Consider the following 127513-nt stretch of genomic DNA (forward strand, 5'->3'; position numbering starts at 1 on the left):
TCCCTCGGCAGAAACTCTGCATGCCGGAAGAGAGTGGGGGTCAATATTCAACATTCTTAAAGAAAAGAGTTTTCAGCCCAGAATTTCATATCCAGCCAAACTAAGTTTCATAAATGAAGGAGAAATAAAATCCTTTACAGACAAGCAAATGCTGAGAGATTTTGTCACCACCAGGCCTGCCTTACAAAAGTTCCTGAAGGAAGCACTAAACATGGAAAGAAATAACTGGTACTAGCCACTGCAAAAACATGCCAAATTGTAAAGGCCATCGATGCTAGGAAGAAACTGCATCAACTAATGAGCAAAATAACCAGCTAACCTCATAATGACAGGATCAAATTCACATATAACAACATTAACCTTAAATGTCAATGGGCTAAATGCCCCAATTAAAAGACACACACTGACAAATTGGATAAAGATTCAAGACTCATCAGGGTGCTGTATTCAGGAGACCCATCTCACGTGCAGAGACACACATAGGCTCAAAATAAAGAGATGGAGGAAGGTATACCAAGCAAATGGAAAGCAAAAAAGAGCAATGGTTGCAATCCTAGTCTCTGATAAAACAGACTTTAAACCAACAAAGATCAAAAGAGACAAAGAAGACCATTACATAATGGTAAAGGGATCAATTCAACAAGAAGAGTTAACAATCTTAAATATATATGCACCCAATACAGCAGCACCCAGATTCATAAAGTAAGTCCTTAGAGACCTACAAAGAGACTGAAACTTCCACACATTAATAATGAGAGATTTCAACACCCCACTATCAATATTAGACAGATCAATGACACAGAAGGTTAACAAGGATATCCAAGACTTGAACTCAGCTCTGCACCAAGCACACCTAATAGACATCTACAGAATTCTCCACCCCAAATCAACAGAATATACATTCTTCTCAGCACCACATGGCAGTTATCCAAAATTGACCACATAGTTGGAAGTAAAGCACCCTCAACAAATGTAAAAGAACAGAAATCACAACAAACTGTCTCTCAGACCATGGTGCAATCAAATTAGAACTCAGGATTAAGAAACTCACTCAAAACCGCACAACTACGTGGAAACTGAACAACCTACTCCTGAATGACTACTGGGTACATAATGAAATGAAGGCAGAAATAAAGATGTTCTTTGAAACCAATGAGAACAAACACAAAATGTACCAGAATCTCTGGGACACATTTAAAGCAGTGTGTAGAGGGAAATTTATAGCACTAAATGCCCACAAGAGAACGTGGGAAAGATCTAAAATTGACACCCTAACATCACAACTAAAAGAACTAGAGAAGCAAGAGTAAACAAATTCAAAAGGTAGCAGAAGGCAAGAAATAACTAAGATCAGAGCAGAACTGAAGGAGATAGAGACACAAAAAAACTTGAAAAAATCAATGAATCCAGGAGCTGGTTTTTTGAAAAGATAAACAAAATAGACTGCTAGCAAGACTAATAAAGAAGAAAAGAGAGAAGAATCAAATAGACACAATAAAAAAATGATAAAGGGGGTATCACCACCAATCCCACAGAAATACAAACTACCGTCAGAGAATACTACTGTCAGAGAAACATCTCTATGCAAATAAACTAGAATATCTAAAAGAAATAGATAAATTCCTGGACACATACACCTTCCCAAGACTAAACCAGGAAGAAGTTGAATCTCTGAATAGACCAATAACAGGCTCTGAAATTGAGGCAATAATTAATAGTATACCAACCAAAAAAAGGCCAGGACGAGACAGATTCACAGCCGAATTCTACCAGAGGTACAAAGAGGAGCTAGTACCATTCCTTCTGAAACTATTTCCATCAATAGAGAAAGAGGAAATCCTCCCTAACTCATTTTAAGAAGCCAGCATCATTCTGATACCAAAGGCTGACAAAGACACAACAACAAAAAAAGAGAATTTTAGACCAGTACCCCTGATGAACATTGAGGCAAAAATCCTCAATAAAATACTGGCAAACTGAATCCAGCAGCACATCAAAAAGCTTATCCACCACGATCAAGTTGGCTTCATCCCTGGGATGCAAGGTTGGTTCAACATATGCAAAGCAATAAACATAATCCATCACATAAACAGAATCAGTGACAAAAACCACATGATTGTCTCAATAGATGCAGAAAAGGCCTTCAACAAAATTCAACAGCCCTTCATGCTAAAATCTCTCAATAAACTAGATATTGATGGAACGTATCTCAAAATAGTAAGAGCTGTTTATGACAAACCCACAGCCAGTATCATACTGAATGGGCAAAAACTGGAAGCATTCCCTTTGAAAACTAGCACAAGAGAGGGATGCCCTCTCTCACCACTCTTATTCAACATAATGTTAGAAGTTCTGGCCAGGGCAATTAGGCAAGAGAAAGAAATAAACGGTACTCAGTTAGGAAAAGAGGAAGTCAAATTGTCCCTGTTTGCAGGTGACATGATTGTATATTTAGAAAATCCCATCGTCTCAGCCCAAAATCTACTTCAGCTGATAAGCAACTTCAGCAAAGTCTCAGGATATAAAAATCAATGTGCAAAAATCACAAACATTCCCATACACCAATAACAGACAAACAGAGAGCCAAATCGTGAGTGAAATCTCATTCACAATTGCTTCAAAGAGAATAAAATACCTAGGAATCCAACTTACAAGGGAGGTGAAGGACCCCTTCAAGGAGAACTACAAACTACTGCTCAACAAAATGAAAGAGGACACAAACAAATGGAAGAACATTCCATGCTCATGGATAGGAAGAATCAATATGATGAAAATGGCCATACTGCCCAAGGTAATTTATAGGTTCAATGCCATCCCCATCAAGCTACCAATGACTTTCTTCACAGAATTGGAAAAAACTACTTTAAAGTTCATATGGAACCAAAAAAGAGCCCACATTGCCAAGACAATCCTAAGCAAAATGAACAAAGCTGGAGGCATCACGCTACCTGACTTCAAACTATACTACAAGGCTACAATAACCAAAACAGCACAGTACTGATACCAAAACAGAGATATAGACTAATGGAACAGAACAGAGGCCTCAGAAATAACACCATACATCTACAACCATCTGATCTTTGACACACCTGACAAAAACAAGAAATGGGGAAAGGATTCCCTATTTAATAAATTGTTCTGGGAAAACTGGCTAGCCATATGTAGAAAGCTGAAACTGTATCTTTTCCTTACACTTTATACAAAAATTAATTCAAGATGGATTAAAGACTTAAATGTTAGACCTAAAACCATAAAAACTCTAGAAGAAAACCTAGGCAATACCATTCAGGACATAGGCATGTGAAAGGACTTCATGACTACAATACCAAAAGCAATGGCAACAAAAGCCAAAATAGACAAATGGGGTCTAATTAAACTAAAGAGCTTCTGCACTGCAAAAGAAGCTAACATCAGAGTGAACAGGCAACCTACAGGATGGGGGAAAATTTTTGCAATCTTCCCACCTGACAAAGAGCTAATATCCAGAATCTACAAAGAACTTAAACAAATTTACAACAACAACAAAAAAAAACCCATCAAAAAGTGGGCAAAGGATATGAACAGACACTTCTCAAAAGAAGACATTTATGCAGCCAACAGACACATGAAAAATGTTCATCATCACTGGCCATCAGAGAAATGCAAATCAAAACCACAATGAGATACCATCTTATGCCAGTTAGAATGGTGATCATTAAAAAGTCAGGGAACAGCAGATGCTAGAGAGGATGTGGAGAAATAGGAAGGCTTCTACGCTGTTGATGGGAGTGTACACTAGTTCAACCATTGTGGAAGACAATGTGGCGATTCCTCAAGGATCTAGAACTGGAAATACCATTTGATCCAGTGATCCTGTTACTGGGTGTATACCCAAAGGATTATAAATCAAGCTACTATAAAGACACACACACACATATGTTTATTGCAGCACTATTCACAATAGCAAAGACTTGGAACCAACCCAAATGTCCATCTCTGTTAGACTGGATTAAGAAAATGTGGCACATATACACCATGGAATATTATGCAGCCATAAAAAAGGATGAGTTCATGTCCTTTGTGGAGACATGGATGAAGCTGGAAATCATCATTCTCAGCAAACTATCGCAAGAACAGAAAACCAAACACCACGTGTTCTTACTCATAGGTGGGATTTGAACAATGAGAACACTTGGACACAGGAAGGGGCACGTCATACACTGGTTCCTGTTGTGGGGTGGGGGGAGGGGGGAGGGATAGCATTAGGAGATATACCTAATGTAAATGACGAGTTAATGGGTGCAGCACACCAACATGGCACATATATACATATGTAACAAACCTGCACATTGTGCACATGTATTCTAGAACTTAAAGTATAATAAAAATAAATATATAAATTAAATTAAAAAGAAAAATATATATGTAGAATATATATGTATGTATTTATTTATATATAATAGAGAGAGAGAGAGAGACAGAGAGAGAGAGAGATAAATTGAAAAAAATTCTGAAAATAAATGATTATGGAAATGCAACATACCAAAACCTAAGGGACACAGTGAAAGTAATACTAAGAGGGGAGTTTATAGCTAAAAGTAGCTGCATTAAAAAAAAAAAGAAAAAGAAAAACTTCAAGTAAACAATGTAACAATGCATCTTAAATAACTGGAAAAACAAGGGAAAATCAAACCCAAAATTAGTAGAAGAAAAGAAATATAAAGATCAGAACAAAAGTAAATGAGTTTGAAATGAAGAAAATAATACCACAGATCAATGAAACAAAAAGTAAGCTTTTTGAAAAGTTAAACAAAATTGACAAATCATTAGCCAGACTAACAGAAAAAGACAGAAGACCCAAATAAATAAAATCAAAGATGAGAAAAGAGATATTACAATTTATACTGCAGAAATTCAAAGGATCATCAGTGGCTACTATGGGCAACTATGCCAATAAATTGGAAAACCTGGAAGAAATGAGTTGATTCCCAGATATATACAACCTACCAAGATTAAATGGTGAACAAAATCCAAAACCTGAACAGACCAAGAGCAAGTAATAAGGTCAAAGCCATAACAAAAAGTCTCCCAGCAAAGAAAAGCCCTGATGGCTTCACTGCTGAATTCTACAAAACATTTAAAGAAAAACTCACACCAATCCTGTTCAAACTGTTCCAAAAAATACAGGAAGGAATACTTCCAAAATCATCCTACGAGGCCAGTATCACCCTGATACCAAAACCAGACAAAGACACATCAAAAAAAGAAAGCTATAGGCCAATATTACTGATAAATACTTTTGCAAAACTCCTCAACAAAATACTAGCAAATCAAAATCAACAACACATTAAAAAGATCATTCCTCATGACCAAGTTCAATTTATCCTAGGGATGCAAGGATGGTTCAAAATACGCAAATCAATCAATGTGATACATCATATTCAACAGAATGAAAGACAAAACCATATAATCATTTCAATTGATGCTATAAAAACATTCAATAAAATTCAACATTCCTTCACGATAAAGACTGTCAAAAAACTAGTATAGAAGGAACATGCCTTAACATAACACAAGCCATTATGTACAACAAATCCACAGCTAGTATCATATTAAATGAAAGGCAGAAAATTGAAGGCCTTTCCTCTAAGTTCAGTAACACAACAAGGTTGCCTACTTTCACCACTGTTATTCACCATAGTATTGGAAGCCCTAGCTAGAGCAATCAGACAAGAGAAAGAAATAGAAGTCAAATTATCCTTGTTTGCAGATGATATAATCTTATATTTGGAAAAATCTAAAAGACTCCACCAAAGAACTATTAGAACTGATAAACAAATTCAGTAAAGTTGCATAACACAAAATCAACATACGAAAAGCAGTAGTAATCAGGTACAGTGGTTCATGCCTGCAATCTCAGCACTTTGGGAGATCGAGGAGGGTGTCTCACTTGAGCCTAGAAGTTTGAGACCAGCCTAGGCAACTTAGGGAGACTACATCTTCACAAAAAAACAAACAAACAAAAAATTGTAATTAGCTAAGTGTGGTGACATGTGCCTGTGGTCCCAACTACTTGGCAGGCTGAGGTCGCAGGTTGAGACTGCAGTGAGCTATAATCATGCCACCGCACTCCAGCCTGGGAAATATAGCAAGCCCCTGTTTCTTAAAAAAAATAATAATAATAAGGCATGGTAGTGCATACCTGTGGTCCCAGCTGCTCAGAACGCTGAGGCAGGAGGACCACTTGAGCCCAAGAAGTCAAAGCAGCAGTGAGCTGTGTTCATACCACTGCACTCCAGACTGGGCGATAGAGCAAGACCCTGTCTCAGAAAAAAAGGGAAACTCTGGACCCTCCTACACCTGAGGCCTCTTCAATGGCTGCTGCCAATGACTTTGGCCACAAGGGATGATGTATGAAGGAAACATGGGCCCTGAAATAAAATTGGTCTGAATTTGAACATGTTCTTTACCATTTTTTTTATTACTATGGACAAATTACTCTCACTACTGAGCATTGGTTTCTTAATATATAAACTGAGAGTAATATCCCTCAATTAATAACATTAGGACATAGCAGGATGGGGTTGCCCCTTTCACCCTTTTCATCCCTCCTCTCACTCACTGGATAAGAGTTTCTACACAATAATCAATTGATGCTGTGCTGTGCTGTGTCACTTTGCATCAGCCCATGAGAGGATATTTTGTCTTCAAGATGCCTACTCTAAAGATATGAAGAGCTTCAGAAAATGACAATTGCTGCCCTTAAGCAAGCACTTGGTGCAGTGGCAGAACAAAGTTGGAAATTTGGGGTTAGGGGTAGACAAGGAAAGTGGGCTGCAGACTTAGGGAAGAAGAACACCTTGTTGGCCATGTGAGGGGCATCCAGCACTCGCTATAGTTAATGGGAGCAAAACAGTACAGAGATATCTAAATCATGCTGTGGACTGTGAGTATATCCTTGACCAGTCAGTGATTATTCCACTCTCTACTGACTTTAATTGGAGATATACATTAAGCTACACACACAAACACACACACACAGCTTACCTGGGTAGGGATGAATAAGAAAACTGGTCCTTTTTACAAGGATCTGCGGCTGAAATTCACATCATCTGCAAGGTCCAAAATGGGAATGCACTGATGCTGTAAGTCCATCCAGCCTAGTGGGGCATTGTCTGGGCTAGATAAGGATGATATGAAATAATGGATGCAAAACACCAGCACAGGAAGTGAAATATGGCACTGGTGCAAAAAACTGCCCATTCCTTGTAAAGCCAAAATAGTATGTATTTACATAAAGGACCTGGGTCTTCGAGTCAGACAGACCTGGATATCCTGGGACTGCTCTGATAAGCATAACATGGAGAAAACAATTTAAAGCTTCATAGAGCTCAGTTCTTTGTCTGTAAATACTTTTTCTTGTGTGAAAATTAAATTAAATAGCAATAGCACTCATAACACATTTAACACAATTGCTGGTACTGCAATTTGTGGTGCTAATGACTTTAGTGATGATGATTTTCTTCTCTAGGGCACCATGTTCTCTAGAGAATGGTCAATTCTAGAGGCCAAGTCTTACCCTAAAGTTCCATGTCAGCCTATGAAAAAGCATTTGGGATAAAATAGGCTTTTGAGTCCCTCTCAAATCACAGCATGTGAGTAGTTGGTATAGGGACCCGAGTTGGGTTGGGGAAAGAGGTAATTATTTTTATTCCCTTCAGTATGTTCTATCCTCTCTGATATTTCTAAATTATCTACACTTTCCCCACCGTCATTCCCGTTTTAATTTGTAAATATAACTTTTTCTGATTATAACGTGACATATATTCACTGCAGAAAAAGTATTACATGTTTCAAATGATCATTTACAAATTGAAACTATCCCATGATCCTTACAGCAGAGATATGTGGTTTCATTTCCTTCTAGTCAGTTATATATTTTCCTGCTGCTGCCCCATTACTGGACCTGTGCCATTCTCTCTCTCTCCCTCTCTGTCTCTCTGTCTCTCTCTCTCTTTCTCTCTCTCTCTCTTCCCCACCCCCAAAGTTATGACCACAAACCTCAGTGGCCCACAGCCCTGCACTTTCCAGATGCCATCTCCCAGGTCGATTCACTCTTACAATTCCTCAGGGTACTATTTCTCACTTTATTCTCTGTCCTCACATCCCTCCACTCCTTCCACACTCCCTACTTTTAGGTTATACACTTATTTCTCTTTCACTCAGAAAAAAAGGAGGACCCAGGTGAGAACTGCATCACCATCCCATTACTATCCCCAGATCTGCACTTGTATCCTCAGCCTTCCCAACAGTGATGATGAATGATCCCCGCTCCTAAGACCACCCCTGCATTCAGGAATAAGATCAATCCTTCCTTCCCCTATATCATCAATTTCCACTCTCTACTGGCCCATCATTCCTATATGCAGACATGCTGTAATATCTCCAAAGCAAAACAAAACAAAACTGGACTAAACAAATCAAAACACGGCCGGGCACGGTGGCTCAAGCCTGTAATCCCAGCACTTTGGGAGGCCGAGACGGGTGGATCACGAGGTCAGGAGATCGAGACCATCCTGACTAACACGGTGAAACCCCGTCTCTACTAAAAAATACAAAAAACTAGCCGGGCAAGGTGGCAGGCGCCTATAGTCCCAGCTACTCGGGAGGCTGAGGCAGGAGAATGGCGTGAACCCAGGAGGCGGAGCTTGCAGTGAGCTGAGATCCAGCCACTGCACTCCAGCCTGGGCGACAGAGCGAGACTCCGTCTCAAAAAAAAAAAAAAAAAAAAATCTTCCCATCCAAATTTACCACCTGATCTCTGATCCCATGTCTCCCTGCAACTACTGCCCTATACTATGGCACTCTTTATAGGACAATTTCTGAGTCTATTTATCATGTAGTCTTTTGAAACATTGCATTTTTTGTTGTTTGTTTGTTTGTTTGTTTGAGATGGGGTCTCCTTGTGTTGCCCAGGCTGGTCCTGAATTCCTGGGCTCAAGCAATTCTCTTCCCTAAGCCTCCAAAGCACTAGGATTACAGGCTTGAGCCACCACACTTGGCCTGATAGTACAATGTTCTTACACTTTTTCTTTCTTTTTTGCAATCATTATTCCATTTTATTATGACTTTTATCTTCCAAATTATCTAATGAATTATTCATTTCTTTGATTCTGTAATCATATTTGTCATTTCCAGAGCTTGTTCTTGTGTATAATTTTATAGAAATGGGTTCCTATTTCATAAATACCACTTATTTTCTTACATCCTTTATATGTTATTGATAACAGTAATAGGGGACCTGTTGGGTCTCCTTATTATCCCCTTTCATGATATTATGAAATTTTCTCTCAGAATTCATAAATGTAGTGGTTTCATGTTTATCTTGGTAATTTTTGCTAAATGTCCATCTCTCTCATGACAGTGCAAGCTCCATATTATCAAGATCTCACTTTAGCTCTTCTTCTGTCTTCAATGTCTAGCTGATATCTTGATTCACCTTGAAATATACACTGGATAATGGACTTTAGTGTGGTGTGGGCAGTGAAGTCACACGGGCCATTGTGTCCTCCTGAGCTCTGAGCCTAGTGGCTGCCTATCATAAAATGTTCTGGGACATTGAAATGGTTCACTTTCATGGGGTGCAGAGTCACACTCACCTACCTTATGGACAGAGCATCAACAAAAGATGAGTCAATGAGGTGTCTGAGAGAAAATCTCCTGGCTTCAATCCAGCTTCACCACCTCCTCAACCTCTCTGAGTTTCCCTTTCCCTGCCAGTGCAAAAAAGGCACATAGTAGATTCCTCATGGGTTTTCTCTGGTGATTAAATTATATATTCTCTATGTATTATACACATTATTACTGACTGAGACATATTAAGTGTCCCCTATTCATAGCTAACATCATATTGATTATACTGTTTAGGTTGTTTTCATTATTTTGTTTTATAAACAATAATTCAAGGAATATTCTTATTTTATATTTTTGAAAACATGATTTTCTTGAGACATTTTCCAAAAATGCTCTTTAGACATTGGGGTGTTTTTTCTTTGAGACAGGGTCTCACTCTGTTGCTCAGGTTGGAGTGCAGAGGTGTGATCACAGCTCACTGCAGGCTTGACCTCTCTGGTTCAGGTGATCCTCGTGGGACTATGGGAGGGTGTCACCATGCCCAGCTAATTTTTTTTGTATTTTTTGTAGAGATGGGGTTTCGTCATGTTGCCCTGGCTGGTCTGAAACTCCTGAACTCAAGCAATCTGCCCGCCTCGGCTTCCCAAAGTGCTGGGATTACAGGCATTAAGCCAACATGCCTGGCTCTTTAGAAATTGTATGCCAGTATTTAATCCCATCAACTTTTATGACAGTCAATTTCCCCTATTCTCCACTCAATATTTTTTTTTTTTTTGAGACGGAGTCTCGCTCTGTCGCCCAGGCTGGAGTGCAGTGGCCGGATCTCAGCTCACTGCAAGCTCCGCCTCCCGGGTTTATGCCATTCTCCTGCCTCAGCCTCCCAAGTAGCTGGGACCACAGACGCCCGCCACCTCGCCCGGCTAGTTTTTTGTATTTTTTAGTAGAGACGGGGTTTCACCGGGTTAGCCAGGATGGTCTCGATCTCCTGACCTCATGATCCGCCTGTCTCGGCCTCCCAAAGTGCTGGGATTACAGGCTTGAGCCACTGCGCCCGGCGCTCTCCATTCAATATTATTATCATTGACTTTCGTCTTTGCCAAGCTAAGATATATTAAACTTCTCTCCCATTTCCTAATCCACATTTTAATTTTGTTGACATTTACTTATTACTATTATATTTGTTTGACACTTGGCATTTTCTATTCCAAATTATGCTCTAATATTCATTAATCCTTTTCCAAATGGGATGTAGATTTTTTTAAATATTGAATTTAGAAAAGAAAACAAGAAGTTTCTGATATCTAGGAACTGATCTGACACTTATAGATGGGCCTCTGTGTTATATGAAACTGGCCCAATGTTCATTGTTAAGTCATGTTATTCTCCTATTGGACCACAATCACCACAAAACACCAACATTAGAAAGTTCACTCTGAGATGATGATAAAGTGAGGAAAAACAAGAATGCTTCATAATTTTGTCTAAGCACTCTTTCCACTAATACCAGGGACTGATGCTTGTCTACCAATTACAGCTTTATTCTGCTCTAATCCACCCTCCCTAGAGTTAAGATTTATTGAGACACTCAATTACAGAATTGCCCCTGCTTCCTGACGAGTACCCAATCTAGTGTGAAGCCCACTTCCTTACCCTCCCCAGGATCACCCAACCAAAGCTCAAATCCTTTAAGAGTTTCTTTCTAACACCCTCTTACTGAAACAGCACATGGCTCACAGCACCCACTCTTGCACTCAGCAACAAGTAACAAACCCAACTTCGTCACCGACTAGGGTATGCTCCTAGTGGACTTTGGAAGAAGGCTGTGGACTCATTAGTATTTTGTCTATAAACTGTTTTATGTGTCTTTGAGGTTGATTATGAGGAAGTATTTGTATATATCTGTGTTTGTGGTTACCAAAGAGAAGTTTTTTAATTTACATGTACTCAAAACTACCCTCATATTTCTTTATGGCATTCATTTGAGGTCATGCTTAGAGAATCCTTCTTCACTGCCCAATTGTAGACACTTCATGTATAGTTCCAGCTAGGTTGTGACAATGAGGAAAGAGGAGTCCAAGGGTGAAGAAAACAAAATTGTTGGAATACAAGGGGAGGAGAAGCAGCAAGTAAAAAATTCTAAGGTTTAAATCTCTTGTTCTATAATTTAAATAGTTTGTCTACAGAGCCTTCAGGATACTTGACATATGTCATATTCAATAGTTTGTCTTGGGGAAAATGGATACTTATCTGTCTCCTTGTATTCAACTGGTTAAAGCAAACAATAACACCAGAATCCCAGTGCAATATAGACAATGATTAGCCCTGGCAATGGGCATTTTCGAACACTTATAATGTTGAGGTGATAAATCATGTTTCAGTTAATGTCTGTACACTCCACTTGTACTTACACATATTAATTAGACTTTCTTGGCCTTGCTGTGTTTTAAGAACGTATCTAAGGCCCGTGTGGACAAATCCATGGCTTCCCGATGAAGATAATTTAATATATATTCAATCTGACAGTCCTACCGTATGTTTTGGGGAAGATTGAAAACTATGAGCACTCTAGATATGCACTGTTAAATATGGTAACTACTGGGCACACATAGTGTAATACAAATCCATTCAATGGGCAAGATAGACCAAACTATTTTAATATAACAGAATACAAATATTCAATGATAGGGTTTCAGATTGTATCTACCCTTTAAGAAATAATCACTTGCTAGGACTTCCAGGACTATGTTGAATAGAAGTGGTGAAAATGGGCGTCCTTGTCTTGTTCCAGTTCTCAGGGGGAATGCTTCCATCTTTTCTCTGTGCAGTATAATGTTGGCTGTGGGTTTGTCATAGATGGCTTTTATTACTTTAAGGTATGTCCCTTCTATGCCGATTTTGCAGACGGTTTTAATCATAAAGCGATGCTGGATTTTATCGAATGCTTTTTCTGCATTTTATTGAAATGATTATATGATTTTTGCTTTTAATTCTGTTTATGTGGTGTATCACATTTATTGACTTGCATATGTTAAACCATCCCTGCATCCCTGGTAGGAAACCCACTTAATTGTGGTAGATTATCTTTTAAATATGCTGTTGGATTCAGTTAGCTAGTATTTTGTTGAGGACTTTTGCATCTATGTCATCAGGGATATTGGTCTAGCCAGAGCAATCAGACAAGAGAAAGAATTAAAGGGCATCCAAATCAGTAAAGAGGAAGTCAAACTGTCATCATTTGCCAATGATATAATTGTGTACCTAGAAACCCTAAAGATTCATCCAAATGACTCCTAGATCCAATAAATGAATTCAGTCAAATTCACACAAAATCAATGTACACAAATCGGTAGGTCTGCTATATACCAACAGTGACCAAGCTGAGAATCAAATCAAGAACTCAATCCCTTTTACAATAGCTGCAAAACCAAAAATAAAATACTTAGGAATATACCAAACCAAAACCGTGAAAGGCCTCACAAGGAAAACTATAAAACACTGCTGAAAGAATTCATAGATGACACAGTCAAATGGAAACACATTCCATGCTCATGAATGGGTAGAATCAATATAAAGAAAGTGACCATACTGCCAAAAGCAATCTATAAATTCAATGCAATTCCCATTAAAATAACATCATCGTTCTTCACAGAACTAGAAAAAGCAAACGAAAAATTCATATGGAATCAAAAAGATCCTGCATAGCAAAAGCAAGACTAACCAAAAAGAACAAATCTGCAGGCATCACATTACCTGACTTCAAATGACTTCAAACTATACTACAAGGCTATAGTCAGCCAAACAGCATAATATTAGTATAAAAATAGACACAGAGACTAACGGAACAGAATAGAGAACCAATAAATGAAGCTAAATACTTACAGCCAACTGATTTTCAACAGAGCAAACAAAAAACATAAAGTGGGGAAAGAACATCCTATTCAACAAATGGTGCTGGGATAATTGCCTAGCCACATGTAGAAGAATCCTCATCTCTCACCTTATACAGAAATCAAATCAAGATGGATCAAAGACTTAAATCTAAGACCTGGTACCATAAAAATTCTAGAAGATAACATCAGAAAAACTCCATTAGACACTGGCTTAGGCAAAGAGTTCATGACCAACAACCCAAAAGCAAATGCAACAAAAACAAAAATAAATAGATGAGACTTAATTACAAACTAAAAAGCTTCTACACAGAAAATGAAATAATCAGCAGAGTAAACAGACAACTCACCAAGTAGGAGAAAATATTCATAAACTATGCATCTGACAAAAGACTGATTGATATCCACAGGGAACTCAAACAAATCAGCAAGAAAAAAACAAATAATCCCATCAAAAAGCAGGCTAAGGACATGAACAGATGATCTCAAAAGAAGATATACAAATGGCCAACAAACATGAAAAATGCTCAACATCACTAATTATCAAGGAAATGTAAATCAAAACCACTATGAGAAACCACCTTATTCCTGCAAGAATGGTCATGATTTAATCAAAACGTAAAAAAAATAGATGTTGGCATGGATGTGGTGAAAAGGGAATAATTTTATGTTTCTGGTGAAAATATAAACTAGCACAACCACTGTGGGAAATAGCACGGAGATTAGATTCCTCAATGAACTAAAAGTAGATCTACTATTTGATCCAGCAACCCCACTCTTGGGTATGTAGCCAGAGGAAAAGAAGTCATTATATGAAAAAGATACTTGCACACGCATGTCTATAGCAGCACAATTCACAATTGCAAAAATATGGAACCAGCCTAACTGCCCATCAATCAATGAGGGAGATAAAGAAAAAGTGTTATACACACACATACACACACACACACACACACACACACCATGGAATACTACTGAGCCATAAAAAGGAATGAAATAATGGCATTCACAGCAACCTGGATGGAGTTGGTGACCATTATTCTAAGTGAAGTAACTCAGGAATGGAAAACCAAACATCATATGCTCTCACTTATAAGTGGGAGCTAAGCTATGAGGATGCAAAGGTATAAGAATGATACAGTGGACTTTGGGAACTCAAGGGGAAAGGCAGGAGGGGGGTCAGGAATGAAAAACTACACGTCGTGTACAGTGTACACTACCCAGGTGAAGGGTGCACCAAAATCTCAGAAATCACCACTGGAGAACTTATCCATGTAACAAAACACCACCTGTTCCCCAAAAACTATTGAAGTAAAACATATTTTACAAAAATAAAATAAATAAATAATTTTTTTTTTTTTTTTGAGATGGAGTCTCGCTCTGTCGCCCAGGCTGGAGTGCAGTGGCCGGATCTCAGCTCACTGCAAGCTCCGCCTCCCGGGTTTATGCCATTCTCCTGCCTCAGCCTCCCGAGTAGCGGGGACTACAGGCGCCCGCCACCACGCCCAGCTAGTTTTTTGTATTTTTTAGTAGAGACGGGGTTTCACCGGGTTAGCCAGAATGGTCTCGATCTCTTGACCTCATGATCCACCCGTCTTGGCCTCCCAAAGTGCTGGGATTATAGGCTTGAGCCACCGCGCCCGGCCAATAAATAAAAATTTTAAAATTTAAATGAATTATTTGTTTTCAAAAGAAATGAACACTTGTATAGTTTTTGTGTAATGTGAAAGATGAATATCCACAATTGCATGAAAAGGCTATTAAAATCTTCCCAGTCTGGGCATGGTAGCTCCCACATGTAGTCCCAGCTGGTGGGAAGGCTGAGGCAGGAGAATTCTTTGAGCCTAGAAGTTCCGGGCTGCAGGCGCCACTGTACTCCAGCCTGGGTAACACAGCGAGATGCTGTCTCTAAAACAACAGCAATAATAATAATCCTCCCTTTCTCAACTCAATATTTGTGTAAAGCTCAATTTTTTAAAATACACATCAGAATAAGAGAATGGCTGGGATGCAATTAGAGGCCATAATCCTAAGTGAATTAATGCAGGAACAGAAAACCAAATACTGCATCTTCTCACTTATAATTAGGAGCTAAACACTGAGCACACACGGACATTAACACAGGAACAAGAGAACCTGCAGCCGACTAGAGTGGGGAGGGTGGGGACATGGGTTGAAAAAGTACCTATGGGTACTATGCTCACTACCTGTGTGACAGGATCCATACCCCAAACCTCAGCATCAGACAGCATACCCATGTAACAAACCTGCACATGTACCCCCTGTATCTAAAATAAAAGTTACAACTTAAAAAGTAGAACGTATCACATGAGACAGACAAGAGTGACACTTGCAAAAATGTAAAATGATCACTCTTCTCGTTATCAAAAATCTTGGAAAGTCTGTCAGAGGCCTTCAAACCAAGCGATTTCATCTTGAATGAGGGCTAGGAAAATGAGGCTGGGACTTGCCGGACTGCATTTCCAGGAGGTTAGGCATTCCTAGCCTCTAGAGGTTTATGGTTAAGGGAACAGAAAGCTAATGCTTACTTAACAGACCAGACTCAAGAATGTCCTGATATTCTGATATCTTGAGATCGACGCCTTCCTAATTTGCTTTAAAGATAATAATACCGATTCTTGTAAAATACAGTGATTTTAAAAATTGATCCTTTATTACAAACCGTTGTAGTAGAGCACATCTCCTCATGATTTTTGCTATCCTATATATGAGCATGCTTTGTACCTAGGGTGGGCGTGTTCTTTTTTTTTTCCTTTTGGGAATGACCTACTCTGTATAAAATAGCTATTCTTTCACTCCTTTTCTTTCTTAATAAACTGGCTTTCACTTTGCACTGTGGACTTGCCCTGAAATCTTTCCTGCATGAGATCCAAGAACCCTGTCTTGGGGTCTGGATCAGGACCCCTTTCTGGTAACAGCTCCAGAAGGTGGAATCTTTTCCCATTGGGAGTTGCAGAGCCAACACATGAAACCAAAAGTGAGCATCAAGCAGAGCAAGTTTCATTTCCTGGCCAGGAAGTGAAAAGGTGGGAACAGCTCTGGCAAATCAACTTCTGGGCTAGCGAAGGGTGAGGGGCTAAAAATATAGGCTTGTTCTAATGAAGGGGTTGGGAATTAGAGTGAGGGGCTAAAAATATAGGCTTGCTCTAATGAAGGAGTTGGGAATTAAAAGTGAGGGGAGGAACGATCATGTATTTTATGCGAAGTCGCGGGGCGGGGGGGGGGGGGCACGGGGCTGGGCGAGGGGGTGAACTCTGAACCAGCAATACAGCCTTCCTTTTTGTCCTTTTAGGACTTCTTCCAGTCATTGTCATAGAGATTGCCAATTGTCATGGTTCTGGTGGGAGTGCCATTTAGCTCAGAAAAGGATTATAATGAAGCCTGAGGCCCTTTTTAAGTCGTTTGGCCGGCTATCTTCGTTCTAACCAGTTTCAGCTGGTTTGATTGCAAAGGCAACTTCCTAAAGCAGGTCCTATTTTTCAAAGATAAGCAGAGTCAAGGCCAGGTGCTGTGACTCATACCTGTAATCCCAGCACTTTGGAAGGCAAAGGCGGGCAATCGCTTGAGGCCAGGAGTTCCAGACCATGCTGAACAATATGGTGAAACTCCATAGCTGGGTGTGGTGGCCTGGGCCTGTAGTCCTAGCTACTCAGGAAGCTGAGGTTGGAGACCTGAGATCAAGGCCTGAGCCCAGGAGATCAAGGCTGTGGTGAGCCACAGGCTGTGTGCACCACTGCACTCCAGCCTGGCCAACAGAGACCTTGGGTGGGGATGGTTAACAAAAACAAAAACAAAACACTGATTTAAACAGTTCCTGGGCCAGGACCCAGGGAGATAGTGTGACAAAGAGCAGTTGGGGTAGGAGGAAAAGGAGCAGGACAAAGTTCCAGGTCCCCGGGTATGGCTGTCAGGGTCTCAGGCCCCGAGGGCAGAGTCTGGGGATTGGGAAATCCAGCTTTGAGAATTCCACACTCCCAGCAATACAGCCTTCCTTTTTGTCCTTTTAGGACTTCTTCCAGTCATTGTCATAGAGATTGCCAATTGTCATGGTTCTGGTGGGAGAGCCATTTAGCTCGGAAAAGGATTATAATGAAGCCTGAGGACCTTTTTAAGTCGTTTGGCCGGCTATCTTCGTTCTAACCAGTTTCAGCTGGTTTGATTGCAAAGGCAACTTCCTAAAGCAGGTCCTATTTTTCAAAGATAAGTAGAGTCAAGGCCAGGTGCTGTGACTCATACCTGTAATCCCAGCACTTTGGAAGGCAAAGGCGGGCAATCGCTTGAGGCCAGGAGTTCACTTCTTGCTCTCCAAACTGGTGTCGGGTCCTTCTTCCTGGACTTTTAGGCCTTAGTTCTCATTCCCATTGGTTGTCAAGTTTCTAGAGAGCCAATCAGCGTCACCATAATTCCCAACTATAAAGTCCCCACACACCCACCAGAACTCAGATCCTCCCCAGATCCCGAGGATGGTGGCGCCCCGAACCCTCCTCCTGCTGCTCTCCACAGCTTTGCTGCTGACCAAGACCTGGGCATGTGAATGCAGGGTCAGAAGGGAAACGGCCTCAGCAGGGAGAAGCAAGGGGCCGGCCTGGAGAGGCGCAGGATCCAGAGAAATCGCATCAACTCCCCCCTGCCCTGGACTCCCCACCCCAACCCTTCCCCCGCCCCCTGCAACCCCGGACCCCCTTCCTCTACTCTGCTCATTAACCTCCAGGAGGCGGCAGACTTGGCCCCTCCTCGCCCCCAGGTTCCCACTCCTTGAGTTATTTCCACACCGCCGTGTCCCGGCTCGGCCGCGGGGAGCCCCGCTTCATCGGCGTGGGCTACGTGGACAAGACGCAGTTCGTGCGGTTCGACAAGGACGCCGTGAGTACGAGGATGGAGCCGTGGGTGGAGCAGGAGGGGCCAGAGTATTAGGAGGAGGAAACACTGAGAGCCAGGGCCAGGCACTGACTCACCGAGTGAACCTGCGGACCCTGCTTCACTACTACAACCAGAGCCAGGCCGGTGAGTGACCCTGGCGCTGTGCCAGCACTTACTCTTTTGCAAAGCACCTGTGACAATGAAGGACAGATTTATCACTTTGATGACGGTGGTGATGGGGACCTGATTCCAGCAGTCACAGGTCAGGGGAAGGTCCCTGCTGAGGACAGATCTCAGGAGGGTAGTTGGTCCAGAACCCACACCTCCTTTCTTCATGTTCCTGATCCTGCCCTGGGTCTGCAGTCACAGTTCTGCAAACTTCTCTGGGATCCAAGTCCTGGGGGTTCCTCTAGGACATCATGGCCCTGCCTCCTCCCTGGCCTCTCACAGAACATTTTCTTCCTACAGATAGAAAAGGAGGGAGCGACTCTCAGGATGCAGGTAAGTATGAAGGAGGCTGATCCCTGAAATCCTTGGAATATTGTGGTCAGGAGCCCATGGAGAAGCTCACCCAGTCCACAATTCATCTTCTAGCCACATCTCCAGTGGGCTCTGACCAGGTCCTGTTTTTTTGTTTGTTTGTTTTTGTTTTTATTTTTCCCTCCTTTCTTTATTTAATGGAATTTCAGTGGTTAGTGTTTGTGTTTGGTTTTGTTTTTGTTTTGAGACAGGATCTGGCTCTGTTGCCTGGGCTGGAGTGCAGTGGCAAAATTTTGGATCAAGCCCTCCTCACACCTCAGCCTCCCAAGAAGCTGGGATTTCAGGCACATGCTACCACACCCAGCTAACTTCTGTATTTTGTTGTGGAGACAGGGTTTCGCCATGTTGCCCAGGCTGGTCTGGAATTCCTGAGCTCAAGCAAATCTGCCTGCCCCTCAAAGTGCTGGGATTACAAACATGAGCCACCAAGCTCGGCCAAGTCCATTTTTTGTTCTACCCCAGGCAGCAACAGTGCCCAGGGCTCTGGTGTGTCACTCAAGGCTTGTAAAGATAAATTTCTGGAGGGCCTGAAGTGGGTTGGGGGTGGGGCAGAGGGCATAGTAATGGGTTATGGGGATTTGTTGATTGAGAATCTTTGTGTGGTGGGCTGTTCAGAGTGTCACCGCTTACCATGACTGGCCTGCATTTGTTCATGGCTATTTTCTTCTGTAGCCTGAGACAGCTGCCTTGTGAGGGACGGAGATGCAGGATTTCTTCACACGTCCCCTTTGTGACTTCAAGAGACTCTGGTTTCTCTTTCTGCAAAGTCATCTAATTGTATCTGTGTCCCTGTTAATGTGAGGAGGTGGAGAAACAGCCCACCCCGGTGTCTATCATGAACCCCTTCCTCACACTGTGTTCCTTCCCTGTTCTAGAGGAGTGTGGCTGAGATGTCCCCATCCCTGTCTCAACATCATGGTGCACTGAGCCACGGCCTCTTACTTTTCTATTAAAAATAAGAACCTGGATCTCAATTTATTTGTTCATATTCATGTGATGAAGTGGAGTTGAGGAAGCTAAGGTCATAGCTAGAAATACAGACAAATAATTCCACAGCACATCTCTAGCAAATTGAGCCTATTCCTGTTCTCTAGGCTTTTCCTTACCACCTGTAATCTTGACCATATCCCTTGGAGTTGAATATTGTTTTCATACTGCTGTGTTTTGAATGTTCCTTCCAACACCCATGTTGAGACTTAATCCCTAATGTGGCAATACTAAAAGGTGGAACTTTTAAGATGTGATTGGATCATAAGTCTCTGCCTTCATTCATGGGTTAATGGATTATTGGGTTATCACAGGAGTGGGACAGGTGGCTTTATAAAAAGATGAAGAGAGAACTGAGCTAGCATACCAAGCTCCCTCACCATGCAATGCCCTGCACCACCTCAGGACTCTGCAGAGTCCTCATCAGCAAGAAGGGTCTCACCAGATGCAGCCCCTCAACCTTGGACTACCCAGTCTTCAGAACTATGAGAAATAAATTTCATTTATTTACATATTACCCAGTTTCATATGTTCCGTTAAAAGCAACAGAAAATGGACTAAGGCAGGAAATTGGTACTGAGAAGTAGGGTGTTGCTGATGACAAATATGTGAAGATGTGGATTCAGCTTTGAAACTGAGTAATGGGTAGAAGCTGGAAGAATTTGGAGAAGCAGGAAGCGTAGATTCTGGAGGGATTAGAAGACAAGATGACTAGGGAAAACTTCGAACTCCTCAGATATTTATTACGTGGTCTCATTACATGGTCATGACCAGAATGTTGATAGAAATGTAGACGCTAAAGACCATTCTGATGAGGTTTCAGATAAGGCTGAGGAACGAAGTATTGGAAATTGGACTAAAGGCCATCCATGTTACAAATTCGCAGAGAACTTGGATGAACTTTGTCCATACCCAAGCACTTTGTGGAAGGTCAAACTTTAGAGTGATTAATTAGCGTAAGTGGCAGAAGAAATTTCTAGGCAAAATATAGAAGCAGCTGCATGGTTACATTTGGCCACTTAAACTGCGATTCAGGAGCAAAGAAATAAGTTAAAGACAGACTTATAATTAAAAAGGAAACAGAGCAGAAAGATTTGGAAAACTGAGCCTGGCCATTTGAAGAGTGAAAAAGTATTTTCAGGGCAGGAAACCAAGGATATACCTCAGTGACCGTTTGTTAAAGAGCAAGGGATAGAAGACAGCGAGACGCTATTTCTCTTTTATTTATTTATTTCTTTATTTATTTATTTATTTATTTAATTTATGAGATGGAGTCTCGCTCTTTCACCAGGCTGGAGTGTAGTGGCGTGATCTCATTTCACGGCAACTTCCACCTCCCGAGTTCAAGTGATTCTCCTGCCTCAGCCTGCAAATAGCTGGGACTACAGGCACGTGCCACCATGCCCAGCTAATTTTTTTGTATTTCTTATTAGAGACGGGGTTTCACCATGTTGGCCAGGATGGTCTCTATCTCTTGGCCTCATGATTCGCCCACCTCTGCCTCCCAAAGTGCTGGGATTACAGGTGTGAGCCACCACACCTGGCCCAGCCAGATGCTATTTCTCAAGAGAATGAAAGACCCCGAAGGCATTTCAGAAATCTTTGAAGCTGCCTCTCCTATCACAGGGCCAGAGGACTAGGAGGCGAGAATGGTTTGAGGGGACAGGCTCTCTGCAGGAGCTCACTGCCCAGGACCACCTCGGGACGCTGCTCCCTACACCCCAGAACAGTACTCACTCAGTGGCCACCCCAGCAGTGGCTCTAGCTGTGGCTTATGCCACAGCTCCAGAAGGTACAAATCATAGACCTCAGTGGTGTGTAGGGTATGCTAACTCTGCAGCTTGCAGAAAGTAAGAGCTGTGGCAGCTTCCTCCACCCAGATTTCAAAGATGTCACTGAAGTCCTAGAAGACCAGGCAGAGACTTGTTGCAGAGGTGAAGGCACCACAGAGAGCCTCCACTAAAGTGATGCTGAGTAGAAATGTGAGGTGGAACTGCCACAGAGAGACCCCAACAGGAAAATGTCTAGTGAAGCCGTGGAAGCCAGGCCACTGGAGAGAGTGCCTGTGTAGTGGTGAGAGCAGAACGTGATTGCCACCAGGACCCAACCATCAGCAGGACCCCAGGACTGGAGTCAGTAGCAGCATGCAATGCCCACTTGGGAAAGCTTCAGGCATCAGCCTCCAACCCATACTAGCAGTCACATGGGCTGCACCAAGCAAAGCCACAGACACAGGACTACCTGAGGCCTTGGGACCCAGCACCTGCTCCAGTGTGTCTGGAAGGAAGCAAATGGAGTCCAAAGAAATCATAATCCACTTCCCATGAACACTGTTTCTCTCCCATGACCCTTTAACAGAATCCTTTTCATTCTCCTCACACTCCCAAGATGAGCTGTGGCAAACTTTGAAGTACAATTAAAGCTGCGTTTGAGCATCTGCACTTGCAACTACAAGCAAGTGCCACCACGCCCAGCTAATTTTTTGAAATTTTTTGTAGAGATGAGGTCTCGCTATGTTGCCCAGGCTGGTCTTAAACTCCTGGCCTCAATCCACCCAACTTGTCCTCCCAGAGTGTTGGGATTACAGGCATGAGTCACCGCACCCAGCCAGGATGTAGGATTCTTACTCCAAATGCATGGCTCTTGTGGAGTTGGGGGACAAGGGTAGTAGTTTATCTTTTCCCTTCAGTTGAATGAACAGAGGTAAGTAATTGAGTTTGAATGAAAAAGAGAAATTGCCTTCAGTTTAGTAGTTATGCTGCATATCGGTAGTATCAGTACTGCTATTGATAGACTCGGTATTGAAAATTAGGCTCAGTAGTGACAGGCTACAATCCTCAGCTAGGTGTTACAAAGTGCTTAGCACAAAGCAGGGGTTTACCAGCACTCTCTGGGCTAGTTATTTCACACTCAGAAAACAGGATGTGAGTGGATATGTTTTCATTATCAAAATCAGCTCTGTCCAATAAAACAGAATGAAAGCCACATGTGTAATTTAAATGTTTCCTGTAGCCATGTTAATAAATGTTTTAAAACAACTGAAAAAATGTCATAATATATTTTATTTAACCCAATATAGCTAATATATTAGCATTTCTACATGTACAATATAAAAAGTATTTGTTAGATTTTTTACATTCTTTTTTTCATACTAAATCTTTGAAACTTGAAGTGTATTTTGTATTCCATTGCCATAGCCAAATTAGTCTCATTTTCCACACCTTGAAATGGGAGAAAAATTGTACCTACTCACAGGATTGCTGTGAGGGCTGAGACCTGTAAACATCTATTCCATGTTCACTGGGTGTCAGATGCTATACGAAATGCTTTGTGTGCACTTAATCCTCACATTCTTCCTGAGCAGTAGGAACAGTTATCGCCCCACTCTACAGGTGAGGAAACTGATGGCTAGAGATGATTAAAGAATTTCCTCAAGAGTACACAATTACTAAGAAGCTAAGCTGGGATTTGGACCCAGACAACCTGACTCCAGAGTTGGAAGTTTTATCCACTCTGTTAAAAAAGCAAAGGAAATATGCAGTCTATTTAGGAAAGAATGCATGAGTTTGTTCATAAAGCATAACAGTGGGTGTGGGTAACTGGTGAAGACTGCTCGAGGTATCCACTAAGTACAAATTCCTGTGAAAATACGTAAGACATTGGCCACTAGGTTCCATAACAAAGTGCGTGTGTGTGTTGGCATGCGTGTGTGCGTGTGTGTGTGCACATGCATGTGTGTGTGGGGCGTGACTGTGTGTGTGTGCACATGGGTGTGTATGTGTGCTGGTGTGGAGAAAACCTGATTAATAATGTCCAAGCCACTCTCCAAGACCTCTTCCACTCAGACTGGGGTCCCAGGAGCAGATGGTGGGCAAAGGGCAGGAAAAATCTGTCCCTCAAGCTGCAAACAGGAGCCATAAAATAGCCAAAAGGTAGTGTTTGGGGTGAAACTGAACTTACAAGGCAAAGAGGAGAGACTGGGAGAGGGCTGAGAGAGGTGCGAGGTTGTCATGCAAAGCAGGTCCCTTGGGGTCACCACCTGTGGTTCACCCGGGCTCAGGGTAAAAGCCAGAATATCACAGGCTATGGCTTAAGTAACAGGCTTTTGAGGAAACTTTCAAATCAGTGTCAATAAGTAAAGAGAAAGCATGAGTCTGATTCCTTCTATTTTTCCATAGAAGAGCAAACCAGGTACAGTACTGGACATGCAGGTGGAGAGGAGGTATGTGGCAGTGTGTTATTGCTCTCCATTATGAATCAAGCATGAGTGCAGCCTTATGAATGAATAGACACACAAACAGCTTAGGCACCTAGCACTCTTGATTAGAGTGTCCGTTATCGACAGGGTGTGGTAACCTGACTTCTAAGGTGGTCTCCAATGATCCCCCATCCTAGCATTCAAGCTTTTGTGGACTCCTTCCCACTTTGAGTTTGGTATGGATCTAGTCACTTAATTCTAACCAATGGAATATGACAAAGGTGAAAGTCTATCATATCCATGAGTAGGCAATAAGAGTTTTTGGCTTTTATCTTGCTAACAGACTCTCTCATTTACTGACTCACGTTAAAGAGGTCCATGTGGTAAGGAACTGAGAGCGCTCTCAACTCAACATTCAAGAGAAACCAAAGCCTTCAGTCCCACCACTCTTCATGTTTCCTACCAACAACTAAGTTAGTGAGCTTGGAAGCACATCCTTTCCTAGGTGAGTCTTCAGAGAAGACCCTAGCTATGATTGCAGCCTTGAGAGGCCGTGAAGAGAGGACCCAGCTATGCTGTATTGAATTGCTGTCCTTCAAATATTATGAGATAATAAAGATGTGTTGTTTTAAGCCAGTTGCTTTGGGGTAATTTTTAAGTTGTAATGATAATGAATACACAGGAGATGTTTGAAAATACCAGCTATCCAGGAACTGGAGACCTAAGGGCCCATGGCAAGTCTCAAGCTCCTCTGTCAGTTGTGAGAAAAACACCACTGGATCCACTGGATTCTAACTTTTGGAAACCCCACTCACTGGAAGAAGAGGGAGCCCCAGGTTTGAATGAGTTCATTTTTCGGGCAACCCAGAATGAGCTCCCAGAATCATTTCCAGACAGTGTTGCTCCTGACATCACACATATAGTAGAATAACACCAAACTGAGTAAATAGGACAGTAGACCACAGACCCCCTCGTGTGCCAATGATCTGTATAGAGACTTGAAACCTCACTATACAGAGAGTTGATAAAGGCACCAAATAAACTAGACAGAGAAAGGAGACTCGAGTTGAGAACATGTCTGTATCTCAACTAAGAAATGTTTTTGTGACCACAAAGGGGAGGAAACAGGAAGATGTGGTCAATTGTGGCAGAAGTTAAGGCTAAAAAAAAGAACCAGTGAATTTAAAGATACTAAACAGACATAATGACAAAAATTAATAAATGCATCTCTTTGGATTGTGATTTAAACACATCAATTTTTAGAAATGGTCATTTATTGTAATTATGAAGTTCATAAAGTTCTCTTAGAGCCACATATAAAAATATTTACTGATGAAGTATGTCTGAAATGTTCTTCAAAATATCCAGCATGTATTGGGGGTGGGAACTAGGTGAAGGTATAAATGATGCAAGATTTGCTATGAGTTGATGATTTTTGAAGGTAATTCATGGTCGATACATATGTGATGGTTCATTGTACTATTTTCTCTACTTATGTCATACTTGAAGTCTCAATAATAATATTTTTCCAAAGAAAGACGCTGAAAGCCAAGATCCTTGAAAATCATATACCTTCTTCCAGGGGCAAGCTCTGTGAGGAAATATGATGGGATCATTCCTGAGGAGGTCTACTGAGATGAGGGGAACCTCCGCTAAGGGCCCCAGAGGTATAATTTGCCCACCTGACTGGACAGTTTCATTCCTCTTGTACCCTGATGACATTTTCACAACTGTGTGCTCAGAAAAGCATCCTTGCAGGAGGAAGGTTCAGTCACATGGAGGGAGAATGGAGAAATAATAGACAAGGAGAGCAGAAACTCCCATGTAAGATTTCCCAGCAACCTCTGAGAAAGAAGGTCAGGAACGAAAGGTCAACCTGGGCCTTTCCCTGCCCTCCCCAGCTTTGGTTCCCTGATTAGTGCTCCTGATTCAAGGAAGCAAGCTGCAGGGCCTGGCACTAAGTCTTCTCTTTGGAGCTGATTATGGCAATGTACCACAATGTACTATTGCTCAGACTAAAACTAGTTTCTTATGTTTTTTAATTCCCCTTGAAAATCTCTTGTGACAAAAAAAAGAAAAAAAAACAAAAGGTCTCTGGGTATACAGAAAATAGATTGATAGATTGTGTCATAACTGTAACTAATGTGAATTTCCACTAAAAATCCAAGATACAAATGTATTCACAACTTTATTTTTCCAGTGATTCATTCTAATGCCTCTTGAGGCTTCCTGTGAAATGTCTAAGCACCCCACAGCCAAAGGGGATACTCACAGTCTCCTTCAGTCCTAAGAACCAAAAAGAAGAAAGGAAGCTGTTGCCCTTCTCTGTTATAGGTGTTGCTGTTGAAAACTCATCCACACAACTGATGTTGATAATTTTTCACTGCCTTAGTCACCTAAACAGGCCTTGCTGATCCACATTCCTGTCCAGATTACTACGATTCTCTAAGGAAGGGATGAGTCTTGCAACTGAGTGATGGAAACACTTTGCTATTCTTCTAATTTTTTATGTTTAAAGTTTTCCATAATAAAAAGTTAAAAACCAAAAATTAAAAGAATCTGACAGGCTGGGCGCAGTGGCTCACGTCTATAATTCCAGCATTTTGGGAGGCCAAGGCAGATAGATCACTTGAGCCCTGGCGTTCAAGACCAACCTGGGCAACATGGAGAAACCCCATCTTCACAAAAAACAAATACAAAACTTAGCTGAGTATGGTGGCAGGCTCCTGTAGTCCCAGCTACTTAGAGGGCTGAGGCAGGAGGATCACTTGAGCCCAGGAGGCAGTGGCTGCATTGAGCTGAGATGGCGCCACTGTACTCCAGCCTGGGCAACAGAGTGAGACCCTGTCTCAAAACAAAACGAAAACCAAACACAAACCACTAAAATTCCATAAAATAAAGAAAGTAGAAAAAAAATTAATAGGACCCGATCAGAGTCCACAGGAGATGTGGCTAAAGGAAAAATTTTGGGTTGGGTGAACTCTCCCATGGGCTCTCGACCACAATATCCCAAGGATCTCAGGGATCAGCACCCTTCATATTTACCTGCAGCCTGAGAATAGCTCCCTCCTTTTCCACCTGTTGGAAGAAAATGTCCTGTGAGAGGCCAGGGAAAAGGCAGGGCCATGACGTCCTAGGCCATGAGTCCTAGACTTGGATCCCAGAGAACTTTGCAGAACTGTGACTGCAGACCCAGGGCAATGTCAGGAAACATCAAGAAAGGTGATGTGGGTCCTGGACCAACTGCCTTCCTGAGGTCTGTCCTCAGCAGGAACCTTTCTCTAACTTGTGACTGCTGGGATGGTAATAAATTTGTCCTTCATTTTCACAGGTGCTTTACAGAAGAGTAAATGCTGGCACACAGGGTCCCAGGCTGGTACTTCCAAATTACGAGGTAGGGCACACCTCTACCTGGTGCTGTTAGAAGGAGTAAATGTGGTTTTTCCATTTTTTGTGTGTTTTGCTTGTTTGTTTGTTTGTTTGTTGAGACAAAGTTTCACTCTTTTTGCCCAGGCTGGAGTACAGTGGTGTAATCTCGGCTCACTGCAACCTCTGCCTCCCAGGTTCAAGCGATTCTCCTGCCTCAGCTCCCCGAGTAGCTCAGATTACGGATGCCTGCCACCATGCTTGGATAATTTTTGTATTTTTAGTAGAGATGAGGTTTCACCATGTTGGCCAGGCGCGTCTGGAACTCCTGACCTCAGGTGATCCAAAGTGTCTCCCAAAGTGCTGGGATTACAGATGTGAGCCACCGCATCCGACCGGATTAAATGTGTTTTAATGCGTCAAAAGCACCTAGAACAGTGCCTGAGACATAGTAAGTTCTAGAGCTTCTATTAAATAAATAAAATATATACAAAAGTGATGCTAAATTCAAGGTCCTGATACTTTGAAACACCCAATATGTTTAGAATTGTGTTCAACTTCCACTTACACATTCACAGTGAAATGTTTCTGGATAACTGAATGATCTGTGTGAGGTGTCCATCTGTTATGTTAAACTTGGTACAGCATACAACAATATTCTCTTATATCATAATAAATAATTTACCAAGCTAACACAAGCTTGCTTTTTTGAATTCTTTTTTTCACACAGCATAGAATTATACTGTTATATTTTTAAATTCCAGATAATTTGAAAATATTTACACTGTAGTGCCCAAATATAATTATGATATATATTTATGTATATAAATAAATTTTATTTATATACATTTATTTAATTATATATAAATATATGTATATATTTATTTAACATATATAAATATATGTTTATTTAATTATAAATAAGATAATTATAATTATAAATATTATAATTATAAAATTGGGTAAAATATTTGCAAATTTAAAATTATACTTAGAATAAATTTCTCACTTTACATCTTGAAATATGCTAGTAGTTACAGTGTCTTTTCCTTGATGTATGTTTTATTTTATCATTGGAAGTAAAGGGAAAAGAAGGGAAACTTCGTAAGTGAAAACAGGAGCCTGTCAGCCCGGGTACCTGTATTTTCAAAACCCTTTACCCAGGTGTGAGCCTTCTGACTTCCTGGATTCTCCACACTCCAGCACCAAGTTCCCTCTCCTATGATGAACTGGGGTCAGGAGAGGAGACGGACAGATGGGCCCATGCTGAAGGGCAATCAGTCACCTGTGCCTGCAGACGAGAAACCGCAGCCGAACCTGACCGGACCTCATGCGGAAATGAGTTTCCACGGATGGCCCCCAGCTCAGGGTTTCCACCCCAACTCGAGATCCCTAAATACCGAGGGCTGTGCCCAGTGTAGTTTGATCATGCCCCTCCTTCTCCACACTGTGGCTTTCCCTCCCAACTTCACACCCCCGGATGCTGGTACCAGGTTGGTACCAGGTGTTCATCGTGGACACCGCTCCCTCCGACATGGGAACACTTTTGATCCAGCCGCTTTGATAACCTCGTCCAGTCTCTTCTGAAGAGAGCCACCGAGCCCTTTGCTGAGGAGCTGGTACTGTTGGGTTGCGATCTCGGATGGGGTTGGAGACGGACACCAAAGTCGTCTTCTAACCACCAAGTGGGCTCTAACCACGGAATTCGTCTCTAACCACAGACTCCTCCAGAAGAGGAAGAAAGAAGCCTCTCTACACTAAGCTGAAACACTTAACACACTAAGTGTTACATTAAGTACACTAAGTGTTAAACTTAGTACTAAGTGGTACACGAAGCTGAAACAGCAAACTGCAGCCATGGCACAGGAAGCTTAACTTAAATAGTGCGGAGCTGCCACTTGGTTTCAGCGGCTTGTAGTCGAGGAGGCAGCGCGAGGCTTTAGCGGCTGCAAGATCCAAGCTCAGTCCCTCCCAGCGGTGGCCTCGGGCTCAGGGAACCAGGGCTGCCTGTCTCCGAGGAAGAACCAGGGCTGCTTCTCTCCGAGCTTCTCTCTTCCAGGCTCGCCGCCTGAGAAACCCTCCGCCCGAATCCGGGCTGGCCTCTCCGGGAAGCCTTGAAACTCAACTCCCGGGTGGGCCAGGAAGGCTGTCCAAGTTGGGCAGCGCCTAGCCGGGGCCTCCCTCAGAGCCAAACTGCTCGCAGCCCTCCAAGGCCCAGCCGAGCCTGGAGGAGAGACCAGGTCTACGCGGGTGGGGCCCTTGCTGACTGGCGACCCCATGAGCCCCCACCCTCCAACTTGGGGCGGGATAGCCCAATCGGATGCTGGGGGTTGGGTTCCGTTTGGAAACCACTCTCTGCTTTGAGGAGACATGGGGAGCTTCCCTGGGAGGAGGAGGCTCTGAAGGAAGAGTGGATAAACACTGGGCAGGCCAAGACCATTCTGTCCCAAGAAAACCTGGAGGTGAGGATGCCTTTGGAGAGAATAATAAAACGAAAAAGTCAAGTTGGATTGTGCCATCCCCTAAAAAGTCCAGCTTGTCAGTTAAACTTTCCCCGGGAGGATGGTGCCTGAACTAGAACGGGCCTCCTAAGATCTTATCTAGCTCCTCTCCTCTAAAAGCAAGTCTCTCCTCCTCTTGAAAAATAGCAAACACCCAGCAGAGGATCCCAGCTCCCAAGCCACTAATTGAGCTGCCAGTGTCCTGCCACTCTGATTAATGAAACACTGCCCGGGAGTTTATAACAGCTGGAGAGGGTCTTAAAGTTAGAGCCAGGAAAGGTGTCCTGGGGAAAGGTGTGTGAGTACAGAGAGACACCGGAAGTTGGGTTGTTCCCTGGGGCGGACAGGCATGCAGGCTGTCCAGCAGGTCCCCACCAGACAGAGTCAGGAGGTGAAAAGATTTGTCCTGCAGAGGATGAAGAGGCATCGGAGGGGAAAGGCATGTTTGGGGTCACCTGGATTCTGCCAGACCAGAGAGGGAGGTGGAGATGGGAAGACACCCCAGACTACAGGGTAAAAAGAGATTATGTGTTTTAGTCACTCAAGGTTTTCTCAGTCATGACAGGAGCCCAAGAGGTAGCTTCCCCGTAGTTTGTGGTGGGAAGAATAACAAGATGGGAAGAATATCACAATGAAAAGGGGTCAGTGGTTGGGAGTGAGAGACAGGAAGGGAGTAAAGAAAGAACTAGGGGCTGGATGACAGCACCAGTCTCAGAACCAGGTGCTGGGTTCTGCTTCATCAGGTTATAATCACGTTGGTGAGAGACTCCAGCAAGTGGGGAAATGGGAGCTGTGAGACCAGCCAAATGTGGGCTCATGATGGTATTCTCTGGCCCCATTCCTCTGCCACACTTGCTAGGAAGGAATCCGGAATCCTGAATCCTGGGATCCCTCTGTGTGCTGACACCAACCTGCCCTCCCTCCTCTTCTCCTCTCACCCTTTCCCTCCCTCCTCTGTTCTCCTGGCCTGGAGCCCCACTCACAATGCCTCTCCCTTCTCTTCCCTTCTGATAGCTTAGGAAGAACCAGATGCAGGCTGAGGTCAGGTGTTTTAACAATTTACTCAGTACTCTCTGAAAGTGTATTTGAGGACAATGACATTTTCCTTGGTCTCAAAGCATTTTCCCCACATCTGATCCTCAGCTATGAGAAGGCCATCAGATTGACTCAATGCCTGGGGAAGGAAACTTTGGCCCAGAGCCTTAAGGATGCTTGCCTGAGTTCATCCAACCCTTCAGCTGAACCTCCAGAACAACATCTTGCAAGAGCCCTAACAGTAGAAAGCCCAACTTTTAGCCCAAAACAGTAGACTCCAGCACCCGGTGTTTTATTCTGCTGCCTGCTGGGGAAATTGCATAGGAATGATTTAGATATTTTGTGCATCAAAGGGGCCACCTACGCCCTTGGATGAGCTTCTCCTGTGGCCCCAGTTGCTTCGGCCAAAGATGACCTCATCTCTACAATCCATCTCTGTAAAATGGGAAGAAATTCAAACATGCAATACATCAAGAATTGAATCCTTTTTCAGGAAATTTTGGGATATGTTCCAGAAAGGAAGACCTATACCCAAAGAGGAAGATTTTGGATCTGGGGAACTGGGGCACGGGTAAGAGGGGATGAAACTCGCCCGCCCGAGAAGCAGGTGGGGGTAGGAGAAGAGTTGACAAGGCAGCAGGCCCAGAAAGTGACAAACAGGCCCAGGTGGGTGGGAAGGCAGGGAGAGTCTTCCCCAAGAAAACGACCTTGACAACAACCTCCATGAGTCTGAAGATACCGAGAAGAGATTTACTCAACTAGGGTAGACTTGGGGGATACATTTATCAAAGTAGAAGAACATGGTAAGTAAGAAAATGAAAACACCGGGTAATTATTAAATCCCTGGAAAACATCTGTATGTGTGCATGGAAAAGACAAGTGAAGGGAGTTTAACACGCGGCTCAGGTTTGGCTAATATTCACATGCATAAAGAATTGTATCTGTGACTCTCAATCAAGTCAAAATTACCATATATTCACTGGGAGGATGAAATTGTATATGTCAATTGAAATTGTCCTTTGATCTCCTCATTCCTTCATCCCTATTGTAATGAAAAAAAGTAGTCCTCCCTCAGTGATTTTCCCTTGGCAAACACTGAAGGTACTGTGTACATTGCAGTTTGGAGGCCCCAGGCCCAACTGCAGACATCTGCTGAGGAACCAAAAGCTCAACACCTGTAAAGCTGCCCACTTGGCTTCTGCAGTTGAAGAGCGGGTAACAATTTAGCAGACCCAGGATCTGAGGGCCTGTCTAACAGCATTTGGACCTGGGCTCAGGGAACCAGGGCTCCTTCTCTCTCAGGCTGAGTGGGGCTTGCAGCATGGGCAATACTTCCACTCCAAATTCACGCTGGCCTCTCCAGGGAGCCTTGGAACAGCGAGACCAGGTGGACAAGGAGAGCCGTCAGAATTGGGCTGGGTGGGCTGGGATCTCCTGCAGGGCCCAGCTGCTTGTGGCTCATGGAAGCAGAGGAGAACCTAAAGAAAGATGCAGTCAGTGTCCAGGTGTGAAGGGCGGTGCAGCTCCCAGGGGCCTGGAGACCTCATCACCCTCATGCTTTGCCTGGGGACCAGGTACAATCGGGTGCCTAGGGTACTAGATCCGCATTCCGAGGGTTTGAGAACCAGTCTGTTTTCCAGGACAAACACTGGGCTTCCCTGAGAAAAGCCTGTGAAGCCTCCAGCACTGTGAAGGAGGAGTGGGAGACCTGTGGCCTCTGGTCAGCCCCGCATCAAGGCCAGGCTTCCCTATTTCTATTTCTGGTCTCCAGGTTTGTCACAACAGTGAACTTGAAAGGACTTTCATTTTGCTGCTCTGTCCAGTCCCCTCCTTCCCCTTTGGTGATCAAGGGAGCAGACCTCACTGGTGGCTTCAGGGTGTGGGTGTCAGTGTGGGCCACAAGAAAGAAGTGGGAAACCTCTCTTGGTTGGCCCTGGGGTTTGGATCTCCGATCCTGTGGGCAAGCTCTGAAGAACACTCTATTACCCAGATGAAAAAAGGCAAGGTCAGGCCACCCCCATGCCCAAGGAAAGAAGCCTGGGGGTGACAGTGTCTTTGGAATGGTTTTTTTATTTGTGTGTGTGTGTGTGTGTGTTGGTTTGGTTTGGCTTTTTTGAGACGGAGTTTCGCTCTTGTTGCCCAGGCTGGAGTGCAATGGCATGATCTCAGCTCACTGCAACCTCCGCCTCCTGGATTCAAATGATTCTCCTGCCTCAGCCTCCCGAGTAGCTGGGGTTATAGGCGCATGCTACCAGCTAATTTTTGTATTTTTATTAGAGACAGGGTTTCATAATAGTCAGGCTGATCTCGGACTCCTGACCTCAGGTGATCTGCCCACCTTGGCCCTCCCAAAGTGCTAGGATTACAGGCATGAGCCAACGTGCCTGGCCAAGAATGTTTTTTTTTTTTAAGTTGAAGGTGGTTTTTGCTTTCTTCTATTGAATGCAATTAGTATATTAACTATTTCCAGGGGGGACAGTGCTTAGACTATACCTGGTCTCCTGGGTTCCCATCAAGGGCCTTCAACATAAAGCATTAATCATAAAAATGATTAGGATATGGATATGTTTGGGGGCCATTATTTAGCTATCACACTAGCCTTGTGGGCTAGCATTCTCCTAGCAAAAAAAAATGCTCTCCTAGAAGTACATCCAGGGCTGGGCGCAGTGGCTCAAGCCTGTAATCCCAGTACTTTGGGAGGCCGAGGCAGGCAGATCACAAGGGCAGGAGGTTGAGACCATCCTGGCTAACACAGTGAAACCCTGTCTCTACTAAAATTATAAAAAGTTAGCCAGGCGTAGTGGCGGGCACCTGTAGTCCCAGCTACTCGGGAGGCTGAGGTAGGAGAATGGCGTGAACCCGGGAGGCCGAGCTTGCAGTGAGCCGAGATCGCGCCACTGCACTCCAGCCTGGGGGAAGAAAAAAGAAAAAAAGAAAGAAAAAAAGTACATCTAATGTTTGCTAAGGGGAAACCACTGAGGGAGGACTAAATTTTGTCATTACAATAGGGATGCAGGGATGAGGAGGTCAAAGGAAAGCAAAGACATGGAATGAAACTTCAGTGGTCTTTGAGTGTTTATGAGTCTGTGCATGGCAGAAGAGAGGAAAGATATTCCAGGTGAAAGGAAAAAGCTGAGTAATGGCCCAGGTGCCAGAAAGCATATAATGTGCTTTGAGGACAGATTAATTAACAGAATAGAACACTTGCCTGTGGAGTTGATGGTGCATTTGGAACCTAAGGCAGCTTTATGTATGTATTTATTTATTTAGAGACAGGGTCTCCCTCTGTCACCCAGGCTGGAGTGCAGTGACATGATCATAGCTCACCGCAGCCCGGACCTACTGGGCCCAAGTGATCTTCCCACCTCAGCCTGCTGAGTATTTGTGACTACAGACATGCGCCACCAAGAACAGCTTGTTTATTTATTTATTTATTTTTATTGCAGAGGTGAGGAGTTACTATTTTTCATTTTTTTGGGGTGTGGGAGTTGGGGAGAATCTCACTATGTTGCCCAGGCTGATCTCGAATCAAAGTCTCAGCTGGGATTACAAGCCTGAGCCATCTTACCAGGCCCTAAGGTACCTTTTAAAGGACCTAAGGAAAGAATATGGTTTTAACCATTAAACAATACAGTGGATTATGACTGAATGCCTCTAAGTCAGAATCCCACCAAGGCAGAATGAAGCCACAGCAGGGAGCCTTGGTTGGACTTGGATAGCCAGTCCCCATCTGCATGATTGTGCAGGAGCCAATTCGGTGCAAAAACCCCTCATCCTGAGACACAAGGCTGGACCAGAAAAGTGGCCTCTCGCTTGCCCATCGGGCAGTTTGCACCTTGGTGGAGAAACCTGGTCCTGAACCTTTGTAGAGGACCTGCTTCTGAGTCGGGGCTCTCAGGAAGTGGAGCAGCTCCCTTGCTGCAGTCTATGGAAAGTCAGTCCTCTGCACCAGGGATTGTCCGACTGCGCCTGTCCATTCCATCATTCCTCCACTCCGGAGCAGGCTTCTCCCATTGCCCCCTCCCTGCTCGGCCTGGAGCAGGTGTCAGGCCTCCCGTGCGCTCATACACTTGCCCGACCATGCTGTCAGGAGGCGCCCCTTTTGGCCCATGGGCTGCTTGAGGGGACAAGGGATGTATTTGATAGAAACATTTCTCTCTTGGGAATTTTACCAAGCCCAAGTTGCAGTGATAGAAAACAATTTTTAAAGAAAGTCATAGGTGTGCACTATGCACAATAGCCAAGATTTGGAAGCAATAAAAGTGTCCATCAATAGACAAATGGATAAAGAAAATGTGGTACATATGTACAATGGAATATTATTCAGCCATGAAAAAGAATGAGGTTCTATCATTTGCAACAACATGGATGGAACTGGAGGTTTTTATGTTAAGTGAAATGAGCCAGACACAGAAAGACAAACTTCACATGTTCTCACTTATTTGTGGGGCTAAAAATTAAAACAATTGAACTCATGGAGATGGAGAGTAGAAAGATTTTCTATTTTCTCTATTGCTACCTGCTTTCTCTATTTATTTGATTTCTTTTCTCATATTTATGATTTCCTTCCTTTGCTTACTTTGAGTTTGTTTTTGCTCTTCTGTTTCTAGTTTCCTAGAGTGGAAGTGATATTAGGTCTTTCTTCCCTTCCAATGTAAGCACTTAAAGTTTCACATTTGCCTCAGAGCACTGCTTCAACTGTACTCCACACATTTGGATATGTTGTTTTTGTGATTATTCAATTCAAAATATTTTCTTAATCCCTGGTGATTTTGTCTTTGGCCATTCATTTACATAGAAATATGTCATTTCATTCCACATATTTGGAGTTTCCAAAATATATTATTGGTATTAGTTTCTAATTTAATATTATCAACGTCAGAGAACACACTCTGATGACTGTTATCTGACCCAGCATCTGCAAGGGTTTAAAAACAAGACCATGAGTAGATCACACTATCATAAAATAGATTCTGTTTCTTGTGATTCAACATGAGAGATCCCACCTCACCCCCCAAAGTAGGTACTGAACAAAGGTTCCTATCCCCAGAACCCCCCTCCTCCATCTTTAGATTCATCCCTGAGATTGCAGAATGCTTCTGGCTGAATGCAAAGCCCCATCTTTATGATTCCCCTCCTCCTTCCTCCACCTCTCCAAGATCCAGGCTTCTTCCTCATGCCTCAGACTCCAGGGCCTGTTCCAGGGTCAGGATCATCAGTTCCCTTCTTCAGAGAGGAACTCTTAATGAAGCTGACCCAATTTCCTCTGGAGATCACTGGAGGCACCCTCTAAGCCTCTCCCTTCAGTGGAGAGAAATTCCAGTGGAATCCCAGAGACTCTTGGCAAACCCATGCAGACTACCCTGCTGAACCCATCTCCACACTCGCCACTGCAAGGAAACTTCAAACTGAGTTCTACTAAAAAGCAATTTCGGCTCTTACACTTCCTCTTTAGTGTTCTTCTAGCTTACTAGGCAAGTAACCACACTGTGCCTCCATTAATTAATAAATCCCCAAAACACTGGTGTTATGAACAGTGTATTGATCAAGGCTCTCCACAGAAGCAGAATGAATAGGAGACATATATCTCCAATTGATCTGATGAGGCCCACTCACATTATGGAGGGCAATGTACATTAGTCAATTCCACTGATTTAAATGTAAATCATTTTTCGAACACACTCACGGGAATATCTAGAATAACGTTTGGCCAAATATCTGGGCTCCTTTGTGACCCAATCACGTTGAGAAATCAAATTAATCATCACAAGGAACAAATCAGATAATATTTACTTGGATATTAGACTAGAGTATTGGACATACTGAATGCTCTGAAATGTTAGCCTTACAAATGTAAAGCGGTGTTTTAGATTTACAGAACACAGTAGATCCTAAGGTATCACAGGCTTGTTGATTAACTCTGTTGGGAAAAGTAACACATGGGAAATTTAGTTGCGGAAATTGAATTTTGTCATTTTGTTTTTGTCTTTGCTTTTCTGTGTAAGTGAAGGAGTATCAGGCAAATTTCTGAGGACATGGGGCATGCGCTAAAGGGGTTCCATTTGGCATTCGGAGCCAGTTTTGTCACACTATAGGAAAAATAAACCATCATTTAAGAACTTCCCTGCCAGCTCTCACGTTGGGGACTGGCTGGTCCATCTAGCCTGGTTGATTGATTCCAAAAATATGTGTAGGGAAGTGCAGTGACTAAACGTGAAGAATGGGGAACTCTGGAAGTGCAGAATTGAAGCCTACAAGGAAACAGAAGCCTCCCTCTACTTCACAGAAGATGAGAGGAGATGCTCATCCCTGGGATAGAAAATCCATTGGACTTGGAGACTCAGTGAGTTGTATTCCCGATCTCACCACTGGAGGGAGGTGGGAGAGGGGTATGAGTGAGTGTGGAGGGGCTCAGAAGCCCAGCCAGCTAGTGTGCAGGCTGCCCTGCAGATTCTCACCAGGGCTCTTTGAAGCCCAGAGGGCACCCCAGAGGAGGAAGGGAAGGACAAAGCCTGCCTGGGGTCACAGGAAAAGAGGAGAGAGACACATTGAAGGAAGCCCAAGACTACAAAGTAAAGAAAATGCCTCTTTTAGTCACTCAAGACTTTGTCAGACACAGACTGGGAGGAGTGGCTCACACCTATAAAATTAGCACTATGGGAGGCTGAGGTGAGGCCGGGAGTTCAAGACCAGCCTGGACAACAATGCAAGACCCTACCTCTACAATAAATAAATTAATAAAAGACTTTGTTGAACATGACTAGAACCCAACAGGTGGGCACCTGGTAGAGTCATATAGGAAGAATGGAGCAATGGGTTTGGCAGTTGGGGTGGGGAAACAGGGAGGAAGGAAATGAAAAAAAACTCTTGAGGGTAGATGATGGTGCCAGTCTGAGAATCAAGCGCCAGTTCCATTCTACTGTGCGTCTAGTCACATTGGCGTAGATGTCCAGGCGGGAGGAGGAGCAAGGTGTGGGATCAGCTACATGGGCTTCCAAAGGTAATCCCAGGTGCCACCTCTCCTCCCTACTTACTAGGAATCCCAGGACCTTCCCTGAAGTGACACCATCCTGCATCCTTTGTACCTCTCTTTCCACTTCTTCTCACAGCCTTTCCCTCCTTCCTACATTCTCCTGGCCAGGACCCACACTTACCCCACCTAACATCTCTCTTTTGATCAGTCCCATAGTTCAGAAAGGAACAGAAATGCCTGCTGAATAAAAATTTATTTAGTGCTCTCTGGGCATGTATTTGAGAACAATAACATTGTTTCCAGTCTCAATGCACTTTCACCACATCTGATTTTCAGCTATGTGAGGAAGGCCATCTATATGATCAATCTATCACCCAGTGAAGGAAACTGAGGCCCAGAGCCCTGAGGATGCTTGCCCAAATCACCCTGCCCTTCAGCTAAATCACTCAGAACAGGATCTTGCAAGGGCCCTAAGAGTCAGAGAAGACCGCAGACCCTCGTGTTGGATTCTGCTGCCTGCCCAGGAAACTGGGTGGGAACCATTCAGATTCTTCCTGCATGAGAAGGGTGACTTGTGCCCTCGGAGATCCTCCAGTGGCCCCAGTTGTTCCTGCTGGGGATGACCTCGACTCCCGAATCCAACCCTGTAAAATGAGAAGAAATTCAGACATTGCAAGGCATGGAACATTTTCTCCCAATAGCAAAGTTGAAGGATGTACTCAGAGAGGAGGGAACATAGCAAGAAGAGAAGGAAGGAATCTATATTAAAAAGAATACAAAACAAAAATAAGCAGACCAAGATGCGGAATGTACAGAATCAGGCATCAACCCATGGAAAGGTGAAAGGGCAACAGGACCAGAAAGGAAGAGGGTCACCTGGGTGGGTGGATGGCAGAGGGGAAGCCATCTCCAAGAAGATGACCTTGACAACAGCCACCATAAGTTTAAATGTATTGAGAAGACATTTACTCATCTAAGGGACAGTTGGTGAATTCTTTTATTAAGGTTCATGGAAAGTCAGAAAATGAAAATGCCAGGCAATTATCAATTCTCTGAAAATATCAACAAGCATAGAAAGAAAAACTAAGAGAGTTTAACATGTGGCTCAGGTCTGAGTAGCACTCACATAAATTAGTAATTTTAACTTTGGCTCTGGATGCACTCAAAATCTCCACCTGCCTACAAAGGGGGATAAAAATGTGTATGCTGGGGAAGGTACTATGGATTGAAGGGATATTGAAAAGTCAATACATAATATCTAAAATGGAAACATTTGAAGTGGCATAAATGTATATTATCAAATGACATAAAGATAAAGAACAACATATGAACTAAAAGGCTTCTGTGTGGTTGTTTGCCAGGAACCTGGTGGCTAGGAAGGACTGAGAGGGAGTAGAGGGGAGACCATGTTTTGGAACAGGGGAAATGAAAGGGAAGCAAGTAGCACCTGGAGCCTGCCTCATGCGGAGAACAGGGTTCCACGCAGTGGTCCAGGATCTCAGGGACTTACTGTAGCTGAGGCCACCTGTCCCCAGGACAAGCCCTTGGCACTGAGTCTACTGAAATGTGGAGAGGGACAAGAGGAGGTCTTCGGACCTTTGACCTGAGCAGCCTGGCTTACTCTAGGCTGTCTTGGCTCCTGTCCACAGATTAATGCAATAAATTGTCTCCAAATTCATCCAAGGGAGTGGAGTTCCTTCCCCTACTCCCTATCCCCCTCAACACCACCCTTTCTGGAAGTGTTATTCTGAACGTGTTCTCGGATTTGTTTTTCTCAGTGGAGAAAGAGAAGATAAAAGAGCACTCACCCAGCAGAACCAGAGGGAGGCAGCTCCAAGGACTCCAGTGGCCACCAGAGTCCACCACGATCCAGGGCTGGAGGTGCACAGTGAGATCCTCAGCGCGGAGGGAGAAATCTCCTGGGGTAGGAAGGAAAAACAGAATTGGGGAGCATTTCCTTACTTCACAGCAAGTGCAAACATGATGGGAAGGCATAGAGAAAAAGGAAGAAATTATAGAGAAAGGTGCTTGTTTAGGGGGAGGTGATACTGCGGGAGGGGTACACCAGACCCAGCACTGGTGGGGGGCAGGAGATATAGGTATAACCCTTGACTAGAGAATGGATACTTGAGGTCAGAATAGTTACTAAATGAAGAGGATTTCATACGTTTTAAGGACGTTGATTTATGTTATAGTTTGTCATTGGAATTTAAGGGAGAAGAAAGGAAACTCATAAATAAAAACAGGCTGCATGTGATAAAATCAACAGTCAGCCCTGGGACTTGTGTTTTCAAAATGCTTTATCCAGGTGCGACCCCTCTGACTTCCTGGATTCCCCACCCTGCAGCACCCAGTTCCCTCTCCTGTAATGAGACCGGGGTCAGGAGGAGAGATGGACACATGGGCCCATGCTGAAGGCAGTCAGTCACCTGTGCCTGCAGATGAGAAACCGCAGCCTAACCTGACGGAACCTCATGCGGAAAAAGAATTTGAACCACTAGCCTCCAGCACAGAGAATCCATCCCAGCTCAGTATTTAGTATTTAGAGATGTAGTGTTTAGTATTTAGAGATTCCTAAACACTGAGGGCTCTACCCAGTCTCGTTTGACCATGCGCCTCCTTCCTCACACTGTGGGGCCTTGGCTTTCCCTCCCAATTCCACACCCCCAGATACTGGTACCATGCTCAGGTTCATCGTGGACACCGCTCCATCCGACATGGGAACACTTTTGATCCAGCCGCTTTGACAACCTCGTCCAGTCTCCTCTGGAGAGAGCCACCGAGCCCTTTGCTGATGAGCTGGGACTGACGGGGAACAGGGTTGCGATATCCGATGAGGTTGGGGATCAACACCAAAGTCGTCTCTTAACGACCAAGCAGGCTGTAACCGCGGACGTCGTCTCTAACCACTGATTCCCCCAGAAGAGGAAGAAGCCTCTTCTCTAAGTACGCTAAGCCGAAAACCTAAGCGGAAATACTAAGCTGAAATAATAAGTACATTAAGCTTACAAAATAAGTTGAAACAGCAAACCGCTGAAAGAGTAAACCTCAGGCATGACTGAAAAACCTCAACTTAAATAGTGCGGAGCTGCCACTTGGTTTCAGCGGCTTGTAGTCGAGGAGGAGGCCGCCAGGCTTTAGCGGCTGCAAGATCCAAGCGCGCTCCCTCCCAGCGGTGTCCCCGGGTTCAGGGAACCAGGGCTGCTTCTCTCCGAGGCTCGTCGCCTGAGAAACCCTTGCTCCAAATCCTGGCTGGCCTCTCCGGGAAGCCTTGAAACTCAACTCCCGGATGGGCCAGGAAGGCTGTCCAAGTTGGGCAGCGCCGGCCGGGGTCTCCATCAGAGCCGAGCTGCTCGCCGCCCTCGAGGCCCAGTCGAGCCTGGAGGAGAGACCGGGTCCGCGGGGGTGGGGCCCTTGGTGCCTGGCGACACCACGAGCACCCACCCTCCAGCTTGGGGCGGGATAGCCCAATTGGATGCTGGGGGTGGTCTGTTTGGAAACCACTCTCTGCTTTGAGGAGGCCCGCAGAGGTTCCCAGGGAGGCGGAGGCTCTGAAGGAAGAGGGACGGAGGCGAGGCCTCTCGCCAGCCGCGCCTCCGGTCCAGGCCTCCCTGTGTCCACATCAGGTCTCTCGGCTTTTCACAACACTGACCTTGACAGAGCCCAAATTCCGCGGCTTCCATCCAGTCCTCCCTTGCCCTTCGTGGCCTAGAGGGTGCAGCGCTGGTGACTTCAGGATGTGGCTGTGAGCGCGGGTCTGGGGCCAAGAGCAGAAACAGGAGAAGACGTGCCAGGCCACCACTGGTCCTTCAACAGCTTCACCGGCTCCAGATTCGGGTTTGCCCAGCAGGCGTTCGGTGTCCATGCTCCCTCTCCACCTCCCTGCCTCTCTAAGGAGGACCTGGCCCATTTGGAAGCCCAGGGCGTTCTGTGGACTGGGTGGTCAAAAATTGTGTGTGGAGGAGGGGGTCAATTGAGATTAGACGTGAAAAACGGGGAACCTGGGGACCGCAGGGTTGGGGTCCAGGAGGGAACCGAAGCTTCCATCCAAGACTAAGTGAGGAACACTGCGCAAGAGGAGGAAAGACTGATTCACAATTGACTTGCAGATGTGATCGGTTTTAGTCCCTGTGTGACCGCCTGAAGTCTGCAGCTTTATCCTTGGTGAGCTCTGAAGGCCCCTGGGGAGAGCTGAGCCCAAGATACTTTTTAATTCTGCAAAGGTACTTCGCATGAGGCAGGTCTCCTCTATGCCCAGGGAAGGAAGGCTGGGCGAGAGGGTGTCTGAAAAAATTAACAGGAGAAAAGGTCAAGTCCATTTTTGATATCCTGTACTGAACACAGATCAATTAACTGGTCCCAGGATTGATGGCAGCAGGCCTATAACTGGTCTCCTAGTTCCTATCCAGTCCTTCCCCCATAAACTCAGAACCCTGTCCTCTTGGAACAGTGAATCCCCAGCAGAGGACCTCAGCTCCCAAGGTCCATTCAGCCTGGGCTGCCTGGAACCCGCTACCCTGCCCAGGAGCTGTTAACACCTGGAGCTGGGTGCAGGAAGAATGCAGGGGCCCTTGGTGGGGAGGTGAGTGAGTGCAGAGGGGTTCCGGGAACTCTTTTGGCCCTTGGAGTAGCTCCCACTCAGGCTGTCCTGCAAGTCCTCACAAGGCCCACCACTGAGCAGGAAGAATGTCCCCAGGAGAGGCAAGGGGTGGGGCAAAGGCAGGTGTGGGGTCGCTTGCACTTTGTGGCAAACTGGAGAGGGAGAGAAGAGGCAAGGAGTACTGGCCCTCAGGTGGAAACCTAGAGCACATTGCCTAAAGGGAATGGGAAGGGAACCATAGCCACGCTCCTCCACAGAAGACCTGGCAGATGGGAGAGGGTAGTTTTGAGGACTGAAATCCCTACCTCATAGGACTCTGGATACTTGGACACTTGCTTCCTCCTGTGCTTCTCTATGAATCTCAGGACTATGTTTGGGACACTGTCTGCACTCTTATTCTTGTAATTCTCTTCTCTGGATGGCCTCCTTTCCCTTGGAGTGAAGGAGTAGCCGTCAGATTCTTGGGCTGAAGGTCACTGGGTGACTGTGAGATTCTGGGGCCAGTTACTTCCCTTTCTTAGCCACCCCATGCTTTACAAAACGGAGCTCCGCAGTCACACTCATCTCTCCCAGTGAAGCTCAAAGGAATTATTAATAAAAAACACAAAACCATAAATGGAATGATGTTTATGGAACCAACTGATTAACATGGAAAAGCACGGGCTTCCCACTTTTCTGCCCTTCGTGAGAACTTAACCCTAAAACATTGATGTCATGTCAACCTTCTGCCTTAACTGGGAATTGCTGTAGTCAGTCTGTTCTAAGGGCATCCCGTGAGCCCCTAGGGTTGGAAAAATAAGGCCACTTTTCCTAAACACACATGTGGTTCTGTCCTGGCCAGATCAGTGGATTTCCAGTGTCCTTCCTGAGTCACACCGAGGTAAAATGCACAGACCAGAAACCAACATTTTAAAAAGAATAAAATAAAATAAGTGGCCTGTAGTGTGTGGGCTGGGGTTGGTGCGGGCTTCCGGCTTGGCCACCGGTGTCCGTGGTTCAGCCCCGGGGCTTTTGTGTTGGGTCCGGCTTGGCTTTGTGTTCCAGAGTTTTTGCCCTGCTCCGCGGCGCTCCTCCGGGGTGGGAGCCGCGAGGCCGGGGCGAGCTCGGGCGGGACCGGCGGCTGTGAAGGCTGCGGGGAGCGGGACTTGCAGCTCCTGGTGATGCCGGCGTTCCTGGAAGACTCCTGGGACCTGACGAAGGACAAGTTGAACAGTGAGTTGGTCGCCATTAAAGTGAGGCTCCCGGCCCGGAGCAGCGCACAGACCAGGACGCCCAGCTCCGCCTGCAGCACTGGGCGCTACCTCTACCCGCCCGGGCGCCCACAGCGAGGGCCCCGCCTCCCCCAACTGCGAGGAACTCGCAGCTGCGAGTGCACCCTGGTCCTGGCTTCGGAGCGGGGCCTCCCGCAGCAGGAAAGCCACAAAGAAAACGGATCAACCCAGACCAAAAGATAAAGCTGATCTCGAGGTAATCGCGCTCACTAATGAAGATCTCGTGGACCCGCTTGCGAGGTATGGAGAGAAACCTAGTCCTACTGGAGGACAACCAGGAAGCGATGTCAGAAAAAAACCCTTGAAACCCGAAGGAACAGCGACGATCTGTCGCCCAGGCTGGCGTGCAGTGGTGCGATCTCGGCTCACTGCAGCCTCGGCCTCCCAGATTCAACAGATTCTCGTGCCTTAGCCTCCCGAGTGGCTAGAACCACATGCGCCACCTCACCCGGCTACTGTTTTTTGTTGTTGTTGTTGTTGTTGTTTTGGTAGGGACGGGTTTTCTACGTGTTGTCCAGGCTGGTCTCCAACTCCTGAGCTCAAGGGATCCGCCCATCTCGGCGGATTAACAATTTAATCTTCAGCAAAAAATGGAAGACCGGGCCGGGCGCGGTGGCTCAAGCCTGTAATCCCAGCACTTTGGGAGGCCGAGACGGGCGGATCACGAGGTCAGGAGATCGAGACCATCCTGGCTAACACGGTGAAACCTCGTCTCTACTAAAAATACAAAAAAACTAGCCGGGCGAGGTGGCGGGCGCCTGTAGTCCCAGCTACTCGGGAGGCTGAGGCAGGAGAATGGCATAAACCCGAGAGGCGGAGCTTGCAGTGAGCTGAGATCCGGCCACTGCACTCCAGCCTGGGCCACAGAGCGAGACTCCGTCTCAAAAAAAAAAAAAAAAAAAAAAAGGAACACCGAATTTAAATAAAGATTCTAACAGATACCGTGACAATGAAAAGGACTGAAGTAGAGATAAAGCTTGAGAAGAGAGAACCACTAAAGGGCAGAGCAAAGACTCCAGTAACACTAAAGCAAAGAAGACTTGAGATAATAACTGAGGCTGAACGCACAAGTGGAGCGTCAGAAGGTGGAGCTCTGCAGGACTGGAGTAGAGAGTCTACCAGAGACTGGAGGAGAAAGCCAAGGAAGAGGGTGGAAACCAGAACATTTTTGCATAGATGGTGCAGTAATTTCAGAGAGCTGCAACTCTAATGACTTCAGGACACAAAACCTTAGTTGTCAGTTAGGGTAACTGGAAATTTCAAGCATGCAGCTCCTATTCTGCAATTCAGTAAATTTTCAAACATATCCCAAACTCCAAAGAGACCATTGAAAAAAACAAACAAACAAAAAACAAAACAAAACAAAATACAGAAAAGAAGAGTAGAAAAGGATATTCTTAAAGAAACGTTGCCCTGTGAAGCATCTACACCAGCAGGAATGGCTGCAGACCAGTCAAAGGGGCTACATACAGGCAGGTCATTTGATCTCAGTGAGTTCAGGATGGCAGAATCTTGTTCATCTAAATATGTTCCTAAGTGTGTTCCCTTAGCAGATACCAAGTCAGAAAAGACCAAAAAAAGAATGAGGCTTTTCCATATGGACAAAAATTTTGCTGTTTGTTGTGGTAGGTTTTGTTTGTTTGTTTTTTGGTCTATCAAGCCATGGAAACTAACCAAGGAAATCCTTTCTCTAATGTTCTTCCTGACAACTCTCGAAACCCAACTGAATGGAATCCACTTGGCACCCCCGCGCCCGGCTGGTCTCCTATTTTTAATAACTGTATTGAAAAACACTTGTGTACACTTGTTGACTTAAATAACTTTAAAAAAGGTGATTTCACCTCAATAAATGTAGTATTCCATGAAAAGCAAACGAAATATGTGTAAATGAACTTCATTAGAGTGTTTTTGGACTCTGGACTAGCAGGAGATCACTTGAAGCCATAGGAAAATCTTTTTTAGCTCTGTAACTTTTTTGTAGGCTTTTTAAAATTTTTTCTTCTCATTGTCCAAACCCATGCAGGGTTTCTTTAAAATGTGAACATCTGGTTTCATTTTTGAAAAAAGATATATATAAGCCAGGCGTGGTGGCTCAAGCCTGTAATCCCAGCACTTTGGGAGGCCAAGACGGGCGGATCACAAGGTCAGGAGATCGAGACCATCCTGGCTAACACGGTGAAACCCCGTCTCTACTAAAAAAAATACAAAAAACTAGCCAGGCGAGGTGGCAGGCGCCTGTAGTCCAGCTACTCGGGAGGCTGAGGCAGGCGAATGGCTTAAACCCGGGAGGTGGAGCTTGCAGTGAGCTGAGATCTGGCCACTGCACTCCAGCCTGGGGGACAGAGCGAGACTCCGTCTCAAAAAAAAAAAAAAGAAAAAGAAAAAGAAAAAGAAAAAAGATATATATATATATATATACACACACATATATATGTTTTGTGGAAACAAGAAGGGCAAAACATGGTAATATAGTATGAAGTTACACATTTAAATACTTTGAATAGTTACAGAAAAGAGTGTAAGAATTATCTTCTGCTGAATAAAAACTTTACAGACATGGGAGACAATGAAATTTGGTAAAAGAAAAAGTAACATAGTTGTACTTTTTGTAACTGCAACACAATTTGATGGTGTTTATGAGGAAAAGTACAGGAATAATCTCTTCTGTAACTTTTGTTAATACTAATGTTATTACTGTAGCCCTATCACACTCACTTTTTAAATGACTGGCTTTTTAAAGTATCATGAAAGTCCTGCTTCAGTAAGACCCATTTAAATACCGCTGATGTTTAGCAGGGATCTTTTAATGTAGCATATACATGTTTCAGAGAACTATTGGCTGGCTGTACATGTGTTTAAAAGCTGTTAGCTACCTATGAGGCTACAGTTGAAAGTTATACTTTTTATTAGAAATTGTAAACACTGGTCTTATGCTTCATTTGGATTCCTTATTGCGTCATCTTCTGTTAACAAAAACAAATTTTGCCAATATTTTTGCCTTTTATTTCCCAACACAATTTGATTTAAAAGTACAAAAAGTGTTTGTTTTCAAATTGCATCATACGCAGCAGTTAACACTTAAAGATGGCCGGGTGCAGTGGCTCATGCCTATAATCCCAGCACTTTGAGAGGCCAAAGTGGGCAGATCCCTTGAGCCCAGAAGTTCCAGACCAGGAGTTCTGAATACCTGACAGAACCCTTTGTCTACCAAAATACAAGAAAACTAGCCAGACATGGTGGCACATGCCTTTAGTTCCAGCTACCCAGGAGGCTTATGTGGGAGGACCACCTAAACCCAAGAGCTCAGGCTGCAGTGAGCCATGACTATGCCACACACGCTGTACTCCAGCCTGGGTGATAGAGTGAGACCCTGTCTCAAATAATAATAATAATGATAATAACAATAATAATAATTAAAGTTGTATACTTAAAAGTATAAACTCTGAATATGAAGTGGGCATTGTGATTTTGTATGCTCTTGAAATGATTATCTTTGTGATTGGTTTTTTTTTTTTTTGAGACAGAGTCTCGCTCTGTCGCCCAGGCTGGAGTGCAGTGGCCGGATCTCAGCTCACTGCAAGCTCCGCCTCCCGGGTTTAGGCCATTCTCCTGTCTCAGCCTCCCGAGTAGCTGGGACTACAGGCGCCCACCACCTCGCCCGGCTAGTTTTTCGTATTTTTTTAGTAGAGACGGGGTTTCACCGTGTTAGCCAGGATGGTCTCGATCTCCTGACCTTGTGATCCGCCCGTCTCGGCCTCCCAAAGTGCTGGGATTACAGGCTTGAGCCACCGCGCCCGGCCATGATTGGTTTTTTTTAAGCTGCAACTTACCTCATGAATAACTTGGTTACATAAACTAGTAGGTGATTGAAATTTGAACGGAATCGAGTAACACATGAACATTTTAAACTGACTCATTTCAGTTTCAACTTTCTAGTCACTGACCATAAAGCACATTAAAAATGTAAATTAGTCTTCAATATCATCTGAAATGAAAGGATACTTTTTTAAAAAAGGAAGGTAAGATATATATTTAGAACAGCACACAATTTTGATTTGAATTAGCCCTATTCTGATGTTTAGCTTTTAGATATTCTGAAGATATTTTCACTGACTTTGCAATTGAGACCAGAAGGACTTGTAGGTCTGGCCCTGCAGAGTGAGTGGAAAAGTCCTGTTTGCCATATTAGGGAACATTTTCATAGGCTCCAAGCCTTAGGATATGGACATTTGGGAAGCCCATTCTTCTGCTTACCATATTACTTCAATGATGTTTGCTCCCCTCGATTTTCACTAATAGTAAAAAGTAAACAAACGGATGTGGAGAAAAATGGAAGATAAGAGGCGGGTCTAACTGCAGCTCTTCCCTGGGGTGGACAGAACAGCATGTGGAGACTCACATGGTGAACTTTTGATTCAAGAACCACTGCAGGATCATATCAGGGAAACCAACAGAATTCACAGACCCTTTGGAAGAAGTGACTTGCTGCTGCAAACACTGAGACAGCTGAAAAACTGTGAGTTCCCAAAGTGTGAGAGACGGAAAGTCCGCCTCCAAACACACATCCTCACTGGGGAACCTGAAAGTCTGGATCATGGGAGAAGTATTTAACCTTACCTAGAGCTGAAACAAATTTAGAGAGCCCGGTGAAATACAAAGGTAGAAGAAGCAGTGGGAAAAGCCCTGTAGGCACTCCTGGGCCCAGGGAAGCCATTTCTGACTAGATCTCCCAACGGTCCCTTGGAAGGGCAGACAGTGGAATTGGGGAAGGGCCACAGGGAGAAGGAGGCTTCCAGTGAAACTTTGTAACAGTTCTGACCAATCGTGAATTTTCTCGGGCAATATCAAGTGTGGACGGGGTGAACGATAAGGGCAGATATGAGCACAGAAGCCATGGGAGGCAGGGAGGGGTGAGACCTGAAAGATCTGCTTGCTTTCTCAGTAGAGAGGCTTATAGCCTGGAGCAAGATGGAAGCTGTCACTGCAGTGACAGTGAGGCCTTTCACTCCAGGCTTTCACCCACTTCCCTGGTGACCTGTATGAAGCAGCAGAGGCAGCCATAATCTCACTCCATAACTCCATTGGCCTGAGAACCAGCCTTCCATCCCACACAATGACCACAGCAAGGCCCATCCAAGGAGAGTCTGAGCACAACCAGCATTTGAGAAAATCAGCATACTAAACAAAACTGAAACCAAGGATTCTCAGAGATTCCACTTCACTTCCCTGCTACCTCCACCAGAGCAGGTGCTGGTATCCATGGCTAAGAGACCTGAAGATGGATCACATCACAGGACTCTGAAGACACTCCCCATTATCAGCCTGGAGACCAGTAGCTTCGCTGGGTGGTTAGACTCAGAAGAACAATAATGATAATTGCAGTCCAACTCTCAGGAAGCCCCATCCCAAGGGGAAGAGGGAGAGCACCACATCAAGTGATCATCCCATGGGACAAAAGAATCTGAACAGGAGCCTTCGAGTCCCAGATCTTTCCTCTGACATAGTCTACCCAAATGAGAAGGAACCAGAAAAACAATTCTGGTAATATGACAAAGCAAAGTTCTTTAACACCCCAAAAAGATCACACCAGTTCACCAGCAATGGACCCTAACCAAGAGGATATCTCTGAATTGCCAGAATAAGAATTCAAAAGGTCAATTACTAAGCTACTTAAGGAGGCACCACAGAAAGGTGAAAACTACCAAAAAAATTTTTTAATAATATAGAATATAGATGAAAAATCTTCAGAGAAATAGATATCATAAGTAAAACACAAACACAACTTCTGGAAATGAAGGACACACTTAGAGAAATGCGAAATGCAAAATACACTGGCAAGTTTCACCAGTAGAATCAAACAACTAGAAGAAAGAACTTCAGAGCTGCAAGACAAGGCTTTCAAATTACTCTGATAAAAACAAAACAAAAAAAAGAATCAAAGCAACAAAGCCTCCAAGAAGTTTGGGATGATGTTAAATGACCAAACTTAAGAATAATTGGTGTTCCTGAGGAAGAAGAGAAATCCGAAAGTTTGAAAATTTTGTTTGAGGGAATAATTGAGGAAAACTTCCCTGGCTTTGCTAGGGATCTGGACATTCAAATACAAGAAGCTCAAAGAACACCTGGGAAATTCATCTCAAAAAGATCCTCACCTATGCACGTAGTCATCAGGTTATCTAGGGTCAATATGAAGGAAAGAATCTTAAGAGTTGTGAGGCAAAAGCATCAAGTAACCTGTAAAGGAAAACCTATGAGATTAACAACAGATTTATCAGCAGAAACCCTACAAGCTAGAAGGGATTGGGGCCCAATCTTTAGACACCTTAAACAAAATAATTATCAGTCAACAAATTTGTATCCAGTAAAAGTAAGTTTTATAAATGAAGGAAAGATAAAGTATTTTTCAGACAAACAAATGCTGAGAGAACTTGCCATTGTCAAGCCAGCACTACAAGAACTGCTAAAAGACGCCCTAAATCTTGAAACAACACCTTGAAATACACCAAAATTTGACCTCCTTAAAGCATAAATCTCACAGGGCCTATAAAACAATCATACTATGAAAAAAAAAAGGTATTTAGGCAACAATTAGCACAATGAGTAGAATAGTACCTCACATCTCAATACTAACACTGAATGTAAATGGCCTAAATGCTCCACATGAAAGATACAGAATTGCAATATGGATAAGAATTCACCAACTAACCATCTGCTGTCTTCAAGAGACTCACCTAACACATAAGGACACATGTAAACTTAAGACAAAGTGATGGAAAAAGATGTTCCATGCAAATGGACACCAAAAGCAAACAGTAGTAGCTATTCTTACATCAGACAAAAGAGATTTTAAAGCAACAACAGTTAAAAAAACACAAATCGGGGCATTATATTATAACAAAAGGACTAGTCTGACAGGAAGGCATCACAATCCTAAATATATATGCACCTAATACTTGAGCTCCCAAATTTATAAAACAATTACTGCTAGACTTAAGAAATGAAATAGATGGCAACACAACAATAGTGGGGGACATTAATACTCTACTGACAGCACTAGACAGGTCATCAAGATAGAAAGTCTGCAAAGAAATAATGGACTTAAACTATGTCCTTGAACAAATGGATTTAACAGATATTTATAGAACATTCCACCCAACAACTGCAGAATATACATTCCATCCATTAGCACATGGAACACTCTCCAAGACAGATCATATGATAGGCCACAAAACAAGTCTCAACAAATTTGAGAACATTGAAATTTTGTCAGATACTCTCTCAGACCACAGTGGAATAAAATTGGAAGTCAACTCCAAAAGGAGTCCTCAAAACCATGTACATACAGGAAACTAAATAACCTGCTCCTGAATGATAATTGGATCAACAATACAACCAAAATGGAAATAGAAAAATGTCTTGAACTGGCCGGTGCAGTGGTTCACGCCTGTAATCCGAGCACTTTGGGAGGCCAAGGCGGGTGGATCACCTGAGGTCAGGAGTTTGAGACCAGCTAGACTGATATGGTGAAACACTATCTCTACTAAAAATACAAAAATTAGCTGGGCGTGGTGGCAGGTACCTGTAGTCCCAGCTACTCAGGAGGCTGAGACAGGAGAATTGCTTTGCTTGAACCCAGGAGGCAGAGGTTGCAGTGAGTGGAGATCCCGCCACTGTACTCTAGCCTGTGTGACAGAGCGAGAGTCGTTTCAAGAGAAAAAATAAAAAAAGAAAATATTCCTCGAACTGAACGATAATAGTGACACAAACTATTAAAATCTCTGGGATACAGAAAAGACGGTGCTAAGAGGAAAGTTCATAGCATTAAATGTCTACATCGAAATGTCTGGAAGAGTACAAATAGACAATCTAGGGTCACACCTCCAGGAAATAGAGAAAGAAAAACAGAACAAACCCAAGTAAGAGAAAAAAATTAGCAAGATCAGAGCAAAACTAAATAAAATTGAAATAAAAAATTACAAAAGATAAATGAAGCGTAAGCTGGTTGTTTGAAAAGATAAATCTAATTGATAAACAATTAACTACATTAACCAAGAAAAGAATAGAGAACATCCAAATAAGCTCAATTAGAAACAAAACGGGACATATTACAACCAGTACCACAGAAATACAAAAGGTCATTCAAGGCTGCTATGAACACCTTTATGCACATAAACTAGAAAACCTCAAGAACATGGATAAATTCCTGGAAATATGCAGCCCTCCTAGATTAAACCAGGAAGAAATGGAAACCTTGAACACACCAATAACAAGCAATGAGATTTAAATGGCAATTTAAAAAGTTACCCACAAAAAAAATACTCCAGGACCAAACAGATTCACAGCTGAATTCTATCAGATATTCAAAGAAATGGTACCAATCCCATTGACTCTATTACAAAAGGTAGAGAAGAGGGGAATCCTCTCTAAATTATTCCATGAAGCCAGTATCACCCTAATACCAAAACCAAGAAAAGACATAAAAAAACAAAACTACAGACCAATATCCCGAATGAACATAGATGCAAAAATCCTCAAAAAATACTAGCTAACAGAATTCAACAGCATATCAAAATGATAATCCACCATGATCAAGTGGGTTTCCTACCAGAGATGCAGGGATGGTTTAACATATGCAAGTCAATAAATGTAATATATCACATAAACTGTATTAAAAACAAAAACCACATGATCATCTCAATAGATGCAGAAAAACCATTTCACAAATACCAGCATCCCTTTATGATTAAAACTCTTAGCAAAATCAGCATGGAAGGGACATACCTTAAGGAAATAAAAGACAGCTATTACAAGCCCACAGCCAACATTATACTGAATGGAGAAAAGTTGAAACCATTACCACTGAGAACTGGGACAAGTCAAGGATTCCCACTTTCACCACTTCTATTCAACAGAGTGCTGGAAGTCCTAACCGGAGCAATCAGACAAGAGAAAGAAATCAAGGGCATCTAAATTAGTAATGAGGAAGTCAAACTGTTATTATTTGCTGATGGCATGATTATATACCTAGAAAATTTTAAGGACTCATCCAAAAAGCTCCTAAACAGGTGAATGAATTCAGCACAGTTGTAGGAAACAAAATTAATACACACAGATCAGTAGCTCTGCTCTACACCAACCGCGACCAAGCTGAGAATCAAATCAAGAGCTCAACCCCTTTTAAAATAGCTGCAAAACAAAGAATGAAATACTTAGAAATATACCTAACCAAGGAGGTGGAAGACATCTACAAGGAAAACTGCAAAACACTGCTGAAAGTAATCACACATGACACAGGCAAATGGAAACACATCCCACACTCACGGATGGGTAGAATCAATATTGTGAAAATAGGACTGAGCAGGAACCCGCATCCAGGAAAAGATCCCTTTGCTCCTCCCTCAGAATGAATGGAGACTAGAAATCAGATGTTTATGCCCAAGAAAAGCAGGATTTTGTTCAGCACTTCTCCCAGATCATTAGGGTGCTGACTGAGGATGAGATGGGGCAGCCAGAGACAGGAGATGCTATTGCCTGGCTCAAGGAGATTCTGGAGCATAATGCCATTGGAGGCAAGTGTTACAGGGGTTTGACTGTGCTAGCCTTCCAGAAGCTGGTGGAGCCAAGGAAACAGAATAATGAGAGTGTCCAGTGGGCCCTGACTGTGGGCTAGCATGTGGAACTGCTGCAAGCTTTCTTCCTGGTGGCAGATGACATCATGGATTCATCCCTCACCCTCCGGGGCAGATCTGCTGGTATCAGAAGCTGGACATGGGGTAGGATGCCATCAATGATGCTATCCTTATGGGAGCATGTATCTACCACCTGCTGAAGCTCTATTGCCGGGAGCAGCCCTATTACCTGAACCTGATTGAGCTCTTCCTGCAGAGTTCCTATCAGACTGAGATTGGACAGACACTGGACCTCATCACAGCCCCACAGGGCAATGTGGATCTTGGCAGGTTCACCGAAAGGAGGTACAAATCTATTGAAAAGTACAAGATAGCTTTCTACTCCTTCTACCTTCCTGTAGCTACAGTCATGTACATGGCGAGAACTGATGGTGAGAAGGAGCACGCCAATGCCAAGAAGATCCTGCTGGAGATGGGAGAGTTCTTTCGGATTCAGGATGATTACCTTGACCTCTTTGGGGACCCCAGTGTGACCTGCAAATTTGGCACTGACATCCAGGACAACAAATCCTGCTGCCTAGTGGTTCAGTGTCTGCAATGGGCCACTCCAGAACAGTACGAGATCCTGAAGGAAAATTACCAGCAGAAGGAGGCCGAGAAGGTGGCCTGAGTGAAGGCACTGTATGAGGAGCTGGATCTGCCGGCCGTGTTCTTGCAGTATAAGGAAGATAGTCACAGCCACTTTACGGGTCTCACTGAACAGTACGCAGTGCCCCTGCCCTCAGCCATCTTTCTGGGTTTGCACGCAAAATCTACAAGTGGAAAAAGTGACCTAGAGACTGCAAGGGCAGGGAGAGGAGGCTCTCGAAGAATAAATTATTGTATAACCAAAATATATGTATAGATACATATATTGTGAAAATGACAATACTGCCCAAAGCAAACTACAAATTCCATGCAAGTCCCATCAAAAAATACCACCATCTTTCTTCAAAGAACTAGAAAAAATAATCCTAAAATTAATATGGAACAAAAAAAGACCCTGCATAGCCAAAGTAAGACTAACCAAAAAGAACAAAACTGGAGGCATTACATTACCCGACTTCAAAATATAGTATAAGGCCACAGTCACCAAAACAGTATGGTACTGGTATAAAAATAGGCATATAGACCAATGGAACAGAATAGAGAACCCAGAAATAAAGCCAAATACCTAATGGTCAACTGATTTCCGACAAAGCAAACAAAAACATAAACTGGGGAAAGGACACCCTATTCAACAAATGGTGCTGGATTAATTGGCAGGCCACATATAGAAGAATGAAAGTGGATCCTCATCTCCCGCCCTATATAAAAATCAACTCAAGGTGAATCAAAGACTTAAATCTAAGACATGAAACCATAAAAATTTTGAAAGATCACATTTTAAAAACCCTTCTAGATATTGGCTTAGGCAAAGACTTCATGACCAAGAACCCAAAAGCAAATGCAACAAAAACAAAGATAAATAGATGGGGCTTAGTTAGACTAAAAGCCTCTGTATAGCAAACAATCAGCAGAGTAAACAGACAACCCACAGAGTGAAAGAAAATCTTCAGTCTACACTTCCGACAAACGACTAATACCCAGAATCTACAAAGAATTCAAACAAATCGGAAAGAACAAAACAAACAATTCCTTCAAAAAATACACTAAAGACATGAATAGAAAATTCTCAAAAGAAATATACAAATGGCCAACAAACACTAATGCCCAACATCACTAATGATCAGGGAAATGCAAATCAAAACTGCAATGCAATAACACCTGACTCCTGCAAGAATGACCATAATCAAAATAACAAAAAACAATAGATGTTGGCGTGGATGTGGTGAAAAGGAACACTTTTACATGGCTGGTGGGAATGTAAACTAGTACAACAACTATGGAAAACAGTATGGAGATTCCTTAAAGAACAAAAAGTAGATCTACTGTTTGATCCATCAATCCCACTATTGGGTATCTACCCAGAGGAAAAGACATCCTTATACGAAGAAGATACCTGCATACGCATGTTAATAACAGCACAATTTGCAATTGCAAAAATATGGAATCAGTCCAAAAGCCCATCAATCAATGAATAAATAAAGAAAATTATATATATATATACACACTATATATATATGGTGTGTGTGTGTGTATATATATATATATATATAAACACACCATACAATACTACCCAGCCATAAAAAGGAATGCAATAATGGCATTTGCAGGAAACTGGATGGAAATGGAGACCATTATTCTGAGTAAAGTAACTCAGGAATGGAAAAGCAAACATGGTATGTCCTCACTCATTAAGTGGGAGCTAAGCTATGATAACGCAAAGGTGTAAGAATGATAAAATGGACTTTCAGGACTCGGAGGAAAGAGGGGTAGGGAGGTGAAAAATAAAAGACTACACATTGGGTACATTGTATGCTGCTCAAGTGATGGGTGCACCAAAATCTCAGAAATCAGCACTAAAGAACTTATTCGTGTAACCAAACACCACCTGTTCCCTCAAAAACCTATTGAAATAAAAAGAAAAATTAAAAACAAAGCAACCACACCCCCCAAAATAAGAAATAAAGAAGACCTAAATAAGTGGGGAGAAATACTATGTTCAAAGATTGGAATATTCAGTATTGTAGATTAAATGCAATTCCAATCAAGTTCCTGGCAGGCCTGAACCTCAAAGTTTAAAAATTAAAAATAAATTCTGGCAGGCTTTTTAAAAAAAGAACTTAACAAGCTGATTTTTCAATTTATATGGAAATATGAAGGACTTTGAATAGCCCTCATAATTTTTTACAAAGAAGAAACTTGGAAAATACACACTACCTGATTACAAGACTTGCTATAAAGCTCCAGGAATCAAAGCAGTGTTATTGGCATAAGGATAGCCATGAATTAGTGGAATAGAATAAAGAGTTCATGAATAAAGCCACACATGTATGTCTCTAAAAAATGCTTCAAGGGGAAAGGATAGTGTTTTCAACAAATGGTGTTGGGAAAAAATGACAAGGAAAAGAAGGAACGCTGTATCCAAAAACTCACTTGAAAGGAATCGCAGATACAAACATACGAGCTAAAGTTGCTAGCCTTCTAAAACACTGCTACCCAATAGGCTATAATCTGAGCCACAAATGTGAGCCACATCGGTAATCTTTACTTTTCTAGTAGCTGCATTTTTAAAAGTAAAAAGTAATCAGTGAAATTAATTTTAACAATATGTTTTATTTAACCCAATACATCCAAAATATAATTTTAGCATGGAATCAATATAAAAGATTATTGGCGTATTTAACATTTTTTCTCATACTTAATATTTCTTGAAATTATTCTTTTGAGCCTCCAAGGCTTAGAAATTCCTTACAACCTGCCATGTCAAGATTTTCCTCCAGTTCCGAGGATTCTGGGATTTGCAGATGACATCAGTACCATTTACATTTCCAACTCTGGGTCCAGGAAAGAAAGAATACAGAGACACAGTTCGGACTGGGACGCACCTTAGCCTCCTCCTCTCCCAGCCTTCCTCCACATGCCAGACCCCTGATGCTCCTGACAAGCTCAGGGTTTCATGACCTGCCAGGCACAGGTGGGAAGCAGACATGAGACACACAAACCCAGACCTCTGCAACCCGCCTCAGGAAGTCCTTCTGAAACTTACCCAGCCCCATTCCTGCCGCAGCCTGGGTGCTTTCCCCGGCGGAGCTCCACGTCTGCAGAGGGTGATTCTAGAACACCCTTCCTCCCAATAACTCAGGGCTCCCTCCTTCATCTGCTTCAGGACTCAGCTCGCAGGGCGCCTCTCGGGAAATCTCACACCAATGATAACAACTTAAAATTGCCCCGGCTCCCTTCATCTTCTGTGCCTTGCTTTTCTCTTCATCATCCTTTACTTTCGGACACCCCTATAGTTGACTTCAGTGGTTTTTTATTGGCCGTATCTTCCAACTGAAAGTAAATTCCTTGAGGGCCATGATTTTTTCTGTTTGGATGTGACCCAAGCGCCTAGAATAGCGCCTGAGGAAGAGTAAATGCTCAACAAACAGTCAAGGGCTGAATAAATCTAGAGACCAAGACCTCTTAAAGTTGAGTCTGGGACTAGCAGGTCGGTATTTTCCCAGCATATGATTTTTGAGGTCCACAGGGGAGGGGTGGGGGGAGTCTTACCCGGGGCAGCGAATGCAGCCTCAGTGGCAGAAATCCCAGCGCGCCCCCTCCTGCAGCAGACCCCGCTCCTCCTGCGAGGCCCCAGATGAAGCCCGACCCCCAGCTGCCTGCGCAGCCTCCTGGCAGGGGTCGCGGGGCGCTTCTGCGAGGGAGTCTGGGCCAAAGCGCCAAAAACCGCCGCTGTCGCTCAGCCGCAGCCTGTTTGGGGCTGGGGAGCCTCTCCCGGTCGGCGACTGTCGCGGACAATAGACGAGACCAGAAATTAGATTTGGTTCCAGGATCAAGGACATTTAATCAGGGAATGGAGATGGCAGGGGACGAGGCCTAAGAGATGTAGACAGCAAGTCCTGTCTGCTTAGGTCGCAAAGAAGAAGAAGAGATGGGACTCGGGGTCCTGGACTGGGACTAGGAAGGGGCGGTCCAAGAGGGTGCGCGTTCCCATGCCAGGGTCCTGGAGGTCCGGGGAGTCGCGAAGGGACCGCCCTCCGGTAACCGAGGGACTGGGGGCAAATGCTCGGCCCAGTCTGATCCCAGACATTCTTGTAACCCAATATAGTTACAGCTCGGACGCCATGCAGCAGAACAAATTTCAGGGACTCAGGAGTCCAAGGCCTCATTCCAAAAACACTGAGAGATTGGGTACTGGGCGCACAGTATGTCTGTGGGACGCACCTGGGAACCAGATCTTAGGGCCCGCAGGCTTCCCTCTGCCTTGAGATCAGAGTCCACCGCCAGTAAGTGTGAGGAAACATCTGTACTCCAGGATTTGGAGACACCGACGCGGGAGCCGAGCGCCCCTGTGTGTACAGAGCCCTGTTCTGCAGCTGGGAACCGAACGGGACCCTGTGGAAGTCGCGGGTGGGGAAGCTAAAGGGGACCTGAGTGTCTGTCCTCAGTCCTTCGGCCACACGGGGGCGTTGCCGCTATGCGCTCGGGTTCCGATGAGCCATTCTGGAGAGGACGGGGCGGTGGTCTGAGTAAGACAGAGATTGTTGATCCAAAAAGGATGTATCAATGAGGTGGGGCTGGGGTTGTCCTGGGGGTGGAAAGGCCTTCTGAGAAGCCCTGGACCGGGCGGGGTTCCGGTTCTGCGGAACAGAGGAGGGGTCTGGAGCTGCCTGTCTCTGAGGTTTCCAACTCCTCCTTGCAAACCCTCTCTCCAGCCTTTTCATGGCAACACTCCAGGAAAATGGAAAATTGATCTTTTTTTTTCTTCCATCCTTAATCCTTTCCTGAGTACTACTTTTAAATAATTTTATTTTAGAAGAGTTTTAAATTTACGCAAAAGCTGCAATGGTAGTACAGAGTTGCCATCCACTCGACAGTTTCCCCTAGTGTGAACATCTCTCATTCCTATAGTCCGTTTGTCACAGCTAATGAAGCCATTTTCATACCTTACTATTTACTAAACTGCAGACTTTATTTGGAGTTCATTAGCGTTCGCCTCATGTCCTTTCTGTGTTCCAGGATTCCATTGAGAATATCACATTACATTTAGTCTCCTTCATGCCTCCTTCACCTCCTCTGGTCTGTGACAGTTCCTGAGATTTTCCTAATTTTTGATGCCCTTCACAATATTAGGAAGTACTGACCAGATATAATGTAAAATGTCCCTCAAACTGAATTTATTTGGGGTTTAGATCATGGTTAGACTATGGTTATGGACGTTTAGATGAGGTGAAGTGCGATTCTCCAAACACTTTGTCAAGGTTATAGAATATCAATTTGATGTACCACTGTTGATGTTGAAGTTGATCACCTGGTATATTAGCTTCAATATACCTCCTGGGTATATTGAACCCGGGAGGCAGAGGTTGCAGTGAGCTGAGATCATGCCATTGCACTCCAGCCTGGGAAAAAAGAGGGAAACTTAATGTCAAAAAAAAAAAAAAAAAAAAAAAGTTAAAATAAATAAGAAAAGAAAAAAATTAAGGTCATCTCTTGTGTACTTTTTTAAATCAATGGATAGAGTATAGCAAAGTTAATGTGGATCTTCAATGGCCATCCTTGGGCTCTTTTGAGTTCCCCAAACTTGTCTTTCTTAAAACAAAACTAGGCTGGGCATGGTGGCTCACGCCTGTAACCCCAGCACTTTGAAGGCTGAGTCAGGCAGATCACGAGGTCAGGAGATTGAGACCATCTTGGCTAGCACGGTGAAACCCCGTCTCTCCTAAAAATACAAAAATTTAGCCGAGTGTGGTGGCAGGTGCCTGTAGTGTCTGCTACTCTGGGAGGCTGAGGAAGGAGAATGGTGTGAACCCGGGAGGCGGAGGTTGCAGTGAGCTGAAATTGCGCTACTGCACTCCTACCTGGGTGACAGAGCAAGACTCCGTCTCAAAAAAAAAAAAAAATCTAGAAGACCACGGTCCTAAAATTAAACAATGTGAATGGAAGGCTTACTTTACTCTGCACTTTGAGCTTTGAAGTGCATTCAGGATTCGAAAATTGCCTCCCTCTAAGATTCTATCACAAAATTAACTGAGACCAACAAACAGTTGAGGAAGGACAACAAGGCTCTAGGGCCCCAGATTCTTTCCTCTCCAGAGAAGATTTCTTGTTCTCTTTCCTCTATTCTTCTCAATCCACCTTTGGCTGAATTACCTTTCCCTCCAATTCCTCAGCTTCCACTAGCCCTGAACCTAAACTGTTAAAACTTATTCCCTTAAAATTAAACTTACTGATGATTTCCTAAAACCAAAACATCTTTCTTTTTTTGGAGCAAGGCTGGACTTTGAGCCACTGACAAGTAATTCCCAAGGGTCACTGAGGGCCCTTACCTGTTTGCTGATTAATTCAGCACAGCACTTCAGGCTTCTCAGCCAGGTTTTTCTAATGCATACCAATTGGTTCACATATCTGTTGGTAAAGGGCAGGCCCAATACTGGATGGTCAATGTTCATTGGTGAGACACTGGGGGGCTAGGGGATGCTGTTTAGGCAAAAACATCTTCAAGGACTAAGATAAAGCCAGAAGCATAGAAAAAAAAAAAACAAAAACCCGTGAGGCAATGCTTGAGGCTTTTTCTAAAATCTTAGATGGAATAACATCCAAACCTACATTCAAGAACCTAATGAGCTAGTTTACAATCATTACACTTGGATCCAGGTTGTGTTAAAGAAAATTCTGGGCCGGGCTCAAGGGCTCATGCCTGTAATCCTGGCACTTTCGGAGGCCAAGGTGGGTGGATCACGAAGTCAGGAGTTCAAGACCAGCCTGGCCAAGATGGTAAAACCCCATCTCTACTAAAAATACAAAAATTAGCCAGGCGTGGTGGTGGGCACCTGTAATTCCAGCCACTCGGGAGGCTGAGGCAGAGACTTGCTTAAATCCAGGAGGCAGAAGTTGCAGTGAGCCAAGATCCAGCTACTGCACTCCAGCCTGGCAACAGAGTAAGACTCCAACTCAAAAAAAAAAAGAAAAAAAAGGAAAAAAGAATAAGAAATTTTTGCAATACCTAAGGATGTTAAATCTACTTCAGTAGACTTTCATTCTAAGTTTGTGAATAGCTTTTCTTCAAAACATTCTGAACTTGGTAAAAGAGCCAGCATGAAATGGGAAACTATGCCCACTTCTGATCTTCTCCATTTGACAAATCACCTCCCTGTCCCCTTGAGGACCCTACTAAGAAAACTGCTTAAAATTTTTTACTTAATTTTTTCTTTTTTGAGACGGAGTCTCACTCTGTCACCAGGCTGGAGTTCAGTGGTGCAGTCCCGACTCACTGAAACCTCCACCTCCTGGGTTCAAGCGATTATCCTGCCTCAGCCTTCCGAGTAGCTGGGATTACAGGTGCCCACCACCATGCCCAGCTAATTTTTTGTATTTTTAGTAGAGACGGGGTTTCACCATGTTGACCAGTCTGGTCTTGAATTCCTGACCTCAAGAATCCCTGACTCTCCAAGTGTCCTCACTTGTTATATCATTCCCACTGACAAAATAAAAACAATGCTACCTTGTGTTAGGCTGTTCTTGCATTGCTATAAAGAAATACATGAGACTGGGTAATTTATAAAGAAAAATGAGTTTAATTGGCTCACAGTTCTGCAGACTTTAAGGGAAGCGTGGTGCTAGGCATCTGATCAGCTTCTGATGAGGTCGCAGGAAGCTTACAATCATGGCAGAAGGCAATAGGGGAGCAGGCACGTCACAAAGCAAAAGCAGGAACAAGAGAGAGAGTGTGGGAGGGGAAGGATGCCACACGCTTTTAAACAACCAGATCTCCCTATTTCAAAGACAGCACCAAGGGGATGGTGCTAAACCATTCCTGAGAAATGTGCCCCCATGATCCAATCACCTCCCACCAAGACCCACCTCCAACATTGGGGATTACAATTCAACACAAAATTGGGGTGGGGACATATATACAAACTATATCACAGCCTTTCACTCCTGAATCTAATATCTGTCTCTGTATAGACAAAACTGTTGATACTGGCAAATTTCATAGTATACCTCCTATAAAAATCCAGCTTGATCCATCAAAACCCCTGCCTAATATCAAATAATATCCACTTAAACCAGATGGCGTTATAAGCCATTAAACGTATTACAGAAGGATATAAAAAACAAGGCCTCATTATTCCATGTACTTGTCCTTCTAACACCCTAATTTTACCTATTAAAAACCTAACAACTGTGATTAAAAGTTTGTTCAGGACTTCTGAGCAATAAAGTATATAGTGATTCCAAGGCATCAGTGGTTTCAAATCCCTATATCTCATTAAACTCACGACCTACTGATATGAGGTTTTTCACTGTCATTGATCTATGAGGTGCATTCTTCAGTAATCCAGTGGATCAGGCCAGCCAGTGTCTTTTTGCCTTTACCTTGGAAGGCTAACAATTCACCTGGACAATAATGCCTCTTGCTTTTACTGAAAACCCTTCCTGCATTTTTCAAATATTAAGGGAACATTTGGAGAAGATAGTTTCTCCTTAAGGTTCCACCTTACTATAATATATAGATGACAGCCTTCTTTGCTCTGCTTCACAGATAGCCTATGAAAAAAAGGGTGTACATCTATTAACTAACAACTAACTGCTAAAGATCATGAAGTCTCTAACGAAAAATTGCAGCTAGTGAAAACTCAGAAGAAATATTTGGGACATTTAACTTCAGAAAATGGATTACATTTAGACCCAGATTGGCACTTTGTTATTTTTCAGCCAAGAACCAAGTATCACAGAAAAACACAGAATATTATAATGCTATATTTGTGGTGTGTAAACTACCCATGTCTCAAGTAGAAAGGCTAAAAGGTGAACCAATAAAAAATAATAACTACAAGACTTTTCAACACATACACAGTACAAGGCCAGGTGCAGTGGCTCATGCCTATAATCCCAGGATTTTGAGAGGCTGAAGTGAACAGATCATTTGAACTCAAGAGTTTCAGACCAGCCTGGGCAACATGGCAAAACCCGGTATCTATAAAAAATAGAAAAAATTAGCTGGTTATGGTGGCACATGCTTGTGGTACCAGCTGCTTAGGAGGCTGAGGTGAAAGGATTGCTGTGCATGGAAAGCAGAGGTTAGAGTGAGTTGAGATTGTGACACTGCACTCCAGGCTGAGTGACAGAGTGAGATTCCCCCTCTAAAAAAAAAAAAAAGACATAGACAGTATGAGAAGATATAAATAGAAACAACAAAAAGTTAAAAAGAAAGAGGATGGAGTCAAAGTGTGAAATTTTTATTATGTATCTTTCAGTTTTTGTTTATACGATCCATGTTAAGTTTTTATCAGATTAAAATAATGGTTATATAAGATATCTGCAAGCAGCCTGGCGATCTCATTTCATAAAAAATACAACAGATATATAAAAAATAAACAACAGGAAATTAAATCATATCACCAGAGAATCACCTTCACTAAAAGGAAGACGTAAAGGAAGGAAAGAAGGAAGAGAAAACAAGCAAAACAACTAGAAAACAAATAAGAAAATTTCCTTCTTTATCAATAATAACACTGAATGTAAATGGTCTAAACTCTCCAATCAAAAGATATGGAGTGGTGGAATGAATAAAAACCAAAACACCCAATGATCTGTTGCCTACAAGAAACACATTCACCTATAAAGACACACATAGACTGAAAATAAAGGGAGGGAAAAATATCTGCCATGCCGATGGAAACCGAAAAAGAGCAAGAGTAGCTACACCTATATCAGACAAAATAGATTTTAAGACAAAAACTATAAGAAGAGACAAAGAAGGTCACTATATAATGATAAAGAGGTCAATTCGGTAAGACACTATAACAACTATAAATGTACACACCCCAACACTGGGGCACCCAGCTGTATAAAGCAATTATTATTAGAGCTAAGAAGAGAGAGAGATCTCAGTACAATCATAGTTGGAGACTTCAGCGGCCCCCCTTTCAGCATAAGACAGATTGTGTAGACAGAAAATCAACAAAAAACATTGGACTTAATCTGCACTATACATTAAATGGACCTAATAGATATTTACAGTATATTTCATCCAAGAGCAGCAGAATACACATATTTCTTCTCAGCATATGGATCATTCTCAAAGACAGGCCAAATGTTTGGTCACAAAAGAAGTCTTAGAACATTCAAAAAATTGAAATAATATCAAGCATCTTCTCTGATAACAATGGAATAAAACTGGAAATTAATAACTAGAGGAATTTTGGAAACTATACAAACACATGCAAATTAAACAATATGCTTCTGAATGCCTGGTGGGTCAATGAAGACATTAGGAAAGAAATATAAAATTTATTTAGGGAGGGGGTGGAGAAAGATGGTTAGATAGAAGACTTCACCAACCGTCCCCCTGCAACAAAGATACCAATCTAACAACTATCTACACTTAAAAAAAGATAAAATCACCTTCACTAGGAACAAAAGTTATATGAGCACTCACAATACCTGGTTTTTAACTGAAAGAAACACTGAAAAGGGCAGGATATTGTCTCAAATTGCCAATGCCGCCCCAGCCTCATCCTCCAGCAGCAGCCCAGCAGTGCGGAGAATCATGCACTTGGGAGAGGGAGAACACAGAAATTGTGAGACATTGCATTGAACTCAGTGGTGCCCTGATATAGAGTTATATTGGAAGAATGAAGCAATGGGTTTGGTTGTTGGTGTGGGGAAACAAGGAGGAAAGGAATGAAAAAAATAATCAGGGGTAGATGATGGTACCAGTCTGAGAATCAGGTGCCAGTTCCATTCTACTGTGCATCTAGTCACATTGGCGTAGACGTCCAGTCAGGAGGAGGAGCAAGCTGTGGGATCAGCTACATGGGCTTCCAAAGGTAATCCCAGGTGCCACCTCTCCTCCATACTTACTAGGAATCCCAGGCCCTTCCCTGAAGTGACATCCTTCTGCAACCTTTGTACCCCTCTTTCCACTTCTTCTCACAGCCTTTCCCTCTTCCCTCCTTCATTCTCCTGGCCAGGACCCACACTCACCCCACCTCACCTCTCTCTTTTGATCAGTCCCATAGTTTAGAAAGGAACAGAAATGCCAGCTGAGGTCAGGTCTTTTAAAAATTTATTCAGTGCTCTCTGGGCATGCATTTGAGGACGATAACATTGTTTCTGGTCTCAGTGCACTTTCACCACATCTGATTTTCAGCTATGTGAGTCAGGACATCTATATGATCAATTAATCAACCAGGGAAAGAAACTAAGGTCCAGAGCCCTGAGGATGCTTGCGCAAATCACCCTGATTTGGACAGAACAGGATCTTGTAAGGGTCCTAAGAGTCAGAGAAGACTGCAGCCCCTTGTGTTGTATTCTGCTGCATGCCGGGGAAACTGGATGGAAACTATTCAGATTCTTCCTGCATGAAAAGGGCAACCTGTGTCCTTGGGGATCCTTCAGTGGCCCCAGTTGTTCCTGCTGGGGATGACCTTGACTCTCGAATCCAGCCCTGTAAAATAGGGAGAAATTTAGACATTGCAAGGCATGAAAAATTTTCTCCTGAGAGCAAAGTCGAAGGATAACAAAATTGAAGGAGGGAACATATCAAAAAGAGAAGGAAGGAATATACAAAAACAAAAAACAAAAAACCAACAACAACAACAACAAAAAAAAAACATACCAAGACACAGGATGTATGAAATCAAGCATCAACCCATGAAAAGGTCAAAGGGCAACAGGACCAGAAAGGAAGAGGGTCACCTGGGTGGGTGGACAGCAGAGGAGAAGCCATCTCCAAGAAGATGACCTTGACAACAGCCACCATAAGTTTAAACGTATTGAGAAGACATTTACTCAACTAAGGGACAGTTGGTGAATTCATTTATTAAGGTTCATGGAAAGTAAGAAAATGAGAATACCAGGCAATTATCAAATCTTGAAAACTTCAACATGTATGGAAAGAAAAACTAAGACAGTTTAACATGTGGCTCAGGTCTGAGTAGCACTCACATAAGTCAATAATTTTAACTCTGGCTCTCAGTACACTCAAAATCTCCACCTGCCTACACGAAGAGGATGAAAATGTGTGTGCTGGGGAAGGTGCTATGGACGAAGGGATATTGAAAAGTCAATACATAATATCTAAAATGGAAACATTTGAAGTGGCATAAATGTATATTATCAAATGACATAAAGATAAAGAACAACATATGAACTAAAAGGCTTCTGTGTGGTTGTTTGCCAGGAACCTGGTGGCTAGGAAGGATTGAGAGGGAGTAGAGGGGAGACCATGTTTTGGAACAGGGGAAATGAAAGGGAAGCAGGTAGCACCTTGACCCTGCCTCATGCGGAGAACAGGGTTCCACGCAGTGGTCCAGGATCTCAGGGACTTACAGTGGCTGAGGCCACCTGTCCCCAGGACAAGCCCTTGGCACTGAGTCTACTGAAATGTGGAGAGGGACAAGAGGAGGTCTTCGGACCTTTGACCTGAGCAGCCTGGCTTACTCTAGGCTGTCTTGGCTCCTGTCCACAGATTAATGCAATAAATTGTCTCCAAATTCACCCAAGGGAGTGGAGTTCCTTCCCCTACTCCTTATCCCCTTCAACACCATCATTTCTGGAAGTGTTGTTCTGAACGTGTTCTCGGATTTGTTTTTATCAGTGGAGAAAGAGAAGATAAAAGAGCACTCACCCAGCAGAGCCAGAGGGAGGAAGCTCCAAGGACTCCAGTGGCCACCAGAGTCCACCATGATCCAGGGCTGGACATGCACAGTGAGATCCTCAGCGCAGAGGGAGAAATCTCCTAAGGGTAAGAAGGAAAAACAGCGTCGGGAAACGTTTCCTTACTTCACAGTGAGTGCAAACATGATAGGAAGGCATAGAGAAAAAGGAAGAAATTATAGGGAAAGGTGCCTGTTTAGGGGGAGGTGATGCTGCGGAGGGGTACACCAGACCCAGCACTGGTGGGGGGGTAGGAGAAACAGGTATAACCCTTGACTAGAGAATGGATACTTAAGGATCAGTACAGTTACTAGGTGAAGAGGACTACATACGTTTTAAGGACGTTGATGTACATTATAGTGTACCATTGGAAGTTAAGGGAAAAGAAAAGAAACTTCATTAATAAAAACAGGCTGCATGTAGTAAAATCAATAATCAGCCCTGGGACTTGTGTTTTCAAAACGCTTTATCCAGGTGCAACCCCTCTGACTTCCTGGATTCCCCACCCTCTAGCACCCAGTTCCCTCTCCTGTAATGAGACCGGGTCAGGAGGAGAGATGGACACATGGGCCCATGCTGAAGGCAGTCAGTCACCTGTGCCTGCAGATGAGAAACCGCAGCCTAACCTGACGGAACCTCATGCGGAAAAAGAGTTTGAACCACTAGCCTCCAGCACAGGGATTCCATCCCAGCTCAGTATTTAGTATTTAGAGATGTAGTATTTCGAGATTCCTAAATACTGAGGACTCTGGCCAGTCTGGTTTGACCATGCGCCTCCTTCCTCACACTGTGGGGCCCCAGTTTTCCCTCCCAATTCCACACCCCCAGATGCTGGTACCATGCTCAGGTTCATCGTGGACACCGCTCCATCCGACATGGCAACACTTTTGATCCAGCCGCTTTGACAACCTCGTTCAGTCTCCTCTGGAGAGAGCCACCGAGCCCTTTGCTGATGTGCTGGGACTGACAGAACAGGGCTGCGATCTCGGATGGGGTTGGCAATGGACACCAAAGTCGTCTTCTAAAGACCAAGTACGCTCTAACCACGGAATTCGTCTCTCACCGGAAGAAAGAAGCCTGACTGCATTTTTTACACTGAAACACTAAAAACACTGTTATGTTAAATACACTAGGTACACTAAGTGGTAAACTTGGTCAACTTAGAGCACCAAGTGCACTAAAGTACACTAAGTAATAATATGAGTAATAAGTGGTACACTAAGCTGAAACCGCTAACCGCAGCCGAACGGCAGAAGAATCTCAACTTAAATAGTGTGGAGCGGCTGCTAGGTTTCCGCTGCTCCTAGTTGCCCCCAAGAGGAAGCGCCCAGCGGTGGCCCCGGGCTCAGGGAACCAGGGCTGCTTCTCTCCGAGGTTCAGGCTCGCGGCCTTAGAAAGCCTCCGCTCCGAATGTGGGCTGGCCTATCCGAGAAGCCTTGAAACTCAACTCCCGGGTGGGCCAGGAAGGCTGCCCGAGTTGGGCAGCGCCGGCCGGCGCCTTCCTCAGAGCCGAGCTGCCCGCCGCCCTCGAGGCCCAGCCGAGCCTGGAGGAGAGACCGGGTCCGCTCAGGTGGGGCCCTTGGTGCCTGGCGACCCCATGAGCACCCACCCTCCAGCCTGGGGCAGGATGGCCCAATTAGGTGCTGTGGGGGTCCCTTTGGAAACCACTCTCTGCTTTGAGGACACACGCGGGGCTTCCCTGGGAGAAGGAGGCAGTGAAGAGGGGCAGACACGAGGCCTCTGGCCAGCCGCGCCTCGGGTTCAGGCCTCCCTGTGTCCACATCTGGTCTCCCAGCTTTTCACAACAGTGACCTTGACAGCGCCCAGAGTCCGCTGCTTCCGTCCAGTCCGCTCTTCCCCTGCGTGGCCAAGAGGGCGCAGCACTGGTGGCTTCAGGAGGTGGCTGTGAGCGGGGGGATGGGGCCGAGAGCATAGGACCAGAGAGGAGTCAGTCGCCAAGCCACCACCGGCCCCTGGACACCGTCACCGGCTACCGGCTAGGTCAGGCCCCAGATTCAGGTTTGCCCAGCAGGCGCTGGGCGTCCATGCTCCCTCTCCACCTCCCTGCCTCTCTAAGGAGAACCTAGCCCATTAGAAAGCCCAGGGCGTTCTGTGGACTGGTTGGTCAAAAATGGTGTGTGGGGAAGCGGGTCAACTGAGATCAGACGTGAAAAACGGGGAACCTGGGGACCATAGGGTTGGGGCCCAGGAGGGGACCGAAGCTTCTATTTAAGACAGGTGACTAAGTGAGGGGCACTGCCGCAATAGGAAGAAAGATTGATTTGCAATTGATTTGCAGGCGTGATCAGTTTTAGTCCCTATTTAACAGCCAGAAGTCTGCAGCTCTATCCTTGGTGAGTTCTGAAGGCCTCTGGGGACGGCTGAGCCCAAAAGACTTTTTAATTCCACAGAGAACTTCGCCTGAGGCAGGTCTCCTCTGTGCCCAGGGAAGGAAGGCTAGGCATGATGGTTTCTGAAAAAAGTTATACAGAGAAAAGGCCAAGTTCATTTGTGCTACCCTGAACTGAACACAGATCAATTAACTGTTCCCAGGATTGATGGCAACAGGCCTATAACTGGTCTCCTAGTTCCTATCCAGTCCTTCCCCCATAAACTCAGAACCCTGTCCTCTTGGAACAGTGAATCCCCAGCAGAGGACCTCAGCTCCCAAGGTCCATTCAGCCTGGGCTGCCTGGAACCCGCTAACCTGCCCAGGAGCTGTTAACACCTGGAGCTCAGTGCAGGAAGAATGCAGGGGCGCTTGGTGGGGAGGTGAGTGAGTGCAGAGGGGTTCCCAGAACTCCTTGAGCCCTTGCAGTAGCTCCCACTCAGGCTGTCCTGCAGGTCCTCACAAGGCCCACTACTGATCAGGAAGAATGTCCCCAGGAGAGAGGCAAGGGGTGGGGCAAAGGCGAGTATGGGGTTCCTTGCATTTGCAGCAAACTGGACAGGGAGATGAGAGGCAAGGAGTACTGGTCCTCACATGGAAACCTACAGCACACTGCCCTGAGGGAATGGGAAGGGAACCACAGCCACGCTCGCCCACAGAAGACCTGGCAGATGGGAGAGGCTATCCTTGAGGACTGAAATCCCTACCTCATAGGACTCTGGATACTTGGACACTTGCTTCCTCCTGTGCTTCTCTATGAAACTCAGGACTGTGTTTGGGACACTGTCTGCACTCTTATTGTAATTCTCTTCTCTCTGGATGGCCTCCTTTCCCTTGGAGTGAAGGAGTAGCCGTCAGATTCTTGGGCTGAAGGTCACTGGGTGACTGTGAGATTCTGGGGCCAGTTACTTCCCTTTCTTAGCCACCCCATGCTTTACAAAACGGAGCTCCGCAGTCACACTCATCTCTCCCAGTGAAGCTCAAAGGAATTATTAATAAAAAACACAAAACCATAAATGGAATGATGTTTATGGAACCAACTGATTAACATGGAAAAGCACGGGCTTCCCACTTTTCTGCCCTTCGTGAGAACTTAACCCTAAAACATTGATGTCATGTCAACCTTCTGCCTTAACTGGGAATTGCTGTAGTCAGTCTGTTCTAAGGGCATCCCGTGAGCCCCTAGGGTTGGAAAAATAAGGCCACTTTTCCTAAACACACATGTGGTTCTGTCCTGGCCAGATCAGTGGATTTCCAGTGTCCTTCCTGAGTCACACCGAGGTAAAATGCACAGACCAGAAACCAACATTTTAAAAAGAATAAAATAAAATAAGTGGCCTGTAGTGTGTGGGCTGGGGTTGGTGCGGGCTTCCGGCTTGGCCACCGGTGTCCGTGGTTCAGCCCGGGGCTTTTGTGTTGGGTCCGGCTTGGCTTTGTGTTCCAGAGTTTTTGCCCTGCTCCGCGGCGCTCCTCCGGGGTGGGAGCCGCGAGGCCGGGGCGAGCTCGGGCGGGACCGGCGGCTGTGAAGGCTGCGGGGAGCGGGACTTGCAGCTCCTGGTGATGCCGGCGTTCCTGGAAGACTCCTGGGACCTGACGAAGGACAAGTTGAACAGTGAGTTGGTCGCCATTAAAGTGAGGCTCCCGGCCCGGAGCAGCGCACAGACCAGGACGCCCAGCTCCGCCTGCAGCACTGGGCGCTACCTCTACCCGCCCGGGCGCCCACAGCGAGGGCCCCGCCTCCCCCAACTGCGAGGAACTCGCAGCTGCGAGTGCACCCTGGTCCTGGCTTCGGAGCGGGGCCTCCCGCAGCAGGAAAGCCACAAAGAAAACGGATCAACCCAGACCAAAAGATAAAGCTGATCTCGAGGTAATCGCGCTCACTAATGAAGATCTCGTGGACCCGCTTGCGAGGTATGGAGAGAAACCTAGTCCTACTGGAGGACAACCAGGAAGCGATGTCAGAAAAAAACCCTTGAAACCCGAAGGAACAGCGACGATCTGTCGCCCAGGCTGGCGTGCAGTGGTGCGATCTCGGCTCACTGCAGCCTCGGCCTCCCAGATTCAACAGATTCTCGTGCCTTAGCCTCCCGAGTGGCTAGAACCACATGCGCCACCTCACCCGGCTACTGTTTTTTGTTGTTGTTGTTGTTGTTGTTTTGGTAGGGACGGGTTTTCTACGTGTTGTCCAGGTGGTCTCCAACTCCTGAGCTCAAGGGATCCGCCCATCTCGGCGGATTAACAATTTAATCTTCAGCAAAAAATGGAAGACCGGGCCGGGCGCGGTGGCTCAAGCCTGTAATCCCAGCACTTTGGGAGGCCGAGACGGGCGGATCACGAGGTCAGGAGATCGAGACCATCCTGGCTAACACGGTGAAACCTCGTCTCTACTAAAAATACAAAAAAACTAGCCGGGCGAGGTGGCGGGCGCCTGTAGTCCCAGCTACTCGGGAGGCTGAGGCAGGAGAATGGCATAAACCCGAGAGGCGGAGCTTGCAGTGAGCTGAGATCCGGCCACTGCACTCCAGCCTGGGCCACAGAGCGAGACTCCGTCTCAAAAAAAAAAAAAAAAAAAAAAAGGAACACCGAATTTAAATAAAGATTCTAGTAGCTACTGTGACAATGAAGAAGACTAAAGTAGAGATCAAGCTTGAGAAGAGAGAACCACTAAAGGGCAGAGCAAAGACTCCAGTAACACTGAAGCAAAGAAGACTTGAGACACAGCTATTCTCACACCGGAATAACTGAAGCTGAACGCACAAGTGGAGCTTCAGAAGGCAGAGCTCTGCAGGCCTGGAGTGGGGACTTGGCGCAGGGTCTCTACCAGAGACCTGAGGAGAAGGCCAAGGAAGAGGGTGGAAACCAGAACATTTTCGAATAGACCATGCAGTAATTTCACAGAGTGCTCCCACATCTGAAAATCTAGTGGCTTCAGGACACAAAGCCTTAGTTGTCAGTAGGTGACCGGAAATTTCAAGCATGCAGCTCCTATTCTGCAATTCAGTAAATTTTCAAACATATCCCAAACTCCAAAGAGACCATTGAAAAAAACAAACAAACAAAAAACAAAACAAAACAAAATACAGAAAAGAAGAGTAGAAAAGGATATTCTTAAAGAAACGTTGCCCTGTGAAGCATCTACACCAGCAGGAATGGCTGCAGACCAGTCAAAGGGGCTACATACAGGCAGGTCATTTGATCTCAGTGAGTTCAGGATGGCAGAATCTTGTTCATCTAAATATGTTCCTAAGTGTGTTCCCTTAGCAGATACCAAGTCAGAAAAGAAAAAAAAGAATGAGGCTTTTCCATATGGACAAAAATTTTGCTGTTTGTTGTGGTAGGTTTTGTTTATTTGTTTTTTGGTCTATCAAGCCATGGAAACTAACCAAGGAAATCCTTTCTCTAATGTTCTTCCTGACAACTCTCGAAACCCAACTGAATGGGATCCATTTGGCACCCCCGCGCCCGGCTGGTCTCTTATTTTTAATAAATGTATTGAAAACACTTGGGTACACTTGTTGACTTAAAGAACTTAAAAACAGGTGATTTCACCTCAATAAATGTAGTATTCCATGAAAAGCAAACAAAATATATATAAATGAACTTTATTAGAGTGTTTTTGAACTCTGGACTAGCAGGAGATCACTTCCTGCCATATGAAAATCTTTTTTAGCTCTGAAACATTTTTGTAGGCTTTTTAAAATTTTTTCTTCTCATTGTCCAAACCCATGCAGGGTTTCTTTAAAATGTGAACATCTGGTTTCATTTTTGAAAAAAGATATATATAAGCCAGGCGTGGTGGCTCAAGCCTGTAATCCCAGCACTTTGGGAGGCCAAGACGGGCGGATCACAAGGTCAGGAGATCGAGACCATCCTGGCTAACACGGTGAAACCCCGTCTCTACTAAAAAAAATACAAAAAACTAGCCAGGCGAGGTGGCAGGCGCCTGTAGTCCAGCTACTCGGGAGGCTGAGGCAGGCGAATGGCTTAAACCCGGGAGGTGGAGCTTGCAGTGAGCTGAGATCTGGCCACTGCACTCCAGCCTGGGGGACAGAGCGAGACTCCGTCTCAAAAAAAAAAAAAAAAAAGAAAAAGAAAAAGAAAAAAGATATATATATATATATATACACACACATATATATGTTTTGTGGAAAAAGAAAGGGCAAAACATGGTAATATAGTATGAAGTTACACATTTAAATACTTTGAATACTTACAGAAGAGTGTAAGAATTATCTTCTGCTGAATAAAAACTTTACAGACATGGGAGACAATGAAATTTGGTAAAAGAAAAAGTAACATGGTTGTACTTTTTGTAATTGCTACACAATTTGATGGTGTTTATGAGGAAAAGCACGGGAATAATCTCTTGTGTAACTTTTATTAATAGTAATGTTATTACTGTAGCCCTATCATATTCACTTTTTAAACGACTGGCTTTTTAAAGCATCATGAAACTCCTACTTCAGTAAGACCCATTTAAATATCGTTGATGTTTAGCAGGGATCTTTTAGTGTAGCATATACATGTTTTAGAGAACTGTTGGCTGGCTGTACATGTGTTTAAAAACTGCTAGCTACCTACCTATGAGGCTAGAGTTGAAAACTACACTTTTTTTAGAAATTGTAAACACTGGTCTTATGTTTCATTTGGATTCCTTATTGCATCATCTTCTGTTAACAAAAACAAATTCTGCCAATATTTTTGCCTTTTATTTCCCAACACAATTTGATTAAAAGTACAAAAAGTGTTTGCTTTCAAATTGCATCATAAGCAGCGGTTAACACTTAAAGATGGCCGGGTGCAGTGGCTCATGCCTATAATCCCAGCACTTTGAGAGGCCAAAGTGGGCAGATCCCTTGAGCCCAGAAGTTCCAGACCAGGAGTTCTGAATACCTGACAGAACCCTTTGTCTACCAAAATACAAGAAAACTAGCCAGACATGGTGGCACATGCCTTTAGTTCCAGCTACTCAGGAGGCTTATGTGGGAGGACCACCTAAACCCAAGAGCTCAGGCTGCAGTGAGCCATGACTATGCCACACACGCTGTACTCCAGCCTGGGTGATAGAGTGAGATCCTGTCTCAAATAATAATAATGATGATAATAACAATAATAATAATTAAAGTTGTATACTTAGAGGTATAAACTCTGAATATGAAGTGGGCATTGTGATTTTGTATACTCTTGAAATGATTATCTTTGTGATTGGTTTTTTTTTTTTTTTGAGACAGAGTCTCGCTCTGTCGCCCAGGCTGGAGTGCAGTGGCCGGATCTCAGCTCACTGCAAGCTCCGCCTCCCGGGTTTAGGCCATTCTCCTGTCTCAGCCTCCCGAGTAGCTGGGACTACAGGCGCCCACCACCTCGCCCGGCTAGTTTTTCGTATTTTTTTAGTAGAGACGGGGTTTCACCGTGTTAGCCAGGATGGTCTCGATCTCCTGACCTTGTGATCCGCCCGTCTCGGCCTCCCAAAGTGCTGGGATTACAGGCTTGAGCCACCGCGCCCGGCCATGATTGGTTTTTTTTAAGCTGCAACTTACCTCATGAATAACTTGGTTACATAAACTAGTAGGTGATTGAAATTTGAACGGAATCGAGTAACACATGAACATTTTAAACTGACTCATTTCAGTTTCAACTTTCTAGTCACTGACCATAAAGCACATTAAAAATGTAAATTAGTCTTCAATATCATCTGAAATGAAAGGATACTTTTTTAAAAAAGGAAGGTAAGATATATATTTAGAACAGCACACAATTTTGATTTGAATTAGCCCTATTCTGATGTTTAGCTTTTAGATATTCTGAAGATATTTTCACTGACTTTGCAATTGAGACCAGAAGGACTTGTAGGTCTGGCCCTGCAGAGTGAGTGGAAAAGTCCTGTTTGCCATATTAGGGAACATTTTCATAGGCTCCAAGCCTTAGGATATGGACATTTGGGAAGCCCATTCTTCTGCTTACCATATTACTTCAATGATGTTTGCTCCCCTCGATTTTCACTAATAGTAAAAAGTAAACAAACGGATGTGGAGAAAAATGGAAGATAAGAGGCGGGTCTAACTGCAGCTCTTCCCTGGGGTGGACAGAACAGCATGTGGAGACTCACATGGTGAACTTTTGATTCAAGAACCACTGCAGGATCATATCAGGGAAACCAACAGAATTCACAGACCCTTTGGAAGAAGTGACTTGCTGCTGCAAACACTGAGACAGCTGAAAAACTGTGAGTTCCCAAAGTGTGAGAGACGGAAAGTCCGCCTCCAAACACACATCCTCACTGGGGAACCTGAAAGTCTGGATCATGGGAGAAGTATTTAACCTTACCTAGAGCTGAAACAAATTTAGAGAGCCCGGTGAAATACAAAGGTAGAAGAAGCAGTGGGAAAAGCCCTGTAGGCACTCCTGGGCCCAGGGAAGCCATTTCTGACTAGATCTCACAGCGGTCCCTTGGGAGGGCAGACAGTGGAATTGCGGAAGGGCCACAGGGAGAAGGAGGCTTCCAGTGAAACTTTATAATAATTTTGACCAAGCGTGAATTTTCCGGGCAATATCAAGGGTGGAAGGAGTGAACAATAAGGGCAGATATGAGCACAGAAGCCATGGCAGGCAGGGAGGGGTGAGACCTGAAAGCCCTGCTTGCTTTCTCAGTAGGGAGGCTTATAGCCTGGGGCAAGATGGGAGCTGGGTGGGGCCTGTCACTACAGGCTTTCACCCACTTCCCTGGTGACCTGTATGAAGCAGCAGAGGCAGCCATAATTTCACTCCATAACTCCATTGGCGTGAGAACCAGCCTCCCATCCCACACAATGACCACAGCAAGTCCCACCAAAGAAGAGTCTGAGCATGACCAGCATTTGAAAAAATCAGCTTACTAAACAAAACTGAAACCAAGGATTCTCAGAGATTCCACTTCACTTCCCTGCTACCTCCACCAGAGCAGGTGCTGGTATCCATGGCTAAGAGACCTGAAGATGGATCACATCACAGGACTCTGAAGACACTCCCCATTATCAGCCTGGAGACCAGTAGCTTCGCTGGGTGGTTAGACTCAGAAGAACAATAACGATAATTGCAGTCCAACTCTCAGGAAGCCCCATCCCAAGGGGAAGAGGGAGAGCACCACATCAAGGGATCACCCCATGGGACAAAAGAATCTGAACAGGAGCCTTTGAGTCCCAGATCTTTCCTCCAACATAGTCTACCCAAATGAGAAGGAACCAGAAAAACAATTCTGGTAATACGACAAAGCAAAGTTATTTGTCACCTGAAAAGATCACACTAGTTCACCAGCAATGGACCCAAACCAAGAGGATATCTCTGAATTGCCAGAAAAAGAATTCAGAAGGCCAATTATTAAGCTACTTAAAGAGGCACCACAGAAGCTGGGCGCGGTGGCTCAAGCCTGTAATCCCAGCACTTTGGGAGGCCGAGACGGGCAAATCATGAGGTCAGGAGATCGAGACCATCCTGGCTAACACGGTGAAACCCCGTCTCTACTAAAAAAAATACAAAAAACTAGCCGGGCGAGGTGGCAGGAGCCTGTAGTCCCAGCTACTCGGGAGGCTGAGGCAGGAGAATGGCGTGAACCCGGGAGGCGAAGCTTGCAGTGAGCTGAGATCCGGCCACTGCACTCCAGCCTGGGCAACAGAGCAAGACTCCATCTCAAAAAAAAAAAAAAAAAAAAGAGGCACCACAGAAAGGTGAAAACTAACTAAAAGAATTTTTTTAATAATACAGAATATAGATGAAAAATCTTCAGAGAAATAGATATCATAAATAAAAGACAATCACAACTTCTGGAAATGAAGGACACACTTAGAGAAATGCAAAATACACTGGCAGGTTTCAACAATAGAATCAAACAACTAGAAGAAAGAACTTCAGAGCTCCAAGACAAGGCTTTCAAATTACCTCTGACAAAAACAAAGAAAAAAGAATCGAACGAACAAAGCCTCCAAGAAGTTTGGAATTATGTTAAATGACCAAACTTAAGAATAATTGGTGTTCCTGAGGAAGCAGAGAAATTTGAGTGTTTGAAAATTTTATTTAAGGGAATAATTGAGGAAAACTTCCCTGGCCTTGCTAGAGATCTAGATATCCAAATACAAGAAGCTCAAAGAACACCCAGGAAATTAATCTCATCTCATCTCAAAAAGATTCTCACCTAGGCACATAGTCATCAGGTTATCTAGGATCAAGATGAAGGAAAGAATCTTAAGAATTGTGAGGCAAAAGTATCAAGTAACCTGTAAGGGAAAACCTATCAGATTAACAGCAGATTTACCAGCAGAAGCCCTACAAGCTAGAAGGGATTGGGGTCCAATCTTTAGACACTTAAACAAAATAATTATCAAACCAGAATTTTGTATACAGTAAAAGTAATGAAGGAAAAGTACATGAAGGAAAGATAAAGTATTTTTCTTTTTTTTTCTTTTTTTTTTTTTTTTTTGACAGAGTCTTACTCTGTCACCCAGGCTTGGGTACAGTGGCACACTCTTGGCTCACTGCAAGCTCCACCTCCTGGGTTCACGCCATTCTCCTGCCTCAGCTTCCCAAGAAGCTGGGACTACAAGCGCCCACCACCACGCCCAGCTAATCTTTTTGTGTATTTAGTAGAGATGGGATTTCACCGTGTTAGCCAGGATGCTCTCGATCACCTGACCTGATGATCCGCCCACCTCGGCCTCCCAAATTGCTGGGATTACAGGCATGAGTTACTGTGCCCAGCAGAAAGATAATACAAAAAAATGCTGAGAGAATTTGCCACTATCAAGCCAGCACTATAAGAACTGCTAAAAGAAGTTCTAAATCTTGAAACAAAACCTTGAAATACACCAATGTGACCTCCTTAAAGCATAAATCTCACAGGGCCTATAAAACAATCATACTATGAAAAAAAAAAGGTATTTAGGCAACAACTAGCACAATGAGTAGAACAGTACCTCACATCTCAATACTAACACTGAATGTAAATGGCCTAAATGCTCCACATGAAAGATACAGAATTGCAAAACGGATAAGAATTCACCAACTAACTATCTGCTGTCTTCAAGAGATTCACCTAACACGTAAGGACACATGTAAACTTAAGATAAAGTGATGGAAAAAGATGTTCCATGCAAATGGACCCCAAAAGCAAACAGGAGTAGCTATTCTTGTATCAGAAAAAATAGACTTTAAAGGAACAACAGTTTAAAAAACAAAGAGGGGCATTATATAATGACAAAAGGACTAGTCCAACAGGAAAATATCACAATCCTAAATATATGCACACCTAATACTGGAGCTCCCAAATTTATAAAACAATTACTACTAGACTTAAGAAATGAGATCGATGGCAACACAACAATAGTGGGGGACGTTAATACTCTACTGACAGCGCTAGACAGGTCATCAAGATAGAAAGTCAACAAAGAAGCAATGGACTTAAACTCTACCCTAGAACAAATGGATTTAACAGATATTTACAGAACATTCTACCCAACAAGCGCAGTATCTACATTCTATGCATTAGCACATGGAACACTCTCCAAGACAGATCATATGATAGGCCACAAAACAAGTCTCAACAAATATGAGAACATTGAAATTATGTCAGGTACTCTCTCAGACCACAGTGGAATAAAACTGGAAATCAACACCAAAAGGAGCCCTCAAAACCATGCACACCCGTGGAAATTAAATAACCTGCTCCTGAATGACCAACGGGTCAACAATACAATCAAGATGGAAATGCAAAAATTCCTTGAACTGGCCTGTGTGGTGGCTCAAGCCTGTAATCCCCACACTTTGGGAGGCCGAGGTGGGTGGATCATCTGAGGTCAGGGATTTGAGACCAGCCTGATCAATATGGTGAAACCCCGTCTACACTAAAAATACAAAAATTAGCTTGGTGTGGTGGCAGGTACCTGTAGTCCCAGTTACTCAGGAGGCTGAGACAGGAGAATTGCTTTGCTTGAACCCAGGAGGCAGAGGTTGCAGTGAAGCGAGATGGTGTCACTGCACTCTAGCCTGCGTGACAGAGCAAGACTCTGTCTGAAAAAAAAAAAAAATTCCTTGAACTGAACGATAATAGTGATGGAACCTATCAAAACCTCTGGGATACAGAAAAAGCAGTGCTAAGAGGAAAGCATTAAATGCCTACATCAAAAAGTCTGAAAGACACAAATAGACAATCTAGGGTCACACCTCCAGGAAGTAGAGAAACAAGAACAAACCAAACCCAAATGGGCAGAAGAAAAAAATAAATAACCTAGATCGGAGCAAAACTAAATGAAATTGAAACAAAAAATTACAAAAGATAAATGAAACAAAAAGCTGGTTGTTGGAAAAGATAAATTGAATTGATAGACAATTAGTAAGATTAACCAAGAAAAAAAGGAAGAAGATCCAAATAAGCTCAATTAGAAACAAAACTGAAGATATTACAACCAATACCACAGAAATATAAAAGATCACTCAAGGCTGCTATGAACACCTTTATGCACATAAACTAGAAAACCTAGAGAACATGGATAAATTCCTGAAAATATACAACCCTCCCAGATTAAACCAGGAAGAAATGGAAACCCTGAACAGACCAATAACAAGCAGTGAGATTGAAACCATAATTTAAGAAGTTACCAGCTGGGCGCGGTGGCTCACGCCTGTAATCCCAGCAATCTGGGAGGCCTAGGCGGGCGGATCACCTGAGGTCGGGAGTTCAAGACCAGCCTGACCAACATGGAGAAACCCCGTCTGTACTAAAAATACAAGAAAATTAGCTGGGTGTGGTAGCGCATGCCTGGAATCCCAGCTCTCAGGAGGCTGAGGCAGGAGAATCACTTGAAACCAGGAGGTGGAGGTTGCAGTGAGCAGAGATCATGCCATTGCACTCCAGCCTGGGCAACAAGAGTGAAATTCCACCTCAAAAAAAAAAAAAAAAAAAAATAGAAAGAAAAGAAAAGAAAAGGAAAAAAAGTTACCAAAAAAACAAAAAACAAAAAACAAAAAAAAAAAAAAACAAGCCCAGAACCACAGCGGAATTCTATCAGACATTAAAAAAACCAGTACCAATGCCATTGACACTATTCCAAAAGCCAGAGAAAGAAGGAATCCTCTCTAAATCATTCTGTGAAGCCAATATCATCCTAATACCAAAACCAGGAAAGGACAAAATGAAAAAAGCAAAACTACAGGCCAATATACCTAATGAACATAGATGCAAAAATCCTCAAAAGAAACTAGTGGCCGGGCACAGTGGCTCACACCTGTAATCCCAGCACTTTGGGAGGCCGAGGTGGGTGGATCACCTGAGGTCAGGAGTTTGAGACCAGCCTGACCAACATGGAGAAACTCCATCTCTACTAAAAATACAAAATTAGCTGGGCGTGGTGGTGCATGCCTGTAGTCCCAGCCACTCGGGAGGCTGAGGCAGGAAAATCACTTGAGCCCAGGAGGTGGAGGTTGCAGTGAGCCGACATTGTGCCATTGCACTCCAGCCTGGGCAACAAGAGCGAAACTCTGTCTCGAAAAAAAAAAAAAAAAATACTAGCTAACAGAATCCAACAGCATACCAAAATGATAATCCACTATGATCAAGTGGGTTTCCTACCAGAGATGCAGGCATGGTTTAACATATGCAAGTCAATAAATGTAATACACCACATAAACAGAATTAAAAATAAAAATCACATGATAATCTCAATAGATGCAGAAAAGTCATTTCACAAAATTCAGCATCCCTTTATGATTAAAACCCTCAGCAAAATCAGCATAGAGGGACATATCTTGAAATAAAAGGCATCTATGACAAATCCACAACCAACATTATACTGAACAGGGAAAAGTTGAAAACATTCCTGCGGAGAACTGGGACAAGTCAAGGATTCCCACTTTCACCACTTCTATTCAACATAGTACTGAAAGTCCTAGCCAGAGCAATCAGACAAGAAAAAGAAATAAAGGGCATCTAAATCGGTAATGAGGAAGTCAAACTGTCACTGTTTGCTGATGACATGATTGTATACCTAGAAAACCCTAAGGACTCATCCAAAAGGCTCCTAGAACGGGTGAATGAATTCACCAAAGTTTCAGGATACAAATTAATGTACAAAAATCAGTAGTTCTGCTCACCAACAGCCACCAAGCTGAGAATCAAATCAAGAACTCAACCCCTTTTACTTTAGCTACAACAAAAATAAAATACTTATGAATATACTTAACCAGGCACGTGAAAGACCTCTACAAGGAAAACTGCAAAACACTGCTGAAAGTAATTACAGATGACACAGACAAATGGAAACACATCCCATGCTCATGGATGAGTAGAATCAATATTGTGAAAATAGCCATACTGCCAAAAGCAATCTACAAATTCAATGCAATTTTCATCAAAATAACACCATCATTCCTCACAGAACCGGAAAAAATAATCCTAAAATTCATATGGAACAACAACGAAAAAAGACCCTGCATAGCCAAAGTAAGACTAACCAAAAAGAACAAATCAGTAGGCATTACATTACTCAACTTCAAACTATACTATAAGGCCACAGTCACCAAAACAGCATGGTACTGGTATAAAAATAGGCATATAGACCAATGGAATAGAATAGAGAACCCAGATATAAAGCCAAATACTTACAGTCAACCGAACTTCAACAAAGCAAACAAAAACATAAACTGAGGAAAGGACACCCTATTCAACAAATGGTCCTCGGTTAATAGGCAGGCCACATATAGAAGAATGAAAGTGGATACTCTTCACTCACCCTATACAAAAATCAACTCAAGATGGATCAAAGACTTAAATCTAAGACATGAAACTGTAACAATTTTAAAAGACAACATAAAAAAAAAAAAAAAACCTTCTAGATATTGGCTTAGGCAAAGACTTCGTGACCAGGAACCCAAAAGCAAATGCAACAAAAACAAAGATAAATAGATGGGACTTAATTAAACTAAAAGCCTCTGCACAGCAAAGAAATAATCAGCAGAGTAAACAGACAACCCACAGAGTGGGAGAAAAATCTTCATAATCTACACATATGACGAAAGATTAATATCCAGAATCTGCAAAGAATTCAAACAAATCAGCAAGAACAAAACAAACAATCCCATCAAAAAACGCACTAAGGACATGAATAAAAAATTCTCAGAAGAAATACACAAATGGCCAACAAACATATGAAAAAAATGCTCAGCATCACTAATGATCAGGGAAATGTAAATCAAAACCACAATGCAGTAACACCTGACTCCTGCAAGAATGACCATAATCAAAATGTCAAAAAAAAAAAAAAATAGATGTTGGCATGGATGTGATGAAAAGGGAACACTTTTACACGGCTGGTGAGAATGTAAACTAGTATGACAACTATGGAAAACAGTATGGAGATTCCTTAAATAACTAAAAGTAGATCTACTGTTTGATCCATCAGTCCCACCATTGGATATCTACCCAGAGGAAAAGAAATCATTATACAAAGAAGATACCAGCATACACATGTTAATAACAGCACAATTTGCAATTGCAAAAATATGGAACCAGCCCAAATGCCCATCAGTCATTGAGAAGGTAAAGAAAATGATGCATATATATATATACACACACACACACACACCATGGAATACTACTGAGCCATAAAAAGGAATGAAATAATGGCATTCGCAGCAACCTGGATGGAAATGGAGACTATTATTCTAAGTGAAGTAACTCAGGAATGGAAAACCAAACATGATATGTCCTTACTCATAAATGGGAGCTAAGCTATGAGGATGCAAAGGCATAAGAATGATAAAATGGACTTTGGGGACTCAGGGGAAGGGGAGTAGGGAGGTGAGAGATAAAAGACTACACATTGGGTACATTGTATGCTGCTCAAGTGATGGGTGCACCAAAATCTCAGAAATCAACACTAAAGAACTTATTCATGTAACCAAACACCACCTGTTCCCTCAAAAACCTATTGAAATTTTAAAAAAACTAAAAAACAAAACAACCCCATCCCCCAAAAAAGAAATAAGGAAGACGTAAATAAGTGGGGAGAAATACTATGTTCAAAGATTGGAATATTCAGTGTTGTTGAGGTACCAAGTCTCCCACAATTGACCTGTAGATTAAAGGCAATTGCCATCAAAATCCTGGCAGGCCTGAACCTAAAAGTTAAAAAAAATAAAAAATAAAAATAAATCCTGGCAGGCTTTTTAAAAAAAGAAATTACCAAGCTGATTTTTCAATTTATATGGAAATCTGAAGGACTTTGAATAGCCACAATAATTTTTACAAAGAAGAAACTCGGAAAATACACACTACCTGATTACAAGACTTACTATAAAGCTCCAGGAATCAAAGCTGTGTTATTGGCATAAGGATAGCCATGAATCAGTGGAATAGAATAAAGGGTTCATGAATAAAACCACATATGTATGTCTCTAAAACATGCTTCAAGGGGAAAGGATAGTGTTTTCAACAAATGGTGCTGGAAAAAAAATGACAAGAAAAAGAAGTAACACTGTAACCAAAAACTCACTTGATATAAATCATAGATACAAGCATACGAGCTAAAGTTGCTAGCCTTCTAAAATTGTGCTACCCAATAGGCTATAATCTGAGTCACAAATGTGAGCCACATTGGTAATCTTTAATTTTCTAGTAGCCACATTTTAAAAAGTAAAAAGTAATCAGTGAAATTAATTTTAACAATATGTTTTACTTAATCCAATACATCCAAAATATAATTTTAGCATGTAATCAATATAAAAGATTATTGCCATATTTAAAATTTTTTTCTCATAATTAGTCTTTCTTTAAATTGTCTTAGAGCCTCTAGGGCTTAGAAATTCCTTAATTTTACATCCTGCCATGTCAAGATTTCTTCCAGTTCCGGGGATTCTAGGATTTGCAGAAGACATCAGTACATTTACATTTCCAACTCTGGGTCCAGGAAAGAAAAAGTACAGAGACACAGCAGGGGCTGGGACGCACCTTAGTCTCCTCCTCTCCCAGCCTTCCTCCACACACCAGGCCCCTCACCCTGCCGGCAAGCTAAGGGTTTCATGAAGTGCCAGGCACTGGTAGGAAGTGGTCAGGAGATACACAAACCCTGATCTCCGCAACCCGCCTCAGGAAGTCCTTCTGAAACCTACCCAGCCCCATTCCTGCCTCAGCCTGGGTGCTTTCCCCGGAGGAGATCCACGTCTGCAGAGGGTGATTCTAGAACACCCTTCCTCCCAGTAACCCAGGGCTCCCACCTTCATCTGCTTCAGGTCTCACCTCGCAGGGCGCCTCTCGGGAAATCTCACACCGATAATAATAACGTAAAATTGCCCCGGCTCCTTTCATCTTCTGTGCTTTGCTTTTCTCTTAATCATCCTTTATTTTCGGACACCCCTGTAGTTGACTTCAGTAACTTTTATTGGCCATATCTTTCAACTGAATGTAAATTATTCGAGGGCCATGATTTGTGCCTGTTTGGATTTCACCCAAGCGCCTAGAATAGCGCCTGACGAAAAGTAGATACTCAAAAAACGGGGTCTGAATAAATCTAGAGACCAGAACCTCTTATAGTTGAGTCTGGGGCCGACAGGTCGGTATTTTCCCAATATGTAATTTTTGAGGTCCACAGGGGAGCGGTGGGGAGTGGCTTACCCAGGGTGGTGAGTGCAGTCTCAGTGGCAAAAATCCCCTTGCGCCCCCTCCTGCCGCAGAGGAAGACAGATCCCTGAGTAGCCTCCAGGGCGGAGTCCCGGGCGCTTCGGGGAGAGAGTCTGGGCCAAAGCGCCAAAATCCGCCGCTGTCGCTCAGCTGCAGCATGTTTCGCGCTGGGGAGCCTCTCCTGGTGCGCGACCGTCACGGACAATCGACGGGACCAGAAATTAGATTTAAGTCCAGAATCAAGGACCTTTAATCAGGGATTGGAGATGGCAGAGGGCCAGGATTCAGGGATATAGACAGCAGGTCCTGTCTGCTTAGGTTACAAATGGGAAGAAGAGGTCGGATGCCAGGGTCCTAGACTCTCAGTGTTCGGGTGGGGCCAGAATCCTGGACTCTCAAGGCTAGGGAGGGGCCGCCCTCTAGGATCCAATAGGGTGTAGGTTCAGATGCCTGGGTTCTGGAGGTCCGGGGAGTGGCGGAGGAACCGCCCTCGGGTTTCCGATGGACTGGGGGCAAATGCTCAGCCCAGTTTGATCCTAGACATCCTTGTAACCCAATATAGTCTCCAACTCCGATGCCATGTCCTTCCCGGTTCCCTCCGTACTAGGGCTGGAGACTTAACTAGTGGATTCCGGGGAGAAGGGATCTTCCTCTCTGGAAGCAGCAGAACAAATTTCAGGGACTCCAAGACCTCGTTCCAAAAACATTGAGAGTCCAAAAACACTGAGAGTCCAAGGCCTCATTCCAAAACCACTGAGAGGCTGCGTACTGGGAGCACAGTATGTCTGTGGGGTGAACCCGGACTTGGGAACCAGGTCTTAGGGCCTGCAGACCTCCCTCTGCCTTGAGGTCAGAGTCCACCGCCACTAACTGGGAAAAAACATCTGTCGCGGGACAGGGTCGCCACCATGAGCACAGAGCCCTGTTCTGCGACCGGGATCCGAAGGGGACCCTAGGGAGGTCCCCAGGTGGGGAAGGGAAAGGGGAGCTGAGTGTCTGTCCTCAGTCCTTCGGCCACACGGGGGCGCTGCCGCTATGCGCTTGGGTTCTGATGAGCCCCTCTGGAGAGGACGGGGCGGTGGTCTAAGACAGAGATTGTTGACCCAGAAAGGATGTATCAATGAGGTGGGGCTGGGGTTGTCCAAGGGGGTGGAAAGGCTTTCTAAGCCCTGGACTGCGGGGGGTTCCGGTTCTGCGGAACAGAGGAGGGCTCTGGAGCTGCCTCTGAGGTTTCCAATTCCTCCTTGCAAACCCTCTCTCCAGCCTTTTCATGGCAACACTCCAGGAAAATGGAAAGTTGATCATTTTTTTCTTCCACTCCTTAATCCTTTCCTGAGTGCTACTTTTAAATAATTTTATTTTAGAAGCGTTTTAAATTTACATAAAAGTTGCAAAGGTAGTACAGAGTTGCCATCTGCTCCATAGTCAGTTTCCCCTGGTGCGAACATCTCGCATTATTATGGTCCATTTGTCACAGCTAATGAAGCTATTTTCGTACCTTATTATTACTAAATAATAAACTACAGACTTTATTTGGAATTCATTAGCGTTCCCCTAATGTCCTTTCTGTGTTCCAGGATTCTATTGAGAATATCACATTACATTTAGTCTCCTTCATGCCTCCTTGGCCTCCTCTGGTCTGTGATAGTTCCTGAGATTTTCCTAATTTTTGATGCCCTTCACAATTTTGGGAAGTACTGACCAGATGTATTGTAAAATGTCCCTCAAGTTGAATTTAGTTAAGGTTTAGATCATGGTTAGTCAGACTATAGTTATGGATGCTTAGATGAGGTGAAGTGCTGTTCTCCAAATACCTTATCAAGAGTATATAATATCAATTTGATGTACCACTGTTGATGTTGAAGTTGACCATCCATATTTTAACTTCCTGTAGCTGCCACAACAAATGCCCTCAAAGCTGGCAACTTAAAACAACAGAAAATTATTCTTTCACAGTTCTGGAGGCCCAAACTCCAAAATCAATATACAGGGCCACATTCCCTCTGAAGGCTCTAGGAGCAAATCCATTCCTTGAGTCCTCCAGCTCCGGCAGCTGTAGGTCATTCGTCAGCATACCTTGGCTTGTAGCCCCATTGTTCCAATCTCTGCCTCCTTCTTCACATCGCCTTCTCCTCTTCTGACTCTCTCTTCTGTGCACCTGTTAGGAAGACACTTGTCATTGGATTTAGAGCCCACATGGGTCATCCAGGAGGATCTCCTCATTTCAATATCCTTAGCTTAATTACATCTGCAAAGACCCTTTTTCCAAACAACTTGACATTCACAGCTTCTGGGGACTAGGACAGAAACATATCTTTGTGGGGACCACCATTCAACCCACTACATCTGGCTAAGCTAATATTTCCAGAACGGCAATCCACCAGTGCACCCCAGGTTACAATCCTCATTCTCATTCCCAAATAAACTCAACGTATTTGGACATTTCTCTAATGTCTTTTTTTTTCTTTTTTTTTTTAGGTTGAATAATTTGGTGTCAGAAGTGATCCTGAAGAAGGATTACCTCCGGAAGAGACTTTTACAGAGTTTGTTGCTTGATTTCTTGCCTCTGTTTCTGAACATCTTTTTTTTTTTTTTTTTTTTTTTTGAGACGGAGTCTCGCTCTGTCACCCAGGCTGGAGTGCAGGGCCACGATCTCGGCTCACTGCAAGCTCCGTCTCCCGGGTTCACTCCATTCTCCTGCCTCAGCCTCCCGAATAGCTGGGACTACAGGCGCCCGCCACCATGCCCGGCTAATTTTTTGTATTTTTAATAGAGACGGGGTTTCACCGTGTTTGCCAGGATGGTCTCGATCTCCTGACCTCGTGATCCACCCACCTCGGCCTCCCAAAGTGCTGGGATTACAGGCGTGAGCCACCGCGCCCGGCCTGAACATCTTTTAAGAGCAAACTTCACTTTCTAAAAAGGTGGGTATATGTCAACCCTTTAGAAGCTGTTTGGGCTGTTGTCACCATTCAATGACAGACTTCAGTCTCCCCAAAGAGAAATTATCTGTTGTCAGGATAAACTGGTACATGAATAAACAAAATTGCCATTAGGTGGCGCACCAGTCTCAAGAAAAGTGACAGGATGGACAATTATATCACAGGCTGCCTGCCTGTCCACCAAATAAAAACAAAAATCCTATGCTAGGCACCCTGTTAAAAAACAAATCGCTCCAACCCCTACCATTTCCTCACAGGGATTATAGAATTTTTCTTTTGCTGTTGAGAAATTAATAAGAGGCAGAACAGGATGCCAAAATTCCAAAGCATCCAATATAGGCCCTCTTCTGGGACTCCTGTCAGCTATATGTTCAAAATTTATGGTTGGTGGCTCATGCCTGTATTTCCAGCACCTTGGGAGGCTGAGGTGGAAGGATCGCTTGAGCTCATGAGATTGAAACCATCCTGGGCAACATAGCAAGAGCTCATCTCTATTTTAAAAAATCAAAATAAATAAGAAAAAAATTAAGGTCCTCTCTTGTGTACGTTTTGAAATCAACTGGTAGAGTACACCAAAGTTAATCTGGATCTTCAATGGCCACCCTTGGGGTCTTTTGAGTTCCCCAAACTTGTCTTTCTTAAAACAAAACTAGAAGACCACAGTCCTAAAATTAATGTGAATGGGAGTCTTACTTTACTTGGTACTTCAAAGTTTCAAAATGCATTCAGGATTCGAAAATTGCCTCCCTCTAAGATTCTATCACAAAATTAACTGAGACAAACAAACAGTTGAGAAAGGACAACAAGGCTCTAGGGCCCCAGATTGTTCCCTCTCCAGAGGAGATTTCCTGTTCTCTTTCCTCTATTCTTCTCTATCCACCTTTGGCTGAATTACCTTTCCCTCCAATTCCTCAGCTTCCACTAACCCTGAACCTGGACTGTTAAAACTTATTCCCTTAATGGCCGGGAGCGGTGGCTCACGCCTGTAATCCCAGCACTTTAGGAGGCCGAGGTAGGCAGATCACGAGGTCAGGAGATCAGGACCATCCTGGCAAACACGGTGAAATCCTGTCTCTACTAAAAATACAAAAACTTTTTTAGCCAGGCATGGTGGCGGGCGCCTGTAGTCCCAGCTACTCAGGAGGCTGAGGCAGGAGAATGGCGTGAACCCGGGAGGCAGAGCTTGCAGTGAGGTGAGATCGCGCCACTGCACTCCAGCCTGGGCGACAGAGCAAGACTCCGTCTCAAAAAAAAAAAAAAAAACTTATCCCCTTAATGTTAAACTTACTGATTTCCTAAAACCAAAACTTCTTTCTTTTTTTGGAGCAAAGCTGAACTTCGAGCCATTGCCAAGCAATTCCCAAGGGTCACTGAGGACCCTTACCCATTTGCTGATTAATTCAACACAGCACTTCTGGCTTCTCAGCCAGGTTTTTCTAACACATACCAGTTAGTTCACATACCTGTTGGTGAAGGGCAGGCCCATTACTGGATGGACAATCCTCCTTGGTGTGACACTGTGGAGGGAGGGGCCATTTAGGCAAAAACACCTTCAACGACTATGATAAAAGCCAGAAGCTTAGAAAAAAACCCATGAGGCAATACTTGAGGATTTTTGTAAAACCTTAGATGAAATGATATCCAAACCTATGCCCACGAACCTAATAAACTAGTTTAAAATCATTACACTTGGATCCAGGTTATGTTTGAAGAAAATTCTGCATTACCTATAGATGTTAAATCTACTTGAGTAGCCTTTAATTCTAAGTTTGTGAATGGCTTTTCTTCAAAACGTTCTGAGCTTGGTAAAAGAGCCAGCATGAAATGGGAGACTATGCCCACTTCTGATCTTGTCCATTTGGCAAATCAGTTGTCTGACCCCTTGAGGATACTATTAAGAAAACTGCTAAAATTCTTGGTGGGATGTGGTGGCTCATGCCTCTAATCCCAGTACTTTGGGAGGCCGAGGCGGGCAGATCATGAAATCAGGAGATCGAGACCATCCTGGCTAACATGGTGAAACCCCATCTCTACTAAAAATACAAAAACAAAATTAGCCGGGCATGGTGGTGGGCGCCTGTAGTCCCAGCTACTCAGGAGACTGAGGCAGGAGAATGGCATGAACCCAGGAAGTGGAGCTTGCAGTGAGCCGAGATCATGCCACTGCACTCCAGCCTAGGCAACAGAGCAAGACTTCATCTCAATTAAAAAAAAAAAAAAAAAATTTAAATTCACAAAAATTTAAATAGTACCGAGCATCCTCTGACCACAATGGAATAAAACTAGAAATCAATAACAAGAGGAATTTTGGAAACTACACAAACACATGGAAATTAAACAATATGCTCCTGAATGACTGGTGGGTCAATGAAGATATTAGGAGGAAAATTTAAAAATTTTTTGAGGGAGAGGGGTAGAGGAAGATGGCCAAATAGAAGATTTTACCAACTGACCCCCTGATGCAAAGGTACCAATTTATCAACAATCTACCAAAAAAAGCACCTTCACAAGAACCACTCACAGTACCTGTTAGAGGAGGAAGAGTACAGCAATTGTGAGACATTGCACTGAACACAGTGGTGCCCTGATATAGCAGAAAGCAAAACCACGTTGAATTCACCTGATGCTGCCAACCAAGACAGTATCTAAGCCAGCCCTAACCAAAGGTGAATCAACCATTCCAGTGGTCAAAACTTGAGTTCTGGCTGGGTGCAGTGTCTCACACCTCTAATCCCAGCACTTTGGGAGGCCAAGGCAGGTAGATCACCTGAGGTCAGGATTTTGAGACCAGCCTGATCAATATGGAGAAACCCTATCTCTACTAAAAATACAAAAGTTAGCCGGACATGGTGGTGCATGCCTGTAGTCCCAGCTACTTGGGAGGCTGAGACAGGATAATTGCTTGTACTCATGAGGCGGAGGTTGCAGTAAGTCGAGATCACGCCACTACACTCCAGCCTGGGCAACGGAGCGAGACTTAATCTCAAAAAACAAAACAAAACAAAAACAAAAGAAAACTTGAGTTCTGCCAAGCCTGACCATCATGGGCTAAAAGGCTCTAGGGCTCTAGGGCTCTAAAATAAACTTGAAAGTCAGTTTAGGCCACAAAGACTGGAACTCCTAAGCAAGTCCTAATGCTGAATTGGGCTCAGAGCCACTGGACTGGAGGAGCACACGACCTACTGAGACACCAGCTAGGGTGGCTAAGGGAGTGCTTGCACCACCCTTCCCCCAAACCCAGGCTGCAGAGCTCATGGATCCAAGAGAGACTCTTTCCTTCCACTTAAGAAGAGAGAGAAGAGTAAAGAGGACTTTTTCTTGCATCTTGGATGCCAGCTCAGCCACATTAGAATAGAGCACCAGCCAGAATCATGCGGTCACTCTCCAGGCCCTAGCTCCCAGATCAATTTCTAGACACACCCTGGGCTGAAAGGGAACCCACTACCTTGAAGGGAAGAAGCCAGTCCTGGCAGGACCCATCATGTACTGACTAAAGAGCCCTTGTGCCCTGAATAACCAGCAGCAATAGCCAGAGAGTATGCCATGGGCTTTGGGTGAGACTCTGTGGCTTCCTGGCTTCAGGTGAAACTCACCACATTCCCATCTTTGGTGGCTATAGGGTGAGACTCCTGCTTCAGAAAAGTGAAGGGAAAAGTAAAGAAGGCTTAGTCCTGCACCTTAGGTACCAGCTTGACCACAGGAGGGTACAACACCAAGCAGGCTCTTGGGGTCCCTGATTCCAGGCCTTGGATCTTGGATGGCATTTTTGGGCCTGCACTGGGCCAAAGGGGAGCCCACTACCCTGAATGGTAAGTCCCAGACCAGGCAACGTTCATCACAAGCTGAGAGCCCTCGAGTCTTAAGAAAACATCGGCAGTAGCCTGGCAATACTCTGCATGGGCCTGTGGTGATGTCAGCCATAGGGTGAGGCTCCTCTGCCTGTGGAAAGGGGAGAGAAGAGTGGGAAAGACTGCATCTCATGGTTTGAATGCCAGCTCAGCCACAGTACAATAGAATACCAGGAGGAGTTCTAAGGTTTGTTATGCCAGCCCTTGGCTTCCACACAGCACCTCTGGACCTGCCTGGGTCCTAGGGGAAGCCACCATCCCAAAGGGAAAGACACAAGCCTGTCTGGCTTCACCGCCTGCTGATTGTAGAGTCCCCAGGGCCTTCAGTGAACACAGGCAGTAGCCAGGTAGTGGTCATAGCCACCCTTGGGTGAGAATCAGTGCTGTGCTGGCTTCAGGTCTCCTCCAGCAAAGTCCCAGTGGTGGTGGCCACAGGGCTACTTGTGTCACCTCACTACCAGCTCCAGGTGGCCCAGCACAGAAAAGGAGACTCCATATGTTTGGGATAAAGTAAGGGAAGAGAGCAAGAGTCTCTACCTGGTAATCCAGAGAATTCTTCCTGGTCTTATCCAAGACCACCAAGGCAATACCTCTACAAGTTTGGAATAACCACAGTGCTACTGGGCTTGAGATGCCCCCTAATGCAGACATGGCTTAGATCATAACACCCAAGTCCTTTTGAATACCTGGAAAACCTTCCCAGGAAGGACAGGTACATATAAACCCAGACTGCAAAGACTACAATAAATACCTAACTCTTTAATGCCCAGACACTGATGAACATCTGCAAGCATCAGCACCATTCAGGAAAACATGACCTCAGCAAACCATCTAAATAAGGCACCAAGGACCAATCCTGGAAAAACAGAGACATGTGACCTTTCAGACAAAAAATTCAAAATAACCGCTTGAGGAAATTCAAAGAAATTCAAGATAACACAGAGGAGTTCAGAAGTTTATCGGATACATTTAACAGAGATTGAAATAATTGAAACAAATCAACCAGATATTGTGCAGTTGAAAAATGCAACTGATATACTGCAAGACACATCAGTCTCTTAATAGCAGAATTAATTTTAAAAAGAAGAAAGATTTAGTGAGGTTGAAGACAGGCTATTTGAAAATACAGAGGAGACAAAAAAAAAAATGACACAGGCATACAAGACCTAGAAAATAGCCTCAAAAGGGAAAATCTAAGAATTACTGGCCTTAAAGAGGAGGTAAAGAAAGAGATAGAGGTAGAAAGTTTACTCAAAGGGATAATAACAGAGAACTTCCCAAACCTAGAGAAAGATATAAATATCCAAGTAAATGAAGGTTATAAAACACCAAGCAGATTTAACCCAAAGAAGACTACCTCAAGGCATTTAATAAGCAAACTCCCAACGGTCAAAGATAAAAATACAATATCCTAAAAGCAGCAAGAGAAAAAGAACAAATAGCATATTCATACAATAGAGCTTGAATACCTCTGGCAACAAACTTTTCAGCGGAAACTTTACAGGTCAGGAGACAGTAGCATGACATATTTAAAGTACTGAAGGAAAAAAACTTTTACCCTAGAATAGTATATCCAGTGAAAATATCCTTCAACCAGAAAGGAGAAAAAAAGACTTTTCTAGACAAACAAAAGCTGAAGGATTTAATTAACACCAGAACTGTCTTACGAGAAATGCTAAAGGGAGTATTCAATCAGAAAGAAAAAGATGTTAATGAGCAATAAGAAATCATCAGAAGGTACAAAACTCACTGGTAATTGTTTAGTACACAGAAATAAAAACACAGAATATTATTATAACAAGGGTACTGTGGTATATAAACTACTCATATTTTAAGTGGAAAGACTAAAAGATGAACCAATAAAAAATAACTGCAACAACTTTTTAAGACATAGATTGTACAATAAGATATAAATAGAAACAACAGGTTACAAAGCAGGGGATGAAGTTAAGGTATAGATTTTTATTAGTTTCCTTCTTGCCTGTTTGTTTATGCAAACAGCGTTCAGTTGTTATTAGCTTAAAATAATGGGTTATAAGATATTATTTGTAAGCTTCATGGTAACCTCAAATCAAAAAACATACAACGGATACCCAAAAAACAAAAAACAAGAAATTAAATCGTATCACCAGAGAAAATCACCTTCACTAAAAGGAAGACATGAAGGAAAGAATGAAGGAAGAGAAGACCACAAAACAACTAGAAAACAAATAACAAAATGTCCTCCCTTATCAATAATAACATTGAATATTAATGGACTAAACTCTCCAGTCAAAAGACAACATGACTGAATGGATAAAATAACAGGACCCAATGATCTATTCCCTACAAGAAATGCATGTTGCCTATTAAAAAACACATAGACTAGGCCGGGCGCGGTGGCTCAAGCCTGTAATCCCAGCACTTTGGGAGGCCGAGACGGGCGGATCACGAGGTCAGGAGATCGAGACCATCCTGGCTAACAGTGAAACCCCGTCTCTACTAAAAAATACAAAAAAACGAGCCGGGCGAGGTGGCGGGCGCCTGTAGTCCCAGCTACTCGGGAGGCTGAGGCAGGAGAATGGCGTAAACCCGGGAGGCGGAGCTTGCAGTGAGCTGAGATCCGGCCACTGCACTCCAGCCTGGGCGACAGAGTGAGACTCCGTCTCAAAAAAAAAAAAAGAAGAGACAGAAAAGGTCACTAAATAATGATAAAAGGGTCAATTCAGCAAGAGAATATAACAATTGTAAACAGATACACACCCAACACTGAAGCACCCAGTTATATAAAGCAATTATTATTACAGCTACAGAGAGATCAATCTCAACACAATAACAGCTGGAGACTTTAGCGCCACACTTTCAGCACTGAACAGATCATTTAGACAGAAAATCCACAAAGAAACATTGGACTTAATCTGCGCTACAGACTAAATGGAACTAATAGATATTTACAGAGTATTCCGTCCAATGGATGCAGAATACACATTTTTCTCCTTAGCACATGGATCATTCTCGAGGATCATTCTCAAGGATCTGTATGTTTGTCACAAAACAAATCTTAAAACATTCACAAAAACTGAAATATCAAGCATTTTCCCTGGCCAAAATGGAATAAAACTAGAAATAAATAACAAGAGCAATTTTGGAAACCATACAAACACATGGAAATTAAACAACATGTTCCTGAATCACTGGTGGATCAATGAAGACATTAAGAAGAAAACTGAAAAATTTCTTGAAGCAAAGGATAATGGAAACACAACACACCAAAACTTCCGGGATACAGTAAAAGCAGTGCTAACAGGGAAGTTTATAGCTGTAACTGGCTACATCAAAAAAGAAAAAAACTTCAAATGAACAATCTAACAATGCATCTTAAAGAACTAGAAAAGCAAGGGCAAACCAAACCCAAAATTAGTAGAAGAAAAGAAATAAAGATCAGAGAAGTAAATGAATTTGAAATGAAGAAAACAATACAAAAGATGAATGAAACAAGTTAGTTTTTTGCAAAGTTAAACAATATTGACAAACCTTTAGCCAGACTAAGAAAAAAAGACAGAAGACCCAAATGAATAAAGATTAAAAAGGACAGATTACAACTGACACTGCAGAAATTCAAAGAATCATTAATGGCTACTCTGAGTAAGTACATGCCAATAAATTGAAATACCTAGAAGAAATGGATAAATTCCTAGACACATACAACCTACCAAGACTGAACAGTGAAGAAATCCAAAACCTGAACAGACCAATAGCAAGTAATGAAAGTCGTAATAAAAAGTCTCCCAGCAAAATAAAAGCCCGGGACCCGCTGGTTCCACTGCTAAATACTACCAAACGTGTAAAGAAAAACTAATACCGGCCGGGCGCGGTGGCTCAAGCCTGTAATCCCAGCACTTTGGGAGGCCGAGACGGGCGGATCACGAGGTCAGGAGATCGAGACCATCCTGGCTAACACGGTGAAACCCCGTCTCTACTAAAAAAATACAAAAAATTAGCCGGGCGAGATGGCGGGCGCCTGTAGTCCCAGCTACTCGGGAGGCTGAGGCGAGAGAATGGCGTAAAACCCGGGAGGCGGAGCTTGCAGTGAGCTGAGATCCGGCCACTGCACTCCAGCCTGGGCGACACAGCGAGACTCCGTCTCAACAAAAAAAAAAAAAAAAAAAAAAAAAAAAGAAAAACTAATACCAATCTTACTCAAACTACTCCAAAAAGAAGAGGAGGGAACACTTCCAAATTCATTCTAGGAGGCCAGTATTACCCTGATACCATAACCAGACAAAGGCACATCAAAATAAAGAAAACTGGCTGAGTGCAGTAGCTCACGCCTGTAATCTCAACACTTTGGGAGGCTGAGGCAGGTGGATCACTTGAGGTCAGGAGTTCAAGACTAGCCTGGCCAACATGGTGAGACTGTCTCTGCTAAAAATACAACAATTGGCCAGATGTGGTGGCGTGTGCCTATAGTCCCAGCTACTCGGAAGGCTGAGGCAGTAGAATCGCTTGAACCCAGGAGGTGGAGGTTGCAGTGAACTGAGATCATGCCATTGCACTCCAGCCTGGGTGACAGAGCAAGACTCTGTCTCCAAAAAGGAAAGAAAAGAAAACTATAGGCTAATATCACTGACAAATATTAATGCAGAAATCCTCAGCAAAATACTAGCAAATCAAAATCAGTAACACATTAAAAAAGATGGTTCATCATGACCAAGTGGGATTTATCCTAGGGATGCAAGGACGATTCAAAGTATGCAAATCAATCAACGTGATACATCATATCAACAGAATGAAAGACAAAAACCATATGATTATTTCAATTGATGGTGAAAAAACATTTGATAAAATTCAACATTCCTTCATGATAAAGACCCCCAAAAAACTGAGTGTAAAAGGAACATGGCTTAACATAATAAAAACCATATACAACAGACCCACAGGTGTATCACACTGAATGTGGAAAACTTGAAAGCCTTTCCTCTAAGATCAGAACACAGCAAGGCTGCCTTCTTTCACAACTGTTATTCAACATAGTATTGAAAGTCCTACTTAGAGCAATTAGACAAGAGAAAGAAATAGAGGTCAAATTCTCTTTGTTTGCAGATGATATAATCTTACATTTGGAAAAATCTAAAGACTCCACCAAAAAACTATTAGAACTAATAAGCAAATTCAGTAAACTTGCAGGATACAAAATCAACATACAAAAATTAGTAGCAGACTGGGCATGGTGGCTCACACCTGTAATCCCAGCAATTTGGGAGACCGAGACAGGCAGATCACTTGAGGCCAGGAGTTCAAGACCAGCCTAGCCAACATGGTAAAAACCCCATCTCTGCTAAAAATACAAAAAATTAGCCAGGCGTGGCCGTGGGTCTCTCTAATCCCAGCTAATTGAGAGGCTGAAGTACAAGAATCGCTTGAACACAGGAGGCAGAGGTTGCAGTGAGCAGAGATCATGCCTCTGCATTTCAGCCTGAGCCTGAGCGACAAAGTGAAAGTCTGTCTCAAAAAAAAAAAAAAATTAGTAGCAGCAGGACGTGGTAGTTCATACCTATAATCTTGTCACTTTAGGATACCGAGGCAGGAGGATCACTTGAGTCTAAGAGTTCAAGGCCAGCCTAGGCAACATTGGGAGACCCCCCAGTCTGTACAAAAAAAAAAAAATTTTTTTTGAGACGGAGTCTCACTCTGTCGCCCAGGCCGGAGTGCAGTGGCGCCATCTCGGCTCACTGCCACCTCTGCCTCCCTAGTTGACGCCACTCTCATGCCTCAGCATCCCGAGTACCTGGGTCTACAGGCGCCCGCCACAACGCCCAGCTAATTTTTTTGTATTTTAGTAGAGGTGGGGTTTCATCATGTTGGCCAGGATGGTCTCGATCTCCTGACCTCGTGATCCGCCTGCCTCAGCCTCCCAAAGTGCTGGGATTACAGGCGTGAGCCACCGCTCCCAGCTAAAAAAAAAAAAAATTTTTTTTAATTAGCTGAGTATAGTGTCACCTGCCTGTGGTCTCAACTACTTGGCAGGCTGAGGTGGTAGGTTGAGGCTGCAGTGAGCTATGATCCCACCACTGCATTAGTCGTTAGTACAAGATCCATTCAATGAGCGAGATAGACCAATCTATTTTAATGTAACAGAATACAAATATTTAATGATAGGGATTCAGGTTGTATCTCACCTCTAAGAAATTACCACTTGCTAAGACTTCCAGTACTATGCTGAATAGAAGTGATGAAAGTGGGGATCCTTGTCTTGCTCCAGTTCTCAGGGAAAATGCTTTCATCTTTTCCCCATTCAGTATAACATTGGCTGTGGATTTGTCATAGATGGCTTTCTGTGTCAATTTTGCTGAGAGTTTTAATCATAAAGGGATGCTGGATTTTGTCAAATGATTTTTCTGCATCTATTGAGATGATCATATGATTTCTGTTTTTAAAATCTGTTTATGTGGTGTATCACATTTATTGACTTGTGGTTTTCTGTTTTTTGGCTTTGGGAGGTGGGTTTAGTAGAGATGGGGTTTCACCATGTTGGCCAGGCTGGTCTTGAACTCCTCATCTCAAGTGATCTGCACGTCTCAGCCTCTCAAAGTGCTGGGATTACAGGCATGAGCCACCACACCCGGACTGACTTGTGTATGTTAAGCCATCCCTGCATCCCTGGTTTGAAACCCACTTAATCATGCTAGATTATCTTTTATATGCTGTTGGATTCAGTTAGCTAGTATTTAATTGAGTATTTTTGCATATTCATCAGGGATACTGGTCTAGCCAGAGCAATCAGACAAGAGAAAGAAATAAAAGGCATCCAAATCAGAAAAGAGAAAGTCAAATTATCACTGTCCACTGATGACATGATCATATACCTAGAAAACCCTAAAGACTCATCGAAAAAGCTCCTAGATCTGATAAATGGATTCAGTAAAATTTCAGGATACAAAAATCAATGTAGACAAATCAGTAACACCAACAGTGACCAAGCTGAGAATCAAATCAAGAACTCAACCCCTTTTACAGCAGCTACAAAAACAAATAAAATATGTAGGATATACCTAACTAAAGAGGTGAAAGTCTTCTGCAAGAAAAACTATAAAACACTGCTGAAAGAAATCATAGATGGCACAAACAAATGGAAACACATCCCATTTTTATGGATGGGTAGAATCAATATTGTGAAAATGACCATACTGCCAAAAGCAATCTATAAATTCAATGCAATTCCCATCAAAATAACATCATCATTCTTCACAGAATTGGAAAAAACAATCCTAAAATGCATATGGAACCAAAAAAGAGCCTGCATAGCCAAAGCAAAACTAACCGAAAAAGAACAAATCTGCAGGCATCACATTAGCTGACTTCAAACTATACCACAAGGCTATAGTCACCAAAACAGCATGGTATGGGTATAAAAATAGGCATATAGACCAATGGAATAGAATAAGGAACCCAGAAATGAAGCCAAATACAGCCAACTGATCTTTGACAAAGCAAACAAAAACATAAGGAAAGGACACCCTGTTCAACAAATGGTGCTGTGATAATTGTCAGGCCACATGTAGAAGAATGAAACTGGATCCTTATCTCTCACCTTATACAGAAACCAACTCAAGATGGATCAAAGACTTAAATCTGAGACCCGACACCACAAAAATTCTAGAATATAACATCAGAAAAACTCTGCTAGACATTGTTTAGGCAAAGAGTTCATGACCAACAACCCAAAAGCAAATGCAACAAAAACAAAGATAAGTAGATGGGACTTAATTAAACTAGAAAGCTTCTGCACAGCAAAATAAATAATCAACAGAGTAAACAGACAATCTACAGAGTGGGAGAAAATATTCACAAACTACGAATCTGACGAAGAACTAATATCCAGAATCTACAAGGAATTCGAACAAATCAGCAAGAAAAATAAATAATCCCATCAAAAAGTGCACTAAGGACATCAATAGACAATCTTCAAAAGAAATATACAAATGGCCAACAAACATGAAAAAATGCTCAATATCACCAATTATCAGAGAAATGTAAGTCAAAGCCACAATGCCATACTACCTTATTCTTGCAAGAATGGCCATAAAAAAAATAAAATAGATGTTGGCGTGAATGTGGTGAAAATGGAGCATTTTCATACTGCTGGGAGGAATGTAAACGAATACAAACACTACGGAAAACAGCTTAGAGATTCCTTAAAGAACTAAAGCTAGATCTGTTATTTGACCCAGCAATCTCGCTACTGGATATCTACCCAAAGGAAAAGGAGACATTATACAAAAAAGATACTTGAGGCCGGGTGCAGTGGATCACTACTGTAATCCGAGTACTTTGGGAGGCCAAGGCAGGCAGATCACGAGGTCAGGAGATCAAGACCATCCTGGCTAACACAGTGAAACCCCGTCTCTACTAAAAATACCAAAACAAAATTAGCTGGGCATGGTGGTGGGCGCCTGTAGTCCCAGCTACTCAGGAGGCTGAGGCAGGAGAATGGCATCAAACCGGGAGGTGGAGGTTGCAGTGAGCCAAGATAATGCCACTGTACTGCAGCCTATGCGACAGAGCCAGACCCCATCTCAAAAAAAAAAAAAGAAAAAAAGAAAAAGATATTTATACAAGCAGATTGATAGCAGCACAATTCGTGATTGCAAAAATACGGAACCAGCCCAAATGCCCATCAATCAATGAATGGATAAACAAAATGTGATTATATATATTTTATATATAGATAGATAGATATAATGGAATACTACACAGTCATAAAAAGAAAGGAAATAATGGCATTCAAAGCAACCTGGATGAAGTTGGAGACCATTATTCTAAGTGAATCAACTCTGGTATGGAAAACAAGCATTGTACGTTCTCACTTATAAGTGGGAGCTAAGCTATGAGAACACAAAGGCATAAGAATGATACAACGGACTTTGGGAACTGGTGGGGGAAGGGTGGGAGGGAGGTGAGGGATAAAAGACTACACATTGTGTACAGTGTACACTAATCGGGTGCTGGATGTACCAAAATCTCAGAAATCACCACCAAATAACTTATCCATGTAAACAAACACCACCTGTTCCCCAAAAACTATTGGAATTTAAAAATGTTTTAAATAAATAAAATTAAAAGAAATTTAAAAATGGATTATTTGCTTTCAAAAAAAAGAAATCACCACTTGTACAGTTTCTGTGTAATGTGAAATATGAATATCCACAATTACATGAAAAGCTGTTAAAAATAATCCTCCCAGTCCGGGCATGGTAGCTCACACATGTTGTTCCAGCTACTGGGAAGGCTGAGGTGACAGAATCCCTTGAGCCCAGGAGTTCGAGGCTGCAGTGAGCTATGATGGCGCCACTGCACTCCAGCCTGGGTGACAGAGAGAGACCCTGTCTCTAAACAACAGCAATAATAATCCTTCCTTTTTCAAATCAATATTTGTGTAAGGCTAGATTTTTTAAAATATACACTTCAGTCAAAGTAAGAAAATGGCTGGGATGCAGCTGGAGGCCATAAACCTAAGTGACTTAATGCAGGAACATAAAACCAAATACTGCATCTTCTCACTTATAATTGGGAGCTAAACACTGAGCACACATGGACATAAACATGCATACAACAGACACTGCAGATGACTAGAGTGGAGAGGGTGGGGACGGGGGTTGAAAAACTACCTGTGGGTACTATGTTCACTACCTGAGTGACAGGATCCATACCCCAAACCTCAGCATCAGACAACATACCCATGTAACAAATTGGCACATGTACCCCCGTATCTATTTTTTTTTTTTTTTTTTTTTTTGGAGACAGTTTCACTCTTATTGCTCAGGTTGGAGTGCAATGGTGTGATCTCGGCTCACCGCAACCTCCACCTCCCGGGTTCAAGCGATTCTCCTGCCTCAGCCTCCTGAGTAGCTGGGATTACAGGTATGCACCACCACGCCCGGCTACTTTTGTATTTTTAGTAGAGACGGGGTTTCTGCATGTTGATCCAGCTGATCTCAAACTCCTGATCTCAGGTGATCCACCTGCCTCAGCCTCCCAAAGTGCTGGGATTACAGGCGTGAGCCACCGCGCCCAGCCACCCCCGTATCTAAAATAAAAGTTAAAATTTTTAAAACTAGTAAATAAGAGAATGTATGCTATGAGCCAAAATGACGCTTGCAAAATTTTCCAAGAACGACACTTACGAAAATGAAAAATAATCACTCTTCTTGTTACCAAAAATCTTGGTAGCTGCAGAAGGTGGGATCTTTCCTCATTGGGAGTCGCAGAGCCAATACATGAAACCGAAAGTGAGCCTCAAGCAGAGCAAGCTTTATTTCCTGCACAGGACTTCTAAAGACGAGAACAGCTCTCCCAAATCAACTTCTCCGCTAGTGAGGCGGCTAGTGAGGGGTGAGGGGGCTAAAATGTAGTATTGCTCTAATGGAGGGGTTGGGCATTAAAAGTGAGGGGGAGGAATATTCATATGTTTTATGGGAACAGGCATTGAACTTCTCCAAACCGGTAATACTGCTTTCCTTTCGGTCCTTTTAGGACTTCTACTCATTGTCATGGAGACTGTCAACTGTCATGGCACAGATGGGAATGCAATTTAGCTTGGAAACGGGATTACAATGAAGCGTGAGGTCTTTCTGAAGTCATTTGGCCGGTTCTCTTGGTTGTAACAAGTCTCAGCTGGTTTGACCTCAAAGGCAACTTCTTCAATCAGATTCTGTTTTTTTGTTTTTGTTTTTGTTTTTTGTTTCTTGTTTTTTTCCCCAGACGTCTCACTCTGTCGCCCAGGTTGGAGTGGTGTGATCTCAGCTCACTGCAACCACCACCTCCGGGGTTCAAGCAATTCTCCTGTCTCAGCCTCCCAAGTAGCTGGAATTACAGGCGCACACCACCACACCCAGCCAATTTTTGTATTGTTAGTAGAGAAGGGGTTTCATCATGTTGGCCAGGTTAGTCTTGAACTCCTGATCTCGTGATCTGCCCGCCCCGGCCTACCAGACTGCTGTGATTACAGGCGTGAACCACCGTGCCCTGCCTATACATTGTTAATTTTGGAAAAATTAGAAGTTAGGTGGTTTTTTTCATTAAAAATATGTTATTTCCGCTCAAGAGATCAAGACCATCCTGGCCAACATGGTGAAACCCCGTCTCTACTAAAAACACAAAAATCAGCTGGGCGTGGTGGCGTACGCCTGTAGTCCCAGTTACTGGGGAGGCTGAGGCAGGAGAATCGCTTGAACCCAGGAGAAGGAGGTTGCGGTGAGCCAAGATCGTTCCACTGCACTCCAGCCTGGGGACAGAGCAAGACTCTGACTCAAAAAAAAAACCAAAAAGTTGTTTCCATTAACATGTAATGGGTTATTAATATTATATTAAATGAATTAATATTAATATTTTGTTTTAATCTGTTTTAATTTATATATGATAAAACTTGATACAAGCCACAGAAACAAAATTTATTTGGGTCCTCACTAATTTCTTTTTTCTTGTTACCCAGGCCAGGGCAATGGCGCGATCTTGGCTCACCGCAACCTCCGCCTCCTGGGTTCAAGCGATTCTCCTGCCTCTACCTCCCAAATAGCCAGGCCTCTACCTCCCAAATAGCCAGGATTACAGTCATGCGCTGCCACCACGCCTGGCTAATTTTTTGGATTTTTTAGTAGAGATGGGGTTTCTCCATATTGGTCAGGCTGGTCTCGAACTCCCAACCTCAGGTGATCAGCCCGCTTCGGCCTCCCAAAGTGCTGGGAGTACAGGCGTGAGCCACCGCGCCCAGCCGGGTCCTCACTAATTTCTAAGAGTGTACAGAGGTACTGAAACCTAAAAGTTTAAGAACGGCGGGCTGATTGCTGGGTGCGGTGGCTCACGCCTGTAATTCCAACACTTTGGGTTTTAAAACAATACAGTATTTAACAATACAGGCTCACGCCTGTAAACACAGTACCTTGGGAGGCCGATGTCGACGAATCGCTTGAACCCAGGAGTTTGAGACTAGCCTTGGCAACATGGCGAAAACCCGACTCTACAAAATACAAAAAAAAAAAAAAAAAATCGCCGGGTAGGGGGTCGCGGTGGCTGACGCCTGTAATCCCAGCACTTTGGGAGGCTGAGGCGGGCGGATCACGAGGTCAAGAGATCGAGACCATCTTGGCTAACACAGTGAAACCCCGTCTCTACTAAAAATACAAAAAAATAGCCGGGCGTGGTGGCGGGCGCCTGTAGTCCCAGCTACTCGGGGGGCTGAGGCAGGAGAATGGCGTGAACCCGGGAGGCGGAGCTTGCAGTGAGCCGAGATCGTGCCAGTACACTCCAGCCTGGGCGACAGAGTGAGACTGTCTCAGAGAAAGAAAAAAAAAAAAAGTCCGGGCAGGATGGCTCATACCGATAATCCCATGCCGGTAATCCTAGCACTTTGAGAGGCCGAGATGGGAGAATCGCTTTAGTCCTGAAGTTCGAGACCAGCCTGGTCAACGGAGCGAGACACCCCACCCCCCCAACACACACAGACACACCACACACACACACACACACAGACACACACACCCAGCTCCAAAAAACACACACACACGAAAAAAACACTGATTTACACAGTTTACACAGTCCCTGGGCCAGGACTCAGGGAGATAGTGTAACAAAGAGCGCTCGGGTCAGGAGGTGAGAGCGCAAAACAATGTTCCAGGTCCTCGGGCGTGGCTGTCAGGGTCTCAGGCCCCAAGGACAGAGTGTGGAGACCTGGGAGGCGCAGCGTTAGGATTTCACACTGCACTTTCACTTCCTCTCGTAACCTGGTTGTGTCCTTCTTCCTGGATACTCATGACGCAGACTCAGTTCTCATTCCCAATGGGTGTCGGGTTTCCAGAGAAGCCAATCAGCGTCGCCGCGACTCCCGACTATAAAGTCCCCACGCACCCACCCGGATTCAGGAAGCTCTGCCGATTCAGAAGATGGGGTCATGGCACTAAGAACCCTACTTCTCCTGCTCTCGGCCCTTACCAAGACCTGGGCGGGTGAGTGCGGGGTCGGGATGGAAGCGGCCTCTACCCGGAGGAGAGAGGGGCCGGACCGGCGGGGGCGCAGGACTCGGGGAGCCGCGCCAGGAGTAGGGCCGGACCGGTCTCAGCCCCTGCTCGCCCCCAGGCTCCCACTCCTTGAAGTATTTCCACACTTCCGTGTCCCGGCCCGGCCGCGGGGAGCCCCGCTTCATCTCCGTGGGCTACGTGGACGACACGCAGTTCGTGCGGTTCGACAGCGATGCCGCGAGTCCAAGGATGGAGCCGCGGGCGTCGTGGATAGAGCAGGAGGGGCCGGAGTATTGGGACCAGGAGACACGGAGCGCCAGAGACACCGCACAGACTTTCCGAGTGAACCTGAAGACCCTGCGCGGCTACTACAACCAGAGCGAGGCCGGTGAGTGACCCCGGCCCCGGGCGCAGGTCACGACCCCTTCCCCATCCCTCACGGACAACGCGGGTCCCCTCGAGTCTCCGGGTCCAAGATTCACCCCCAGGCTGCGGAACCCGCCCAGACCCTCGACCCGGCAGAGTCCCAGGCTCCTTTACCCGATTTCATTTTCAGTTTAGGCCAAAATCCCTGCTGGTTGGCGGCGACAGGGGCGGGGCTCGGTGGGCGGGACTGACTAGCCGGCGGGGCCAGTGTCTCATACCCTCCAGTGGATGCATGGCTGCGACCTGGGGCCCGACGGGCGCTTCCTCCGCGGGTATGAACAGTTCGCCTACGACGGCAAGGATTATCTCACCCTGAATGAGGACCTGCGTTCCTGGTCCGCGGTAGACACGGCAGCTCAGATTTCCGAGCGAAAGTCAAATGATGGCTCTGAGACGGAGCACCAGAGAGTCTACCTGGAAGACACATGCGTGGAGTGGCTCCGCAAATACCTGGAGAAGGGAAAGGAGACGCTGCAGTACCGGAGTAAGAGGGTCCACAGGGCTACTCTCCCATCTCCTTCTTGGGCTAGGACTGTGCCCACAGCTGACAGACCTCAAACAGTAGAAGACACAGGGATGGAAGCCAGAATACCCCTCCTCCCTTGGATGGGGAGAGGGGGCTGTCACCCCAGGTACAGGAGATCCTGTACCAGAGAGTGACTCTCTTAAATGGCCAGCCTTCTCTCAGGGACAATTAAGGAATCTAGTCTCGCTGGAGAGTCCATTCTTCAAATGAACTGATGAGCAGTTCTCTTTGACTCAGTGTTAGGAATCATGGGGGAGTTTCTCTCGTGCCTGGTTCTCAGCCCCACACCAAGAGTTTTTGGAGGTCTGACTCCAGCTTTTCTCATTCAGTCAGCATCCGCACAAGCCAGGACCAGAAATCCCTTTTCACCTTCTATCCTGGGCTATCTCACCCCGATTCTAGAACTTTCCAAGGAATAAGAGGCTATCCCAGATCCCTAACTTCAGGCTGGTGTCAAGGTTTTGTCCTCTTCTCCTACTATAATTGTCCTCTTCCTTCTCAGGATAGTCACGTGGGTGCTGCTGGAGTGTCCCATGAGAGATACAAAGTATCTGAATTTTCTGACTCTGCCCCTCAGACCCCCCCAAGACACATGTGACCCACCACCCCCTCTCTGATCATGAGGCCACCCTGAGGTGCTGGGCCCTGGGCTTCTACCCTGCGGAGATCACAGTGACCTGGCAGCGGGATGGGGAGGACCAGACCCAGGACACGGAGCTTGTGGAGACCAGGCCTGCAGGGGATGGAACCTTCCAGAAGTGGGCAGCTGTGGTGGTGCCTTCTGGAGAGGAGCAGAGATACACGTGCCATGTGCAGCATGAGGGGCTACCCAAGCCCCTCACCCTTAGATGGGGTAAGGAAGGGAATGGGAGGTCATGTCTCTTAGGGAAAGCAGGAGCCCTTCTGAAGCCCTTCCGCAGGGTCAGGGCTGAGGCCTGGGAGTCAGGGCCCCTTACGTTCCCCTGTTTTCCCAGAGCCGTCTTCCCAACCCTGCATCCCAATCGTGGGCATCATTGCTGGCCTGGTTTTCCTTGGAGCTGTGGTCACTGGAGCTGTGGTTGCTGCTGTGATGTGGAGGAGGAAGAGCTCAGGTGGGGAAGGGAGAGGGGTACAGTCTGAGTTTTCTTGTCCCACTGGGGGTTTCAAGCCCTAGGTAGAAGTGTGTCCTGCCTTGTTACTGGGAAGCACCATCCACACACACGGGCCGACCCAGCCTGGGCCCTGTGTGCCAGCACCTACTCTTTTTTTTTGAGATGGAATCTTGGCTCTGTCACCCAGGCTGGAGTGCAATGGCGTGGTTTCATTTCACTGTAACCTCTGCCTCCCAGGTTCAAGCGATTCTCCTGCCTCAGCCTCCCGAGTAGCTGGAACTACGTGTGCGTGCCACCACACCTGGCTAATTTTTTTTTGTATTTTTAGTAGAGATGGGGTTTCACTGTGTTGGCCAGACTGGTCTCGAACTCCTGACCTCGTGATCCACCTGCCTCAGCCTCACAAAGTGCTGGGATTACAGGCATGAGCCACCGCGCCTGGGGTACCTGTGACAATGAAGGACAGATTTATCACCTTGATGATTGTGGTGATGGGGATCTGAGCCCAGCAGTCACAGATCACAGGGGAAGGTCCCTGCTGAGGACAGACCTCAGGAGGGCAATTGGTCCAGGACCCACACTTGCTTTCTTCATGTTTCCTGATCCTGCCCTGGGTCTGCAGTCACAGTTCTGGATGCTTCTCTGGGATCCAAGACTAGGAGGTTCCTCTAGGACCTTATGGCCCTGCCTCCTCCCTGGCCCCTCACAGGACATTTTCTTCCAACAGGTAGAAAAGGAGGGAGCTACTCTCAGGCTGTGTGTAAGTGACGGGGGTGGGAGTGTGGAGGAGCTCACCCATCCCATAATTCCTCCTGCACCACATCTCCTGTGGGCTCTAACCAGGTCTTGTTTTTGTTCTACCCCAGGTAGCGACAGTGCCCAGGGATCTGATGAGTCTCTCACAGCTTATAAAGGTGAGATTCTGGGGATCTGAAGTGCGTGGAGGGTGGGGCAGATGGGACAGGACTGGGTTGTGGGGATTTTTTGATTTGGAATTTTTGAGTGTGTGGTGGGCTGTTCAGAGTGTCATCACTTACTGTGACTGACCTGAATTTGTTCATGACTGTTCTTCTTCTGTAGCCTGAGACAGCTGCCTTGTGTGCGACTGAGATGCAGGAATTCTTCACACCTCCCCTTTGTGTCTTAAGGGACTCTGGCTGCAGGGGCCATTGAAAACAATATGCTAAGAATGGATAAGGCTCAAGGACAGTATCTCTAGCTAGTTGCACTTTTAATGAACTCCAGTAGTCAAGGATACTATCTCTAGTTGCACTTTTAATGAACTCAAATAGTCAAGGATACTATCTCTAGTTGAACTTTTAATGAACTCTAGTAGGCGCCAAGAAGACAGACAAAATAAGAAAGAACTTAGAGACAAAGAACTAAGCAGAAGATTATATCTGGGTGCAGAAAGTTTGTTTTGCATTGTGTTATTTTTGCTGACGTGGGGTTTATGGAGTATAAATAAAGTGAGGCGGAGGCTGTAGGTGCGGCCGCCATGTTCTCTGTTTGTCTTTGTCTCTTGTGTCTGTTCATTCTCCACCACCCCCGGCACGGGCCCCAAGACTGGCTTCTCTTTTTGCAAGGGCCTCTGAATCTGTCTGTGTCCCTGGTAGCATAATGTGAGGAGGGAGACAAACACTCCACCTCCGTGTCTACCATGACCCCCTTCCTCACACTGACCTGTGTGCCTTCCCTGTTCTCCTACTTTTCTATTAAAAATAACCTGAGCAGAGCATGGCGGCTCACACCTATAATCCCAGCACTTTGGGAGGCTGAGGCGGGCAGATCACGAGGTCAGGAGATCGAAACCAACACGGTGAAACCCTGTCTCTACTAAAAAATACAAAAAGTTAGCCGGGCATGGTGGCGGGCACCTGTAGTCCCAGCTACTCAGGAGGCTGAGGCAGGAGAATGGCCTCATCCCAGGAGGCAGAGGTTGCTGTGCGCCAAGATTGTGCCACTGCACTCCAGCCTGAGTGACAGGGTGAGACTCTGTCTCAAAAAATAAAAATTAAAAAAAGAACCTGGATCTCTTTTTCATATTCTGCAATGAAATGGAGTTGAGGAAGCTAAGGTCATAGTTAGAAATACAGACAGATAATTCCACAGCACATCTCTGGCAAATTTAGCCTATTCCTTACCACCTGTAATCTTGACCATATACCTTGGAGTTGAATATTGTTTTCATACTGCTGTGTTTTGAATGTTCCCTCCAACACTCATGTTGAGACTTAATCCCTAATGTGGCAATACTGAAAGGTGGAGCCTTTGAGATGTGACTGGATGATAAGGCTCTACCTTCATTCATGGGTTAATGGATTAATGGGTTATCACAGGAATGGGACTGGTGGCTTTATAAGAAGAGGAAAAGAGAACTGAGCTAGCATGCCCAGCCCACAGAGAGCCTCCACTAGAGTAATGCCAAGTGGAAATGTGAGGTGTAGCTGCCACAGAGAGCCCCCACCAGGAAAATGTCTAGTGTCTAGTGGATCCAGGACACAGGAGAGAGTGCCTTGTGGAGCGGTGGGAGCAGGACCTGACCACCACCAGGACCCCAGAACTGTGGAGTCAGTGGCAGCATGCAATGCCCCCTTGGGAAAGCTTCAGGCACTAGCCTATAACCCATTCGAGCAGCCATGTAGGCTGCACCCAGCAAAGCCATAGGCACAGGGCTACCTGAGGTCTTGGGGGCCCAATCCCTGCTCCAGTGTGTCTGTGAGGCAGCACATGGAGTCAAAAGAGATTATTCTCTTCCCACAGAACCTTTTCTCTCCCATGGCCCTTTAACAGCATCTGCTTCATTCCCCTCATCTTCCCAAGCTGAGCTGGGGTAAACTTTGAAGTAAAATAAAAGCTGTGTTTGAGCATCATTTGTATTTCATTGTGCATTTTGTGCCTTGTTCTTTTTATTTTTTAACCACATTCAAGCTATCCTTGGGCTTCCAATGCCATGGTCCACCCAGAACTGCATTCACTGGCCAGTGTTCTAGTTCTGGTCATGCCGACTTTCCCCTTTTTTCCTGGTGAATCCCTGTAATCACCTGAGTCTCATTCTGTCAGGTGATATCCAATGAGAAGGCAATATGTGTGGTGAAAAGCCCAGGGAGTCCAGGGTGTGAATTTTTACTTAGCCATTTCTTCCTGTATGACACACGGTGGGGCTTCACCTGTCTCCAGTTCCTCATCTTGTACATGGCACTGTTTTCTTGGGAGAGTCATTATAAAGCTAATATAAAGTACCTGTGCTGTGGTTTGAATGTGTCCTCCAAAAAGCATGTGTTGGAAACTGAATCCACAATGCAACCGTATCTAGAAGTGAAGCCTAATGGCTGGCTATCCATGGGGGTTCCAACTTTATGAATAGATTAATACTGATTATAAAAGGGCTTGAGGTTGAGGCAAGTTCAACCTCTTGCCCTCACTCACCCACTTGCCTCTACCAAGAGATGATACAGCAAAAAGACTCACCAAATGCCGAGATCTTGATATTAGACTTCTTGTCCTCCAGAACCATGAAATAGACTGCTATGCTTTATAAAATACTCAGTCTGTGGCATTCTGTTACAGCAACACAAAATGGGCAACCTGATACTTAGGTTTCATTTAGTGGTAGGTATTTTTATTTCAAGCATTCCTACTAGAGTATTAGTTCCTTTGTAAGCCCAGAATCTTTGCATTTTAGCAACAACAAAGACATCTTTTTTTTTGAGACTGAGTTTCACTCTTGTCACTCAGGCTAGAGTGCAATGGCATGATCTTGGCTCACCGCAAACTTGGCCTCCTGGGTTTAAGTGATTCTCCTGCCTTAGCCTCCCAAGTAGCTGGGATTACAGGCGTGTGCTACCAAGCCCAGCTAATTTTTGTATTTTTAGTAGAGATGGGGGTTTCACCATGTTGGCCAGCTGGTCTCCAACTCCTGATCTCAGGTGATCCACCCACCTCAGCCTCCCAAAGTGCTGGGATTATAGGCATTAGCCACTGCACTCCACCAGAAGTCAATTGATGCAAAGAAAATCAATCTATAGATTTGATGGAAATTTGGACTCCTACATCCTACTTTTTAAAGAATTGAAGGGAAACTGTTACTCCTTATTAGTGTCCCAGAAAGATGAACTGTTTTCCTTCTCTACTTGGTCTGCCCGTTTCTATTTCCTGCCATATCGGCAGGCAATGTTTGCCTTACCTCAAAGATCAGCCTTCCTCAGTTTTACATCTTAAATCTTTTTAAGCCAAACTCCAAGGGATCTTTTACAAATATTTATTGAATCCTTCCTGTGTTCAAAGAATGTTGTGAGGTCCAGGGTGGGACTAGGGGGCGAGAAAGGTTCCTGCGCTGAAGGTACCTAAGATTTAGTAACAATCAATAAATAGACTTAAAGATAACTATTGTGGTTAGTGCCGAAAGAAACGTACAAAATGCTAAAAGTCAGGAAGGAAACTGTTTTCTAGGACAGTGGTTCCCAACATTTTTGGCACTAGGGACCGGTTTCATGGAAGACAATTTTTCGGAAGGGTGGTTTGGGGATGATTCAAGCACATTACATTTATTGTGGACTTTATTTCTATTATTACATTGTAACATGTAACGAAATAATTATACAACGCACCATAATGTAAAGTCAGTAGGAGCCCTGAGCTTGTTTTCCTGCAATGAGACAGTCCCATCTAAGGGTGATGGGAGACACTGACAGGTCATCAGGCATTAGATTCTCATAGGAGCGAGCAACCTAGATCCCTCGCATGCACAGTTCACAATAAGGTTCACACTCCTATGAGAATCTAATGCCACTGCTGATCTGACAGGAGGCAGAGCTCGGGTGCTAATGCTTGGTCGCCTGCCACTCACCTCCTGCTGTGCGGCCCAGTTCCTAACAGGCCGTGGACTGATACCAGTCCATGGCCCAGGGATTGGGAACCCCTGTTTTAGGAGACTTAGGTTTTTCCGAGGAAGAAATGTTTGAGTTATGCTTTGAAAAATGTAAGACACCACTGTAGATGTTTTAATCAGGGAATTGGGTTATTACCAAGAAAATGTTGGAAGGATGAAAGAGTGGGTTCTTTATGTCTGCTGCCTTGACCCTGGAACAATTTAGAACCAGCCCAGTGAGGCACCTACTCCCCATGAGGCCACACAGGAGCTGTGCTTTCTTAGACCTGGATCCCACTACCACATAGGGGTTCCTGGGCACCTGGACACCATGGAAGAGAGGTCCACCAGGTCCCGCTCCTCTGGCATGACACTCAGTGATTCAGTCAAGATACTGTTGGGAAAACAGCCCATGCCACAGGACTTCTCCATGGTTGGAAAAGTCTTGAATAGCTAAAAGCAAAACAGGATAGTTAGGCTGCATTATGTAGATAAAGGTGACTCATGGGCAGGCCCTGCCTCCTTGGGCCATCGTATGTGAACAGATCTTTGTGTGATTATGGGATAATCCTGGGTTCCTTTCTCCATGTGCCTGTTCTTAATTGGCCCAGGAGAGGGAACTCAGGGAAAGGAGGAACCTGAGTGATCTTGTCCTCTTTTGACATCTCATTTCTAGCCACAAGATTATGAATCATAGATCTCTAGATGTCAGTGTTCCTAGAGGAAAAAAGCAATCTGCCATAGCAGCAGAATGAAAGGGAGACAGCTACCCCTATTACTACAGTTTTAACAGCCCCTCTCAGTCAGCTAGCCCAGACTAGGATCTTAATGGGGACTGGGACTTACTTCCATATATTGTAAATGATGTGACCTTGTCTTCATGCTGATCTTAAATATATCTTGATGAACAGTATAAGGAAGCAAATGAAGGCTTGGCGCAGTGGCTTACGCCTGTAATCCCAGCACTTTGGGAGACCAAGTTGGGTGGATCACCTGAGGTCGGGAGTTCGAGATCAGCCTGACCAACATGGAGAAACCCTGTCTCTACCGAAAATACAAAATTAGCTGGGTGTGGTAGCACATGCCTATAATCCTAGTTACTCAGGAGGCCTAGGCAGGAGAATCGTTTGAACCCAGGAGGCGGAGGTTGCACAGTGAGCCGAGATCACACCATTGCACTCCAGCCTGGGCAACAAGAGCGAAACTCCGTGAAAGAAAGAAAGAGAAAGAGAAAGAGAAAGAAAAGAAAAGAAAAGAAAAGGACAGAAAAGAAAAGAAAAGAAAAGAAGGAAAGGAAGGCAAACAATCACTTAGAGGATTCTGTTTGGTAGTTAAAACCATGTTGAAACAGGGAGGGAAGAAATCACCTATGCTTCCTTAGTGATAAAGAGACTGGGAACTACCACTCCAGAGTTAGAAAATATGAGACAACAGAAGGGCTGTTATATGTAGTGAGAATTTCCAAACCCGGCCCCCTGGAGGGAATACTTGGTGACTGGGCCTTAGAGGAAAGAGATACTTACTTGTCCAGCCCATTGCCTGCATGCCCAGGAGAGACTGTGCCCACCTTGAGATACTGAGAGAAGACCCTAGTGAGGAGAAGCTCCCAGGCCAACTGTCAGCACAGGGCCTTGGAGGGCCCCAACCAGCTCCAACTTCTGAACAGAGCACAGCCTCCAGAGGCTTGTACTGTTCATACCCAGCAGAGGCTGTGTGCCAGCCCTCCCCATGCAAATCAGCAACCCTGTAGGGTATGTAAAGGACCTCTACCTACACTCTCTATGGGGAAGCAAATATCCCATGGGACACTGAAAGACTGGAACATTGTGGAACATGTATTTACCAAACTGTGTCCAACTCAAAGCCTAAAGTGTTTATTGGTGTTGTTTCAGCCAGCACACGTAATTCTTTCCACAGAGGATATCTTGGCACTCCACCACAGACTTGGTATGAGATCCTGGCTGAGCACTTTTTTTTCTTTTTCTTTTTCTTTTTTTTTTTTTTTTTTTTTTTTTTTTGAGACAGTTTCGCTCTTGTTTCCCGGGCTGGAGTGCAATGGTGTGATCTTGGCTCACTGCAACCTCCGCCTCCTGGGTTCAAGCGATTCTCCTGCCTCAGCCTCCCAAGTAGCTGGGATTACAGGCATGCGCCATCACGCCCCGGCTGATTTTGTATCTTTAGTAAAGATGGGGTTTCTCCATTTGGTCAGGCTGGTCTCGAACTCACAACCTCGGGTGATCCACCCACCTTGGCCTCCCAAAGTGCTGGGATTACAGGCGTGGGCGACCGCGCCCAGCCTGGCTGAGCACTTTCAAGTCTGGTTCCTAACATCTGTTAGTTAAGCTGGAATAACAATTAACTGACTGACTTCACGGAATTCTGAATGAATTGAATTGGATAATACATGTAAATCTTTGTAGTGGGAATTTGGGTGCCATTTTCTTTGCATTATGAAAACCCAGGTCAACTCTTCTTTTTTCTCCCAATTGTTTTTATTGCACATCACTGTAAAAACAAGAAGAAAATAATTTTCTTTTCTTTTTTTTTTCTTGAGACAGAGTCTCGCACTGTCGCCCAGGCTGGAGTGCAGTGGCGCAACTTCGGCTCACTGCAAGCTCCGCCTCCCGGGTTCGTGCCATTCTCCTGCCTCAGCCTCCCAAGTAGCTGGGACTACAGGTGCCCGCCACCACGCCCGGCTAATTGTTTGTATTTTTAGTAGAGACGGGGTTTCACCGTGTTAGCCAGGATGATCTCCATCTCCTGACCTCGTGATCTGCCTGCCTCGGCCACCCAAAGTGCTGGGATTAGAGTAATGAGCCACTGCGCCGGCCAAGAATTTTCTAATAAACAAGAAAAACCGGCCGGGCGCGGTGGCTCAAGTCTGTAATCCCAGCACTTTGGGAGGCCGAGACGGGCGGATCACGAGGTCAGGAGATCGAGACCATCCTGGCTAACACGGTGAAACCCCGTCTCTACTAAAAATACAAAAAACTAGCCGGGCGAGGTGGCGGGCGCCAGCTACTCGGGAGGCTGAGGCAGGAGAATGGCGTGAACCCGGGAGGCGGAGCTTGCAGTGAGCTGAGATCTGGCCACCGCACTCCAGCCTGGGTGACAGAGCAAGACTCCGTCTCAAAAAAAAAAAAAAAAAAAAAAAAAAACCAGAAAAACCTCACCTGCAATCCCACTACTTGGTACAATAATCATACTTATTTTTCTTTATTTCCTTCCAGTGTGACCAAGGACAGTTTAGCTTTGGGAACCCACAAAGAAATCATTTCAATTAAAAGTACAGGAAACCCCACCAGTCCCACGAGGCTTTTGCCGCCCCTAAGTAGTCCCGTATGAGAAATTAAGAGTAGCGATGCTTGCTTTGAAGAGTTGAAGGGAAATCTAAAATGAAAGTTGAATTTGGATAAGAGAAATCAAGGGCACTCACTCCTCCCAACCCCAGCCCGTCTGACTCTCTCCCCATCATCCTCCTCACTTCTTTCAGGCAGGGTGGGGATAGCACCAGGAGGAGATTCTGGGAGACAGGGCACTCCTTCAATGACAGCAGGACAGCCCCGCTGGTGGCTGTGGGATGCTCAGTGACCCTGCCTGCTGCTCTTCAGGGGGATGCACCGCCTCGCTTTCCTTTCCGGTGTTAGAGCCAGGTGACTGTCCGAAGAGTAGTTTCTTTTTCCCCGCAGAGGCAAAGAGGAAATGTTTCCTTTCCTAACTAGCTCTGTCTAGTGCCTGGAATCTTACTGAGTCAGTCCCGCGGTAAGTCAGCAGCTCAGGAAATCTCCCTTCTCTGAGCCTCCCCGCAGTTCAAGCTGCTTAGGGAACTTGATATTTTCATGACATCTGCGTACACATGGGCAGCCCAGCTGCAGAGCTAGTGGCGGCAACCAAAGCGAACAGAGGACTCGGCTTCATGAAAACAGAGGCAAAGAAGTATAGCTATCCAACCTTCTGAGTCTTGTCTTTATATGGAGATGCCCATATGGACAAATAGGGTCTAGACAAGGGGAAGGGTTAACAAGAAAGTCACATGATTTCTGCTATGCTATTCCTCTGTGCGCTTATCCTTTCTGTTTCTAAATATTTTAGCTAAAAGACAATAAGTACTGCAACCCTTACACTCCTTCAGCTCTGTTTTCACTTGTCCTGGGTGTCCTGGCTGTCATCTTCAGTCATTTATGTCAAACATCATTCAATCAATACTTACTACAAGCAAACTATATGTGAGATCAAGAGTGCTATTCAAAATAGTTGACAACTGGTATGGTAATGCAAATTAATATATAAATAAAAATTTCCCAATTATGCTATTTTTCTTTTCTAACTAAATGATTATAAAACTATTTATCAAGTGACACAGTTGTAGTATAAATAATTTCTTAAATTGTTATAACAATTTCCAAATTATTTATGGATTTTTAAACATTTTTTGCATTTCTTAGGTAGTAATTATTGGTTAAGTGATATATGCCTATGTTAGCCATGATTTGACAAGAGTCTTGTATAAGCTTCTGATAATTTCCCCATTAAATTGTTTGTATATTATGACGTATGTAACATCAACTATATTGTTCATGGTGCCAAATCCTCTCACTTTAGCAGCTATGTTAAAGATTTTTTAGCCCTTGAACTGCTGTCTGAAATTCTTCTTTTTTTTTTTGAGGCAGTCTCACTGTGTTGCCCAGGCTGGAGTGCAGTGGCACAGTCTTGGCTCACTGCAAACTCTGTCTCCCGGGTTCAAGCAATTCTCCTGCCTCAGCCTCTGAGTAGCTGGGACTACAGGCTCCCATCACCATGCCTGGCTAATTTTTTTTATTTTTAGTAGAGACGAGGTTTCACCATGTTATCCAGGATGGCCTCGATCTCCTGACCTCATGATCCGCCAGCCTTGGCCTCCCAAAGTGCTGGAATTACAGGCGTGAGCCACCATGCCCGGCCTAGAAATTCTTATTTATTTAATATCTCTGTTCACTCCACCACAAAAATCAATTAATATAAGCCATCTTTAATAAGTAGGCTTAATTGTATTGATTAATTTAAAATTTGTGTTGATTTAATGGATTACATCTGTGAAGCTTTGTACACATACTTCATGGTTGATGAATTTAAAAGTTTTAAGTTCTTAATATATTTTACTTTTGTCATCAAACTACAGTTGCAATCACATAAATTATCAGATAATCTAATTGACTTTTTCTTTTGAAGTTGACATTTTTCTTTCAAATAGTATATCATATTTTTAAACAACACTGTCTATTTTTTCCCCTTTGCTTTATGTATTTAATTTTATATATTAACTGATTCTTATTTTTCTACAACTAATCCAGCTTCTGCAATTTTAAATATTTCCCTCTGGAAAGGATAAAGATAATATTGACATCTCTGTTAAAATGTAAATTATTAATGTCAAATTTCTGGGGAAAAAAATTTATGTCCCAAACCACTCCCATTTCACAATTTCTATTAAAGTGAATATAAAAGGTTTGGTACAATTTCCTAATGTTCTTGACATCCCACTATTAAAGAGTGCCCAAATATGCTTTCTAGTTTCATGACTTCAATTCCAGTATCTTTAGAAATAGTTTTAATTTTCCCAAATGCTTATTTCATGTGTAGTTGTAATATAAAGGTTAGTGAGGCAAATATTTAAAGTAATTTTTCATTTAAACATTTTACTGCATCATCCTGATGTCATTGAATACAGTAACTTATATAGTACCAATTTAAAATATACAGAGACTTTTTATTTTTTATTTTATTTTTTTTGAGACAGAGTCTCGCTCTGTCACCAGGCTGGAGTGCAGTGGCACAATCTCTGCTCACTGCAAACTCTGCCTCCCAGGTTCAAGCAATTCTCCTGCCTCAGCCTAACAAGCAGCTAGGACTATAGGCACACGCCACCATGCCCAGCTAATTTTTGTATTTTTAGTAGAGATGGGGTTTCACCATGTTGGCCAGGATGGTCTCGATCTCTCGACCTCGTGATCTGCCTGCCTCGGCCTCCCAAAGTGCTGGGATTACAGGCATGAGCCACCGCGCCTGGCCATACAGAGACTTCTCTAAAACTTTGGCACCCTGAACTTTCTCTGTGACATATACTAGAACCATCTGTAGCATTGTGTAACCGTTTCACATCAAAACCATTTTTCTTGAGCACTGATGAGTAAGTAAGCTTGATATATCATTTGAGTTCCTCAGATGAGCAAAAATCATCAGTTTTGTAAGTCTGCAATTCAGTATTTAAGTCACTGATAAAAACACATTTTTGTTACATAATTGAAGCTTTCTTGGTAATGACTGATTGCCTAGATTTATAAATTTACTAAAAAGTTGTCTCATCATGGTAGATATACATTTTGCTACCATTGTAACCATTAATGTAGACTGCAGTGATATGTACTATTTACAACCTTTTTAAAGACTCTATTGAGCAGTAGACTACTCTAATTACACAGTAGGTAATATTAGCATTCTAATGGCACTTTTTCAGTGTTTTGTTCTTTTTATGATAAAAAGTATTTCAGGGATTTATTATTTCAAAGACTTCATTATGTGAAGCTCATTCATAATGTTCTTCAAATTCTTCTTGATTATTACTAGTTTTTCACTGAATTCTGAGCACCGACAATATGCTGCAACAGTCACCTTTTCACACATCCACAAGATGTGTGCTTTGTAAATCATTTTCATTTAATATTTACATTTCAAGCAATAATCAGTTACCTGTGAGTTTTGTCAAAACTATCAGGGTTTTTTTTGTGTGTGTTTGTTTGTTTGTTTGTTTTTTGACATGGAGTTTTGCTCTCGTTGCCCAGGCTGGAGTGCAATGGTGCTATCTCAGCTCACTGCAACCTCTGCCTCCTGGGTTCAAATGATTCTCCTGCCTCAGCCTCCCCAGTAGCTAGGATTACAGGCATGCACCACCACGCCTGGCTAATTTTATATTTTTAGTAGAGATAGAGTTTCTCTATGTTGGTCAGTCTGGTCTCGAACTCCCGACCTCAGGTGATCCACTCACCTTGACCTCCCAAAGTTCTGGTATTACAGGTGTGAGCCACTACACCTGGCCAATTATCAGGTTTTTAATTAAATTTTAGAAATGCGAATTATTGTTTCCTTTGAACTGAATCTTACACAATACTGAAAGCATTCCCACCTGCCATAATTTTTGCATATCAGTTGTTCCAGGCTGTGATTCAATATTAGTATCATTGGTTTCATGATCTGTCTCAGATTAAGACGAGTCATGTGTATAGTATCTAAAAGCAGGATTTAAAATGTATGTAGGCCTGGTACTGTGGCTGATGCCTGTAATCCCAGCACTTTGGGAGGCCAAAGCTGATGGATCACCTGAGGTCAGGAGTTTGAAACCAGCCTGGCCAACATGACGAAACCCCAGCTCTACTAAAAATACAAAAATTGGCTGGGTGCAGTGGCTAATGCCTATAATCCCAGCACTTTGGGAGGCCGAGGCAGGTGGCTCACCTGAGGTCAGGAGTTTGAGACCATCCTGACCAACATGGTGAAACCCCGTCTCTACTAAAATACAAAAAATTAGCCAGGCATGGTGGTACATTCCTGTAATCCCAGCTACTCGGGAGGCTGAGGAATGAGAATTGCTTGAACCTGGGAGGTGGAGGTTGCAATGAGCCAAGGTCACACCACTGCACTCCAGCCTGCGCTACAGGAGCAAGCCTCCATCTCAAAAAAAAAAGAAACTCAAAAGAAAGCAACCATTTGTCTCTTATCTACCTATGACCTGGAAGCCCCCTCGCCACTTGGAGTTGTCCCACCTTTGCTTCAAGTTGTCCTGCCTTTCCAGACCAAACTGATGTTAATCTTACGTATGTTGACTGATGTCTCATGTCTCCCTAAAATGTATAAAACCAAGCTGTGCTCTGACCACCTTGGGCGCATGTCATCAGAACTTCCTGAGGCTGTGTCACCCGCGAACATCCTCAACCTCGACAACATAAACTTTCTAAATTAACTGAGACCTGTCTCAGATATTCGGGGTTCACACTCCCTGGATACCCTGACTATCTTCAGGGCACTGGCCACTTTCTTGTCTATCTTTGTACACCCTCCTCTGGAAGTCTTTGAAATTCTTGAGGCAGGAAGGACCATTTCCCAGCTCCGAATCTTGCATAAAGTGGGTCCTTTATGAATGGAAATAGGGCTACTCCTCAAAGTAAGGCTAGGAATTTTGCCGTGTGTGACCCTAGTCGTGGTTGTTCACAGAGGGCTCCATTTCACTTGCCTTTCCTTCTGCTTTTTTTCTTCACTCGTTTCCCCACAGAGCAGGACAAAAGAAGCCGGCAAGGATGGCTCTGGTCGGGGTCTGCCTTCAGCCACCCAGATGGGATTGCAAAGAGGAGGACAGGGATGGAAAGGGGAAAGTTTGATTTGGTTTTGTTTTGTTTGTCTTTCTATTGGTACCACTTCCTCATCCCAACCTCATCATCCTCCCTGATCCCTACCAAACCACTGCAGGCTTCTGAGCCCTAAGATCTGGGAAAGGCTCTTTTCCCTAGGGGCCCTGGCCTCGCAGACTTGCCCAGGGGGGGAAATTCTCAGTGGCTCAGTGTCGCGTGCCTCACGTCCTCACCGGCAGCCTATATATATATAATATATATATATATATATAATATAATATTATATAATAAATATAACATATATTTACATAATAAATATAACATATATTATATATAATATATTTATAATATAAATATATATAATATTTGGGCATGGCGGTCCTCACCTGTAATCCCAGTTACTCAGGAGACTGAGTTGGGAGGATCTCTTGAGCCTAGAAAGCTCAAGCGATATATATATATATATATATATATATATATACACACACACACACACACATACACACACACACATTTATATATTATATGTGTGTGTGTGTATATATATATATATTTTTTTTTTTTTTTTTTGAGACGGAGTTTCGCTCTTGCTGCTGCCCCGGCTAGAGTGCAATGGCGCCATCTTGGCTCACCGTAACCTCCACCTTCCAGGTTCAAGCGTTCTCCTGCCTCAGCCTCCCAAGTAGCTGGGATTACAGTAGCTGGGATTACAGGCATGCGCCACCACGTCTGGCTAATTTTGTATTTTTAGTACAGACGGGTTTCTCCATTTTGGTCAGGCTGGTCTCGAACTCCCGACCTCAGGTGATCCCCCACCTCGGCCTCCCAAAGTACTGGGATTACAGGTGGCCGGGCGCCCCTATTTTAAGGACGCTATTGCTGTGGAGGAGTAACCCCACTTTTAGGAATCCTTTTCCGTGCGAAAGGCAATAGGAGATCAGGCGCTACAACTCCCGCTCAGGTTACCCTTAGAAAGGCTGTGGACCCTGGACTCCGCCCCAGATTGCATAACAACTGAGGGGTGGGTCCCTATTTCCTTTCTGGAATCTACAGCCAATCATTCACGAGGTAAACAGAACAACCGAGCTTCTCTCAGCGGAGACCTGTGGCTGCCCTTCCGGTGAAAATAGAGGAAGTGGGAGCGGCGGGAAGCGCTTTGGGATCAGGGCGACCCCTGGAGCATAGAGTAACCAGGTCACAAGCATACGGAACTGTTCAGATTTCATAGTTATCAAATGTATTCAGGTTTAAATTTTACTTTTGTAGAAAAAAATGTAAATAATCCTTTGAGAACATTTAATGAGAAATGTTAGCCGTATCTTTATCTGGTCTGCGCTTCTGTCCCTGTTTCCTGGATAGGAGACTACGTCTGTATCTTGTATCACAGGAGGCACCTTCTTCCTGCTTGCTGGCCATTACAGCTGTGCACAAACTTGCAAGTGAATTTCCTGCCCGCCTCCACCCACAGTGTAAGCCTCACTGGAACAGCTTACTTATTGCCCCAGATGTATGTGGCGTAACCGCCTTCAGTTTTCTGGTTCTGAGTTTCAGTGTTGCTCAGGCAATGCTTCTGCTGAAAAAAAAATTTTTTTTTTCTTTTTTTGAGACAGTCTCGCTCTGTGGCCCAGGCTGGAATGTAGTGTTGCGGTCTCAGCTCATTGCAGCCTCCACCTTCTGGGTTCAAGCGAGTCTCCTGCCTCAGTCTCCCAAGTGTGGAACTTATCTTTTCATTTCATTTATTTATTTATTTAGAGACGGAGTTTCGCTTTTGTCGCCCAGGCTGGAGTGCAGTGGCGTGATCTTGGCTCACTGCAACCTCCACCTCCCAGGTTCAAAGGATTCTCCTGCCTCAGCCTCCTGAGTAGCTGGGATTACAGGCACGGGCCACAACACCTGGCTAATTTTTTTTTTTTTTTTTTTTGTATTTTTAGTAGACATGGGGTTTCACCATGTTGGTCAGGCTGGTCTCAAACTCCTGACCTCAGGTGGTCTGCCCGCCTCAGCCTCCCAAAGTGCTGAGATTACAGGCGTGAGCCACCACGCCCAGCCTATTTATTTGAGACAGAGTCTCGCTCTGTCACGCAAGCTGGAATGCAATGGCGTGATCTCGGCTTACTGCAACCTGCATGCCCTGGGTTTAAGCAATTCTCCTGCCTCAGCCTCCCGAGTAGCTGGGACCACAGGCGTGCACCACCACGTTCAGCTAATTTTTTGTATTTTTAGTAGATATGGGGTTTCACCATGTTGGTCAGGCTGGTCTTGAACTCCCGACCTCAAGCGATCCACCTGCCTTGACCTCCCAAAGTGCTTGGATACAGGCGTGAGCCACTGCACCTGGCTGAACTTCTCCTTTTAATGGAGGTTTTATTTTATTTATTTCTTTATTTTTTTGAGACGAAGTCGCACTCTGGATCCCCAGGCTAGAGTGCAGCCCATGGAGGGTGAGCCAAAGCAGGGTGGGGTGTTGCCTCACCTGGGAAGTGCAAGGGGTCAGGGGATTTCCCTTTCCTAGCGAAGGGAAGCCGTGACAGACTGTACATGGAGAAACAGTACACTCCTGCCCAAATACTGGGCTTTTCCCATGGTCTTCACAACCGGCAGACCAGGAGATTCCCTCCTGTGCCTGGCTTGGTGGGTCTTACACCCATGGAGCCTTGCTTACTGATAGCAGAGCAGTCTAAGATCAACCTGCCGTACTGCAGCTTGGCAGGCGGACGGGTGTCCACCCTTCCTTAGGCTGTAGGCAGTTTTATGCTCACAATGTAAACAAAGAGACCAGGAAGCTGGAACTGGGTGGAGCCCACTGCAGCTCAGCAAGGCCTACTGCCTCTCTAGATTTCACCTCTGTGGGCAGGGCGTATCAGAACAAAAGGCAGCAGACAGCTTCGGCAGACCTAAACGTCCTTGTCTGACAGTTCTGAAGAGAGCAGTGGTATCATCCTGATACCAAAGCCTGGCAGAGACACAACAAAAAAAGATAATGTTAGGCCAATATTCCTGATGAACATTGATGTGAAAATCCTTAATAAAATACTGGCAAACCGAATCCAGCAGCACATCAAAAAGCTTATTCACCATGATCAAGTCAGCTTCATCCCTGGGATTCAAGGCTGCTTCAACATATGCAAATCAATAAATGTAATCCATCACATAAACAGAACCAACGACAAAAACCACATGATTATCTCAATAGATGCAGAAAAGGCCTTCGACAAAAATTCAACAGCTCTTCATGCTAAAAACTCTCAATAAACTACTTATTGTTGACGTATTTCAAACTAATAAGAGCTATTTATCACAAACTCACAGCCAATATCATACTGAATAGGCAAAAACTGGAAGCATTCCCTTTGAAAACCGGCATGAGACAAGGATGCCCTCTCTCACCACTCCTATTCAACATAGTGGTGGAAGTTCCAGCCAGGGCAATCAGGCAAGAGAAAGAAATAAAGGGTATTCAATTAGGAAAAGAGGAAGTCAAATTGTCTCTGTTTGCAGATGGCATGACTGTAATTTTAGAAAACTCCATCGTCTCAGCCCAAAATCTCCTTAAGCTGATAAGCAACTTCAGCAGTCTCAGGATACAAAATCATTGCGCAAAAATCATAAGCATTCCTATACACCGATAACAGACAAACAGAGAGCCAAATCATGAGTGGACTCCCATTCACAATTACTACAAAGAAAAGAAAATACCTAGGAATCCGACTTACAAGGGGTGTGAAGGACCTCTTCAAGGAGAACTACAAACCACTGCTCAACAAAATAGAAGAGGACAAACAAATGGAAGAACATTCCATGCTCATGTATAAGAAGAATCAATATCGTGAAAATGGCCATACTGCCCAAGGTAATTTATAGATTCAGTGTCATCCCCATCAAGCTACCAAGGACTTTCTTCACAGAATTGGAAAAAACTACTTTAAAGTTCATATGGAACCAAAAAAGACCCACATTGCCAAAACAATCCTAAGCAAAAAGAACAAAGCTGGAGGCATCACCCTACCTGACTTCAAACTATACTATGAGGCTACAGTAACCAAAACAGCATGGTAGTGGTACCAAAACAGATATATAGACCAATGGAAGAGAACAGAGGCCTCAGAAATAACACCACACATCTACAACCATCTGATCTTTGACAAACCTTACAAAAACAAGCAATGGGGAAAGGATATCCTATTTAATAAACGGTGCTGGAAAAACTGGCCAGCCATACGTAGAAAGCTGAAACTGCATCCCTTCCTTACACCTTATACAAAAATTAGCTCAAGATGGATTAAAGACTTAAATGTAAGACCTAAAACCATAAAAACCCTAAAAGAAAACCTAGGCAAGGCCGGGCACGGTGGCTCACACCTGTAATCCCAGCACTTTGGGAGGCCGAGGCGGGCAGATCACGAGGTCAGGAGATCGAGACCATCCTGGCTAACACGATGAAACCCCGTCTCTACTAAAAATGCAAAAAATTAGCCGGGCATGGCGGTGGGCACCTGTAGTCCCAGCTACTTGGGAGGCTGAGGCAGGAGAATGGCGCGAACCCGGGAGGCGGAGCTTGCAGTGAGCCCAGATCTCACCACTGCAGTCCGTCCTGGGCGACTGAGCGAGACTCCGTCTCAAAAAAAAAAAAAAAAAGAAAAGAAAACCTAGGCAATACTATTCGGGACATAGGCATGGTCAAAGGCTTCATGACTAAAACTCCAAAAGCAATGGCAACAAAAGCCAAAATAGACAAATGGGATCTAATTAAACTAAAGTGCTTCTGCACAGCAAAAGAAATTATCTTCAGAGTGTACAGGCAACGTACAGAATGGGAAAAAATTTTGCAATCTACCCGTCTGGCAAAGGGCTCATATCCAGAAGCTACAAATAACTTAAACAAATTTACAAGAAAAAAATCAAACAACCCCATCAAAAAGTGGGCAAAGGATATGAACAGATACTTCTCAAAAGAAGACATTTATGCAGCCAACAGACACATGAAAAAATGCCCATCATCACTGGTCATCAGAGAAATGCAAATCAAAACCACAATGAGATATCATCTCACGCCAGTTAGAATGGTGATCGTTAAAAAGTCAGGAAACAGCCGGGCGCGGTGGCTCACGCCTGTAATCCCAGCACTTTGGGAGGCCGAGGCGGGCGGATCACAAGGTCAGGAGATCGAGACCACAGTGAAACCCTGTCTCTACTAAAAATACAAAAAAAATTAGCCGGGTGCGGTGACGGGCGCCTGTAGTCCCAGCTACTAGGGAGGCTGAGGCAGGAGAATGGCGTGAACCCGGGAGGCGGAACTTGCAGTGAGCCGAGATTGTGCCACTGCACTCCAGCCTGGGCAACAGAGCGAGACTCCGTCTCAAAAAAAAAAAAAAAAAAGTCAGGAAACAACAGACGCTGGAGAGGATGTGGAGAAATAGGAACACTTTTACACTGTTAGTGGGAGTGTAAATCAGTTCAACCATCATGGAAGACAGTGTGGCGATTCCTCAAGGATCTAGAACTAGAAATACCATTTGACCCAGTGGTCCGATTACTGGGTATAACCCAAAGGATTATAAATCATGCTACTATAAAGACATATGCAGACGTATGTTTATTGCGGCACTATTCACAATAGCAAAGACTTGGAACCAACCCAGATGTCCATCAATGATAGACTGGATTAAGAAAATGTGGCACATATACACCATGGAACACTATGCAGCCATAAAAAGGGATGAGTTCATGTCCTTTGCAGGACCACAGATGAAGCTGGAAACCATCATTCTCAGCAAACTCTCACAAGGACAGAAAACCAAACACCACATGTTCTCACTCATAAGTGGGAGTTGAACAATGAGAACCATGGACACAGGGCAGGGAACATCACACACCAGGGCACGTAGGGGGTTGGAGGTTAGGGAAGGGATAGCATTAGGAGAAATACCTAATGTAAATGACGAGTTGATGGGTGCAGCAAACCACTGTGGCACAGGTATACCTATGTAACAAACATGCATGTTGTACACATGTACCCTAGAACTTAAAGTAAAATAAAATAAAATAAAAACTAAAAAAAAGCATCTTCCCTACTTTTCAAACTGTATGTTGCTTTGTAGCAATACATTATGCACATTATAAAGTGTTTTAACATAGAAATTTTAAAAGATATTATAAAGATAAATAATTTAAATAACAATTTTTATTCAAAATACAAATAATAGGGCTGGGCATGGTGACTGACGCCTGTAATCCCAGCACTTTGGGAGGCCGAGGCGGGCAGATCATGAGGTCAGGAATTCAAGACCAGCCTGGCCAACATGGTAAAACCCTGTCTCTACTAAAAATACAAAAAATTAGCTGGGTGTAGTGGCGGGTGCCTGTAATCCCAGCTACTCGGGAATCTGAGGCACAAGAATCGCTTGAACCCGGGAGGCACAGGTTGCAGTGAGCCGAGATCACACCACTGCACTCCAGCCTAGGCGACAGAGTGAGACTCTGTCTCAAAAAAAAAAAAAAGAAAAAAAAGAATATTTTGCCCTTATAACATTATTAATTATATACTTTCAAGTGAGAGCAATATGACGATTATGCTTAATTATTTTTGAAAATGATGCTTTAACAATTTGTAATGCAAGCATTTGATCATCTGGTTCTATGTTGAGTTAATGTTGATACTTGGTCTTAAGGACAGTTAGAGCTGATAGAAATAACTTGTGCACAGTTCGGGCGCAGTGGCTCACGCCTGTAATCCCAGCAGTTTGGGAGGCTGAGGCAGGCAGATCACGAGTTCAGGAGATTGAGACCATCCTGGCTAACGTGGTGAAGCCCTGTCTCTACTAAAAAAAAAAAAAAAAATAGCCGGGCTTGGCAGCAGGCGGTAGTCCCAGCTACTCGGAAGGCTGAGGCAGGAGAATGCAGAGCTTGCAGTGAGCCGAGATTGCGCCACTGCACTTCAGCCTGGGGGAGAAAGTGAGACCCCGTCTCGAAAAAAAAAAAAACTTGTGCACACATCATACATTCATACATAACTGAATCATTGATGTACTCATTAAAATGTGATTCATCCAGGAAAATCCCTTCCCTAATTTATTTAAAGTTTTTGTTTTCCCTCAGCTACTATATTTCTGTTCTACCTCATGCAAACTAGTGAGAAACCATTGTCCCAAGACTGGTGGCCTCCTAGCATGGTTGTGCAACAGCTATTGTCAAACTCCAGAGTCTAAAGCGCACCATGAAAGTTAGACGGCAGGCCAGATCCAGCTTCCTTGCTGAATGAAATGTTCACTGGCCAGGGAGAAACAACCACGTGGAAAATTAAATAAACCCATGACATTCATAGCCAGCAGCTCGTGTGTTTTACAGGGTTTTCCCTGAAAAGTGGGGACTAATCGCATGAATCACTCTTTTTTTTTTCTTTTTACAGTCTTATCTATTTGTGAATAAATGTTTCCAATTAAAGCATTGCCACTAAGCCTGTTTTCTCACCTCTACCATGGAGTTAAAGTGTCTATTTCACACTGTCCATAAAAGCGGTGACTCACGCCTGTAATCCCAGCATTTTGGAGACCGAGGCGGGCAGATCACGAGGTCAGGAGATCGAGACCATCCTGGCTAACACGGCGAAACCCCATCTCTACTAAA

The 127513-nt window shown here is 44.1% G+C and overlaps 2 protein-coding genes and 1 pseudogene across 18 annotated transcripts; 2 read left to right on the top strand and 1 right to left on the bottom strand.

Moving 5' to 3' along the window:
* Nucleotides 1–38198: 38198 nt before the first annotated feature.
* LOC117088406 lies at nt 38199–104310 on the bottom strand. 14 transcript variants are annotated; one of them, XM_033219667.1, is made up of 6 exons: nt 94542–94879; nt 89223–89276; nt 86894–86975; nt 41633–41737; nt 39789–39899; nt 38199–38624 (listed from the first exon to the last, which is right to left on the bottom strand). In XM_033219667.1, exons 1-6 carry the CDS (start codon nt 94610–94612, stop codon nt 38451–38453), a joined length of 597 nt encoding a protein of 198 aa, XP_033075558.1. In that variant the 5' UTR covers nt 94613–94879; the 3' UTR covers nt 38199–38450. The 14 variants fall into 14 exon arrangements, 10 of the variants coding, with proteins under 10 accessions (XP_033075558.1, XP_033075560.1, XP_033075563.1 ...); XM_033219669.1 differs by lacking the exons at nt 86894–86975; nt 89223–89276; nt 94542–94879 and adding an exon at nt 84812–85195 and having other exon boundaries at nt 38202–38624; XR_004439196.1 differs by lacking the exons at nt 38199–38624; nt 39789–39899; nt 41633–41737; nt 89223–89276; nt 94542–94879 and adding exons at nt 64762–65580; nt 66763–70770; nt 89487–89782.
* Nucleotides 53237–54311, top strand: LOC117088413 (annotated as a pseudogene).
* Nucleotides 104311–104403: 93 nt separating the features above from the next.
* On the top strand, nt 104404–109515 carry LOC117088394 (popy class I histocompatibility antigen, alpha chain E). 4 transcript variants are annotated; one of them, XM_033219648.1, is made up of 9 exons: nt 104404–104587; nt 104718–104987; nt 105234–105509; nt 106129–106404; nt 106526–106642; nt 107370–107402; nt 107509–107556; nt 107723–107795; nt 108209–109515. In XM_033219648.1, the coding sequence occupies exons 1-8, from the start codon at nt 104533–104535 to the stop codon at nt 107725–107727; spliced, it is 1080 nt and encodes a 359-aa protein (XP_033075539.1). In that variant the 5' UTR covers nt 104404–104532; the 3' UTR covers nt 107728–107795; nt 108209–109515. The 4 variants fall into 4 exon arrangements, with proteins under 4 accessions (XP_033075539.1, XP_033075540.1, XP_033075541.1 ...); XM_033219649.1 differs by lacking the exon at nt 107370–107402; XM_033219650.1 differs by lacking the exon at nt 106526–106642.
* Nucleotides 109516–127513: the final 17998 nt, after the last annotated feature.

This window comes from Trachypithecus francoisi, unplaced genomic scaffold, assembly GCF_009764315.1.
Source record: "Trachypithecus francoisi isolate TF-2019V2 unplaced genomic scaffold, Tfra_2.0 Lachesis_group10, whole genome shotgun sequence".
NCBI lineage: Eukaryota > Metazoa > Chordata > Mammalia > Primates > Cercopithecidae > Trachypithecus > Trachypithecus francoisi.

Coding starts and splice junctions, on each gene's coding strand:
- LOC117088406 (XM_033219666.1), bottom strand. CDS start 94,612: ATGATCCTCGAGAATGATCCATGTGCTAAGGAGAAAAATGTGTATTCT. Junction 89,277..94,541: donor TCCATTGGACGGAATACTCT/GTAAATATCTAT, acceptor CTCCCTCCACAG/TGTCACACCAAGGAGGATTG. Junction 86,976..89,222: donor GGCCTGCCCTTCACCAACAG/GTATGTGAACTA, acceptor TCTTCCTAACAG/GTGCACAGAAGAGAGAGTCA.
- LOC117088394 (XM_033219648.1), top strand. CDS start 104,533: ATGGCACTAAGAACCCTACTTCTCCTGCTCTCGGCCCTTACCAAGACC. Junction 104,588..104,717: donor CCTTACCAAGACCTGGGCGG/GTGAGTGCGGGG, acceptor GCTCGCCCCCAG/GCTCCCACTCCTTGAAGTAT. Junction 105,510..106,128: donor GGAGACGCTGCAGTACCGGA/GTAAGAGGGTCC, acceptor TCTGCCCCTCAG/ACCCCCCCAAGACACATGTG.